The 144179-nt window shown below is 42.9% G+C and overlaps 5 protein-coding genes across 10 annotated transcripts in view; 3 read left to right on the top strand and 2 right to left on the bottom strand.

Annotated features, from left to right (window-relative positions):
- sdhaf3 (succinate dehydrogenase complex assembly factor 3) overlaps positions 1–34982 on the bottom strand; it is a 36271-nt gene extending 1289 nt beyond the window's left edge. The window contains exon 1 of the mRNA XM_052470115.1: positions 34425–34982. Within this exon, the coding sequence (XP_052326075.1) occupies positions 34425–34601 (177 nt within the window). The 5' untranslated portion in view covers positions 34602–34982. The remainder of the gene's footprint in view (positions 1–34424) is intronic.
- Positions 34983–35598: 616 nt separating this feature from the next.
- LOC118375835 (glycoprotein-N-acetylgalactosamine 3-beta-galactosyltransferase 1-like) lies at positions 35599–45219 on the top strand. The gene is made up of 4 exons (XM_035762457.2): positions 35599–35664; positions 35965–36157; positions 40526–41190; positions 44597–45219. The coding sequence occupies exons 2-4, from the start codon at positions 35989–35991 to the stop codon at positions 44771–44773; spliced, it is 1011 nt and encodes a 336-aa protein (XP_035618350.1). The 5' UTR covers positions 35599–35664; positions 35965–35988; the 3' UTR covers positions 44774–45219.
- Positions 45220–71707: 26488 nt separating this feature from the next.
- On the bottom strand, positions 71708–73361 carry LOC118375838 (replication protein A 14 kDa subunit-like). Its single transcript, XM_035762464.2, has 4 exons — positions 73000–73361; positions 72669–72743; positions 72364–72475; positions 71708–72004 (listed from the first exon to the last, which is right to left on the bottom strand). The coding sequence occupies exons 1-4, from the start codon at positions 73051–73053 to the stop codon at positions 71922–71924; spliced, it is 324 nt and encodes a 107-aa protein (XP_035618357.1). The 5' UTR covers positions 73054–73361; the 3' UTR covers positions 71708–71921.
- A 58-nt stretch (positions 73362–73419) lies between these two features.
- Positions 73420–93279, top strand: LOC118375837 (UBAP1-MVB12-associated (UMA)-domain containing protein 1-like). Of its 2 annotated transcripts, none has more exons than XM_035762462.2 (4): positions 73420–73573; positions 73858–73956; positions 82928–83007; positions 88088–93279. In XM_035762462.2, the coding sequence occupies exons 2-4, from the start codon at positions 73872–73874 to the stop codon at positions 88388–88390; spliced, it is 468 nt and encodes a 155-aa protein (XP_035618355.1). In that variant the 5' UTR covers positions 73420–73573; positions 73858–73871; the 3' UTR covers positions 88391–93279. The 2 variants fall into 2 exon arrangements, with proteins under 2 accessions (XP_035618355.1, XP_035618356.1); XM_035762463.2 differs by having other exon boundaries at positions 73424–73568.
- A 2622-nt stretch (positions 93280–95901) lies between these two features.
- On the top strand, positions 95902–128487 carry glcci1a (glucocorticoid induced 1a). 5 transcript variants are annotated; one of them, XM_035762459.2, is made up of 9 exons: positions 95902–96238; positions 96318–96762; positions 114163–114311; positions 117259–117348; positions 123127–123273; positions 123497–123646; positions 124268–124484; positions 124628–124748; positions 124907–128487. In XM_035762459.2, the coding sequence occupies exons 2-9, from the start codon at positions 96357–96359 to the stop codon at positions 125235–125237; spliced, it is 1611 nt and encodes a 536-aa protein (XP_035618352.1). In that variant the 5' UTR covers positions 95902–96238; positions 96318–96356; the 3' UTR covers positions 125238–128487. The 5 variants fall into 5 exon arrangements, with proteins under 5 accessions (XP_035618352.1, XP_035618354.1, XP_035618353.1 ...); XM_035762461.2 differs by having other exon boundaries at positions 95902–96762; positions 114166–114311; XM_035762460.2 differs by having other exon boundaries at positions 95902–96762; positions 123130–123273.
- The last annotated feature ends 15692 nt before the right edge of the window (positions 128488–144179 follow it).

The following is a 144179-nucleotide window of genomic DNA, read 5'->3' as shown; positions in this document are numbered from 1 at the left end:
GCAGAGACAGGGAAGGAACATTTAGACTGTCCTGGTCGTTCTAGAGCAGAGACAGGGAAGGAACATTTAGACTGTCCTGGTCGTTCTAGAGCAGAGACAGGGAAGGAACATTTAGACTGTCCTGGTCGTTCTAGAGCAGAGACAGAAGGAACATTTAGACTGTCCTGGTCGTTCTAGAGCAGAGACAGGGAAGGAACATTTAGACTGTCCTGTTAGTTCTAGAGCAGAGACAGGGAAGGAACATTTAGACTGTCCTGGTAGTTCTAGAGCAGAGACAGAAGGAACATTTAGACTGTCCTGGTAGTTCTAGAGCAGAGACAGAGAAGGAACATTTAGACTGTCCTGGTAGTTCTAGAGCAGAGACAGGGAAGGAATATTTAGACTGTCCTGGTAGTTCTAGAGCAGAGACGGGGAAGAAACATTTAGACAGTCCTGGTAGTTCTAGAGCAGAGACAGAGAAGGAACATTTAGACAGTCCTGGTAGTTCTAGAGCAGAGACAGAGAAGGAACATTTAGACTGTCCTGGTAGTTCTAGAGCAGAGACAGGGAAGGAACATTTAGACTGTCCTGGTAGTTCTAGAGCAGAGACAGAGAAGGAACATTTAGACTGTCCTGGTAGTTCTAGAGCAGAGACAGGGAAGGAACATTTAGACAGTCCTGGTAGTTCTAGAGCAGAGACAGAGAAGGAACATTTAGACTGTCCTGGTAGTTCTAGAGCAGAGACAGGGAAGGAACATTTAGACAGTCCTGGTAGTTCTAGAGCAGAGACAGAGAAGGAACATTTAGACTGTCCTGGTAGTTCTAGAGCAGAGACGGGAAGGAACATTTAGACTGTCCTGGTAGTTCTAGAGCAGAGACGGGGAAGAAACATTTAGACAGTCCTGGTAGTTCTAGAGCAGAGACAGAGAAGGAACATTTAGACTGTCCTGGTAGTTCTAGAGCAGAGACAGGGAAGAAACATTTAGACTGTCCTGGTAGTTCTAGAGCAGAGACAGGGAAGGAACATTTAGACTGTCCTGGTAGTTCTAGAGCAGACACGGGAAGAAACATTTAGACAGTCCTGGTAGTTCTAGAGCAGAGACAGAGAAGGAACATTTAGACTGTCCTGGTAGTTCTAGAGCAGAGACAGGGAAGAAACATTTAGACTGTCCTGGTAGTTCTAGAGCAGAGACAGGGAAGGAACATTTAGACTGTCCTGGTAGTTCTAGAGCAGAGACAGAGAAGGAACATTTAGACTGTCCTGGTAGTTCTAGAGCAGAGACAGGGAAGGAACATTTAGACTGTCCTGGTAGTTCTAGAGCAGAGACGGGGAAGGAACATTTAGACTGTCCTGGTAGTTCTAGAGCAGAGACGGGAAGAAACATTTAGACTGTCCTGGTAGTTCTAGAGCAGAGACAGAGAAGGAACATTTAGACTGTCCTGGTAGTTCTAGAGCAGAGACGGGAAGGAACATTTAGACTGTCCTGGTAGTTCTAGAGCAGAGACGGGGAAGGAACATTTAGACTGTCCTGGTAGTTCTAGAGCAGAGACGGGGAAGAAACATTTAGACTGTCCTGGTAGTTCTAGAGCAGAGACAGAGAAGGAACATTTAGACTGTCCTGGTAGTTCTAGAGCAGAGACGGGGAAGGAACATTTAGACTGTCCTGGTAGTTCTAGAGCAGAGACAGAGAAGGAACATTTAGACTGTCCTGGTAGTTCTAGAGCAGAGACAGGGAAGGAACATTTAGACTGTCCTGGTAGTTCTAGAGCAGAGACGGGGAAGGAACATTTAGACTGTCCTGGTAGTTCTAGAGCAGAGACGGGGAAGAAACATTTAGACTGTCCTGGTAGTTCTAGAGCAGAGACAGAGAAGGAACATTTAGACTGTCCTGGTAGTTCTAGAGCAGAGACGGGGGAAGGAACATTTAGACTGTCCTGGTAGTTCTAGTGCAGAGACGGGGAAGAAACATTTAGACAGTCCTGGTAGTTCTAGAGCAGAGACGGGGAAGAAACATTTAGACTGTCCTGGTAGTTCTAGAGCAGAGACAGAGAAGGAACATTTAGACTGTCCTGGTAGTTCTAGAGCAGAGACGGGGAAGGAACATTTAGACTGTCCTGGTAGTTCTAGAGCAGAGACAGAGAAGGAACATTTAGACTGTCCTGGTAGTTCTAGAGCAGAGACAGAGAAGGAACATTTAGACTGTCCTGGTAGTTCTAGAGCAGAGACGGGGAAGGAACATTTAGACTGTCCTGGTAGTTCTAGAGCAGAGACGGGGAAGGAACATTTAGACTGTCCTGGTAGTTCTAGAGCAGAGACAGAGAAGGAACATTTAGACTGTCCTGGTAGTTCTAGAGCAGAGACGGGGAAGGAACATTTAGACTGTCCTGGTAGTTCTAGAGCAGAGACAGAGAAGAAACATTTAGACTGTCCTGGTAGTTCTAGAGCAGAGACAGGGAAGGAACATTTAGACTGTCCTGGTAGTTCTAGAGCAGAGACAGGGAAGGAACATTTAGACTGTCCTGGTAGTTCTAGAGCAGAGACAGGGAAGGAACATTTAGACTGTCCTGGTAGTTCTAGAGCAGAGACAGGGAAGAAACATTTAGACTGTCCTGGTAGTTCTAGAGCAGAGACAGGGAAGGAACATTTAGACTGTCCTGGTAGTTCTAGAGCAGAGACAGGGAAGGAACATTTAGACTGTCCTGGTAGTTCTAGAGCAGAGACAGGGAAGGAACATTTAGACTGTCCTGGTAGTTCTAGAGCAGAGACAGGGAAGGAACATTTAGACTGTCCTGGTAGTTCTAGAGCAGAGACGGGGAAGGAACATTTAGACTGTCCTGGTAGTTCTAGAGCAGAGACAGGGAAGGAACATTTAGACTGTCCTGGTAGTTCTAGAGCAGAGACAGGGAAGGAACATTTAGACTGTCCTGGTAGTTCTAGAGCAGAGACAGGGAAGGAACATTTAGACTGTCCTGGTAGTTCTAGAGCAGAGACAGGGAAGGAACATTTAGACTGTCCTGGTAGTTCTAGAGCAGAGACAGGGAAGGAACATTTAGACTGTCCTGGTAGTTCTAGAGCAGAGACAGGGAAGGAACATTTAGACTGTCCTGGTAGTTCTAGAGCAGAGACAGAAGGAACATTTAGACTGTCCTGGTAGTTCTAGAGCAGAGACAGAGAAGGAACATTTAGACTGTCCTGGTAGTTCTAGAGCAGAGACGGGGAAGAAACATTTAGACAGTCCTGGTAGTTCTAGAGCAGAGACAGGAAGGAACATTTAGACTGTCCTGGTCGTTCTAGAGCAGAGACAGAAGGAACATTTAGACTGTCCTGGTCGTTCTAGAGCAGAGACAGAGAAGGAACATTTAGACTGTCCTGGTAGTTCTAGAGCAGAGACAGAGAAGGAACATTTAGACTGTCCTGGTAGTTCTAGAGCAGAGACAGGGAAGGAACATTTAGACTGTCCTGGTAGTTCTAGAGCAGAGACAGAGAAGGAACATTTAGACTGTCCTGGTAGTTCTAGAGCAGAGACAGAGAAGGAACATTTAGACTGTCCTGGTAGTTCTAGAGCAGAGACAGGGAAGGAACATTTAGACTGTCCTGGTAGTTCTAGAGCAGAGACAGAGAAGGAACATTTAGACTGTCCTGGTAGTTCTAGAGCAGAGACAGAAGGAACATTTAGACTGTCCTGGTAGTTCTAGAGCAGAGACAGAAGGAACATTTAGACTGTCCTGGTAGTTCTAGAGCAGAGACAGGGAAGGAACATTTAGACTGTCCTGGTAGTTCTAGAGCAGAGACAGAAGGAACATTTAGACTGTCCTGGTAGTTCTAGAGCAGAGACAGAGAAGGAACATTTAGACTGTCCTGGTAGTTCTAGAGCAGAGACAGGGAAGGAATATTTAGACTGTCCTGGTAGTTCTAGAGCAGAGACAGGGAAGAACATTTAGACTGTCCTGGTAGTTCTAGAGCAGAGACAGAGAAGGAACATTTAGACTGTCCTGGTAGTTCTAGAGCAGAGACAGAGAAGGAACATTTAGACTGTCCTGGTAGTTCTAGAGCAGAGACAGAGAAGGAACATTTAGACTGTCCTGGTAGTTCTAGAGCAGAGACAGGGAAGGAACATTTAGACTGTCCTGGTAGTTCTAGAGCAGAGACAGAGAAGGAACATTTAGACTGTCCTGGTAGTTCTAGAGCAGAGACAGAAGGAACATTTAGACTGTCCTGGTAGTTCTAGAGCAGAGACAGGGAAGGAACATTTAGACTGTCCTGGTCGTTCTAGAGCAGAGACAGAGAAGGAACATTTAGACTGTCCTGGTAGTTCTAGAGCAGAGACAGAGAAGGAACATTTAGACTGTCCTGGTAGTTCTAGAGCAGAGACAGGGAAGGAACATTTAGACTGTCCTGGTAGTTCTAGAGCAGAGACAGAAGGAACATTTAGACTGTCCTGGTAGTTCTAGAGCAGAGACAGAGAAGGAACATTTAGACTGTCCTGGTAGTTCTAGAGCAGAGACGGGGAAGAAACATTTAGACAGTCCTGGTAGTTCTAGAGCAGAGACAGAGAAGGAACATTTAGACTGTCCTGGTAGTTCTAGAGCAGAGACAGAAGGAACATTTAGACTGTCCTGGTAGTTCTAGAGCAGAGACAGAAGGAACATTTAGACTGTCCTGGTAGTTCTAGAGCAGAGACAGGGAAGGAACATTTAGACTGTCCTGGTAGTTCTAGAGCAGAGACAGAGAAGGAACATTTAGACTGTCCTGGTAGTTCTAGAGCAGAGACAGAGAAGGAACATTTAGACTGTCCTGGTAGTTCTAGAGCAGAGACAGAGAAGGAACATTTAGACTGTCCTGGTAGTTCTAGAGCAGAGACAGAGAAGGAACATTTAGACTGTCCTGGTAGTTCTAGAGCAGAGACAGAGAAGGAACATTTAGACTGTCCTGGTAGTTCTAGAGCAGAGACAGAGAAGGAACATTTAGACTGTCCTGGTAGTTCTAGAGCAGAGACAGAGAAGGAACATTTAGACTGTCCTGGTAGTTCTAGAGCAGAGACAGGGAAGGAACATTTAGACAGTCCTGGTAGTTCTAGAGCAGAGACAGGGAAGAAACATTTAGACTGTCCTGGTAGTTCTAGAGCAGAGACAGGGAAGAAACATTTAGACTGTCCTGGTAGTTCTAGAGCAGAGACAGAGAAGGAACATTTAGACTGTCCTGGTAGTTCTAGAGCAGAGACAGAAGGAACATTTAGACTGTCCTGGTAGTTCTAGAGCAGAGACAGAAGGAACATTTAGACTGTCCTGGTAGTTCTAGAGCAGAGACAGAGAAGGAACATTTAGACTGTCCTGGTAGTTCTAGAGCAGAGACAGAAGGAACATTTAGACTGTCCTGGTAGTTCTAGAGCAGAGACAGAGAAGGAACATTTAGACTGTCCTGGTAGTTCTAGAGCAGAGACAGGGAAATAAAGGATCATTAAGACAATTCGGTCATAACCATGTCATAACAGCTGACAACTTGTCACAATATGGTCGTAACACTGTCATGACCTATATATTTACACCTGTTGTGACATATATTGCGTTTTATGCCTGGTTATGACACCTACATAAGAGTGTCAAAACCCACATTTATTCAAATGTGTTTTTTTCCCTGCCAAGAAGATTCCTTTCTTTTGAAAGTTTGTTTCTTAAATTATTTGTTTTTGTTGTACTGAATTCTTTAGAGTCAAGTGTTTACACTTGCCACTGTCAAGAAGCATTATGACCATCCTGTGTCACTTTACTTGGACTAAGAAGATGTGCTTTTTGACAGTGTCATAATGCATTATGACCATCAATCATAAGCCACCCAGGCCTATCCCGTACATGGCCTTATGTCAGTCATCAGTCAAAAAGAGGGTGTTTTGTCCTAATCCTGAAATCTGCTCCTGCATTCATCCCAGTCATCAGAAGCAGAGCAGTGAGGTAGCTGCATGTCTGACATCAATGTGTGCACAATTACAATGATCATTTAATATGGTCCATTTCTGAAAATGCTATATAACATAAACATACTACTGATCAGTAGGCTATGGTGTAATGGAATGTTTTGCCTTGTGTGGTAGGTTTTAAAAACTCTTATGTAGGTGTCAAAACCAGCCATAAAAATCACAGCATGTTGTCACAACAACTATAAATACATGTGTCATGACAGTGTTTTTATTTATTTTATTTAGTTCTCTGGCGGTCATGATATTTTGTCAGCTGGTTACTGTCATGCAAAATACATCCGTTCTCACGGTAACTGACCGTTAATTAACAACATGTTGAGCATCTCCAGGCCTCCATGCATACAAGCCACTGAGGTGTGCTTTTAGAACATCTACATTTTAAAAAGTCTAATAAATCTATTTAATATACACCATCACAATACATACATTATTTATTTTATTCAGGTCTAAAGAAACATGATATGAAGAAAATGTATTTCAGAAGAACAGAATATGAGTTGGTCTACTGTATGTTACCTGGCTATGTGCCATGCCATAGACTGTAGACTTGTTCAGTTAGCAGACAAGATATGTTTATAAGTCCCGTGGCATTATTTTATATTATATGATTTTATAATAATAAGAATATTATTGAACTTAGCTGAATAAAATAGAAAGGATATTTATCCCATTCCGGAGCGAGTGTGCTATGAAGTGGCTATGTTGAGTGTAAAAGTGATCATTTGAAACAGGTCCTATATGCTAGATTTAAAGTTATTTGGCAACTTTAGTTGTGAATGATACAAACCTTACAATGCCTTTAGAAATCAAAAGATATATGGGCTGCATGAAGCGACAAGAGACTATTAATGACTTGAGAAAGTCCTCATCAAGTGATAGATCATAATTTCACCCATCAGATTATTCTCAATTTAATCTCGTATTTGCTAATACGTTGAATTTGTTTTGATTTAGAATGGCCCATTATTAAATGAGCAGGAAGAGTGGCAGGGGGAAAAAAGACAGATCTGCATGCAATCTAATAGCGAATGGAGGCCGCGTGCTCTCCCACCGGTCCATTTTGTAGGCAACTTCAGTTTTATAGCGGAGCATGTGTTTAATATGAGCAGCTGAGAAATAAATATAACTCTTATTTCACTCCACACATTACCACTGTTTGAGGAGTATGCTCTCACTGTCTAAACAGGTGATATTCCTGTTTGAGGAGTATGCTCTCACTGTCTCAACAGGTGATATTCCTGTTTGAGGAGCATGCTCTCACTGTCTAAACAGGTGATATTCCTGTTTGAGGAGCATGCTCTCACTGTCTCAACAGGTGATATTCCTGTTTGAGGAGTATGCTCTCACTGTCTAAACAGGTGATATTCCTGTTTGAGGAGTATGCTCTCACTGTCTCAACAGGTGATATTCCTGTTTGAGGAGCATGCTCTCACTGTCTCAACAGGTGATATTCCTGTTTGAGGAGCATGCTCTCACTGTCTCAACAGGTGATATTCCTGTTTGAGGAGCATGCTCTCACTGTCTCAACAGGTGATATTCCTGTTTGAGGAGTATGCTCTCACTGTCTCAACAGGTGATATTCCTGTTTGAGGAGTATGCTCTCACTGTCTCAACAGGTGATATTCCTGTTTGAGGAGCATGCTCTCACTGTCTCAACAGGTGATATTCCTGTTTGAGGAGCATGCTCTCACTGTCTCAACAGGTGATATTCCTGTTTGAGGAGCATGCTCTCACTGTCTCAACAGGTGATATTCCTGTTTGAGGAGTATGCTCTCACTGTCTCAACAGGTGATATTCCTGTTTGAGGAGTATGCTCTCACTGTCTCAACAGGTGATATTCCTGTTTGAGGAGCATGCTCTCACTGTCTCAACAGGTGATATTCCTGTTTGAGGAGCATGCTCTCACTGTCTCAACAGGTGATATTCCTGTTTGAGGAGCATGCTCTCACTGTCTCAACAGGTGATGTTCCTGTTTGAGGAGTATGCTCTCACTGTCTCAACAGGTGATGTTCCTGTTTGAGGAGTATGCTCTCACTGTCTCAACAGGTGATATTCCTGTTTGAGGAGCATGCTCTCACTGTCTCAACAGGTGATATTCCTGTTTGAGGAGCATGCTCTCACTGTCTCAACAGGTGATATTCCTGTTTGAGGAGTATGCTCTCACTGTCTCAACAGGTGATATTCCTGTTTGAGGAGCATGCTCTCACTGTCTCAACAGGTGATGTTCCTGTTTGAGGAGTATGCTCTCACTGTCTCAACAGGTGATGTTCCTGTTTGAGGAGCATGCTCTCACTGTCTCAACAGGTGATATTCCTGTTTGAGGAGTATGCTCTCACTGTCTCAACAGGTGATATTCCTGTTTGAAGAGTATGCTCTCACTGTCTCAACAGGTGATATTCCTGTTTGAGGAGCATGCTCTCACTGTCTCAACAGGTGATATTCCTGTTTGAGGAGCATGCTCTCACTGTCTCAACAGGTGATATTCCTGTTTGAGGGCATATCTCACTGTCTCAACAGGTGATATTCCTGTTTGAGGAGTATGCTCTCACTGTCTCAACAGGTGATGTTCCTGTTTGAGGAGTATGCTCTCACTGTCTCAACAGGTGATATTCCTGTTTGAGGAGCATGCTCTCACTGTCTCAACAGGTGATATTCCTGTTTGAGGAGTATGCTCTCACTGTCTCAACAGGTGATATTCCTGTTTGAGGAGCATGCTCTCACTGTCTCAACAGGTGATATTCCTGTTTGAGGAGCATGCTCTCACTGTCTCAACAGGTGATATTCCTGTTTGAGGAGCATGCTCTCACTGTCTCAACAGGTGATATTCCTGTTTGAGGAGTATGCTCTCACTGTCTCAACAGGTGATATTCCTGTTTGAGGAGTATGCTCTCACTGTCTCAACAGGTGATATTCCTGTTTGAGGAGCATGCTCTCACTGTCTCAACAGGTGATATTCCTGTTTGAGGAGCATGCTCTCACTGTCTCAACAGGTGATATTCCTGTTTGAGGAGCATGCTCTCACTGTCTCAACAGGTGATATTCCTGTTTGAGGAGCATGCTCTCACTGTCTCAACAGGTGATATTCCTGTTTGAGGAGCATGCTCTCACTGTCTCAACAGGTGATATTCCTGTTTGAGGAGCATGCTCTCACTGTCTCAACAGGTGATATTCCTGTTTGAGGAGCATGCTCTCACTGTCTCAACAGGTGATATTCCTGTTTGAGGAGCATGCTCTCACTGTCTCAACAGGTGATATTCCGGTTTGAGGAGTATGCTCTCACTGTCTCAACAGGTGATATTCCTGTTTGAGGAGCATGCTCTCACTGTCTCAACAGGTGATATTCCTGTTTGAGGAGCATGCTCTCACTGTCTCAACAGGTGATATTCCTGTTTGAGGAGCATGCTCTCACTGTCTCAACAGGTGATATTCCTGTTTGAGGAGCATGCTCTCACTGTCTCAACAGGTGATATTCCTGTTTGAGGAGTATGCTCTCACTGTCTCAACAGGTGATATTCCTGTTTGAGGAGCATGCTCTCACTGTCTCAACAGGTGATATTCCTGTTTGAGGAGCATGCTCTCACTGTCTCAACAGGTGATATTCCTGTTTGAGGAGTATGCTCTCACTGTCTCAACAGGTGATATTCCTGTTTGAGGAGCATGCTCTCACTGTCTCAACAGGTGATATTCCTGTTTGAGGAGTATGCTCTCACTGTCTCAACAGGTGATATTCCTGTTTGAGGAGCATGCTCTCACTGTCTCAACAGGTGATATTCCTGTTTGAGGAGCATGCTCTCACTGTCTCAACAGGTGATATTCCTGTTTGAGGAGCATGCTCTCACTGTCTCAACAGGTGATATTCCTGTTTGAGGAGTATGCTCTCACTGTCTCAACAGGTGATGTTCCTGTTTGAGGAGCATGCTCTCACTGTCTCAACAGGTGATATTCCTGTTTGAGGAGTATGCTCTCACTGTCTCAACAGGTGATATTCCTGTTTGAGGAGTATGCTCTCACTGTCTCAACAGGTGATATTCCTGTTTGAGGAGTATGCTCTCACTGTCTCAACAGGTGATATTCCTGTTTGAGGAGCATGCTCTCACTGTCTCAACAGGTGATATTCCTGTTTGAGGAGTATGCTCTCACTGTCTCAACAGGTGATATTCCTGTTTGAGGAGTATGCTCTCACTGTCTCAACAGGTGATATTCCTGTTTGAGGAGCATGCTCTCACTGTCTCAACAGGTGATATTCCTGTTTGAGGAGTATGCTCTCACTGTCTCAACAGGTGATATTCCTGTTTGAGGAGCATGCTCTCACTGTCTCAACAGGTGATATTCCTGTTTGAGGAGCATGCTCTCACTGTCTCAACAGGTGATATTCCTGTTTGAGGAGCATGCTCTCACTGTCTCAACAGGTGATATTCCTGTTTGAGGAGTATGCTCTCACTGTCTCAACAGGTGATATTCCTGTTTGAGGAGCATGCTCTCACTGTCTCAACAGGTGATATTCCGGTTTGAGAGTATGCTCTCACTGTCTCAACAGGTGATATTCCTGTTTGAGGAGCATGCTCTCACTGTCTCAACAGGTGATATTCCTGTTTGAGGAGCATGCTCTCACTGTCTCAACAGGTGATATTCCTGTTTGAGGAGCATGCTCTCACTGTCTCAACAGGTGATATTCCTGTTTGAGGAGCATGCTCTCACTGTCTCAACAGGTGATATTCCTGTTTGAGGAGTATGCTCTCACTGTCTCAACAGGTGATATTCCTGTTTGAGGAGCATGCTCTCACTGTCTCAACAGGTGATATTCCTGTTTGAGGAGCATGCTCTCACTGTCTCAACAGGTGATATTCCTGTTTGAGGAGTATGCTCTCACTGTCTCAACAGGTGATATTCCTGTTTGAGGAGCATGCTCTCACTGTCTCAACAGGTGATATTCCTGTTTGAGGAGTATGCTCTCACTGTCTCAACAGGTGATATTCCTGTTTGAGGAGCATGCTCTCACTGTCTCAACAGGTGATATTCCTGTTTGAGGAGCATGCTCTCACTGTCTCAACAGGTGATATTCCTGTTTGAGGAGCATGCTCTCACTGTCTCAACAGGTGATATTCCTGTTTGAGGAGCATGCTCTCACTGTCTCAACAGGTGATATTCCTGTTTGAGGAGTATGCTCTCACTGTCTCAACAGGTGATATTCCTGTTTGAGGAGTATGCTCTCACTGTCTCAACAGGTGATATTCCTGTTTGAGGAGTATGCTCTCACTGTCTCAACAGGTGATATTCCTGTTTGAGGAGTATGCTCTCACTGTCTCAACAGGTGATATTCCTGTTTGAGGAGCATGCTCTCACTGTCTCAACAGGTGATATTCCTGTTTGAGGAGTATGCTCTCACTGTCTCAACAGGTGATATTCCTGTTTGAGGAGTATGCTCTCACTGTCTCAACAGGTGATATTCCTGTTTGAGGAGTATGCTCTCACTGTCTCAACAGGTGATATTCCTGTTTGAGGAGCATGCTCTCACTGTCTCAACAGGTGATATTCCTGTTTGAGGAGTATGCTCTCACTGTCTCAACAGGTGATATTCCTGTTTGAGGAGTATGCTCTCACTGTCTCAACAGGTGATATTCCTGTTTGAGGAGCATGCTCTCACTGTCTCAACAGGTGATATTCCTGTTTGAGGAGTATGCTCTCACTGTCTCAACAGGTGATATTCCTGTTTGAGGAGCATGCTCTCACTGTCTCAACAGGTGATATTCCTGTTTGAGGAGCATGCTCTCACTGTCTCAACAGGTGATATTCCTGTTTGAGGAGCATGCTCTCACTGTCTCAACAGGTGATATTCCTGTTTGAGGAGCATGCTCTCACTGTCTCAACAGGTGATATTCCTGTTTGAGGAGTATGCTCTCACTGTCTCAACAGGTGATATTCCTGTTTGAGGAGCATGCTCTCACTGTCTCAACAGGTGATATTCCGGTTTGAGGAGTATGCTCTCACTGTCTCAACAGGTGATATTCCTGTTTGAGGAGCATGCTCTCACTGTCTCAACAGGTGATATTCCTGTTTGAGGAGCATGCTCTCACTGTCTCAACAGGTGATATTCCTGTTTGAGGAGCATGCTCTCACTGTCTCAACAGGTGATATTCCTGTTTGAGGAGCATGCTCTCACTGTCTCAACAGGTGATATTCCTGTTTGAGGAGTATGCTCTCACTGTCTCAACAGGTGATATTCCTGTTTGAGGAGCATGCTCTCACTGTATCAACAGGTGATATTCCTGTTTGAGGAGCATGCTCTCACTGTCTCAACAGGTGATATTCCTGTTTGAGGAGTATGCTCTCACTGTCTCAACAGGTGATATTCCTGTTTGAGGAGCATGCTCTCACTGTCTCAACAGGTGATATTCCTGTTTGAGGAGTATGCTCTCACTGTCTCAACAGGTGATATTCCTGTTTGAGGAGCATGCTCTCACTGTCTCAACAGGTGATATTCCTGTTTGAGGAGCATGCTCTCACTGTCTCAACAGGTGATATTCCTGTTTGAGGAGCATGCTCTCACTGTCTCAACAGGTGATATTCCTGTTTGAGGAGCATGCTCTCACTGTCTCAACAGGTGATGTTCCTGTTTGAGGAGCATGCTCTCACTGTCTCAACAGGTGATATTCCTGTTTGAGGAGCATGCTCTCACTGTCTCAACAGGTGATGTTCCTGTTTGAGGAGCATGCTCTCACTGTCTCAACAGGTGATGTTCCTGTTTGAGGAGCATGCTCTCACTGTCTCAACAGGTGATGTTCCTGTTTGAGGAGCATGCTCTCACTGTCTCAACAGGTGATATTCCTGTTTGAGGAGTATGCTCTCACTGTCTCAACAGGTGATGTTCCTGTTTGAGGAGCATGCTCTCACTGTCTCAACAGGTGATATTCCTGTTTGAGGAGTATGCTCTCACTGTCTCAACAGGTGATATTCCTGTTTGAGGAGCATGCTCTCACTGTCTCAACAGGTGATATTCCTGTTTGAGGAGCATGCTCTCACTGTCTCAACAGGTGATATTCCTGTTTGAGGAGCATGCTCTCACTGTCTCAACAGGTGATATTCCTGTTTGAGGAGCATGCTCTCACTGTCTCAACAGGTGATATTCCTGTTTGAGGAGCATGCTCTCACTGTCTCAACAGGTGATATTCCTGTTTGAGGAGCATGCTCTCACTGTCTCAACAGGTGATATTCCTGTTTGAGGAGTATGCTCTCACTGTCTCAACAGGTGATATTCCTGTTTGAGGAGTATGCTCTCACTGTCTCAACAGGTGATATTCCTGTTTGAGGAGCATGCTCTCACTGTCTCAACAGGTGATATTCCTGTTTGAGGAGCATGCTCTCACTGTCTCAACAGGTGATATTCCTGTTTGAGGAGCATGCTCTCACTGTCTCAACAGGTGATATTCCGGTTTGAGGAGTATGCTCTCACTGTCTCAACAGGTGATATTCCTGTTTGAGGAGCATGCTCTCACTGTCTCAACAGGTGATATTCCTGTTTGAGGAGCATGCTCTCACTGTCTCAACAGGTGATATTCCTGTTTGAGGAGCATGCTCTCACTGTCTCAACAGGTGATATTCCTGTTTGAGGAGCATGCTCTCACTGTCTCAACAGGTGATATTCCTGTTTGAGGAGTATGCTCTCACTGTCTCAACAGGTGATATTCCTGTTTGAGGAGCATGCTCTCACTGTCTCAACAGGTGATATTCCTGTTTGAGGAGCATGCTCTCACTGTCTCAACAGGTGATATTCCTGTTTGAGGAGCATGCTCTCACTGTCTCAACAGGTGATATTCCTGTTTGAGAGTATGCTCTCACTGTCTCAACAGGTGATATTCCTGTTTGAGAGTATGCTCTCACTGTCTCAACAGGTGATATTCCTGTTTGAGGAGCATGCTCTCACTGTCTCAACAGGTGATATTCCTGTTTGAGGAGCATGCTCTCACTGTCTCAAGAGGTGATATTCCTGTTTGAGGAGCATGCTCTCACTGTCTCAACAGGTGATGTTCCTGTTTGAGGAGCATGCTCTCACTGTCTCAACAGGTGATGTTCCTGTTTGAGGAGTATGCTCTCACTGTCTCAACAGGTGATATTCCTGTTTGAGGAGTATGCTCTCACTGTCTCAACAGGTGATATTCCTGTTTGAGGAGTATGCTCTCACTGTCTCAACAGGTGATATTCCTGTTTGAGGAGCATGCTCTCACTGTCTCAACAGGTGATATTCCTGTTTGAGGAGCATGCTCTCACTGTCTCAACAGGTGATATTCCTGTTTGAGGGATGCATGCTCTCACTGTCTCAACAGGTGATATTCCTGTTTGAGGAGCATGCTCTCACTGTCTCAACAGGTGATATTCCTGTTTGAGGAGCATGCTCTCACTGTCTCAACAGGTGATATTCCTGTTTGAGGAGCATGCTCTCACTGTCTCAACAGGTGATATTCCTGTTTGAGGAGCATGCTCTCACTGTCTCAACAGGTGATATTCCTGTTTGAGGAGCATGCTCTCACTGTCTCAACAGGTGATATTCCTGTTTGAGGAGCATGCTCTCACTGTCTCAACAGGTGATATTCCTGTTTGAGGAGCATGCTCTCACTGTCTCAACAGGTGATATTCCTGTTTGAGGAGCATGCTCTCACTGTCTCAACAGGTGATATTCCTGTTTGAGGAGCATGCTCTCACTGTCTCAACAGGTGATATTCCTGTTTGAGGAGCATGCTCTCACTGTCTCAACAGGTGATATTCCTGTTTGAGGAGCATGCTCTCACTGTCTCAACAGGTGATATTCCTGTTTGAGGAGCATGCTCTCACTGTCTCAACAGGTGATATTCCTGTTTGAGGAGCATGCTCTCACTGTCTCAACAGGTGATATTCCTGTTTGAGGAGCATGCTCTCACTGTCTCAACAGGTGATATTCCTGTTTGAGGAGCATGCTCTCACTGTCTCAACAGGTGATATTCCTGTTTGAGGAGCATGCTCTCACTGTCTCAACAGGTGATATTCCTGTTTGAGGAGCATGCTCTCACTGTCTCAACAGGTGATATTCCTGTTTGAGGAGCATGCTCTCACTGTCTCAACAGGTGATATTCCTGTTTGAGGAGCATGCTCTCACTGTCTCAACAGGTGATATTCCTGTTTGAGGAGTATGCTCTCACTGTCTCAACAGGTGATATTCCTGTTTGAGGAGTATGCTCTCACTGTCTCAACAGGTGATATTCCTGTTTGAGGAGTATGCTCTCACTGTCTCAACAGGTGATATTCCTGTTTGAGGAGCATGCTCTCACTGTCTCAACAGGTGATATTCCTGTTTGAGGAGTATGCTCTCACTGTCTCAACAGGTGATATTCCTGTTTGAGGAGCATGCTCTCACTGTCTCAACAGGTGATATTCCTGTTTGAGGAGTATGCTCTCACTGTCTCAACAGGTGATATTCCTGTTTGAGGAGTATGCTCTCACTGTCTCAACAGGTGATATTCCTGTTTGAGGAGTATGCTCTCACTGTCTCAACAGGTGATATTCCTGTTTGAGGAGTATGCTCTCACTGTCTCAACAGGTGATATTCCTGTTTGAGGAGCATGCTCTCACTGTCTCAACAGGTGATATTCCTGTTTGAGGAGCATGCTCTCACTGTCTCAACAGGTGATATTCCTGTTTGAGGAGCATGCTCTCACTGTCTCAACAGGTGATATTCCTGTTTGAGGAGCATGCTCTCACTGTCTCAACAGGTGATATTCCTGTTTGAGGAGCATGCTCTCACTGTCTCAACAGGTGATATTCCTGTTTGAGGAGCATGCTCTCACTGTCTCAACAGGTGATATTCCTGTTTGAGGAGCATGCTCTCACTGTCTCAACAGGTGATATTCCTGTTTGAGGAGCATGCTCTCACTGTCTCAACAGGTGATGTTCCTGTTTGAGGAGCATGCTCTCACTGTCTCAACAGGTGATGTTCCTGTTTGAGGAGTATGCTCTCACTGTCTCAACAGGTGATGTTCCTGTTTGAGGAGTATGCTCTCACTGTCTCAACAGGTGATGTTCCTGTTTGAGGAGCATGCTCTCACTGTCTCAACAGGTGATATTCCTGTTTGAGGAGTATGCTCTCACTGTCTCAACAGGTGATATTCCTGTTTGAAGAGTATGCTCTCACTGTCTCAACAGGTGATATTCCTGTTTGAGGAGCATGCTCTCACTGTCTCAACAGGTGATATTCCTGTTTGAGGAGCATGCTCTCACTGTCTCAACAGGTGATATTCCTGTTTGAGGAGCATGCTCTCACTGTCTCAACAGGTGATATTCCTGTTTGAGGAGCATGCTCTCACTGTCTCAACAGGTGATATTCCTGTTTGAGGAGCATGCTCTCACTGTCTCAACAGGTGATATTCCTGTTTGAGGAGTATGCTCTCACTGTCTCAACAGGTGATATTCCTGTTTGAGGAGTATGCTCTCACTGTCTCAACAGGTGATATTCCTGTTTGAGGAGCATGCTCTCACTGTCTCAACAGGTGATATTCCTGTTTGAGGAGTATGCTCTCACTGTCTCAACAGGTGATATTCCTGTTTGAGGAGTATGCTCTCACTGTCTCAACAGGTGATATTCCTGTTTGAGGAGCATGCTCTCACTGTCTCAACAGGTGATATTCCTGTTTGAGGAGTATGCTCTCACTGTCTCAACAGGTGATATTCCTGTTTGAGGAGCATGCTCTCACTGTCTCAACAGGTGATATTCCTGTTTGAGGAGCATGCTCTCACTGTCTCAACAGGTGATATTCCGGTTTGAGGAGCATGCTCTCACTGTCTCAACAGGTGATATTCCTGTTTGAGGAGCATGCTCTCACTGTCTCAACAGGTGATATTCCTGTTTGAGGAGCATGCTCTCACTGTCTCAACAGGTGATATTCCTGTTTGAGGAGCATGCTCTCACTGTCTCAACAGGTGATATTCCTGTTTGAGGAGCATGCTCTCACTGTCTCAACAGGTGATATTCCTGTTTGAGGAGCATGCTCTCACTGTCTCAACAGGTGATATTCCTGTTTGAGGAGCATGCTCTCACTGTATCAACAGGTGATATTCCTGTTTGAGGAGCATGCTCTCACTGTCTCAACAGGTGATATTCCTGTTTGAGGAGTATGCTCTCACTGTCTCAACAGGTGATATTCCTGTTTGAGGAGCATGCTCTCACTGTCTCAACAGGTGATATTCCTGTTTGAGGAGCATGCTCTCACTGTCTCAACAGGTGATATTCCTGTTTGAGGAGCATGCTCTCACTGTCTCAACAGGTGATATTCCTGTTTGAGGAGCATGCTCTCACTGTCTCAACAGGTGATATTCCTGTTTGAGGAGCATGCTCTCACTGTCTCAACAGGTGATATTCCTGTTTGAGGAGCATGCTCTCACTGTCTCAACAGGTGATATTCCTGTTTGAGGAGCATGCTCTCACTGTCTCAACAGGTGATATTCCTGTTTGAGGAGCATGCTCTCACTGTCTCAACAGGTGATATTCCTGTTTGAGGAGTATGCTCTCACTGTCTCAACAGGTGATATTCCTGTTTGAAGAGTATGCTCTCACTGTCTCAACAGGTGATATTCCTGTTTGAGGAGTATGCTCTCACTGTCTCAACAGGTGATATTCCTGTTTGAGGAGTATGCTCTCACTGTCTCAACAGGTGATATTCCTGTTTGAGGAGTATGCTCTCACTGTCTCAACAGGTGATATTCCTGTTTGAGGAGTATGCTCTCACTGTCTCAACAGGTGATATTCCTGTTTGAGGAGCATGCTCTCACTGTCTCAACAGGTGATATTCCTGTTTGAGGAGCATGCTCTCACTGTCTCAACAGGTGATATTCCTGTTTGAGGAGCATGCTCTCACTGTCTCAACAGGTGATATTCCTGTTTGAGGAGCATGCTCTCACTGTCTCAACAGGTGATATTCCTGTTTGAGGAGCATGCTCTCACTGTCTCAACAGGTGATATTCCTGTTTGAGGAGCATGCTCTCACTGTCTCAACAGGTGATATTCCTGTTTGAGGAGCATGCTCTCACTGTCTCAACAGGTGATATTCCTGTTTGAGGAGTATGCTCTCACTGTCTCAACAGGTGATATTCCTGTTTGAGGAGCATGCTCTCACTGTCTCAACAGGTGATATTCCTGTTTGAGGAGCATGCTCTCACTGTCTCAACAGGTGATATTCCTGTTTGAGGAGTATGCTCTCACTGTCTCAACAGGTGATATTCCTGTTTGAGGAGCATGCTCTCACTGTCTCAACAGGTGATATTCCTGTTTGAGGAGTATGCTCTCACTGTCTCAACAGGTGATATTCCTGTTTGAGGAGCATGCTCTCACTGTCTCAACAGGTGATATTCCTGTTTGAGGAGCATGCTCTCACTGTCTCAACAGGTGATATTCCTGTTTGAAGAGTATGCTCTCACTGTCTCAACAGGTGATATTCCTGTTTGAGGAGTATGCTCTCACTGTCTCAACAGGTGATATTCCTGTTTGAGGAGTATGCTCTCACTGTCTCAACAGGTGATATTCCTGTTTGAGGAGTATGCTCTCACTGTCTCAACAGGTGATATTCCTGTTTGAGGAGTATGCTCTCACTGTCTCAACAGGTGATATTCCTGTTTGAGGAGCATGCTCTCACTGTCTCAACAGGTGATATTCCTGTTTGAGGAGCATGCTCTCACTGTCTCAACAGGTGATATTCCTGTTTGAGGAGCATGCTCTCACTGTCTCAACAGGTGATATTCCTGTTTGAGGAGCATGCTCTCACTGTCTCAACAGGTGATATTCCTGTTTGAGGAGCATGCTCTCACTGTCTCAACAGGTGATATTCCTGTTTGAGGAGCATGCTCTCACTGTCTCAACAGGTGATATTCCTGTTTGAGGAGCATGCTCTCACTGTCTCAACAGGTGATATTCCTGTTTGAGGAGCATGCTCTCACTGTCTCAACAGGTGATATTCCTGTTTGAGGAGCATGCTCTCACTGTCTCAACAGGTGATATTCCTGTTTGAGGAGCATGCTCTCACTGTCTCAACAGGTGATGTTCCTGTTTGAGGAGCATGCTCTCACTGTCTCAACAGGTGATATTCCTGTTTGAGGAGTATGCTCTCACTGTCTCAACAGGTGATATTTCTGTTTGAAGAGTATGCTCTCACTGTCTCAACAGGTGATATTCCTGTTTGAGGAGCATGCTCTCACTGTCTCAACAGGTGATATTCCTGTTTGAGGAGCATGCTCTCACTGTCTCAACAGGTGATATTCCTGTTTGAGGAGCATGCTCTCACTGTCTCAACAGGTGATATTCCTGTTTGAGGAGCATGCTCTCACTGTCTCAACAGGTGATATTCCTGTTTGAGGAGCATGCTCTCACTGTCTCAACAGGTGATATTCCTGTTTGAGGAGTATGCTCTCACTGTCTCAACAGGTGATATTCCTGTTTGAGGAGCATGCTCTCACTGTCTCAACAGGTGATATTCCTGTTTGAGGAGCATGCTCTCACTGTCTCAACAGGTGATATTCCTGTTTGAGGAGCATGCTCTCACTGTCTCAACAGGTGATATTCCTGTTTGAGGAGTATGCTCTCACTGTCTCAACAGGTGATATTCCTGTTTGAGGAGCATGCTCTCACTGTCTCAACAGGTGATATTCCTGTTTGAGGAGTATGCTCTCACTGTCTCAACAGGTGATATTCCTGTTTGAGGAGCATGCTCTCACTGTCTCAACAGGTGATATTCCTGTTTGAGGAGTATGCTCTCACTGTCTCAACAGGTGATATTCCTGTTTGAGGAGCATGCTCTCACTGTCTCAACAGGTGATATTCCTGTTTGAGGAGCATGCTCTCACTGTCTCAACAGGTGATATTCCTGTTTGAGGAGTATGCTCTCACTGTCTCAACAGGTGATATTCCTGTTTGAGGAGTATGCTCTCACTGCGTGACAGGTGATATTCCTGTTTGAGGAGTATGCTCTCACTGTCTCAACAGGTGATATTCCTGTTTGAGGAGTATGCTCTCACTGCGTGACAGGTGATATTCCTGTTTGAGGAGCATGCTCTCACTGTCTCAACAGGTGATATTCCTGTTTGAGGAGCATGCTCTCACTGTCTCAACAGGTGATATTCCTGTTTGAGGAGTATGCTCTCACTGTCTCAACAGGTGATATTCCTGTTTGAGGAGTATGCTCTCACTGCGTGACAGGTGATATTCCTGTTTGAGGAGTATGCTCTCACTGTCTCAACAGGTGATATTCCTGTTTGAGGAGTATGCTCTCACTGCGTGACAGGTGATATTCCTGTTTGAGGAGCATGCTCTCACTGTCTCAACAGGTGATATTCCTGTTTGAGGAGCATGCTCTCACTGTCTCAACAGGTGATATTCCTGTTTGAGGAGCATGCTCTCACTGTCTCAACAGGTGATATTCCTGTTTGAGGAGTATGCTCTCACTGCGTGACAGGTGATATTCCTGTTTGAGGAGTATGCTCTCACTGTCTCAACAGGTGATATTCCTGTTTGAGGAGTATGCTCTCACTGTGTGACAGGTGATATTCCCGTTTGAGGAGCATGCTCTCACTGTCTCAACATGTGATATTCCTGTTTGAGGAGCATGCTCTCACTGTGTGACAGGTGATATTCCTGTTTGAAGAGTATGCTCTCACTGTCTCAACAGGTGATATTCCTGTTCGAGGAGTATGCTCTCACTGTCTCAACAGGTGATATTCCTGTTTGTGGAGTATGCTCTCACTGTCTCAACAGGTGATATTCCTGTTTGAGGAGCATGCTCTCACTGTCTCAACAGGTGATATTCCTGTTTGAGGAGCATGCTCTCACTGTCGCAACAGGTGATATTCCTGTTTGAGGAGCATGCTCTCACTGTCTCAACAGGTGATATTCCTGTTTGAGGAGCATGCTCTCACTGTCGCAACAGGTGATATTCCTGTTTGAGGAGCATGCTCTCACTGTCTCAACAGGTGATATTCCTGTTTGAGGAGCATGCTCTCACTGTCTCAACAGGTGATATTCCTGTTTGAGGAGCATGCTCTCACTGTCTCAACAGGTGATATTCCTGTTTGAGGAGCATGCTCTCACTGTCTCAACAGGTGATATTCCTGTTTGAGGAGCATGCTCTCACTGTCTCAACAGGTGATATTCCTGTTTGTGGAGTATGCTCTCACTGTCTCAACAGGTGATATTCCTGTTTGAGGAGCATGCTCTCACTGTCTCAACAGGTGATATTCCTGTTTGAGGAGTATGCTCTCACTGTCTCAACAGGTGATATTCCTGTTTGAGGAGCATGCTCTCACTGTCTCAACAGGTGATATTCCTGTTTGAGGAGTATGCTCTCACTGTCTCAACAGGTGATATTCCTGTTTGAGGAGCATGCTCTCACTGTCTCAACAGGTGATATTCCTGTTTGTGGAGTATGCTCTCACTGTCTCAACAGGTGATATTCCTGTTTGAGGAGCATGCTCTCACTGTCTCAACAGGTGATATTCCTGTTTGAGGAGCATGCTCTCACTGTCTCAACAGGTGATATTCCTGTTTGAGGAGTATGCTCTCACTGTCTCAACAGGTGATATTCCTGTTTGAGGAGTATGCTCTCACTGCGTGACAGGTGATATTCCTGTTTGAGGAGTATGCTCTCACTGTCTCAACAGGTGATATTCCTGTTTGAGGAGTATGCTCTCACTGCGTGACAGGTGATATTCCTGTTTGAGGAGCATGCTCTCACTGTCTCAACAGGTGATATTCCTGTTTGAGGAGCATGCTCTCACTGTCTCAACAGGTGATATTCCTGTTTGAGGAGTATGCTCTCACTGTCTCAACAGGTGATATTCCTGTTTGAGGAGTATGCTCTCACTGCGTGACAGGTGATATTCCTGTTTGAGGAGTATGCTCTCACTGTCTCAACAGGTGATATTCCTGTTTGAGGAGTATGCTCTCACTGCGTGACAGGTGATATTCCTGTTTGAGGAGCATGCTCTCACTGTCTCAACAGGTGATATTCCTGTTTGAGGAGCATGCTCTCACTGTCTCAACAGGTGATATTCCTGTTTGAGGAGCATGCTCTCACTGTCTCAACAGGTGATATTCCTGTTTGAGGAGTATGCTCTCACTGCGTGACAGGTGATATTCCTGTTTGAGGAGTATGCTCTCACTGTCTCAACAGGTGATATTCCTGTTTGAGGAGTATGCTCTCACTGTGTGACAGGTGATATTCCCGTTTGAGGAGCATGCTCTCACTGTCTCAACAGGTGATATTCCTGTTTGAGGAGCATGCTCTCACTGTGTGACAGGTGATATTCCTGTTTGAAGAGTATGCTCTCACTGTCTCAACAGGTGATATTCCTGTTCGAGGAGTATGCTCTCACTGCGTGACAGGTGATATTCCTGTTTGAGGAGTATGCTCTCACTGTCTCAACAGGTGATATTCCTGTTTGAGGAGTATGCTCTCACTGTGTGACAGGTGATATTCCCGTTTGAGGAGCATGCTCTCACTGTCTCAACAGGTGATATTCCTGTTTGAGGAGCATGCTCTCACTGTGTGACAGGTGATATTCCTGTTTGAAGAGTATGCTCTCACTGTCTCAACAGGTGATATTCCTGTTCGAGGAGTATGCTCTCACTGTCTCAACAGGTGATATTCCTGTTTGTGGAGTATGCTCTCACTGTCTCAACAGGTGATATTCCTGTTTGAGGAGCATGCTCTCACTGTCTCAACAGGTGATATTCCTGTTTGAGGAGCATGCTCTCACTGTCGCAACAGGTGATATTCCTGTTTGAGGAGCATGCTCTCACTGTCTCAACAGGTGATATTCCTGTTTGAGGAGCATGCTCTCACTGTCTCAACAGGTGATATTCCTGTTTGAGGAGCATGCTCTCACTGTCTCAACAGGTGATATTCCTGTTTGAGGAGCATGCTCTCACTGTCTCAACAGGTGATATTCCTGTTTGAGGAGCATGCTCTCACTGTCTCAACAGGTGATATTCCTGTTTGTGGAGTATGCTCTCACTGTCTCAACAGGTGATATTCCTGTTTGAGGAGCATGCTCTCACTGTCTCAACAGGTGATATTCCTGTTTGAGGAGTATGCTCTCACTGTCTCAACAGGTGATATTCCTGTTTGAGGAGCATGCTCTCACTGTCTCAACAGGTGATATTCCTGTTTGAGGAGTATGCTCTCACTGTCTCAACAGGTGATATTCCTGTTTGAGGAGCATGCTCTCACTGTCTCAACAGGTGATATTCCTGTTTGTGGAGTATGCTCTCACTGTCTCAACAGGTGATATTCCTGTTTGAGGAGCATGCTCTCACTGTCTCAACAGGTGATATTCCTGTTTGAGGAGCATGCTCTCACTGTCTCAACAGGTGATATTCCTGTTTGAGGAGTATGCTCTCACTGTCTCAACAGGTGATATTCCTGTTTGAGGAGTATGCTCTCACTGCGTGACAGGTGATATTCCTGTTTGAGGAGTATGCTCTCACTGTCTCAACAGGTGATATTCCTGTTTGAGGAGTATGCTCTCACTGCGTGACAGGTGATATTCCTGTTTGAGGAGCATGCTCTCACTGTCTCAACAGGTGATATTCCTGTTTGAGGAGCATGCTCTCACTGTCTCAACAGGTGATATTCCTGTTTGAGGAGTATGCTCTCACTGTCTCAACAGGTGATATTCCTGTTTGAGGAGTATGCTCTCACTGCGTGACAGGTGATATTCCTGTTTGAGGAGTATGCTCTCACTGTCTCAACAGGTGATATTCCTGTTTGAGGAGTATGCTCTCACTGCGTGACAGGTGATATTCCTGTTTGAGGAGCATGCTCTCACTGTCTCAACAGGTGATATTCCTGTTTGAGGAGCATGCTCTCACTGTCTCAACAGGTGATATTCCTGTTTGAGGAGCATGCTCTCACTGTCTCAACAGGTGATATTCCTGTTTGAGGAGTATGCTCTCACTGCGTGACAGGTGATATTCCTGTTTGAGGAGTATGCTCTCACTGTCTCAACAGGTGATATTCCTGTTTGAGGAGTATGCTCTCACTGTGTGACAGGTGATATTCCCGTTTGAGGAGCATGCTCTCACTGTCTCAACAGGTGATATTCCTGTTTGAGGAGCATGCTCTCACTGTGTGACAGGTGATATTCCTGTTTGAAGAGTATGCTCTCACTGTCTCAACAGGTGATATTCCTGTTCGAGGAGTATGCTCTCACTGCGTGACAGGTGATATTCCTGTTTGAGGAGTATGCTCTCACTGTCTCAACAGGTGATATTCCTGTTTGAGGAGTATGCTCTCACTGCGTGACAGGTGATATTCCTGTTTGAGGAGCATGCTCTCACTGTCTCAACAGGTGATATTCCTGTTTGAGGAGTATGCTCTCACTGCGTGACAGGTGATACTCCTGTTTGAGGAGCATGCTCTCACTGTCTCAACAGGTGATATTCCTGTTTGAGGAGCATGCTCTCACTGTCTCAACAGGTGATATTCCTGTTTGAGGAGCATGCTCTCACTGTGTGACAGGTGATATTCCTGTTTGAGGAGTATGCTCTCACTGTCTCAACAGGTGATATTCCGGTTTGAGGAGTATGCTCTCACTGTGTGACAGGTGATACTCCTGTTTGAGGAGCATGCTCTCACTGTCTCAACAGGTGATATTCCTGTTTGAGGAGCATGCTCTCACTGTCTCAACAGGTGATATTCCTGTTTGTGGAGTATGCTCTCACTGTCTCAACAGGTGATATTCCTGTTTGAGGAGTATGCTCTCACTGTCTCAACAGGTGATATTCCTGTTTGTGGAGTATGCTCTCACTGTCTCAACAGGTGATATTCCTGTTTGAGGAGTATGCTCTCACTGCGTGACAGGTGATATTCCTATTGATGGAGGGACAATAGAGCCCTGAGTACCAGGCCATTAGGACCTGATGGAGGGACAATAGAGCCCTGAGTACCAAGCCAATAGGGACTGATGATCGTTAGCCAGTTGGGTACTACCAATACATGTCGAGAGTGCATGAAAGCAGACTCAACGATCACATGGAATTTTACTGCTGGCATGACTGATGACTGCCGGTGTGGCGGTAATACAGTCACCATAACAGCCTTATTTCTGATTACTGTACCACTAATCACATGCTCAAAGTACCCCCCTCACATCAATATGGAAAGCCCATATCCCTTGAGTCTATAGAGAAACATCATTGGCCTGCTTTACCACCCTCACTGGGGAAAATATGATATGCATGAATCAAGCCATTCTACAACACAAATCTATTCAATAGCACCACGTAAGGTTGATTGGTTATAAAGGAGTATTCTCTGATTCTTATCTCTGAATTCCTGGACTAACAGTATCATGGGATATGATACGGACACTACAGGGGTCACTGGCGGATGATTTGAGGTCATTTTAAGGGTTAATAGAGGTCATAGCCCACACCTAACCAGCAACGCAGCCAGTCAGAAATGGAGCGCAGGTCATACATAGAGATTGTCGAGTCAAATAAGCAATATACAGTGGTATTTGCAGAGGTGTGTGGTTCAGAACTGTCCAGGGCTAGCAGCAAATACTTTGGTAACTCAATGATGTCCTTCAACATACCAGTCTGTCACACTACAGTCATTCTCAAAACTTTTGGCCACGACACAAATATTAGTTTTCACAAAGTTTGCTGCCTCAGTTTGTATGATGGCAATCTGCATATACTCCAGAATGTTATGAAGAGTGATCAGATGAATTGCAATTAAGTCCCTCTTTGCCATGCAAATGAACTGAATCTCCCAAAAACATTTCCAATGCATTTCAGCCCTGCCACAAAAGGACCAGCTGACATGTCAGTGATTCTCTCATTAATACAGGTGTGAGTGTTGACGAGGACAAGGCTGGAGATCACTCTGTCATGCTGATTGAGTTCAAATAACAAACTGGAAGCTTCAAAAGGAGGGTGGTGCTTGGAATCATTGTTCTTCCTCTGTCAAACATGGTTACCTGCAAGGATACACATGCCGTCATCATTGCTTTGCACAAAAATGGCTTCACAGTAAAGGATATTGCTGCCAGTAAGATTGCACCTAAATCAACCATTTATCGGATCATCAAGAACTTCAAGGAGAGTGGTTCAATTGTTGTGAAGAAGGCTTCAGGGAGCCCAAGAAAGTCCAGCAAGCGCCAGCACCGTCTCCTAAAGTTGATTCAGCTGCGGGATCGGGGCACCACCAGTACAGAGCTTACTCAGGAATGTCAGCAGGCAGGTGTGAGTGCATCTGCACGGGAATCCCCTTCCCGATTGTTTAGGGCATCTGGAAAAAAGCTTGTCCGGAGAAGACAAGGTGAGCGCTACCATCAGTCCTGTGTCATGCCAACAGTCCTGAGACCATTCATGTGTGGGGTGGGTGGAGTGGGCTCACTCACAATTTTGCCTAAGATCACAGCCATGAATAAAGAATGGTACCAACACATCCTCCAAGAGCAGCTTGTCCCAATCATCATCATATTCCGCAACAAAGCCTCCTTCACTCACGCTGCCAAGCTTACCCTAGTAAAACTGACTATCCTACCGATCCTCGACTTCGGCGATGTCATCTACAAAATGGCTTCCAACACTCTACTCAGCAAACTGGATGCAGTCTATCACAGTGCCATCCGTTTTGTCACTAAAGCACCTTATACCACCCACCACTGCGACTTGTATGCTCTAGTCGGCTGGCCCTCACTACATATTCGTCGCCAGACCCACTGGCTCCAGGTCATCTACAAGTCCATGCTAGGTAAAGCTCCGCCTTATCTCAGTTCACTGGTCACGATGGCAACACCCATCCGTAGCACGCGCTCCAGCAGGTGTATCTCACTGATCATCCCTAAAGCCAACACCTCATTTGGCCGCCTTTCGTTCCAGTACTCTGCTGCCTGTGACTGGAACGAATTGCAAAAATCGCTGAAGTTGGAGACTTTTGTCTCCCTCACCAACTTCAAACATCAGCTATCCGAGCAGCTAACCGATCGCTGCAGCTGTACATAGTCTATAGGTAAATAGCTCACCCTTTTTCACCTACCTCATTCCCATACTGTTTTTATACTGTTTTTATTTATTTACTTTTCTGCTCTTTTGCACACCAATATCTCTACCTGTACATGCCCATCTGATCATTTATCACTCCAGTGTTAATCTGCAAAATTGTATTATTCGCCTACCTCCTCATGCCTTTTGCACACATTGTATATAGACTGCCCATTTTTTTCTACTGTGTTATTGACTTGCTAATTGTTTACTCCATGTGTAACTCTGTGTTGTCTGTTCACACTGCTATGCTTTATCTTGGCCAGGTCGCAGTTGCAAATGAGAACTTGTTCTCAACTAGCCTACCTGGTTAAATAAAGGTGAAATAAAAATAAAATAAATAATCCAGGAACAGTTTGGTGACGAACAATGCCTTTTCCAGCATGATGGAGCACCTTGCCATAAGGCAAAAGTGATAACTAAGTGGCTTGGGGAACAAAACATCGATATTTTGGGTCCATGGCCAGGAAACTCCCCAGACCTTAATCCCATTGAGAACTTGTGGTCAATCCTCAAGAGGCAGACGGACAAACAAAAACCCACAAATTATGACAAACTCCAAGCATTGATTATGCAAGAATGGGCTGCCGTCAGTCAGGATGTGGCCCAGAAGTTAATTGACAGCATGCCAGGGCAGATTGCAGAGGTCTTGAAAAAGAAGGGTCAACACTGCAAATATTGACTCTTTGCATCAACTTCATGTAATTGTCAATAAAAGCCTTTGACACTTGTGAAATGCTTGTAATTATACTTCAGTATTCCATAGTAATATCTGACAAAAATATCCAAAGACACTTTGTAGAAATTAACATTTGTGTCATTCTCAAAACTTTTGGCCACGACTGTACATTGTACAATATCAGGAAATGCAAGAGTCTAGGGCTGACACTGACTATAAGAGATATGGGGGACGGGAATCCATGATTTTATTCTCTAAAATGTCAACCCTTCAGAGCACCCTCTTGCAGCTCTCAAAGCACACATTACTGCATAAAGAGGACCAAACCTCTTAACTAATACAGTGCAGTGAGAGCACTCCCCAGAGGACAATCTGATCAATAGAGGTTGATCACTGTAACCGTGGAGTGACAAATACAGGTAACAGAACAGTCAACACATCCTTTTCAATGATTCCTTTCCCCTGGTATCCTCCTTGCTATGCTACTGGGACAGATGGTGTCCATCAAGCTAGTGTGACCTCTGCTGAAGCATGTCCAAGACAACATAGTGTGTCATTGGACACAGCCCAGACAGACATGTTAAATCTGTGTCAAGACCATTTACGAATCAACGACAAGGAGATATAGAGCAAACATCTGTTTTTTTTCATAAAAATGTTATACAAATCCCTGTCTGGAGTTGGAACAAATGTTAGGACCTCACATCGAGCCACTCATAAAGACATCGGAAAGTTCTGGAAGCAGTTCAATTTAAGAAATAACAGGCCATTTGTCTAAAAGGCTTTCTCCTGTCTTGTACATAATGGAATTATTTTGAGTGTTGGCCAAGGGGTCATATTTTCTTGGAGACAGAGGAGAGCAGTCGGGTCTCCACGACAACCCCAAAATGATTTTACTATTGGCTCCAGCACAGACCCAGGACAGACATTTCAATGTCACATTTATATTCAAACTTTTTAGGAAACCTGTTGACTGTCATGTAGAAATGACTTTCTCAAGGTTACAGAACAACTTTATTTGTCCATTGGTAACAACAAATTCAGTATAAAGCTGATATCCAAATCTAATCTACTTTCTCAGAGTAAGTTTTGAACAACAGACAATCGGTGTACTTTTTTAATGCATCTCTTCCGTAAACCTATTTAGTCTAACCTATACGACTGGATTTGCACCAAACCAATGTGGGTAAAGTAGTCCCCAGACTTGCTAGGGTAGCTTTGGTTGGTCAAAACCTCCCTCTGAATCTCGACAACTCAAACGTATGGTCGGCTGCAAATCTTGGCTCTCTCTAAAGGCAATTCCCACTCCACTCTCTCTCTCTCTCTAAAGGTAATTCCCACTCCACTCTCTCTCTCTCTAAAGGTAATTCCCACTCCACTCCCTCTCTCTCTCTCTAAAAGTAATTCCCACTCCACTCCCTCTCTCTCTAAAGGTAATTCCCACTCCACTCTCTCTCTCTCTAAAGGTAATTCCCACTCCACTCTCTCTCTCTCCCGAGTCCCTAACATACTGGCTGTATTAAGCAGACCTGGTCCCTGCTTCTGTGGTGTCTCTCCCCCTCATCTGAGAGCTTGTCTGTTTTGATACAGGGCGATTTATTCGGAGGAGCTCTATTCCACGGGTCCTATGTAACTGAATCAGACTGAACACTCAGTGCTTGTAATCTGGTTAGGAGTCTCTGTGTGTGTGTGTGTCTAAGAGTCTAAGAGAGTGTGTTTGTGTGTGTGTGTGTGTGTGTGTGTGTGTGTGTGTGTGTGTGTGTGTAATCACATTTAGGAGTCTCGCTCCTTGTCTGTTCTTTGGGCTCTGCCTGCCGCCCTTCCGCACTTCTCTGAGGCAGCTAGGACGGAGGAAGGGAGTGGTGATTCACCCACTTCTTAATGAATGAATAGAGAGAAAGAGAGGGGGAAGAGAGAGATAGGAGGATTCTGAATCTGAATGCATTGGTTATATCAGGGCTCTACAGCGCGACCATTTCACTGACATTTGCGACCAAAAAATATGTGCAAAATAAATTGCTGCCGTAGCTATTTTGTTTCACTGCATGGTAATCGCACAATGAAATACCAATCCCATTTCCCATCTTGCATAGCAGCTGTGCGCCACAGAAATATATATATTTTTAATGTATACATTTTTTGTTTTAATTTAACCTTTATTTAACTAGGAATGTCAGTTAAGAACAAATTCTTATTTACAATGACGGCCTACCGGGTTAACTGCATTGTTCAGGGGCAGAACAACAGATTTTTACCTTGTCAGCTCGGGGATTCGATCCAGCAACCTTTCGGTTACTGGCCCCACGCTCTAACTACTAGGCTACCCCAAATAGAATGAAAGGACGGGCTTGGAACCTGGAACCCAGGTAGCCTAGTGGTTTGCGCATTAGACTTGTAACTGAAAAGTTGCGATATCAAATCCCCGAGCTGACAAGGTAAAAAAAAAAAAAAAAAAGTATTTCTTCTCCCGAACAAGGCAGTTGACCCACTGTTCCTAGGCCAGTTGACCCATTGTTCCTAGGCCAGTTGACCCACTGTTCCTAGGCCAGTTGACCCACTGTTCCTAGGCCAGTTGACCCACTGTTCCTAGGCCAGTTGACCCACTGTTCCTAGGCCAGTTGACCCACTGTTCCTAGGCCAGTTGACCCACTGTTCCTGACCCAGGCCAGTTGACCCACTGTTCCTAGGCCAGTTGACCCACTGTTCCTAGGCCAGTTGACCCACTGTTCCTAGGCCAGTTGACCCACTGTTCCTAGGCCAGTTGACCCACTGTTCCTAGGCCAGTTGACCCACTGTTCCTAGGCCAGTTGACCCACTGTTCCTAGGCCAGTTGACCCACTGTTCCTAGGCCAGTTAACCCACTGTTCCTAGGCCAGTTAACCCACTGTTCCTAGGCCAGTTAACCCACTGTTCCTAGGCCAGTTGACCCACTGTTCCTAGGCCAGTTAACCCACTGTTCCTAGGCCAGTTGACCCACTGTTCCTAGGCCAGTTGACCCACTGTTCCTAGGCCAGTTGACCCACTGTTCCTAGGCCAGTTAACCCACTGTTCCTAGGCCAGTTAACCCACTGTTCCTAGGCCAGTTGACCCACCACTGTTCCTAGGCCAGTTGACCCACTGTTCCAGTTGACCCACTGTTCCTAGGCCAGTTGACCCACTGTTCCTAGGCCAGTTGACCCACTGTTCCTAGGCCAGTTAACCCACTACCCACTGTTCCTAGGCCAGTTGACCCACTGTTCCTAGGCCAGTTAACCCACTGACCCACTGTTCCTAGGCCAGTTGACCCACTGTTCCTAGGCCAGTTGACCCACTGTTCCTAGGCCAGTTGACCCACTGTTCCTAGGCCAGTTGACCCACTGTTCCTAGGCCAGTTGACCCACTGTTCCTGTTCCTAGGCCAGTTGACCCACTGTTCCTAGGCCAGTTGACCCACTGTTCCTAGGCCAGTTGACCCACTGTTCCTAGGCCAGTTGACCCACTGTTCCTAGGCCAGTTGACCCACTGTTCCTAGGCCAGTTAACCCACTGTTCCTAGGCCAGTTAACCCACTGTTCCTAGGCCAGTTAACCCACTGTTCCTAGGCCAGTTAACCCACTGTTCCTAGGCCAGTTAACCCACTGTTCCTAGGCCAGTTGACCCACTGTTCCTAGGCCAGTTGACCCACTGTTCCTAGGCCAGTTGACCCACTGTTCCTAGGCCAGTTGACCCACTGTTCCTAGGCCAGTTGACCCACTGTTCCTAGGCCAGTTGACCCACTGTTCCTAGGCCAGTTGACCCACTGTTCCTAGGCCAGTTGACCCACTGTTCCTAGGCCAGTTAACCCACTGTTCCTAGGCCAGTTAACCCACTGTTCCTAGGCCAGTTAACCCACTGTTCCTAGGCCAGTTAACCCACTGTTCCTAGGCCAGTTGACCCACTGTTCCTAGGCAGTCATTGAAAATAAGAATTTGTTCTTAAAACTGACTTGCCTAGTTAAATAAAGGTAAAATAAAACAAATTGACTGGTAAACTCAGCGGTACACTTAACGGCTGCCTGGTATTGTGATGCAATAATTTGACCAGAAGAAGATCTGTTTGGGATGGAAACGTTGTCAATAAAGCGTTGAATTGGGAGCTTTAACAGTGTGAGGGCCTTTGTGTTCTATACTAGTATTCTTTATTAGCCCAGCAACTATGTTTTAAGGATGTGCGTATGACCACACACTTTTCAACGTAAAGATAACTGCCTAAATAATAGAAACACTTGAGTAAATGAGGGAAACAAAGTACAGTGCATTCGGAAAGTATTCAGACCCTTGACTTTTTCCACAATTTGTTAAGTTTCACCTTATTCTAAAATGGATGAAATTGTTCTTTCCCCTCATCAACCTACACACAATACCCCATAATAACAAAGCAAAAATAGATTTTAGAACTGTTTACAAATTATTAATTAAAAATTAACTTAAAGATCACATTTAAATAAGTAAGTATTCAGAACCTTTAACTCAGTACTTTGTTGAAGCACCTTTGGCAACAATTACAGCCTTGAGTCTTCTTGGGTATGACGCTACAAGCTTGGCACACCTGTATTTGGGGAGTTTCTCCCATTCTTCTCTGCAGATCCTCTCAAGCTCTGTCAGGTTGGATGGGGAGCATCACTGCACAGCTATTTTCAGGTCTTTCCAGGGATGTTCAATTGGGTTCAAGTCCAGGCTCTAGCTGGGCCACTCCAGGACATTGAGACTTGTTTCCAAAGCCACTCCTACGTTGTCTTGGCTGTGTGCTTAGGGTTGTTATACTGTTGGAAGGTGAACCTTCACCCAAGTCTGAGGTCTTGAGTGCTCTGGAGCATGTTTTCATCAAGGATCTCTCTGTACTTTCCTCCGTTCATCTTTCCCTCAATCCTGACTAGTCTCCCAATCCATGCCACTGAAAAACATCCCCACAGCATGATGCTGCCACCACCATGTTTTACTGTAGGGATGGCGCCAGGTTTCCGCCAGATGTGACGCTTGGCATTCAGGTCAAAGAGTTCAATCTTGGTTTCATCAGACCAGACTCTGGTTTCTCATGGTCTGAGAGGCTTTATGTACTTTTTTGGAAACTCCAAGAGGGCCATCTTGTGCCTTTTACTGAGGAGTGGCTTCCATCTGGCCACTCTACCGTAAAGGCCTGATTGGTGGAGTGTTGCAGAGATGCTTGTCCTTCTGGAAGGTTCTCCCATCTCCACAGAGGAACTCTGGATCTCTGTCAGAGTGACCAGGCCCTTCTCCCCCGATTGCTCAGTTTGGCCGGGCAGTCAGCTCGCGGAAGAGTCTTGGTGGTTCCAAACTTCTTCCATTTAAGAATGGAGGAGGACACTGCGTTATTGGGGATATTCAATACTGCAGACATTTTTTGGTAATCTTGCCCAAATCTGTGCCTCAACACAATCCTGTCTCGGAGCTCTCTGACAAGCTCTCTGACAATTCCTTTCCGTGTGGCACGGTAGCGAATGTCCACGGCCCGGTGGTTTGAGACCGCTGCTATAGACTAGAATATTATGCAACGCTAGTTCTTACTCAGCACTGTCAACACTCTTTATTCAACACTTTTATAAGCCATAAAATGTGCATTCTTCCTACTTCCACTCCTGCTACAACCAACTGTAATGAAGGAGTAGGAAAGTGTATCATGAATTTGTGCATGAGGAGACTCGAGTTTCGCCATCAGCTGGAAGACAGTGTCAGTGGAGGAAAGGGAGAGCGGAGGGACGTTGAGAGGTGGACCCTGTGACTGACCATCAGTATCATGTTTTTAAATGGTCTGAACAACAATACATGTGAGCGTTAGATCTCGGCTTGCATTTTGACTCAGAAAGTGATCTTGACTCAGAAAAGGACCACCGCTTTAAGCTCACCTGAGAAAAATTACAAACTGACAAAAATGGTATCTATGTATAACAATACAAGGTCCATTTAACAGTAAAATAAGACTAAATGCATTTCAAAATGTAAGCTGTGAATGCCTGAAATCTATTATCTTGTAGAAGTTAACCAAATGATGCTGCTATTGTGTGACTGTGACATACAGGCTCAATAACTAGCATGAAAAATATGTTCAATTGGTAAGAAATAGTCATTAATGCCCATGACATGTGCTATCCTGTGCATATAAATGCACATGAATATTTTAATTGTACATAAAGTATGATCTGAGAAGATACAAAACATATCTGAAAAATGTGTTTATCTGGGGGTCACCTCAACACCAACGTTTTTTTACAGCTTTGAAAGTGGTCACTAGTGGGTACTTACACAGCTGTCAATAACCTAATAATAAAATATCTGAATGGCTTAAATTAAAAACGGTCATAGATATAACAACCAGATAAATGGGTTGAACCCAAAGATTGACGTGGGCTTAATAGATACGCTGCATGTACTACAATACTGATGATAGATAACATATGTTCATTGTGTGCTGTGCTTAAATCTTGAATCAGATGCAGAGATATTGTCTAGGCTCTGGAATTATGGTAAACACCGCCATCGTGCGGCGAGGGATTAAACGGCACATGTTCTTCTAGAAAAAGGGACCAACGATATTGGTTAAATGTCCTGTCCCCTCAAATATCCTCTATTCAAGGCAATAACTAGCATGACCATAAGTATAAGTACGTGCTTATCAATTTCATGTATTAGCTACACATGTATATGTATTGACCGTGCACATGCAATGACAAGCAGTTCTGTAGTGTTGCCAACTTACCCCCCATTCCCTCATGAAGACAGTGACCTCCTCGGGCGCCGCCGTTTTGTTCCTTCTGAATTCATCTTTGACATACTGGTCTCCCAGCGCTCTCAAATCAATGGGCAGGAACCGGTGCAACAGTAGAATCCTCTTGTACAAAGAGAAAACTCTTGATACATGGGAAGGATTCGCCATGAAGTTGTTGGCAAGAGATACACGCAAAAACAAATAAATCTAGTAAGATCGCTAGCCAACTATGTATGACGGTTAGCTACTTGACTTTCCTTCAAAGACAATTTGGTGGCTGATTGTATGACAGGTGAATGTTAACTAAACAAGCTATACGAATCTGTGACTGCTGGCTCGAACTCACAACTTTCAGATTTCAAGCTAAACGTCCCGTTCACAAGTCCTTTCGTGACAAATGCCGCATGACACATTCAGATAAAAGCAAATACCTCTGTAGATGTGCAGTTTTGTCAACTTAGTCACATTAAAACAAGGACAGTTATTCAACAAAACAGCGTGCCCTTGTTTATCCCGGAAGTAGAATTTTCTTTGACCATTCACAGACTTGGATCGGAAAACCTCAAGATGACTGTTTTCTTATAGTGCCCCCTAGCGGTGAATTTGTATTTGGACGTAAAGTTATTCACGTGAAATTCACATGTTCCAGTTATTGGAAATGACTTGAACCAAATGATATATGCATTGCAGCACTAAGCAGTAGCCTAAACGAAAAAATATATAAAAATAATTAAATCAGTCAGAGGATTCTCAATGTCCATCGTAACCTGAGACAATAGAACTGTTACAAAGTTGTTATTTATAAAAACAGGACATTTTTATTTGAGTTCCCTCAAGATGAAGAGAAAAAAATTAAGTGATTGCAGGTAAATGTATGAAAGCACGATCCGTATACCGTTCGTTCAATATCCGAATTTAAACAACAAATACGGATACCATTTGTATCAGTGGATATGATCATGCACAGACTGAAAATGTGTCAATTATAGGCTACTAGTGTACATACATACTCGCAGTCTCGTCATCAGATGTATCAGACATGGCAAAATTAAGACAAACTGCTTGGTAACATTCCATGCATGAGTATAGGAGGTCCCTGATAAACCATGAGTTCACCTGCCTATAAAACTCACTCCCACCTCTATGTGCTCTTACTCTTGCCAATCCATGCTTCTATGCGTTATCCACAATCAGAGGAGAATATTTGTGTTAAACATTTTTGTGTGAACAGGTAAGCCCGTTTTCTTCCAGTAAAAATGACCAACGATAATATCAAAATATTTGAATATCAAAATGTTGCAAAATGTGTTATTGTGACTTTAAAAGTAACAGTAACTTTGATTGAGAGTCATTATTACAATCCTTTATTTTAAATGCATCCCCACTTGTAAAGTGATCTTGAACATGATAGCACAATCAACGTCAGTTGTATACTGTATATAGCATATTTGCTAATTATTTTTGACAGGTTGGAAGTAACAAGTGTTTGTTCACCTGCCCTAACGCACTTATTTTTTTGTATCACTCACAGGGTTTGGTCTGAAAGAGGGGAATTATGATCACTCTTTCACTGGTACCCTTTGTGTCTGGGCTGTGTATAGGATTTCTGTCTGTTCAATACTTTGTTTACTCAGACACCAACACTGCAAAACCAGCTGTTTTCTCACTGGGTAACTCTAGTGGAGTTCATAATGACAAAAGGGTTCGAAGACACATACACTCAGGTAATTGACTTCTGAATATCCATTCACTGCCTTTTATTTGTGGCTTTCTTAATCCCAATATTGTAGTAAAATGTTATTCATCAAAAACGAATGTAATGTAAACAAATGCGTTTTGAGGTTTTCTCCACTTGCTATGACGATGTAAGGTCTAAGTAGAAAGCTTTTTTTGTGTGTGTGAGAGAATCTTCTAACATCTGTGATTCCTGAAAGAATTCTGGTTCCAAGATGCCAGTGGATTTGAGCACAGTGCTGGGAACACTACTGTTCGGGTTTTGATTCCTGCATTGGCCAAATGCAGTTGTTTCAATGACAACCAAATACTTTGGATAAAGTACAGTTTCCCAAACTCGGTCCTGGCCCCCCAACAAAAAAACGTTGGTGCCCTATCACTACACAGCTGATTAAAATACAGTGCCTTCAGAAAGTATTCAAACCCCTTGACTTTTTCCACATTTTGTTGTGTTACAGCCTGATTTAAAATGGATTAAATTGAGATTTTGTGTCATTGCCCTACATTCAATACCCCATAATGTCTAATTGGAATTAGGTTTTTAGACATTATTGCAAATGTATAAAAAATGAATAGCTGAAATGTTTTGAAAAGTTGAAATGTGCTTTAAGAAGTCACAAAATAAATGAATGGACTCGCTCTGTGTGCAATAAGTGTTTAACATGATTTTTGGTACCTCAGTCAAGCAGTGAAGTTCAAACATAGATTCAACCACAAAGGCCAGGGAGGTTTTCCAATGCCTAGCAAAGAAGGAAACCCCACCTATTGGTAGATGGGTAAAAACTAAAATCTGACAATGAATATCCATTTGAGCATCGATAAGTTATTAATTACACATTGGATTGTGTATCAATACACCCAGTCACTACAAATATACAGGCGTCCTTCCTAACTCAGCTGCCAGAGAAGAAGGAAACCGCTAAATGTTGGAATATTGCTGTGGAGACTTGCTTCCATTAAGCCACAAGAGCATCAGTGAGGTCGGGCACTGATATTGGGCGATTAGAACTGGTTTACAGTTGGCGTTCCAATTTATCCCATAGGTGTAAGATGGAGTTGAGGTCAGGGCTCTGTTCAGGCCAGTCAAGTTCTTCCACACCAGTCTCAACAAACCATTTCTGTATGGACCTTGCTTTGTTCACGGGGGCAATGTCATGCTGAAACAGGAAAGGGCCTTACCCAAACTGTTGCCACAAAGTTGAACACACAGAATCATTTAGATTGTCATTGTACAGAATGTGCCAATATGTAAGGATGAAGTAACTAGTCAAGAAGATAGATAATTAACAGTAACAGCTGTAATGTCTGCTTCCAACTCACATGCTCTGTCACGCCCTGATCTGTTTCACCTGTCCTTGTGATTGTCTTCACCCCCTCCAGGTGTCGTTGATTTTCCCCAGTGTATTTATCCCTGTTTCCGGTCTCTCTGTGCCAGTTCGTCTTGTGTTTCCAAGTCAACCAGCATTTCTCCTGTTCTCGTGCTATTTGCATTTCTCATTTTTCTAGTCCTCCAGGTTTTGACCCTTACCTCTTTCTGGACTTTGTACCCACCTGCCTGACCATTCTGCCTGCCTTAACCATGAGCCTGTCTGCCACTTTTTACCTCCTGGACTCTGATCTGGATTTGACTTTTTGCCTGTCTACAACCATTCTCTTGCCTACTCCTTTTGGATTAATAAACACTGTAAAGCTCCAACAATCTGCCTCTTGTGTCTGCATCTGGATCTCACCTTGTTTCATGATATGCTCCAACACCACATAGATCCCCTGAACGCAGCTCACTCTCCAGATCCCAATCACCTGAATTCTGATCACCTGTTCACACACCTTTACGTCATTATCACACTATTTCGTTCAGTTTGAGGCACCCCATCATTGTGAGGTATTGTATTTTTTGTGACACACTTCTATTCGGAGCTCTGTTTCCCCCGTAATTTAATCCTCCCGTGTATGATAGTTTTTGCCTGCCTCACTAAAAACGCATTTAGAAAATTCTCCGCCTGTACCTTAGCCTATCGGATATTTAGCAGTCTTACTTCCAGCGCAGACAGAGATAGCCGCCTCGATTCGCGTTCCTAGGAAACTATGCAGTATTTAGTTTTTTTATGTGTTATTTCTTACATTGTTACCCCAGGAAATATGAGGTTTTATTACATACAGTCGGGAGGAACTATTGGATATAAGAGCAACGTCAACTCACCAACATTACGACCAGGAATACGACTTTCCCGAAGTGGATCCTCTGTTTGGCCCACCACCCAGGACATGGATCGAATCCCAGCCGGTGACCCAAAACAACTGCGCAGCAGAAGGGGCAGACGGAGCGGTCTTCTGGTCAGGCTCCGTAGAAGGGCACATCGCACATCGCTCCCGAGCAAACGACTAGCCAATGTCCAGTCTCTTCACAACAAGGTAGACAAAATCCGAGCAAGGGTTGCCTTCCAGAGAGACATCAGAGATTGTAACGTTCTTTGTTTCACGGTAACATGGCTCACCCGGGATACGTCAGAGTCGGTACAACCACCCAGCTTCTTCACGCATCACGCCGACAGAAACAGACATCTCTCTGGTAAGAAGAAGGGCGGTGGTGTATGCCTTATGATTAACGAGACGTGGTGTGATCATAACAACATACAGGAACTCAAGTCCTTTTGTTCACCCGACTTAGAATTCCCCACAATCAAATGCCGACCACAATATCTACCAAGAGAATTCTCTTCGATCATAATCACAGTCGTGTATATCCCGCCCAAATCAGACACATCGACTGCCCTGAAAGTACTACATTAAACTCTATGTAAACTGGAAACCACATATCCTGAGGCTGCATTTATTGTAGCTGGGGCTAATCTGAAAACAAGGCTCACAAAATTTTATCAGCAAAACCCTGAATCATTGTTATTTTAACTTCCACGACGCATATAAAGCCCTCCCCCACCCTCCTTTCGGAAAATCTGACCACGATTCCATTTAGTTGCTCCCAGCTTATAGACAGAAACTAAAAAAGGTAGCGCCCGTGCTCAGATCTGTTCAACGCTGGTCCGAGACAAGGACAACAACCAACCGAGCTACTGCCTGTTCACCCTGCTATCATCCAGAAGGCGAGCTCAGTACAGGTGCATCAAAGCGGAGACCGAGAGACTGAAAAACAGCTTCTATCTCAAGGCCATCAGACTGTTAAACAGCCATCACTAACATTGAGTGGCTGCTGCCAACACACATCTCTAGCCACTTTAATAATGAAAAATTGATGTAATAAATGTATCACTAACCACTTTAAACAATGCCACTTTATAAAATGTTTACATACCCTACATTACTCATCTCATATGTATATACTGTACTCTATACCATCTACTGCATATTGCCTATGCCGTTTGGCCATCGCTCATTCAAATATTTGTTATGTACATATTCTTATTCATTCCTTTACACTTGTGTGTATAAGGTAGTTGTTGTGAAATTGTTAGATTACTTGTTAGATATTACTGCATGATCAGAACTAGAGGCACAGGCATTTCGCTACACTCACAATAACATCTGCTAACCATGTGTATGTGACAAATCAAATGAGATTTTATTTGAAAAGCTGTTCAGGGCCCTGTTGGTTTCAGACCTGGTGCACCAGTACAGCTTGCCATGCAGTAGCAGATAGAACATAACTTTTTAGGGCCTTCCTCTGACACCACCTGGTACAGAGGTCCTGGATGGCAAGGAGCTCGGCCTCAGTGATGTACTGGGCCGTACACACTACCATCTGTAGCGCCTTGGGGTCAGATGCCAAGCAGTTGCTATACCAAGCCGTGATGCAGCCAGTCAAGACGATCTCAATGGTGCAGCTGTATACCTTTTAGAGGTTCTGAGGGCCCATGCCAAATCTTTTCAGCTTCCTGAGGCGGAAGAGGTGTTGTCATGCTCTCTTCATGACTGTGTTGGTGTGTGTGTGAACCATGATAATTCCTTAGTTATGTGGGCACAGAGGAACTTGAAGCTCTCGACCTGCTCCACTACAGCCCTGTCGATGTGGAAGGGTGCGGGCTTGGTCCTCTGTTTCCTGTAGTCCACAATCAGCTCCTTTGTCTTGCTGATGTTGAGGGAGAGGTTATAGTCCTGGCACCACACTGCTAGGTCTCTGACCTCTTCCCTGTAGGCTGGCTCATCGTCGTCGGCGATCAGGCCAACCACCGTTGTGTCGTCAGCAAACTTAATGATGGTGTTGAAATTGTGCGCGGCCACGCAGATGTGGGCGAACAGGGAGTACAGGAGGTGTCTAAGCACGCACACCAGGACCAAGTTTGGGACACCATGTGCTAATTGACCACACTTTTTATTCATTATTTTTAAATGATCTCTTTCAGATGAGGACAGGAGTGTTGCAGCCAGCCTGTCCCAAAATGTACGAGTACTATGTTGGATCATGACTGGGCCTAAGAACCTGGAGTCCAGAACCAAACACATCCGGGCCACCTGGGGCAAACGATGCAACAAAGTCCTCTACATGAGCTCAGTGGAGACAGAATTCCCCACGGTGGGGCTCAACGTAACTGAGGGACGAGACCAGCTCTACTGGAAGACCATCAGAGCCTTCCAGTACATCTACCAACACCACCGCAACGACTATGACTGGGTCCTCAAAGCCGACGATGACACGTTCGTGGTCATCGAGAACCTCCGACACACATTGTCTAAACAGGACCCGGAGAAGCCTGTATACTTTGGGAGAAGGTTCCGCCCGTTCGTCCAGCAGGGTTACATGAGTGGTGGAGCCGGCTATGTCCTCAGTAAAGAAGCCGTCAGAAGGTTCATCAAGGGATTCGACACTGGGAAATGTTCCCACTTCTCCACCATAGAAGACATGGCTCTAGGGAAGTGTATGGAGACTATGGGTGTGGAGCCGGGGGACTCCAGAGATGTGAAGGGAAGGCAGACGTTTCATCCCTATCCACCACAGAAGTACCTGGTCAAAGAGCCACCCAGAAAACTGCCCTGGTATCTCTTATACGACCACTACAAACCAAGAGAGGTAAGCATAGTCTAACCCTAATGAAGTGGACACTTACATCAAGTATGATCATACATATCACTCTATTCAATTATATTTTCAGGTCTGTATGTGGGTGTGATGCTGTCTCCATGCGTAATCTAATCAAATCAAATTTTATTAGTCACATGTGCCGAATACAACAGGTGTATTCGGCACCTGTTGTATACTTTACATACTTTACATACTTACAGTGAATTGCTTACTTACGAGCCCCTAACCGACAGTGCATTTAAAAAAAAAAAGATTAAAAATAAGAGATAAAAGTAACAAGTAATTAAAGAGGAGCAGTAAAAAAATAACATATACAGGGGGGTGCCGGTACAGAGTCAATGTGCGGATGCACCGGTTAGTTGAGGTAGTATGTACATGTAGGTAGAGTTAATTAAAGTGAGTATGCATAGATGACAACAGAGAGAGGTGTGGAGAGGTGTGGGGGGCAATGTGAATAGTCTGGGTAGCCATTTGATTAGCTGTTCAGGAGTCTTATGGCTTGGGGGTAGAAGCTGTTTAGAAGCCTCTTGGACCTAGACTTGGCGCTCCGGTACCACTTGCCGTGCGATAGCAGAGAGAACAGTCTATGACTAGGGTGGCTGGAATCTTTGACAATTTTCAGGGCCTTCCTCTGACACTGCCTGGTATAGAGGTCCTGGATGACAGGAAGCTTGGCCCCAGTGATGTACTGGGCCGTTCGCACTACCCTCTGTAGTGCCTTGCGGTCGGAGGCCGAGCAGTTGCCATACCATTCAGTGATGCAACCATTCCCTCGATGGTGCAGCTGTAGAACCTTTTGAGGATCTGAGGACCCATGCCAAATCTTTTCAATCTCCTGAGGGGGAATAGGTTTTGTCGTGCCCTGCTTTACGACTGTCATGGTGTGCTTGGACCAGTTTGGTGGTGATGTGGACACCAAGGAACTTGAAGCTCTCAACCTGTCCACTGCTGCCCCGTCAATGAGAATGGGGGCGTGCTCTGTCCTCTTTTTCCTGTAGTCCACAATCATCTCCTTTGTCTTGATCATGTTGAGTGAGAGGTTTTTGTCATGGCACCACAAGGCCAGGTCTCTGACCTCCTCCCTATAGTTTGTCTCGTTGTTGTCTGTGATCAGGCAGTCCACTGTTGTGTCATCTGCAAATTTAATGATGGTGTTGGAGTCGTGCCTGGCCGTGAAGTCATGAGTGAACATGGAGTACAGGAGGGGTCTGAGCACGCACCCCTGAGGGGCCCCTGTGTTGATCAGCGTGGTGGTTGTGTTGTTACCTACCCTTACCACTTGTGGGCGGCCCGTCAGGAAGTCCAAGATCCAGTTGCAGAGGGAGGTGTTTAGTCCCAGGGTCCTTAGCTTATTGATGAGCTTTGAGGGCAATATGGTGTTGAATGCTGAGCTGTAGTCAATGTACAGCATTCTCACATAGGTGTTCCTTTTGTCCAGGTGGGAAAGGGCAGTGTGGAGTCCAATAGAGACAGCATCATCTGTGGATCTGTTAGGGCGGTATGCAAATTGGAGTGGGTCTAGGGTTCCTGGGATGATGCTGTTGATGTGAGCCATGACCAGCCTTTCACAGCACTTCATGGCTACAGACGTGAGTGCTACGGGTCAGTAGTCATTTAGGCAGGTTACCTTAGTGTTCTTGGGCACAGGCGCTATGGTAGTCTGCTTAAAACATGTGTCACAAACTTCAAAATGAGCAGACCAAGGCGCAGCAAGCAGCGTCCATTGAGTTCCACATCTTTTTAATACAAAGTGAAACTAGAAACAAAACCACAAAACTTACAAAGAACGTGAAGACGTAGTGCCCAAACACACAAACACAAACAATATCCCACAAAGCAGGTGGGAGATAGGGCTTCTAAAATATGATCCCCAATTAGAGGCAACGATTACCAGCTGCCTCTCATTGGGAACCATACAAAACCACCAACATTGAAATACACATTCTAGAACACCCCCCTAGTCACACCCTGACCTAAACCACTATAGAGAATCCAAGGGCTCTCAATGGTCAGGGTGTGACAACATGTTGGTATTACAGACTCGGACAGAGGTTGAAAATGTCAGTGAAGACACTTGCCAGTTGGTCAGTGCATGCTCGCAGTACACGTCCTGGTAATCCGTCTGGCCCTGCGGCCCTGTGAATGTTGACCTGTCTAAAGGTCTTAAATCGGCTGCGGAGAATGTGATCAGTCTTCCGGTACAGATGGTGCTCTCATGCATGTTTCAGTGTTATTTGCCTCGGAGTATCAAGTTGTTTAGCTCGTCCGGTTGGCTCGTGTCACTGGACAACTCTAGGCTGGGCTTCTCTTTGTAGTCTGTAATGGTTTGCAGGGCCTGCCACATCCGACGAGCATCAGAGCCGGTGTAGTACGACTCGATCTTAGTCCTGTATTGATGCTTTGCCTGTTTGATGGTTCGTCGGAGTGCATAGCAAGATTTCTTATAAGCTTCTGTGTTAGAGTCCCGCTCCTTGAAAGCGGCAGCTCTAGCCCTTTAGCTCAGTGTGGATGCTGCCTGTAATCCATGGTTTCTGGTTGTGGTATGTACGGTCACTGTCGTACCCACGTTATTGATGCACTTATTGATGAAGCCAATGACAGATGTGGTGTACCCCTCAATGCCATTGGAGGAATCCCGGAACATATTCCAGTCTGTACTAGCAAAACAGTCCTGTAACTTAGCATCTGCTTCATCTGACCACTTTTTTATTGATCTAGTCAAGTCTAGTCTAGTTTATTTATTGATCTAGTCACTGGTGCTTCCTGCTTTATTTTTTGCTTGTAAGCAGGAATCAGGAGGATAGAATTATGGTCAGATTTGCCAAATGGAGGGCGAGCTTTCTATGCATTACTGTGTGTGGAGTAAAAGTGGTCTAGAGTTCTTTCCCCTCTGGTTGCACATTTAATATGTTGATAGAAATGAGGTAAAACTGATTTAAGTTTCCCTGCATTAAAGTCCCTGGCTACAAGGAGCGCCGTCTCTGAGTGAGTGTTTTCTTGTTTGCTTATGATGGAATACAGCTCATTCAATGCTATCTTGGTGCCAGCCTCTGACTGTAGTGGTATCTACACAGCTACAAAGAAATATATTGCGTGTAATGTATTGTGAAAGGTGTCATAGATGCTTTGGGATTAGAATTCAGTGTGTCATGATTATGGCTTATGAGTAGCTAAAGAAAATATTTACTCATGGCTTTGTACTTATAGGTTTGTGCGAGCAGGAAAGGCTCATAAGACAAGAGCCTATATCTTGTTTCTGTAGCGTGAGGCAGCTTGATGTCTATCTTATATAAAAACTTGTATAATGTTTTATACAAGCTTAATACGGCATTTGGCATACTACCTAAACGACTATTAATATACTTAGTCAGACTGTCATTCTTCTTTCCCCCAGGGCCCAGATTGTTGTTCAGATCACATCGTATCATTTCACTACATCTACCCTGTAGAGATGTACACGCTGGAATACTTCACCTATCATCTACGGCCCTATGGATACAAGTACAGGTACAACCCTGATGCTGTAGCAGCTGAAATTGAGAGTAACACCACCACACCTGTCTCTGCTTAACACAGAGATATCACAGACGGACTACTGCACTGAAGAAAGAACTTATTACTGTGTCATGTTTAAATGCCGAAACCACAGCCTGACATTGCCACTCTCTTTGGTAAGCTGAGCAATGAGACTGAGGAAATGGAACCACTCTCAAATTCACTGACATGGTAGTTTTAAACATATTTTGAAGCTATACATTGTTTGTTTGCATAGACAACAAATACATGAACAATAGAGTAATATCATTTATTTTTGTGACAGAATGAGACTGTTGAACTAAGCTCATTGGGCATTTGCATATCATTATTCAAATTTGCATTGAGAAGCAAGGAATCTTCCAGAATTTGCCTTTAACTGTAGGCTTGCACTATCGACCACAACTGTTAATCGTATAATCTGTGTAGGTCTTATCTGTACATATGATATTTATTAAAGGTTCTTATGATTCGGGCATTCTATATTTTGTGTATATTTTATTATATATTTATTCAAACAAACAGCTAAGTTCATTCAGTTTGAGTTTCACATTTCCTTCTTTGCTTATGTTGTACAATGTAAATATATATATTTTACAATTTACAGTAAAACATAGGTTAACATGACATTTTGCATTTTGTTCAAATGAAAATAGAAGTATGTACTTAATGTGTTCTATAGATTTCTGAAGGTCTAACGCAATCTTACATTCAGATTGTTAGCTAAAGACGTGTACTGAACTTAGTCAAGATTTCAACATAAAATTATATTTATATATTTCTATTTCTATATTTCTTTGAGACTCCTGACCTGTGAGAATCTGTTCAATGTTTTTGGTTTGGAAGTTAAGGTGTCTTTTAATGGACAATTATTTGAAGCAACACAATGAGTAAAAACAAGGGTGTGTGAAAATATAAAAAATATAAAGAGGTAGAATATTTGTACAGTACAGGGGGTGGTTCACAGACTACATAAAGAACACAATAGAGAAATAGAGTATACAGGTCCTCTCTGGAGCATCAGTGTAGCAGTGCTGTCGTTCACCTGAGCTTTGGTCAAACTGTAACGGATAGAGAGGCTGTGTCCCGATTCTCCACCCTTATCCCAAAGTATGCACTTACACACTCCACATCCTTGGGAGAGTTTGGACACTGCTCAGGGTCCAACACGGCCCAGGGTCCAACACGGCCCAGGGTCCAACATGACCCAGGGTCCAACACGGCCCAGGGTCCAACACGGCCCAGGGTCCAACACGACTCAGGGTTCAACATGGCCCAGGGTTCAACTGCTGTCTGCACCCCACCACTGGAACAGACAAGAGGTTTTTGTAAGACTTTATAAAGTATTCTACATCATTATAACAAGTTATAAAGCATTACACTTGTTTTATAAATCCTTATATTATATGACTTTCTATTTTAACTGACTTACAGAGAGACAAATGGGTTAATACCATCTGTTTGCTGAAGATGTGACAACTGGTTTTGTAATATTATGATGTAATCTGAACAAGGAAACAGATCTGAGCCTACCATAGACAAACCATTTATAGTGGGTGTATGGAAATGTGTGAAGAAATCCATGCACATATAAGACAACCTAGCTTGATAAGCCACACAAAGACAAACAATACACACAGACCCATGCAAAAAACAAACATTAGTTCAGTTCCACATGCCAATTTTCAAAAAGAAAAACATTTGACCTTTTTAAAAAAGGACACTGGTATTGAAAAGAAACAGGAGATGTTGATAATATGTGTCTGCAAACAGATCTACAGCAAATGAAGGGTCTATGCCAGGGTGTAGGTTCTAGGCGTAGGAGCTAGAGGTAGGAGCTAGGGGGTAGGAGCTAGGGGTAGGAGCTAGAGGTAGGAGCTAGGGGTAGGAGCTAGAGGTAGGAGCTAGGGGTAGGAGCTAGGGGGTAGGAGTTAGGTGTAGGAGCCAGGGGTAGGAGCTAGGGGGTAGGAGCCAGAGGGTAAGAGATAGGCGTAGGAGCCAGGGGTAGGGGCTAGGGAAGGGGTGGCAAACTTTTTGGCTCGAGGGCCACATTGGGATTTTGCAATTTAACGGAGGGACACATTTTTTGGGGGACCAATTGTTTGTTAAAATCTATTTGCGGGGGCCTCCTGAGTGGCGCAGTGGTCTAAGGCACTGCATCGATCCCAGGCTGTATCACAGTTGGCCATGACTGGGAGACCAATGAGGCGGTGCACAATTGGCCCAGTATCCGGGTTTAGGCGAGGGTTTGGCAGGCCGAGATTTCCTTGTCCCATCGCGCTCTAGTGACTCCTGTGGTGGGCCGGGCACATGCAAGCTGACACCGTTGCAGTATGCCTTGTCTGGGTCGTGTTTCGGAAGGTCGCACGGCTCTCAACCTTCGCCTCTCCCAAGTCCGTATGGGAGTTGCAGCAATGGGACAAGACTGTAACTACCAATTGGATACCACGAAATTGGGAGGGGGGGGTTTAAAAAGATATAATAATAATAAATACGTCCCGTACTCCTGATATGTTACGAATAACAATTTATATATGTTACAAATTCGCAAAATGTACAATATGTTAGGAATTTGCTAACTGTACAATATGAAGCAAATTTGCAAAAACGTATGCTGTTACGAATTCCAATTTGATGCGATTAACATTAGCTGGGTGGCTAATGCTAACTTTAGCTAGCTGGCTAACAATAGCTCGGTTAGGGTTAAGGTAAGGAATTTGTAATAAAGGTTAAGGTTAGGGTTAGTTAAATGGGTTAAGTTTAGGGTTAGGGTTAGCTAACATGCTAAGTAGTTGCAAAGTAGCAAGTAGTTAAAAAATGGCTAATTAGTTAACATGCTAAATGAGATTTGAACACGCGACCTTTGGTTGTTAGATGTTCGTGTTATATAGCCAAGCCATCCACCCCGACCAACCACCCTCCTTTCATTTTTGCCTTGAGTAACATTCTGTCTCATGAAACCATACCAAATGTAACATGTCACACTAATTTGAGTATCCAGGATTTAGATTTACTATGTTATGTCCAGTGGTGACCCGTATTTCAGGGAAGGTGGGGCCCAAACATTTTTTAGGGGGGGCTTTTCTGTTTTGCATGTTATTTTGGCATAAATACTCGTCACATATCAGTTTGCAAACAATGTAAAATAACATATATCATTGAGATAATAAAGCCGCATAGAAACGTGGTCTCTTTTCAGTTTTTTTTTAGTAAATCAGCTCCAAAATGCAGGTGTTTCAGCGTAGCTCAGTGTTTTCTGTGGTAGTGTTGCACCGTGATTGTCTCAGTGTTCTGTCACACATGAGGACACATCATCATCGCCAAGTCTAAGGGTAGAGCTCGAAAATTCCAGCCCCTTGGGTGCTGCCATAGAGTTACAATAGAAGTGCCCATCCAAGAAGGCTCAAGGTCATTGGCCACTGATAAAATGTCAAATCACATTACATCTACAATAGCTTTGATTGCACTGATCATGTCAACATCATACTTTCAAAATCTTAGCTAACATTCATCATCATGAATCAAGTCGACAATCTACTGGCAAATCCTTTTTAATCCTTGTCATATGAAGAGAAATAATGAAGAGAAATTATAGATAAAACTTATTGGTGTTCATCGGCCAAAAACATTACACAACAAGTTGGAAATTGCAAAACAATGAGTGGTTTGGAAGGAATCAGTGTGGCTAACAATCAGTCAGTGTGGCTAACAATCAATCAGTGTGGCTAGCAATTATTAGCCTACGATTCAGTGGAGTGGCTGTGTGGTCCAAAGTCTAAGATTAAGAGTCTCTTTTCCTAGTTTAAAACTATAAACATTCAACATTGGCCATACTGTCAATGAAGCATGATTTGTGCCGCGCTCAAAACAACTGTTAACTCGGAACTGCAAAATCTGACTTTAGTGAGTTCAAGACAACTGGGAACTTGGGAAAAACGAGTTATGACTGGGAAAATACATTTTGAACATTCATCCAACTCGGAATTGTAAATTCGGAACAGGGGCCTCTTTCAAAAGCTACGACCTGAAGATCACTGACGTCATCATGATTCAATCACCCCCACCCCAGGGTTCCCAGGTCTCTTGAAAGCACCCTAAATCCAGAGAATGCCAGACTTAGACGATAAAGTTTGATGACAAAATTTTCCCACGAAGGACCGCCACGCCACCTTCCTGTTCAAGTGAGTACAACAAGGTGAGTACAAAAAAAATGTATTCTATGCTGTTGCATAAATTAGGGAGATACAGTTGAAGTTGGAAGTTTACATAAACATAGGTTGGAGTCATTAAAACTCATTTCTCAACCACTCCACAAAATTCTTGTTAAAAAACTATAGTCTTGGCAAGTCGGTTAGGACATCTACTTTGTGCACGACACAAATATTTTTTTACAGACTATTTCATTTATAATTCACTGTATCACAATTCCAGTGGGTCAGAAGTTTACATACACTAAGTTGACTGTGCCTTAAAACAGCTTGGGAAATTCCAGAAAATGATGTCATGGCTTTAGAAGCTTCTGATAGGCTAACTGACATCATTTGAGTCAATTGCAGGTGTACCTGTGGTTGTATTTCAAGGCCTACCTTCAAACTCAGTGCGTCTTTGGTTGACATCATGGGAAAATCAAAAGAAATCATCCAAAAAGAAGGTGTGAAAAGTGCAAATCAATCCCAGAATAACAGCAAAGGACCTTGGAAGATGCTGGAGGAAACAGGTACAAAAGTATCTATATCCACAGTAAAACGAGTCCTATATCGACATATTCTGAAAGGCCACTCAGCAAGGAAGAAGCCACTGCTCCATTAAATAAGCCAGACTACGGTTTGCAACATTACATGGGGACAAAGAAATGTCCTCTGGTCTGATGAAACAAAAATAGAACTGTTTGGCCATAATGACAATCGTTATGTTTGGAGGAAATGTGGATATATTGAAGCAACATCTCAAGACATCAGTCAGGGAGTTAAAGCTTGATCGGAAATGTACGATGACCCAAGCATACTTCCAAAGTTGTGGCAAAATGGCTTAAGGACAACTAAGTCAAGGTATTGGAGTGGCCATCATAAAGCTTTGACCTCGATCCTATAGAAAATGTGTGGGCAGAACTGAAATAGTGTGTGCAAGCAACTAGAACTACAAACCTGACTCAGTTACTCCAGCTCTGTCAGGAGGAATGGGCCAAAATTCACCCAACTTATTGTGGGAAGCTTGTGGAAGGCTACCCGAAAAGTTTGACCCAAGTTAAACAATTTAAAGGCAATGTTACCAAATACTAATTGAGTGCATGTAAACTTCTGACCCACTGGGAACGTGATAAAAGAAATAAAAGCAGAAATAAATCATTCTCTCTACTATCATTCTGACATTTCACATTCTTAAAATAAAGTGGTGATTCTAACTGACCTAAGACAGGGAATTTTTACTAGGATTAAATGTCAGGAATTGCGAAAAACTGAGTTTAAATGTATTTGGCTAAGGTGTATGTAAACTTCTGACTTCAACTGTATATCTCTCTCTCCCCTCTTACCTTGGTAAGAGGACAACAATGACAGGTAGCAGTCACCCATGCAGGCAGAAATCCATAGCCTTCGCATGAGAAAGGCTGGAGAAAACTTGCTTTAAAAGATTGATACTAAGAAATCACACATTATTTTGTTTCTTATATTTAGTTGTTTTTGAAGTATTTTTGTAAATTAGGTGAAGAATGCTGAAGGGAGGGAGTACATAAATATTGATTACAGAGTAAGCCTACAAAATATTCATTGTCCCTTTCAAATCGCTTAATGAACAAATGGTATGGATTTGTTTTATTCTATTGTACATCTTTGCTTGGAACCATGGTTACCACAAACAAAGACTGCAGATTTAATCAAACACTAATTAATGAAACATATATTCTGCCCTCAAATCAATGGTTGAATGTGTTGAAGATTTTTTTTGACACTACCTAACCCCCCAACAGGTGTATATAAATGTCTGACTTCAACTGTATGTATACTGTAGCTAAGAAAGTAAGACGAAGTGTATGTTGTATAGTAAGCTGTTAGTAGCCCATGTGCCTCACCATAATAATTTGGTCTATTTACCCCTCTTAATTTTGTCTACTGTTCTGACTTGGTGGTGCACATGTAGCCTATAACCTGTTTTGAGAAATTCAATCATCAAATATTGTAAGAGCTTTCATTGTCTGCTTTTTTGCCCCCTTTATTTATCCTACTGTTCTGACTTGGTGTACAGGGAGAACACCTTAAGAACAGCCCATGTTCTCAATTCTGTTTCTGTACATTTCAAAAGTGCTGAACAAATAGTTATATTGACTACATCCGTCGCAGCTCTCTCATTAATGTCTTAATCGAAATTACGGTTTGCCTCTTATCCGCTTGTCATCCCCTTATGCCCTAGTTTGTACATCTCAATTGTCAGTAGAAACCACATTTGTTTAAGCAAATCAGCCATATCAGCTATGTTTATTTTGAAAAAGGCAGTAAATGAGGCTGAATGAACTGTTTCACTGCCAGACAAGGCTCCTCTGATAGCCAGGTGTAGCAGTGGTAAGGTGTTGGGACAATCAAATACTATTTTATTGGTCACATACACGTGTTTAGCAGATGTTATTGCGGGTATAGCAAAATGTTTATGCTTCTAGTTCCGACAGTGCGGCAATATCTAACAAGTAATATCTAACAATTTCACAACATATACCCAATACACACAAATCTAAGTAGAGGAATGGAATTCAGAATATATAAATATGTGGACGAGCAATCTCAGAGCGGCATACACTAAGATACTAAGATACAGTAGAATAGTATAGAATGCAGTATATAATGTACCTGTACATGAGGAGTAATGCAAGATATGTAAACATTAAACCCTAACATTCTCTAACATCTACAGCAGGAATGGGCAAATTTGATGGGGGTGGGGGCCACTACATTACATTTACATTTAAGTAATTTAGCAGACGCTCTTATCCAGAAAATCTGAACTCATCATAAGGGGCCCCAGTGGCTCGTGGGTCTGTGTACCCACATCCATACCCCTCCAACTTGCATGTAAAACATTTTAGCGGCCCTCTCGTAATAGCGAAGGTGGAAAAAAATCTGTTTTAAAGCTAATTTACTGCAATTCTGCACATTTTGCCATGGGGCATAGAGAAAATGTTGCAGTTTTAAAGCAAGTTTGCTGCAAGTTTGCTGCATTTCTAATCATTTTGCCATGGGGTGGAGATAAAAATGTGCAGTTTTACAGCTAATTTCCTGCAATTCTTTAAAACAATTTTTTATTTCACCTTTATTTAACCAGGTAGGCTGGTTGAGAACAAGTTCTCATTCACAACTGCGACCTGGCCAAGATAAAGCATAGCAGTGTGAACAGACAACAACACAGAGTTACACATGGAGTAAACAATAAACAAGCCAATAAAGGGTCTATATACATTGTGTGCAAAAGGCATGAGGAGGTAGGCGAATAATTACAATTTAGCAGATTAACACTGGAGTGATAAATTATCAGATGGTCATGTGCAGGTAGAGATATTGGTGTGCAAAAGAGCAGAAAAGTAAATAAATAAAAACAGTATGGGGATGAGGTAGGTAAATTGGGTGGGCTATTTACCAATGGACTATGTACAGCTGCAGCGATCGGTTAGCTGCTCAGATAGCAGATGTTTAAAGTTGGTGAGGGATATAAAAGTCTCCAACTTCAGCGTTTTTTGCAATTCGTTCCAGTCACAGGCAGCAGTGAACTGGAAGGAAAGGCGGCCAAATGGGGTGTTGGCTTTAGGGATGATCAGTTAGATACACCTGCTGGAGCGCGTGCTACGGGTGGGTGTTACCATCGTGACCAGTGAACTGAGATAAGCCGGAGCTTTACCTAGCATGGACTTGTAGATGACCTGGAGCCAGTGGGTCTGGCGACGAATATGGAGCGAGGGCCAGCTGGCTAGAGCATACAGGTCACAGTCGTGGGTGGTATAAGGTGCTTTAGTAACAAAACGGATGGCACTGTGTTAAACTGCATCCAGTTTGCTGAGTAGAGTATTGGAAGCTATTTTGTAAATGACATCGCCGAAGTTGAGGATCGGTAGGATAATCAGTTTTACTAGGGTAAGTTTGGCGGCGTGAGTGAAGGAGGCTTTGTTGCGAAATATAAAGCCGACTCTAGATTTTATTTTAGATTGGAGATGTTTGATATGAGTCTAGAAGGAGAGTTTACAGTCTAGCCAGACACCAAGGTACTTATAGATGTCCACGTATTCTAGGTCGGAACCATCGAGGGTGGTGATGCTAATCAAACGTGCGGGTGTAAGGCAGCGAACAGTTGAAAAGCATGCATTTGGTTTTACTAGCGTTTAAGAGCAGTTGGAGGCCACAGAAGGAGTGTTGTATGTCATTGAAGCTTGTTTGGAGGTTAGATAGCACAGTGTCCAAGGAAGGGCCAGAAGTATACAGAATGGTGTCATCTGCGTAGAGGTGGATCAGGGAATCGCCCGCAGCAAGAGCAACATCATTTATATATACAGAGAAAAGAGTCGGCCCGATTTGACACTCTGAAATCTGTCTGCAAAGTAGTTGGTGAACCAGGCAAGGCAGTCATTAGAAAAACCGAGGCTACTGAATCTGCCGATAAGAATATGATGATTGACAGAGTCGAAAGCTTTGGCCAGGTCGATGAAGACGGCTGCACAGTACTGTCTTATCGATGGCGGTTATGATATCGTTTAGTACCTTGAGCGTGGCTGAGGTGCAACCGTGACCAGCTCAGGAACCAGATTGCACAGCGGAGAAGGTACGGTGGGATTCGAGATGGTCAGTGATCTCTTTGTTGACTTGGCTTTCGAAGTCCTTAGATGGGCAGGGCAGGATGGATATAGGTCTGTAACAGTTTGGGTCCAGGGTGTCTCCCAATTTGAAGAGGGGGATGACCGCGGCAGCTTTCCAATCTTTGGGGATCTCAGACAATACGCAAGGGAGGTTGAACAGGCTGGAAATAGGGGTTGCGACAATGGCGGCGGATAGTTTCAGAAATAGAGGGTCCAGATTGTCAAGCTCAGTCGATTTCTATGGGTCCAAGTTTTGCAGCTCTTTCAGAACATCTGCTGTCTAGATTTGGGTAAAGGAGAAGCCGGGGAGGCTTGGGCGAGTAGCTGCAGGTGGGGGGGGCAGATCTGTTGGCCGAGGTTGGAGTAGCCAGGAGGAAGGCATGGCCAGCCGTTGAGAAATGCTTGTTGAAGTTTTCGATTATCATGGATTTATCAGTGGTGACCGTGTTACCTAGCCTCAGTGCAGTGGGCAGCTGGGAGGAGGTGCTCTTGTTCTCCATGGACTTTACAGTGTCCCAGAACTTTTTGGAGTTAGAGCTACAGGATGCAAATTTCTGCTTGAAAAAGCTGGCCTTTGCTTTCCTGACTGACTGCGTGTATTGGTTCCTGACTTCCCTGAACAGTTGCATATCGCGGGGACTATTTGATGCTATTGCAATCCGCTACTGGATGTTTTTGTGCTGGTCGAGTGCAGTCAGGTCTGGAGTGAACCAAGGGCTGTATCTGTTCTTAGTTCTGCATTTTTTTGAACGGTGCATGCTTATCTAAGATGGTGAGGAAGTTACTTTTAAAGAATGACCAGGCAACCCCAACTGAAGGGATAAGGTCAATATCCTTCCAGGATATCCAGGCCAGGTCGATTAGAAAGGCCTGCTCGCAGAAGTGTTTTAGGGAGCGTTTGACAGTGATGAGGGGTGGTCGTTTGACCGCGGACCCATAGCGGTTACAGGCAATGAGGCAGTGATCGCTGAGATCCTGATTGAAGACAGCGGAGGTGTATTTGGAGGGCCAGTTGGTCAGGATAATGTCTATGAGGGTGCCCATGTTTACAGATTTAGGGTTGTACCTGGTAGGTTCCTTGATGATTTGTGTGAGATTGAGGGCATCTAGCTTAGATTGTAGGACTGCCGGGGTGTTAAGCATATCCCAGTTTAGGTCACCTAATGGAACAAACTCTGAAGCTAGATGGGGGTCGATCAATTCACAAATGGTTTCCAGGGCACAGCAGGGAGCTGAGGTGGGTCGGTAGCAGGCGGCAACAGTGAGAGACTAATTTCCGGAGAGATTCATTTTTAAAATTAAAAGTTCTAACTGTTTGGGTGTGGACCTGGAAAGTATGACATTACTTTGCATGCTATCTCTGCAGTAGACTGCAACTCCTCCCACTTTGGCAGTTCTATCTTTACGGAAAATGTTATAGTTGGGTATGGAAATCTCAGAATTTTTGGTGGCCTTCCTAAGCCAGGATTCAGACACGGCAAGGACATCAGGGTTGGCAGAGTGTGCTAAAGCAGTGAGTAAAACAAACTTAGGGAGGAGGCTTCTGGTGTTGACATGCATGAAACAAAGGATTTTTCAATCACAGAAGTCAACAAATGAGGGTGCCTGGGGACATGCAGGGCCTGGGTTTACCTCCACATCACCCACGGAACAGAGGAGGAGTAGGATGAGGGTGCGGCTAAAGGCTATCAAAACTGGTCGCCTAGAGCGTTGGGGATAAAGAATAAAAGGAGCAGATTTCTGGGCGTGGTAGAATATATCCAGGGCGTAACGCGCAGACAGGGGTATGGTGGGGTGCGGGTACAGCGGAGGTAAGCCCAGGGTGATGGGTGATGATAAGAGAGGTTGTATCTCTGGACATGCTGGTTGTAATGGGTGAGGTCACCACATGTGTGGGAGATGGGACAAAGGAGGTATCAGAGGTATGAAGAGTGGAACTAGGGGCTCCATTGTAAACTAAAACAATGATAACTAACCTGAACAACAGTATACAAGGCATATTGACGTTTGAGAGAGACATACAGCGAGGCATAAAGTAATCGCAGGTGTTGATTGGGAGAGCTAGCTAAAACAACAGGTGAGACAACAACAGCTAATCAGCTAACACAACAACAGCAGGTAAAATGGTGATGACTAGGCAGAGAGGGTCGGATTAACTACACACAGAGCCTGAGTTCGCGGCTGGTGCTGACAGATAAAAAAAAACAATAGACAGAATGGAGTACCGTGATTAATGGACAGTCCAGCAGGCATCAGCTATGTAGCCAAGTGATCATAGTGTCCAGGGGGCAGCAGTAGATGGAACAGGGAAGCCGCCACTACGCTAGCACGTGGGCGACACAGCATTTAAAGTTAGTAGCCCGGGGCTAGTAGGAGCGTCTGCTCCGACGGAGGCCGGTTGAAGGCACAGCGGATGGAGTATTCGTCGGCAGACCAGTCGTGGTGGTGCGGCGGGGCGCCGTGTCGACAGAGAATCCAAGCCAGATGGCGAAAGAGGTGTGAAGATCAGAAGTAGTGGTCCAGGGATTACGGCAGGAATCCGGCATTGTTCTGGAGAGATAGTCCGATACTGGTAGACTGGCGAGTATTATCCAGGCTAAAAACAGGGCTGTTATCTGTGCAGAAGGTAAAAGCCGCTAGCAGTGGCTAACAATGACTAAATCGCTTGTAGCTAATTAGCTGGTTAGCTTCTGGAGGTTCTTGAATGTGTTCTAAAATTTAAAATAATAGTGATTCCATATCACATTGGGTGAGGCAGGTTTCCGGAAGGTATAATCAAATTAAAAATCGAAAAGAGATTGAAAATAAAATGTAAATATATGTACAAAAAAATACGAAAAATACAAAAGTACACGAGAGGACGAACAAAACCCGCCTTCACTGCTACGCCATCTTGGAAGAATGGCCATAGGTTGCCATAGGTTGAAGACAAATGTTTGCAGTTTTTAACATGATAGCTGATGATCAATGGGCCCCTACCCGGTTTGTAATTCGACCATGCTTACTACAAGTTTAGATAGCTGGCCACTACACTAACTTACCAACCTAAAAAAAATGACATGGGCTAATTGAGTGACTGGTGACGCACAACCAAATTTCCAAATTGCACCTTATGTATTATATTATTCTTACTATCAACAGTAAGTTAAGACTCCGAGTTTTATGGGGGGGAAATTGGTCCGCGGGCCTATAAAAGGGGACTCCAGTCTTGACCATTTTGGTCGTCATTGTCAAAAGTTTCACTGCAGAAGTCATAGAAAGGACCCAGTTCCACGAGAGTGCAGTGGACCACACTTTAAGGGTATAAGATGCTATTTGGGACACTCAACCCTGTCTGGATTCTCTGAAAGCACTACTACTGTGTTTAAGCTTCCGTTATCAACACAGGTGCCATTCATAATTTATCATATTTCATTATGATGCATAATATTGCTTGGAATTGCCTTTTGAAGGTACAGCAACAGTCAGGGAGTCTAGTTGTAGTGGATATATATTGACTTTGTGTTCAGGAAATGTTTATTCAGCCAGCCTGACGTATAAGGCATGTGCAATATTTTGTTACCCGGGAGAGGGTGACTGGTAAACTCACTCAATAAAGTTGTGTAAGGCCCAGCACAATATTTGTCCATCCTGTACTTCAAAGGTAGACTATTCAGGATATCCTCTCTTGTATTGCTTAAGTTTGAGTTAATCAGTATGACTCTTATACTGGAAGCAGACAATGCTGTGTTTAACATAGGTGTATGCAGGTAGGCCAGAACTAACAAAGGATTCTATAGGACTGTGGGTGGTTGTCTGGCTAAACATTCTAGATCCCAAACCTTCAAAAATAGAACTCTACCTTTTCTCCAGGAATACCTTTCCCAGGCACCCTCTGTCCCTCGCAGTCCTGGCAAACCAATCTCACCCTGTTTCAAGACACAAAGAAAAGGAAGACTATAAACAAGTTAACAAGTTATGGAATAACTACTTCAAATGTCTGTGCTCTTTATACTCTATAGTACATGTACAATGGGACCTAATGATCTATGACCTCTAAATTAACTTTGACACCTTGCTTACCTTAGATTCGACCACTCCATCTTCCCCAAGTATACCAGGTATCCCAGAGGATCCGTCAGGTCCTGGTTCACCCTGGAAATGACCACAGATCAGACACACACCTCCACATTCAACACCTGCTCATCTCAGCTGTATAGTGTATGCTGCATTGGAGACCTTTGCCATCTACTCACCTTTGGCCCTGGCTCCACGACTCCTCTCTCTCCCTGTGTGTTCCGTGCTGCCCTGGGAAGCCCTGGTCACCCTGTGGAGAAGACAACTGAATCAGTCCCTGATTAGAGGACCTGGACCCTCTCTTTCTAAAATTATCCGCCGCAATTGTTGCAACCCCTATTACTAGCCTTTTCAACCTCTCTTTCATATTGTCTGAAAATCCCAAAGATTGGAAAGCTGCCGCGGTCATCCCCCTCTTCAAAGGGGGAGACACTCTAGATCCAAACTGTTACAGACCCATACCTATCCTACCCTGACTCACTAACTTTAAACATCAGCTGTCAGAGCAGCTCACAGATCATTGCACCTGTACATAGCCCATCTGTAAATAGCCCATCCAACTACCTCATCCCCATATTGTTTATTGTTTTGCTCCTTTGCACCCCTGTATCTCTACTTGCACATTAATCTTCTGCACATCTATCACTCCAGTGTTTAATTGCTAAATTGTAATTACTTCGCCACTACGGCGTATTTATTGCCTTACCTCCCTAATCTTACCTCATTTTCACACACTGTATATAGACTTTTTTGCAATTGTGTTATTGACTGTATTTTTGTTTATCCCATGTGTAACTCTGTGTTGTTTGTGTCACGCTGCTTTGCTTTATCTTGGCCAGGTCGCAGTTGTAAATTAGCTCTTGTTCTCAACTGGCCTACCTTAAATAAAGGTGAAATAAACAAAAAAATAAATAGAGGTGAAGAATGAAAACCAGCAGTACTAAGGAAAGCCCATCAATCCTGGGAACCCTGGGGCTCCTGTGTTTCCCTGGAGGTCAGAAGTTAGAGGATCAGGGGATAAGAGGTAATCCCTTAGTGCAGGGGTTCCCAAACATTTTTTTGCGTTGGGACCCCATTTATTATAGCAATCTCATCAAGGACCCTGTCATAATATCAGAACACAACTCCTACTACAGTGTGATAAAAATGGCATAAAAAATGGCATTTTACTATGACTTCTGCAGTGCATGGCCGGACTTATCAAGTCTCAGTCCCCGGGACTGGACAATTAGAAGGCCCCCCTCTTGGCATCAGAGAGATAATTTTCACATTTTAAAGCACATTTCCTGCTATTCTACAAATTTAGACTTGGGGCAGAGAGACAATTCTGTCGCCGGACCCCCTGCATTACCCCAATTTGAGAACTCCTGTCTTACTGTACGCCATGTTTTCATGACCATCATCACCATAGACACACAGCATTTCAATACCTCACATCTTGAGGTGTTTTAGGTTAACGTCAGGGTTAGGGTCAACATACCTTGTCACCTTTGAACCCATGTCATCCTGAAACACATAAGACACTGAGACATTATCTAGGTACATACTTCACTGTATGAGTATGAGAATACTCCAGTACATGTCATATCTCACATACAGCATAGCGTACACATACAGTACATATCCAAGCTAGACTAATCAGTGGGTGGAACAGCTAGTGATGGTGTCCCACCTTAGGCCCTGGTAGATCCTCTCCTGGGAACCCTTGTGTTCCCTGAAGCCCTGGAGGACCAAACAGACTCTAGTAGACATACTAAAGAAGAGAAAAATAATTTCTATCCATCAGAAAAGAGCATATTTACAATATGTCTCCGCCTAGTGTACATCCTGACACACTGCAGGGTAATTCTACAAGAGGGCTATGTCAACCATTGACGTACGGAAGATATCTAGTCATAAAACCTAAGTCAAATCAAATCAAATTTATGTATATAGCCCTTTGTGCATCAGCTGATATCTCAAAGTGCTGTACAGAAACCCAGCCTAAAACCCCAAACAGCAAGCAATGCAGGTGTAGAAGCACGGTGGCTAGGGAAAAACTCCCAAGAAAGGCCAAAACCTAGGAAGAAACCTAGAGAGGAACCAGGCTATGTGGGGTGGCCAGTCCTCTTCTGGCTGTGCCGGGTGGAGATTATAACAGAACATGGCCAAGATGTTCAACTGTTCATAAATGACCAGCATGGTTGAATAATAATAAGGCAGAACAGTTGAAACTGGAGCAGCAGCATGGTCAGGTGGACTGGGGACAGCAAGGAGTCATCATGTCAGGTAGTCCTGGGGCATGGTCCTAGGGCTCAGGTCCTCAGAGAGAGAGAAAGAAAGAGAGAAGGAGAGAATTAGAGAACGCACACTTAGATTCCCACAGGACACCGAATAGGACAGGAAAGTACTCCAGATATAACAAATTTACCCTAGCCCCCCGACACATAAACTACTGCAGCATAAATACTGGAGGCTGAGACAGGAGGGGTCAGGAATGCTGTGAACTTACCGGCAGTCCTGGTTCACTCATACCCATGGAACTGGTGGGTCCAGGTCTTCCCTGGTTTCCTTTATCATAGGACACAGGATAAATTAGGATTAGAGTCTGAGATATCACTAGAGAGATTACCCCTAGAGAGTCACCCCTAACAACAGATTTAAATTGGCCTTAGGTGTAGGAAACCCAATGCCAGTATAAGCCTGGAGGTTCCGTCACTCCACTAGGTCACCCTGGGAAAGAGGGGCATCATTCACCTTTCCCCAACTTTCTCTGTACATTTTAGCTGTATCTTTATCTTGAACATTTCTGGAGGTATAGGAAGTTTAGCTTCATCCTTACTTTGGGTCCGACAGGTCCTTCAGGGCCCTGGTCCTCAGGAACTCCACTAAGTGGTGCAGCGGTCTAAGGCACTGCATCTCAGTGCTAGAGGCGTCACTACAGACCATTTTTTTAACTGACTTGCCTAGTTAAATAAAAATGTATTCATTAAAAAAGACCCTGAAAAAGAGACAAGACAAACACCTCGGTCAATGCCTGAATATAAATCTTCTGCAGTGGGCTATAATCACAGGGCCTTGAGGTTTTCACAAATACTGCATAATCCCAAATAAGAAAACCAATCAGTCAGGGTCTCCCAAGTGGCGTAGAGGTCTAGGTATTGCATCGCAATGCTATAGGCGTCACTACAGACTAGGGTTAGATCCCTGCAGGCTGACCTCGGTCGTCATTGAAACCTCCAAGTTTATTTAGTTAAAAAAAATATCTCTCCTGGAAATGCGTGTGAGTAAGAACATAGTATGGTATGGCAAACAGGTCATGTATATTTTGGAGGGTCAGGGTGTGGTCAATCAAATTATGTTTCCACTCCCCATTTGAACATGGTCTGGACCAGGTCTGAAACTCAAATCACCAACCGTATTCAGACGATGGACTGATGTTGTCATGGCAACACTGGAGGGGTGTGAAAAGCATTTAAGGAGGAATTAAGAGGGGGTGGATAACATGTGCGAAACACTAATCCTGCTGGACAATAGTCTGGTGGGAGATAAAGACAGTGCACTGCAGGCTTGGATTGACAGCTTTAGATTGGCTCCACTAGGACAAGGATAAGAACTTAGCCAGGACTCACATTCCACAAGTGCAGACTGGGAGAAGAGCTTCATACTCAGTGTGCATGTCCATGAGATACTGATGGTTCCAGTGAAGGGTCGGATGTGGGGGTGTAGACACAGGAATCGTTCAATTTGACCCCTCACTCATTCACACACAGGTATGAATGGGCAGAGTGTTGTGTGGGGAGTGGGATTTATGGCCATAAAAGTTGTATTGTATTATATTGAGTCACCTGCTCTCCTCTGGGTCCCTGAGGGCCTGGAGGTCCGTCTGGCCCCTGTGGGAACAGGTCACAGTCGGGAGGGGAAAAGGGACAAAACAGCCTATTGAGGATATGTGCAATTCTCACTCACAGTTACAAGCTTACAGGCTGTTAAGTCTAGCGTATAGCTATTTCTTCACTTAACAATGTATTTCATCCACAGTCGGAAAGCCAAAAGAATGCACTGAGCAGCAGTTAGCTTTGGGGAGAGCCATTCATAATGAACAGAGCAGAGGCATGGGGAGAGTAGGGAGAGTAATTCATAAAAAACCTACTTGATCTCCCTTCATCCTGGGGGCGCCGCACTTGTCTCTCTTCCCCTGGAAAACAGGAAAAAGCTGAGAAAAACTGCATTTTGACTGCGCTGAGCCTTTTTAAACAGTGGCGTGCCAGAGGACCATGGGCACTGGTTCAGACTGATATTATCTAGCTAGCATGTAGTGCAGAACAATCACTACTGTTTGTTGTCAGGGTCAGGATTGTTTACAGACAGGTTATTTCACTTATAATTCACCGTATCACAATTCCAGTGGGTCAGAAGTTTACATACACTAAGTTGACTGTGCCTATAAACAGCTTGGAAAATTCTAGAAAATGATGTCATGGCTTTAGAAGCTTCTGAGAGACTAATTGACATCATGTGAGTCAATTGGAGGTGTACCTGTGGATGTATTTGAAGGCCTACCTTCAAACTCAGTGCTTCATTGCTTGACATCATGGGAAAATCAAAAGAAATCAGCCAAAACCCCAGAAGACAAATTGTAGACCTCCACAAGTCTGGTTCATCCATGAGAGCAATTTCCAAATGCCTGAAGGTACCACGTTCATCTGTACAAACTATGGTACACAAGTATAAACACCACCTGACAACGCAGCCATCACACCACTCTTGCTTTATCTTGGCCAGGTCGCAATTGTAAATGAGAACTTGTTCTCAACTTACCTACCTGGTTAAATAAAGGTTAAATAAAATAAATAAATAAATAAAAGGAAGGAGACGCGTTCTGTCTCCTAGAGATGAACATACTTTGGGGTGGAAAGTGCAAATCAATCCCAAAACAACAGCAAAGGACCTTGTGAAGATGCTGGAGGAAACAGGTACAAAAATATCTATATCCACAGTAAAACAAGTCCTATATCACTGCTCCAAAACCGCCATAAAAAAGCCAAAAGTAGAACTGTTTGGCCACAATGACCATCGTTATAATTGGAGGAAAAAGGGGAGGCTTGCAACCCGAAGAACACCATCCCAACCGTGAAGCACGGGGGTGACAGCATAATGTTGTGGGGGTGCTTTGCTGCAGGAGGGACTGGTGCACTTCACAAAATACATGGCATCATGAGGCAGCAAAATTATGTGGATATATTGAAGCAACATCTCAAGACGTCAGTCAGGAAGTTAAAGCTTGGTCGCAAATGGGTCTTCCAAATGGACAATGACCCCAAGCATACTTCCAAAGTTGTGGCAAAATGGATTAAGGACCACAAAGTAAGGTATTGTAGTAGCCATCACAAAGCCCAGACCTCAGTCCTATAGAACATTTGTGGGCAGAACTGAAAATGCGTCTGCGAGCAAGGAGGCCTACAAACCTGACTCAGTTACACCAGCTCTGTCAGGAGGAATGGGCCAAAATTCACCCCACTTATTGTGGGAAGCTTGTGGAAGGCTACCTGAAACATTTGAACCAAGTTAAACAATTTAAATGCAATGCTACCAAATACTAATTGAGTGTATGTAAACTTCTGACCCACTGGGAATGTGATGAAAGAAATAGAAGCTGAAATAAATAATTCTCGTTACTATTATTCTGGCATTTCACATTCTTAAAATAAAGTGGTGATCCTAATTGACATAAGAGAGGGAATTTTTACTAGGATTACATGTCAGGAATTGTGAAAAACTGAGTTTAAATGTTTTTGGCTAAGGTGTATATAAACTTCTGACTTCAACTGTACATATGATATGAGTAATGTAAGATATGTAAACATTATTGAAGTGGAATTATTTAAAGTGGCATTGTTCAAAGTGACTAGTGATTCATGCATTAAAGTGACCAGTGATTGGGTCTCAATGGAGGCAGAAGCTGTTTTTCAGTATCTCGGTCCCGCATTGATGCACCTGTACTGACCTCGCCTTCTGGATGTAACGGTGTGAACAGGCAGTGGCTCGGGTGGTTGTTGTCCTTGGTGATCTTTTTGGCCTTCCTGTAACATCGGATGCTGTCCTGCACCTGACTCTCTACACCAGCTACACATAGGACCCATTACAACAACCTGTAATTTAAATGCATTTTTATTTGGATTTCATTATAATGGACATACACAAAATAGTCCAAATTGGTGAAGAGAAATTAAAATAACTTGTTTAAAAAAATTATAAAAAATTTAAAACGGAATGCTGTCCAGTGAAGTTCATTGAGGGCCGTCGTGGTGTCTGTTTGAGGGGGAATGTACACAGCTGTGAAGATAACTGATGAGAATTCTCTTGGGAGGTATTATGGCCGGCATTTGATTGTAAGGAATTCTAGTTCGGGTGAGCAGAAGGACTTTAGTTCCTGTATCTTGTTATGATTACACAATGAGTTGTTAATCATGAAGCATACACCAGCACCCTTCCTCTTCCCTGAGAGGTGTTTATCTCTGTCGGCGTGATGCATGGAGTAGCCCAGTGGCTGAATTGATTCCGACAACATATCCTGAGAGAGCCATGTTTCCATGAAACAGATAATGTTACAATCTCTGATGTCTCTCTGGAAGGCAACCCTTGCTCGAATTTCGTCTACCTTGTTGTCAAGAGACTAGACATTGGCGAGTAGTATACTCGGGAGTGGTGGGTGATATCGTTTACGGAGCCTGACCAATGGCCCTTCTGCCGCACTGTATTTTTGTGTCGGCTTCTGGGAGTAGATCCATTGTCCTGAGTGGTGGTCCAAACAGAGGATCCGCTTCGGGAAAGTCATATTACTGGTCGTAATGTTGGGAAGTTGTCACTCTTCTATCCAATAGTTCTTCCCGGCTGTATGTAAAAAGACTAAAGATTTCCTGGGGTAACAATGTAAGGAATAATACATAAAAAACTAAATACTGCACAGTTTCCTAAGGACTCGAAGCGAGGCGACCATCTCTGTCGGCGCCATTTTGGGGCCTCTGTGCTATATAGCCTTAGTAACCTCAATAGAGTCAGCGGCCTCTGTGCCGTATAGCCTCAGTCAACTCAACAGAATCAGGGGCCTCTGTGCCATATAACCTCTCATCTCCCTAATGCCCCAACTCTGAATGGGGTACTAACCCTGGGAGAGCCCCTGGTTGCATGCAGAGGGTGTGTAGGGGGGTTATAGCAAATGGTTGTCCAACTGGTGAACTTGCCAGCAATAACACAGACCTGTCTGTGACCTGTCTGAGGATTACTGCTCCTACTGCAGAGTAAACCTCTGTCAACCTGGACACCTCAACACACCAGATCTGACACACAGACACAACACTGGGAAATATGAAGGAAAGGTTTGAGGTCAACTTCATGTAAATTCAGTCAAACCAGTCATTGCCTTTCAAGAGGAAAATTGGAATTGAAATTTCAGTGTACTTCCGGAACTGACCGTTATAGTGTATGACGTTAACTGGCTATTAGAGGATGCTTTTGATGAATTAAGGTCACTAATTTGTAAATAACTCCTTTCACCTTTCACCTGGTATTAATTGAAAGGAGAAAACAAAAACCAGCAGACACTAGGATTTCTGTGGAACGAGTTTGACACTATCTAGGCTAGCTGATGAGACAGATAAGAAAGTGGACTGACTAGGCTTCCAGGGGGACCTCTCTCTCCTATATCACATATACAAGAATTTGGCTGTGGGCACTGAAACCAAGATATTTATTTTATAGATTTTTTATTTAACTAGTCAGTTAAAAACAAACTCTTATTTAAAATGACGGCCTACCAAGAGGCAAAAGTTCTCCTGCGCGGACGGGGACTGGGATTGTAAGCATTTCACTATAAGGTGCTGTATTCGGAGCATGTGACAAATACAATTTGATTTGATGAAAAATACAAATGTAGAACAAAACACACATCACGACAAGAGACACCGCAAAACCACATAAAGATACCTAAACACAACAACACAGAATGGTAGCAACACAACATGACAACAACACGGTAGCAACACAACATGGCAGCAGCACAAACATGGTACAAACATTGTTGGGCACAGACGACAGCACAAAGGGAAAAAGGTAGAGACAACAATACATCACGCGATGTAAGAGAAGCAACATTTAAATATACACCTCAGAGATAATTATCTTTAAATTCCCAATGGATGATTACAAAAAAAGGGACTTACCCCTGTGTTGACAAGCACATTCTAAAAAATAATAGCTCACATTCAGTGCTCAGTAATGTATGTTCCAATTTAGCCATTTTAATCCTGTTCATTCATCTCACTGCATGAGCTCTACTGAACTGGGATTTAGGGTTTGAGGGAAAATATAAACATCTAGAATTGTATAGTAATGTCAAGACATGTTGGTATCCTTGAGGACAGATCACTCCCACCACTCACCAGTTCTTTAAAGAGTTTATCCTCCAGCAGGTTGTCTGTGAGGCTGAGGACGTGCTGCTGTGGCGGGGTGCTGGCGATGGAACGTAGCCTGGCGTTGGTGGGCCAGTCCCTGCCTGGGTAGTCCGACAGCCTGATGGTGAACAGACAAATGTTGTGGTTTTTGGCCTCGGCCGCAGCACTGGGGCTGCAGGGATGGTCCACGCTGTCGGTCATCAGCAATGTCACCCTCAGGCTGTCAGCCGCTGTCTCACGGCTAAACACCTGGGTTTTATTATTATTTCAATGGACATTGGTGTTGGGTTTCATACTTGTTTTTTGTGTTTGTTTTTTATATATATATATATATATATATATATATATATATATATATATATATATATATATATATATACATACATACACACACACACACACACACACACACACACACACACACACACACACACACACACACACACACACACACACACACACACACACAAACACACACTGAAGATTGCTATGACTATTGTACACACTAGATGGGCGCCAACACCATAATACAAAACATTAATTAATGCCAGATCAATTTGGGCCAGTGTAATAGTTTATAGGAACAGGTTGCACATGAAGTCTCCAGTGAGGGAATGACTGCAGGTGTAACATAATGACTACCCAGGGAACCAGAACTACTAGTCTCTGTCAGATCCTCTGTTTCATTCACCCGATAGAATGGATTCTGATGCCAAGTTATTCTCAGTTACCTTTTGCCTCTATAGCAGTAATTTGCAGGATATGGTCAAACCATTTTTTCTTCTGAAATTTTCTCCATTTAGTTCCAAAAAAGTTTTACATTTCTTGAATTCCATTTCAATTGATTTATTTCATATAAAATATTTCATTGTAAATATGTTATTATAAATGTATAATTCCTGAGAATTATTCTGAGAACTAGTTAATACTCCCAGATCAATGGATTGATTCATTTAAAAGCACAAACAACCCTGAGCTCATCATCAAAATGACAGGGTTACCCATCATCATTTGTAAAAAATAGCAATTGGATCTGCAACACAACATACAACACATGCGATTGTCATTTGCCTACAACAAATTTCTCCCTGGAGATGACTTGATGTTCAATAGCCTACAGTGCACTTGACACAAATGTTACATAACATAGTTTCAAATCAATTAAACCGTCCCTTGATTCTTATTTAAATACAATGAATCACAGTAATAGTCAGCTAATTTGCTCTGAAATACATAGTCCGGTGGGCAACCTTTTTAATCCCCGGTTTAGTCCTAAAGCAGGAGAGAGCCACCGTGATCAACCTGCTCGAATCGATTCAAACCTGCACAAGGGGCTGCACTGGAACACTGAATTTTTATGAAGCACACCGACCATCACACTGTTGTCAAACGGATTGATGGAAAGAAATATGAGTATAGGTTATTGCACATTCTTGACGTTGATAACATCAATAGTCATTCCGTTTTTTTCACTCTACAACATTGAGGTCAGACCACCTTGTGTTCTCAGTCATCATTCATACCAACTAAACCATGTTGTGGCCTATCAACGTGCAAAATCCCTCCCACCCAACCTCTAATGTTATTAAAGTGCTACAATTAAATAAATAACGTTAGTTGGACTACTGTATATGTCTATATTCATATCTGTACACTACGGAGTCCCATTGAACCCACACACAGTCATGGTGAACCTCTGTTGCCCCTCCGGTTCAGAGTGATCAAGTGTCTAGCATGATCCATTGAGTCAAATATCAATCCTCACTGACATGCCACTAAAAGTCGACAGTGGCAATATGGCCCTAATTATGATTTATAGGTTAAACACCTGAGTACTGCAGACCTGGAGCAAATACTTACTGTCAGCCAAATACTTTCAAAACCTGGAGGTGCACTTGATTTAACTTGCCCGGTAGGCTAGCCTACAATGAAGCCAACGTAATAATCCCAAAAGTGCAAACACGGCCCACCTTGTGTGTTGGTCAAACTAATTCAAATCAAGTGCACCTCAAGAGTTTGAGTTATAATTTTGACCTAGGTCTGGAGTACATGTAGGTCACCCAACTGCTACACTCTTAGAAAAAAAGGGTTTCTAAAGGGTTCTTCGGATGTCCCCACAGGAGAACCCTTTTTGGTTCCACGTAGAACTCTCTGTGAAAAGGGTTCTATCTGGAACCAAAAAGGGTTCTTTAAAGGGTTCTCCTATGGGGACAGCCGAAGAACTCTTTTAGGTTCTAGATGGCACTTTTTTTCTAAGAGTGTAGGGATGGTGTGAATGATCTGTTAAAAGAAAGGAATAGGTTGAACATATTATTGATCAATGACCATTGAGTAACATATTGTATCCACTCCAAGCAGCAACCCAGCACTGTTCAGGGACTAGCAAGCACCAGATCTCATCTGGATGACTTCAATGTGAAAGAGACATCATCACTGTACCTGTCTCCTTCCTATAACCTACAGCACAGAGACATGACCAAGAGGGTTTTCATGTCAACTGCTGAAGATGTAAATAAAAAATGTCTGAGAAAGAGGGATTTCTCCAACTGAAAAGGTTAACAATCTTCCCATGAGATGTATCAGGTTTGGTGCAACAGGCCAGAAGGACTACAGATGTTGACACAATATGTTTTTCTGAGATGTAATGAAGACACCTAGCGACTTCATCAAGGACCGATGCCAGCCCTGCCACCACTGGCCAGGGAGTTTGAAGGGCGGCTTCCTGACATCTCTTGGGATGCAGCAACTAAACATAAGACTGAGATAACAAAGAAACAAAACTATAGACAGCAGGCTCTGATGGAGAATAGAGGACTCCAACCCAGGTTGTCTTGTCTCACCATCAGTTGGGCGTTTGCACAGTCTGTCATCCAAGAGGCAAGAACACCAAATAGTGTCATGACTAGACATGTTGTTCAACAGAGTCCAATGTTCAGAGCGTTGCTGCAGATATAAATATGGCAACATTCTAAAGGTTCCATATCATATCTGCAACATTCTAAAGGTTCCATGTTCTATCTGCAACATTCTAAATGTTTCATGACCAATCAGACACATTCTAAAGGTTTCATGTTCTATCTGCAGCATTCTAAATGTTCTAATGAATAAGACCTTGAGCAGGACTTGCAGTGGCATCCATGGTATTTCACTCAATAAATTCCAAAGAGATCTTCTGCCAAGGCCTGTCATTTTAGAGAGACGTGAAGCTGCAGAGAATCTGGTGTGTGACCTTTTTCTTTTTAATTATTATTATTTTTTTTACAGCATTTCCATTGCAGCTTGTGTACAAGCACCACAGAGGCTTGGATTTAAAATGTAGTATAATAAAAAAAGAAGTGTTCAAACTGTACGAAATGTGACTTCAAAGTGTTTACATACCCTAACCCAGGTGCCCTCTTCACGACTGTCTTGGTGTGCTTGGACCATGTTAGTTTGTTGGTGATGTGGACACCAAGGAACTTGAAGCTTTCAACCTGCTCCACTACAGCCTCGTCAATGAGAATGGGGGCATGCTCGGTCCTCCTTTTCCTGTAGTCCACAATCATCTCCTTTGTCTTGATCACGTTGAGGGAGAGGTTCTTGTCCTTGCACCACATGGTCAGGTCTCTGACCTCCTCCCTATAGAGCCTATATCTGGGATAGATGTGTGAAACTGGGGAGAAGGTTGTTTTAGACATGTCAGTTCATATTGTATGATGGAGAGTTGTTTCATTCATGAGAAAGAGCCACGAAGCTAATAGAAGAGATATCTGGCTTGGTATGTAAACTAAAATTTAGTCAGACTCTGTTACTCATAGAGACTGTTAGCTCTCTCTCTCTCAAAAAGACAGCTATCTTTGACAGACTGTCTCTGGTTGGATAAATGATGTCAAGTGACAGTGATAGCAACTTAACAATCCCCACTACAGTTTGTCTGAACATCCCACAATATGGCAGCTGACCTGCCTCCCATAGGCTACTCCTCTCACTCATCAAGAAGCACAATATAGCAAGCAGCATGTCATATAACATTAGCACTATCAGACAATCATTACAGCTCCTGGGCAGGTCCTATAGATGAGAAAATTACAATAACAATTCGAATTTTACATCCGGTGATATTCAGTCAATTGTGCATCTCAGATTTCAGGTAAAGAATGTGAACCATGCATAGATGTCATAATATTTGGATGGCATTTGCCAAATCTAAAGTGATGAACAATCTCAAACTTGTCAACCCATGAATATATTGATGGGATATACTGAAACAAAAGCAAAAACATTGTTTTTTTAGGGGTGGGGAAACTACTTTTTATTTTAGGGTTAAGTAATACAGTGATAGTGTTGCTGATGGTTATTTAGTCCCTATCTCACCACCTGGTGGTAAGAAGTGTGGTTCCAGCAGTACAGCAGCTTGTGTTGAACACTTTGCATCAACAGAGGGCGTTACAACACAGCCATGCATGCAGTAGAGTAGAAGATGGCAGAAAGCCATTTTCAAGTCAGATTTGAAATACAGTACATATTGCAGAGACCCCTCTAGCTCAGTGATCAACTAGATTCAGCCAGACCAATTTTTTTCTTGAGCGGAGGGTCAGAGGGTTGGAACATAATTACAAATCATTTGTAGACTGACCGCAGATTCGCTGGTGTTTTTAGTCTTGTCAAAAAAAAATAAAAGGTGCTCAGAAAACATGGGAGGGGAATATATATAATTTTTTTAATTTAACTAGGCAAGTCAGTTCAGAATAAATTGACGGCCTCCTGTGGCAAAACCCTGACAACGCTGGGCCAATTGTACGTCGCCTTATGGGTGAACCAAACAGGGCCGGTTGCGATACAGCTTGGAATTGAACCAGGGTCAGTAGTGACACGTCTAGCACTAAGATGCAGTGCCTTAGACCCCTGTACAACTCAGGAGCCCACCCCCCAAAAATTTGACTAGCCAAATGCTTTTACTGTTATATCCTTCCTGTTTGGCCCTGTCCAGGGGTGTCCTCGGATGGGGCCACAGTGTCTCCTGACCCCTCCTGTCTTAGCCTCCAGTATTTATGCTGCAGTAGTTTGTGTCCAGGGGATGGGGTCAGTTTGTTATATCTGGAGTACTTCTCCTGTCCTATTCGGTGTCCTGTGTGAATTTAAGTGTGCTCTCTAATTCTCTTTCTTTCTCTCTGAGGACCTGAGCCCTAGGACCATGCCTCAGGACTACCTGACATGACTCCATGCTGTCCCCAGTCCACCTGGCCATGCTGCTGCTCCAGTTAACTGTTCTGCCTTATTATTGGACCATGCTGGTTATGAACATTTGAACATCTTGGCCATGTTCTGTTATAATCTCCACCCGGCACAGCCAGAAGAGGACTGGCCACCCCACATAGCCTGGTTCCTCTCTAGGTTTTGGCCTTTCTAGAGTGTTCTAGCCACCGTGCTTCTACACCTGCATTGCTTGCTGTTTGGGGTTTTAGGCTGGTTTCTTGACAGCACTATGTGATACCAGCTGATGTACGAAGGGCTATATAAATACATTTGATTAGGACAGTCCTAACCCTCGCTGTTCAAGTTAATTAGCTAAGGAGTAGACCCGTAAACGACAATATTATAAACAGTCGATGCAGTAACTTGGTTGAGTTAAGATAAAGCTTGCCTTTAGTCAAGGATGATATCAAACCAATTGAGACACAGCTTATTTTGGGTTTATTAATGAATCTTGTTGTAACGACTAAACAGACCGTTATAAAAGCACTCATTTTTATTTTCCACATCAATAAATAGAATAAACTGTACATATACATTTAACACTCATATACAAGTATATTAAAAAATGGCAAACAAGAGAATGGAGTTTCATGTTGACAATGATCTTTAGGAAGTAATGAATAAGTGCAAAGTGCTCATCCACTGGTGGCTATTCCAAATGGATAGTGCTGGGGGAAATCATGGATGACTTTCAGGACTTCATTGTACAGCTCCAGGTCTGGAAAGAAAATTAAAATGCTATTAGTTAAACCATTATGTGAAGAAAATAAAGGGATGTCAAACCAGTTGAACACCGTCTTTGGTACGTTTAAAAGTAGACTCTGTAAGAGGTCAATATCATCAAATACTGTGGGGCGACATCCTAGAAATACCACCATCAACAATAATTAAAATATACCAAGACCACCATTATTATTTATCCCAAATATGTGCTCTCCATTGAGATATGCCCACATTGGAAAGATAACATATTTTGTTGACTTTGTTGCAGGAAGTCACCCTGCTCTGTATAATGTCATTTAGCAGTCTAACTTTGAGAACACATTCCCTTTTCCACAGGAGAGATTATGTACTTACTGAAAGGAATGCCTTTGTCTTCTCTGAGTATGTTGTATGCAGAGGCCATTATTGTCCCTTTGTTGGACACCATACCAAGCACCTCCACCACCCCGCTCAGCTCCTCATCAAGCTGGGGAAAAATAAACAATGTTACATCAGGCAATATACTAAACTCAAGTACAATGTTCACTTTCATTGAGTGTTGTCTTTGTCAGATATTTATTTGTATTCTCAATTCCTTGCTACTTACTGTTCAACCAGTCTACTGTAGCTAGCTAGTTAGTTGTCTTGCAACGTTATAGAAACGCAATGACTGTACTTACGGGCTCGTTGAGTTCCACTGACGCAGCACTCCAGTCTCCGTCTGAAAGACTGAATGAGTTTCCTGTTGGGTGGACCTGTCATAGACGACAATAAACAATGAATTGCGATTTCGTAATGCTAAGTATCGAATTCCATTGCAATTTCTGCACGTGTAGTCTGGTGTAACGTTACCACCACGAACCTTTCGTCAAGAGAAGACCGCCATCCAAATCAAATTGTATTTGTCACACGCGCCGAATAGAACAGGAGTCGACTTTACAGTGAAACACTCACTAGAAATCAATTTTATAGTGCTGAACTAACCGTGGACCAATAACACTAGCATATTACCTTCTCAACGCGTCTAACGAAGCAAATCGGCCTGCTGATATATCGAGACAGCATATCAGAGTTAATCCTGGCTTTTTGTGACTCGAAAACTGCCGTTTCGAAAGATTTTGCTGTGCACAACGATTGTATATCAGACAAGTTGTAGCGCGGGAAATATCATGTATGACGATTTTTCCGCATTGTTCTATGTTACATTCTTCCCCAGGATACAAGCTCGTATTAATGATCGTCCCTCATATTAATATTGAAATGCCAGCTGAAGGGATACTTTTTATAAATAAAACTTCAGTCATTTAAAAGTTGAGTATAATAACCAAACACCCGAATCCAAGCGATATATTGCGGTATAACCATTGTGAAACGGATCAGAATTAGATCATTCTCGACATTGTTTCTACACGGACCATTTATAGGACAGTAATGACCGGAAACACGTAGGACACAAAAACAACAACACACGGGCCTATGTCTAACTAGCTACACGAAATCGAAGTGAAATTGCATAGATCATCTAACAATAGCAACATTTTATGTTACTTTACTCAACTTTTTAAAGAAACTAAACACTGGTAAGGTAAGTCATTTGCATTTGGTTGATAAAAACCGAGCTAACTAGACGTTAGAAATAGCCGCTAACGTTAGTTCGCTGGTCAAACGTGACATTTGATACTTCGCAAGTTACAATGATATCAAACTGATATAGTTCTGATATTACAATCTATGATCAACTTTCAGCCATAGTCCTAGGTTCTACATACATAAAGGTAACAACAGCAGAATGTTTACTGCATTTTATCATTCCAAGTGTAGTGATGATGTTGCAATATGTGGTCTTAGTTGTTTTTCTCGCCTTTGCAGACAGCGTAAGGAGTATGTTCAGTTTTTTCGGACATCGTAATAAAGACTCTTCAAAGAAGTCATCGTCAGAGGGGGATACAGATGGGTTCGTGATAATCGGTGAGAAACACACGAAACTTCATCGTGCTGAATTTGTAAGAGTGAGAAATGTAAATCTGCTATAGGCACTCAACGTCTAGATGCTCAACAGAACTTTGAGGTTTCAGGCCATCCTACTGCTCAGTAGGCTCCGGTCAGTTTGGAAACCAACACTCACCATTTAAGAAGTTGGGCGGAACACACACACAAAGTAATGCTGTGATTATCATTTAATCCGTGAAATGTGTGGGTTCCACAATGCTCTTCTGGTTGTACAAATCTCGTTTTATAAATCTGCGAGTGGTCTCTAAATGGCGGCTGGGCCTCTCCTGATCACCTACTGATATCACCCAGAACAATGCTTTGGGGGTTGTGTCTCAGATAGTCGCACACAATGTTGTCATTGTGTCCAGTACTATTTTATTATGAAATTGTATTTTAAATGTTTCAAATTGCTGTACACATTTAGTCAAGAACATAGGCATATATTTTGAGTTTCTTGTTCCTTTTTTACATTTAAATTAACCTTCTTTTTTATTACCAAGACTAAATCCTGAATCTCTACTTTGTAACACTAAGCTTCAAAAAGGGTTTCAGTCCACGTACACTAAACAAAAATATGAACGCAACATGTAAAGTGCTGGTCCCATGTTTCATTAGCTGAAATAAAATATCCCATACACACACAAATCTTATTTTGTGCACAATTTTTTTTACATACCTGTTAGTGCAGATTTATCTGTTGCCAAGATAATCTGGCATATCAAGAAGCAGATTAAACAGCATGATCATTACACAGGTGCACCTGTAGGGACAATAAATGGACACTCTAAAATGTGCAGTTTTGTCACATAACACAATGCCACAGATGTCTCAAGTTTTGAGGGAGTGTAGAATTGGCATGCTGACTGCAGGAATGTCCACCAGAGCTGTTGCCAGATAATTTAAGTTCTCTACCATATGCCACCTCCAACGTCGTTTTAGAGAATTTGGCTGTACGTCCAACTGGTTTCACAACTCCAGACCAGGACCTCCACATCCAGCTTCTTCAGCTGCGGGATCGTCTGAGACCAGCCACCTGGACAGTGGATGAAACTGGGTTTGCACAACTGAAGAATTTCTGCACAAACTGTCTGAAACAGTCTCAGGGAAGCTCATCTTGCTTGTTGTCTTGACTGCAGTTCAACATTATAACTGACTTCAGTGGGAAAATGGTCACCTTCGATGGCCACTGGCGAAGTGTGCTCTTCATGGATGAATCCCGGCTTCAACTGTACTGGGCAGATGGCATTGTGTGAGCGAGCGATTTGCTGATGTCAACTTTGAAGAGTGCCTCATGGTGGGGTTAGGAAATGGGGATACCTAGTCAGTTGTACAACTGAATGCCTTCAACTGAAATGTGTCTTCTGCATTTAACCCAACCCCTGTGATTCAGAGAGGTGCTGCCTTCATCAACATCAACAGTGGGTTAACTGCCTTGCTCAGTGGCAAAATGACAGATTTTTACCTTGTCAGCTCAGGGATTCGATCCAGCAACATTTCGGTTACTGGCCCAAAGCCCCAACCACTAGGCTACCTTCTGGTTATGGTTTGGGCAGGCATAAGCTACAGACAACGAACACAATTGCATTTTATCGATGGCAATTTGAATGCAAAGAGATATTGTGATGAAATCCTGAGGCCCATTGTCATGCAATTCATCCGCCTTCGTAACCTCATGTTTCGGCATGATAATACACGGCACAATGTCGCAAGGATCTGTACACAATCTCTGGAAGCTGAAAATGTCCCAGTTCTTCCATGGCCTGTATACTCACCAGACATATGTCACCCGTTGAGCATGTTTGGGACGTGTTCAACAGCGTGTTCCAGTTCCCGCCAATATCTAGTAACTTCACACAGCCATTGAAGAGGAGTGGGACAACATTCCACAGGCCACAATCAACAGACTGATCAACTCAATGCGAAGGAGATGTCATGCTGCATGAGGCAAATGGTGACCACACCAGATACTGACTGGTTTTCTGATCCATGACGCTACCTTTAGGTATCTGTGACCAACGGATGCATGTGAAGTCCATAGATTATTTAAATTGACTGATTTCCTTAAATTATTTCATGATGCGTTTTTATTGTTTTTGTTCAGTGTACTTTTAAGTATGTCACCAGCATTGAATAATGTCTTTCAACACTTCCTTGAGGTTGAGATGAACCTGAAATGAAAGTAAGGCATTGCACAACAGTTTTCTGGTGCTCAGGGGCATGGTAATTTTGCATAACAAGAAATTAGCATAATATAGGATTTCTACATTCTTTACTGAAAAATGAAGGTAAATCCTGCCAATTTTGAAGGTCCAATGCATCAACCTCCTTTTTAGTACCTTTTCAAATTCTAAGCCTCAAATAATGAAAATGTTATTGTAAGTCAGGAAGCTCCCTTCCCCTCTTTCCTCTACCAGTAAAGAGCAGTATAATTGGCTCTTTAAAAAAACGGCGTTGACTGGGAGCCCTGCTGGTGGACCTGGGTTAAAATACTACTCAGTCATTTCAAATACTTTAGCTGGGCTTGATTGGGCTTGCCTGGTGCAATGGAACCAATAAAGTAGTCACAAAAGTGCAAATGCAACCCATCTGGCACTCCAGATAGATTAAAGCTAACGCCAAACGCATTTAAAGTGATTTCAAATAGTACTTGAACCCAGCTTTGGCTGTTGGTGGAGCAGTAGACACAGATGGTCAGGAGTTGTATGTTTCTCTTGGCAGACAGAAGAGAGCCAGTCTCAGAGCCAATGTTTCTTCCCAGATAAAGTAGAAAGAGTCTGACTGAGCTCACAGACGTTCTAGTATAAACCCAATGACTGTGCTCTGTTTAATCACGTTCTCTGTTCAAAGACGCCAATGACTGTGCATGTGTTTTTGTAAGGAAGGAAGGGCTCAGTCAGATGGCTGATGAGGAAACCAGGGAGTTTGAAAGGTGAATCACCATAATGGAATTAATAGATTTACTCTGGGTGTAATGAATTTTGATGGGAGTTGTGGTTGTACTTTAATTGAAAGCCACTGTTAGGCTAATTTGTCCAGCTGCATTGAAAATGAACATTCATAGACAATTTTCTGTTGATTTTTAAAAAAATTACTTTTTAAATAGTTTTTACTGTATAAGCTTTTACTTTTTAATTATCTGTGAAGGTTAGCTATGTGTTTTCCCTGAAATCTGCCATTCACATTTGCCATTCGCACCACAGCCTCTTTTCACTTTATGCTTTTTCCTGATACTGATGGCTCCAGACCGAAGGGAGCAGTTCTTACAAAGCTGATCTGTGGGGCTCTGTCTGGGTCTGTATGGCAGGGGGCATAATCATCTGTCTGGGTCTGTATGGCAGGGGGCATAATCATCTGTCTGGGTCTGTATGGCAGGGGGCATAATCATCTGTCTGGGTCCGTATGGCAGGGGGCATATCATCTGTCTGGGTCCGTAGGGCAGGGGGCATATCATCTGTCTGGGTCCGTAGGGCAGGGGGCATATCATCTGTCTGGGTCCGTAGGGCAGGGGGCATATCATCTGTCTGGGTCCGTAGGGCAGGGGGCATATCATCTGTCTGGGTCTGTATGGCAGGGGGCATATCATCTGTCTGGGTCCGTATGGTAAGGGGGTGGATATCATGTGCCACTCTAACCTTTCACTTTCCCAGCCAGCAGCCTGCCGGTTGGGTAGGTTCAGGCTGAGGCTGTGGGAGAGAAACCCTGCCTACTGGGATTAACCATTGGGATTGGGAGGCTGGCAGCAGGATCCTCTGTGGCCCTTCTTACCTCCATCCACATTTGGTTATTCAGGCAGAGAGAAATCCTCATGGGGAAAGCGGGCGAGCGAGAGGAGGCAGGCAGGCAGTGCATTAAAAAGAGACCCCCCCCCCCCACACACACAATGTACAGTAGAATTAACACTGAAATTGTGAAAATTATGATAATCACCTTTTAGTGGAAGAGCTGATATTTTTTTGCCTGGGTTTTCAGCCTCTTTAGGTTTTGGCCCACAGCATGACTTCACAATCTGATTATTCAGACCAATAACCAGTCATCTTTTATTTGCGTTTGTATCCTCCTACATTGAAGGGGTAAGCGGGGTAGACTTTAGACTATCTGCCAGTCAGGGCTGTATATGCAAATATATACAAATTTGTATCAACACGCCCACATGACCAGACTGAGCATTTCTATGGCAAAAGGAAGCTCAGGGAAATAAATTACCAAAAAAATATATTATTTTCATGAAATAAAACACACAGTGATTTATTAGACATACAGTGTAATTTTGAAACATTTCATAAAAAGGGAAAAAATCTGCAGACTCCACCCCTGACGCTAGATGGAGGGATGGCTCACATTTGTCAGGGGCCATGGAGTTTAATCTCATTTTACCTCAGAAGATTAGCTAATTAGCTATTACAATAACAACAAATTCCTCTTCCCAGTCTAAGCTGTTCATCTGTAACACCACATTTTTTTGTCCTGTCAGATGGAATAAGATGAGAAAGGATTTGTTTTATTATCTCCCTAGTCATCTCTGTGACGATCCAATTTCGAGGGCCTTCAGGCCCTCAAAGGCAGGATGTGTGTTTGCACATCCCTGTCTGATGCTGACACTCTTGAGGAGTGGGCCTGGTTGACTGCTGAAGTCATGAGCAGCTGCCTGTGCCTTTTCTGGGAGCCAATCTCCCTCTCTCACAGGCTCTAAGCCCAGTCGGTAGACAGACAATAGCCTTACTTGTATTTGGATGGCTGTCAGTGTCTACTGTCTCACGACAGTTGAAGTTGTCTCTTTCACTAACTTCTTGTTCAATAATCCTACACCCCCACACCACATTCATTTGAACCTTTGTCCTCAGCTGTTGTGGTTTTGTGTCTAAAGTCTTTATTTATTTTTCTCAGATAGTAGGGCACTCAGTAGCAAATGCCACTGTTTTCCAGGGAGTCCTGAAGTCATTACAAGTAATGCAAGGGTGTGCATGTGAGTTCATAAGTGTTTTAGTCATTGATCACTGGTCGCTTAAGAGAAGATTGTGACTTAACCCATCCAGAAAATAAACCTGAGGCGAACGGTGTCTATCATTAGTAGAGCTAGTTTGTTCTATCCTATCTGGACTGGCAGAGCTGTTTTAAAAGAAACCTGCTAGCCTGACAAGCTGCATGTCATTGTCAAGGTCCACACTCTAAGCAGGTCACACAACTCCAGCACGAATCATGACATAACGTGATGTCATTGGGGCGGCAGCGTAGCCTAGTGGTTAGAGCGTTGGACTAGTAACCGGAAGGTTGCAAGTTCAAACCCCTGAGCTGACAAGGTACAAATCTGTCGTTCTGCCCCTGAACAGGCAGTTAACCCACTGTTCCTAGGCCGTCATTGAAAATAAGAATTTGTTCTTAACTGATCTTGCCTAGTTAAATAAAGGTAAAACTCCAGCACAAATCATGTCATAACGTGATGTCATTGACAAGGTCCACACTCTAAGCAGGTCACACATCTCCAGCATGAATCATGACATAACGTGATGTCATTGTCAAGGTCCACACTCTAAGCAGGTCACACATCTCCAGCATGAATCATGACATAACGTGATGTCATTGACAAGGTCCACACTCTAAGCAGGTCACACAACTCCAGCATGAATCATGACATAACGTGATGTCATTGACAAGGTCCACACTCTAAGCAGGTCACACAACTCCAGCACGAATCATGACATAACGTGATGTCATTGACAAGGTCCACACTCTAAGCAGGTCACACAACTCCAGCATGAATCATGACATAACGTGATGTCATTGTCAAGGTCCACACTCTAAGCAGGTCACACATCTCCAGCATGAATCATGACATAACGTGATGTCATTGACAAGGTCCACACTCTAAGCAGGTCACACAACTCCAGCATGAATCATGACATAATGTGATGTCATTGACAAGGTCCACACTCTAAGCAGGTCACACAACTCCAGCATGAATCATGACATAACGTGATGTCATTGTCAAGGTCCACACTCTAAGCAGGTCACACAACTCCAGCATGAATCATGACATAATGTGATGTCATTGACAAGGTCCACACTCTAAGCAGGTCACACAACTCCAGCACGAATCATGACATAACGTGATGTCATTGACGAGGTCCACACTAAGCAGGTCACACAACTCCAGCACGAATCATGACATAACGTGATGTCATTGTCAAGGTCCACACTCTAAGCAGGTCACACAACTCCAGCATGAATCATGACATAACGTGATGTCATTGTCAAGGTCCACACTCTAAGCAGGTCACACAACTCCAGCATGAATCATGACATAACGTGATGTCATTGACAAGGTCCACACTCTAAGCAGGTCACACAACTCCAGCATGAATCATGACATAACGTGATGTCATTGACAAGGTCCACACTCTAAGCAGGTCACACAACTCCAGCATGAATCATGACATAACGTGATGTCATTGTCAAGGTCCACACTCTAAGCAGGTCACACAACTCCAGCATGAATCATGACATAACGTGATGTCATTGTCAAGGTCCACACTCTAAGCAGGTCACACAACTCCAGCATGAATCATGACATAACGTGATGTCATTGACAAGCAGGGTCCATGAATCATGACATCTAATTGACAGGTCACACAACTCCAACTCCAGCATGAATCATGTCATAACGTGATGTCATTGTCAAGGTCCACACTCTAAGCAGGTCACACAACTCCAGCATGAATCATGACATAACGTGATGTCATTGTCAAGGTCCACACTCTAAGCAGGTCACACAACTCCAGCATGAATCATGACATAACGTGATGTCATTGACAAGGTCCACACTGCACAGAGCAGAGGTCGATGCAGAATGTAACTGTACTCCTTTTCATTCCTCTTCGCTTGTGTTAAGATGATCAGCTCATGATCCAAACCAGAACGTTATAAGTCTCTCTCCTTCCCTGACACTGTTTAGACAAGATTTTCATTTTGACGTCCTTTAAAAAAAAAGTTTTTTTGCCAGTCCAATTTCCGCTGACAGTTATCCAAACACACAAAGGTATTTTCACGATGTTGAATGTGAAAACGACATGCAGCCTTACAATAATGTGAAGTCAAGTACTAACCTGTCCTCTGTATCATAAAGCAGAGATTGTGTGTATATATATATATATATAATATATATATATAATATATATTTCAGTACTTTAGCTTGGTTATCCCTCTCTCCTTCTGAAGGATTTAGTAAATGGGGGAGAGAAATTCCTGCACGCTATTGAGCAGACGGATGCATGCTCTGTGTTTTACTGACAGAGAGAGAGAGGCCTGTTCCCGGATAGGGAGTTAAGGCCTAACTGCCTGTATGTGTACTCTCATGCCCAGAGAGAGAGGCCTGTGTCTGACTGAGTCCACAGACAAGGCCATGTGTGTACAATGCTGACAACACATAGAGGTGAATATAGGCTAGGCTTACTTTACATGGCATTATTTAGATGCCCTTGTTGTCTTAGGACTTGCACTGCTTGCTGTGGAATAATGAGTGCTTTGTAGATGAACAATGCTTACCATGCCAATAATTAATTCACAGATGTGGATGGAAATGTGGGCTTGTTGGGAAATTGAGGGAAGAGCTGGGGATGTTTTTGTACCTGTAGATCACAGCTATAAATTCAAGGCATGAAAGGCATTTATATTGCATACTTCTATACCTCAAACATGGATGGATATATGAATATCCATCATAACAATAAATTAAGACAATAGACAAAATATTTTTATTAAAATAATCTGAGCTTGATATTAGTGAAGCTGAGAGACATTGTACTACTAGACTAGAGTGAGCCGATAATTCCCATTGTTCCTGTGCAGAGTAGAGTAACCTTTGTTTTGTCAGGGTGCTCTGGGCCTCAATTCCCTCTCATGGAGATAATTTAACCCTCTATAGAGAGAGACGTTGGTGGACTGGAGACGCACTGAGCTCCGATCAAAGGAAACTGGTGAGATCAGGGAGGATGACTCCATGCTGGAGAGCGAGTTTACTCCCAGAGGAGAGGGGTAGGAGTGGAGATGGAAATGTTTACAGAGGGGAGGAAAAAGGGAAGGAGGAGAGTTTGAAAAGTGTTTATCTGTGGACATTGACAACATGCAGTCAATTAGTCTAGTTACTAAGGCCTGGTAGTTGTCCCCCAGATGACATTATGCAAGAGGAATGGGGTTGGGAACATAGGCTAGGCTACACTAGAGAGAGGGTTGGGGACATAGGCTAGTCTACACCAGAGAGAGGGTTGGGGACATAGGCTAGTCTACACCAGAGAGAGGGTTGGGGACATAGGCTACGCTACACCAGAGAGAGGGTTGGGGACATAGGCTAGGCTACACCAGAGAGAGGGTTGGGGACATAGGCTAGGCTACACCAGAGAGAGGGTTGGGGACATAGGCTAGTCTACACCAGAGAGAGGGTTGGGGACATAGGCTAGTCTACACCAGAGAGAGGGTTGGGGACATAGGCTAGGCTACACCAGAGAGAGGGTTGGGGACATAGGCTAGGCTACACCAGAGAGAGGGTTGGGGCTAGGCTACACCAGAGAGAGGGTTGGGGACATAGGCTAGGCTACACCAGAAAGAGGGTTGGGGACAGGCTAGGCTAGACCAGAGAGAGCTGCAGGTGTGTTCTGGTCCACGTAGTGCTCTGTGGGACTGTATTGCTGTGTTAATGCTGTGTAATCTATTAATGTGATCAGAAGGCCACTCTACTTGTTAAACTACATCTAATCACCCAATTGACCTGGTTGTCCCAATGAAGGAAAAAATACACCAGTCAGAATAATAACTTCTGTTACGAAGACCATTAGGCAAGTAGGACTTGGAGAGGGTTCTAGTAGTGGGACTCATGCACAGGTATGTTGATGAAGAATCTAGGCCTAAGCCCACAGTGTATAATGACACAATGACTCTTGTTTTTTTTTCTCTCCAGGAGAAACTGTTGAGGAACAGAGGCAGAAGATCCAAAACATCAGCAAATCATCATGTAACGTCATTCTGCAACCATCAAAGGTGATTGTCTTTATAACCAGGGGACGGCGCTATGCAGAACATACAGTATAACTCTCCGTATGGGATCTGGTCGAAAATAGCACACCATATAGAGTCATTTAGGACGCAACATGGGTTGCGTTACTCAAAACTGCCAAGATGTCCGTCTAGCATTTGCTGTACCAGGAAACACAACTGTTGTAGACTTAAACCGACAGCAGTGAGACTGACTGACTTAAAGCACTGTGAGTTTGCTTTCTTCTTCCCTGTCTGGCCTAGCTCATCCTGCCTGCATACATACTGCCTACAGTCTGCTGCTGCTGTGTTGGTGACAGATGCTGAGTGGCATGGGTGTGATCCTGTAAACACACAGAGGCTTGCGGGCCAACGAATGCCACTACCATTCAGCATGCTCCATGCCTGCTACACTGGGTCTGGACTGCAGTCTGGACATATGGTGGCTGTAGAAAAGCTCTATTGTGTTGCTGCTAGTTGTCCGTATGATCTGGTTAGGGCTACTAGTCCTTGAAGTTGCCTGTGGCCATTATGAGTTTAATCAAGGGCAATATGTCAATGGACGCTGTGTGTGTGTGTTGAATGTCAAATGGTGACATTGCACTGCAGCTTGGCTCCCGTAGTTCAATGATTGAGATCTACGGTGTGCCGTGCCCTGCCCTTTCATGTTGTGCACATAGGAAGTTACAGACCCTTGATCTTCATACAGTACAGACCTACCTACAACACTATAAACCTGTCCTGATTCATACTGTACAGACACCTACCTACAACACTATAAACCTGTCCTTATTCATACAGTACAGACACCTACCTACAACACTATAAACCTGTCCTGATTCATACTGTACAGACACCTACCTACAACACTATAAACCTGTCCTGATTCATACTGTACAGGCGCCTACCTACAACACTAAACCTGTCCTGATTCATACTGTACAGACGCCTACCTACAACACCATAAACCTGTCCTGATTCATACTGTACAGACGCCTACCCACAACACTATAAACCTGTCCTGATTCATACTGTACAGACTCCTACCTACAACACTATAAACCTGTCCTGCTTCAGGGTGGGCTATATATGACAAATAGAGAGTGACAGATGGTGGGACACTACCTACAGTGTTCTTTATTGGTTTTTACAGAGGTTATATTAGGCTATAGTGGTTAAGGGTTAGAAATATAAGCTTACTTTATATGTGAAGTGGTAGAAGTTATAAAAAATGAGGAAAAGACGGCACACTGCTGTTCATGCTCCCAGGTGAGTCCTCGTCATCATCGTGTTTGAGAGCACAAACACTCAGACTCATTAAAGGATGTTTCCGTGGTTACGTCCCAACTGAATGTTATGTTAATTGTACAGGAATAAGCCATTTCCTGTAACAACATCTTCTCTGCATTTAGGCTTTTTTTCGGTCTTAATTACAAGGCCCAAAGCACAGCTATGCACTTGGTGTGTACACCAAATCCTTTTGAATTAACAAAGTCAATTGAAGAGTGCTTGCTTGTGTTTTGTGGTACACTCACTAGTACGCTAGTTGAGTTTCATTCAGTGTTTGCTTGTGTTTTGTGGTACACTCACTAGTAGAATTAGTGAGTGTACACAATTAAGTAACTAAGCGTACTATATACAGAACATATTGAATTAGTCAGTTCCAATACCATATTTACATGTGCAGGAATACTGAAATGATGGAGATAGATATGTAAAGGGTAAGGTGACTAGGCAACAGGATATAAGATAAACAGAGTAGCAGCAGCTTGTATGTGAGCGGGTATGTAGAGTAAATGTATGTACAAATTATGTGTGAGTGAGCAAATCGTGTGTGTGTGTGTGTGCGCGCGCATTAGAGGTCATCCGATTATGATTTTTCAACACTGATAACGATTATTGGGGGACAAAAAAAGGCGATACCGATTAATCGACCGATTTAAAAAAAAAATATATATATTTTTTTGTAGAAATGTTTTTGATTTTATTTCTTATTATATATTTTTTTACATGTGTGTGTGTGTGTATATATATATATATATATATTTTTTTTTTGTTGTAATAATGACAATTGCAACAATACTGAATTAACACTTTTATTTTAACTTAATATAATGCGTATGGGCTTTTGGAAGGGTGTTCTTAAGGTGATTCCACAGGTTGGTGGTATTTTTTGATTTAGCAGTTTGCTGACTCCATGCTTACATCTTTATCACAAATAAGACACCTGGTTTCCCTGGTGCCAATTCCATGTAATAGTCCCACACTGGTGCTCTGCTTTTCTCTGCCATCTGTAAAACACACACACAGCTCTGAAGTGACAATAATACTGAAGAGTCTGCTTAAGAGACAAATACTCTCAACTGTTTGAATAAAAATAGAGTTTAAGTTACCTGTGATGAATGTTGAAAACAAAAACTGTAATTTCTATATGCAGGAAATCCTATTTTAATAATGGACATGGTAAGAATTGACTACCAAAGTGCGAGTCATAATTCCCATGACACCTAGTAAAATCTGAAAAGCGGTTCCTTCATTTATTCCATAGGATATTTAGATTCACTTAAAATAAGGTCTGTGTTTCGTGTAGCCTTACACCACCGTGCCAATTTTATAACTGTAGATATCCATAGGACAAAGATTTATGAAAATATTTCGACAAAGGTTACCTTATCCTAGTGAGATTTACAAGGGTGTCAAAACGCCGAGGCGGTTTAAGCCTGCACGAGACACAGACCTTATTTGAAGTAGATCAAGACATTCTCTATGGAAGACATGAACGGTAAAATAACGAAGGAACTCCTTTCAAGTTCAGCCGCAAGTTATTACAGGAATTATAACGCGTTGACTATTTCTCTAAACCATATACCTTTGACTATTACGAGTCTGCTGCTGCCTACCACCCCCCAGTCAGACTGCTCTATAAATATCAAATACGAGCCTTAGGTCAAATCCGGAAACGATCACCTCGAAAACAAGACGTTTATTCCGTTCCGTATTTTATCTAACGGTTGGCATCCATGAGTCTAAATGTTCCTGTTACATTGCGCAACCTTCAATGTTATGTCATAATTACGTAAAATTCTGGCAAATTAGTTCGCAAAGAGCCAGGCGGCCCAAACTGTTGCATATACCCTGACTCTGCGTGCAATGAACGCAAGAGAAGTGACACAATTTCACCTGTGTCACGAACCGGCTCAAAGCCCGTAACAAAAGAGAGACAACGTGGAGATAAGGAGTAACAAAATATATATTTATTAAATAAGTAACTAAGTACAATATACAACGGTGTGTGTAATCAGTAGTGTGAGTGTTTTGCATGCATGAATGTGATAATGCAGGGTATTGAAAGGTGCCAAAGCAAACAACCAAAAGGCCACCAAGATGCACAACAAAATCTAGAAAGGTGTCTGCATGGAGAGAGTCTCCTCCATGAATGTGGAAGAGGTCTATTTATCCCGGGACACACTGGGTCCAGGTGTTTCCCATGTAGCTGACGACCATCCCAACTCCGCCCACCCGCATCCTAATAAGGAAACAAGAACAAAGAGAGAATACGGCAGACAGAGTGGCAGGGTCGTCACACCTGGTTAATATTGCCTGCTAACCTGGATTTATTTAGCTAAATAAGCAGGTTTAAAAATATATACTTGTGTATTGATTTTAAGAAAGACATTGATGTTTATGGTTAAGTACACATTGGAGCAACGACAGATTGATTGTTTTTTATAAGATAAGTTTAATGCTATCTAGCAACTTACCTTGGCTTACTGCATTTGTGTAACAGGCAGCCTCCTCGTGAGGCAGGTGATTAGAGCGTTGGACTAGTTAACTGTAAGGTTGCAAGATTGAATCCCCCGAGCTGACAAGGTAAAAATATGTCGTTCTGCCTTGTTGCTAGGCCGTCATTGAAAATAAGAATGTGTTCTTAACTGACTTGCCTAGTTAAATAAAGATTAAATAAAGGTGTAAAACAAAACAAAATCGGCGCCCCAAAATACAGATTTCAGATTATTATGAAAACTTGAAATCGGCCCTAATTAATCGGCCATTCCGATTAATCGGTCGACCTCTAGGGTGCATAGAGACAGTTCAAATATTGAAATAGGTCAATATAGATAGACGTTAAACTCGGGCTGTGTAGGTATTTTGTTTGCAATTTATCAGTCGTATTGCTTGGGGATAGAAGTTGTTCAGGAGTCTGTTGGTGTCAGACTTGATGCACCGGCATTTCTTGCCGTGCGGCAGCAGAGAAAATAGTCTATGGCTTGGGTGGTTGGAGTCTTGGACGATTTTCTGGGCCTTCTTTTCTCACCACCTGATATTGAGGTTCTGGATGGCAGGGAGCTCGTCCCCAGTGATGTACTGGGCTGTCCACACAACCCTCTGTAGTGCCATGCGATCGAGGGTGGAGCTATTGCCATACCAAGCAGTGATGCAGCCAGTCAAAATGCTCTCAATGGTACAGCTGTAAAATCTTTTCAAGATTTGAAGGCCCATGCCAAACCTTTTCAACCTCCTGAGGGGGATGAGGCACTGTCGCGTCGCGCCTTCTTCACAGCTGTGCATGTGTGTTTTGGGCCATTTTTAAGTCTTTAGTGATTTGGACACTGAGGAACTTGAAGCTGTCTACCTGCTCTATTGTCGCCCCGTCGATGGGGCTGTGCTCGCCCCCCCAATTCCTACAGTCCACAATCAGCTCCTTGGTCTTGCTTGTGTTGAGGGAGAGGTTGTTGTTCCGACACCATATTGCCAGGTCACTGACCTCCTCCCTGTAAGCTGACTCATCGTCGCCGGTGATCAGGCCTACACCATTGTCAGCTAACTTGATAATGTTGCTGGAGTCGTGTGTGGCCACACCTTGTGGCTTCCTTCCTTAAGACTTTGCAGAGCTCTGAAACATCATCTTGACCGTGTCATGACACTGTTTTGTGTTTGATCACTAGTGTTTTAGTTGCAACCTACCCGCCCTTAAAAATCTGTTTTCATGTTTGCCAAAAATGTGCCACATTAGTGTTCCTTGTCATGTGTAACCTTTCTAAATGTAATGCCTGAAGGTGGACATTTTCTCTCCTCTTCTCCCCAGTCTTCCAGTGCAACACCTTCCCAGGCCCACCACTCTCCAGCCTCCGCTCCACCTTCCGTGATCTCCCCATCACCAGGGCCCATGTGGAAGCCCCCTGCGCCCATAGGGGAGGCCCCACTGTCTCTCCCAGAGCTACTAGGAGATGTCCCGTTCACCCTGGCCCCCCATGTCCTGGCCATGCAGACAGGGGGTCCCGGGTTCCTCTTTTCTGAGATGCTGATGTCCCCCCGAGACATCAACCACAACCTGGCCTCCTTCACTTACGACTTCACCCTGGAGAACTCTGTGCTCTGTGACCATTGACCTGTCTACTTTCTGACTGTATGACCTCTGACCTTTTTGAGCTGTCATCCTCCTCCAATATCAACCCTTTGTCAACCCTGGGTCGTGTTCATTGGGCAGCAAACAGAAGAAAACGTACTGAAACAGGGCGGGACAACCTGGGCTTGCCTAATAAGAAAGGCACATTTTTGTTTTTAGAGTTTAGCTACATGTGCTCTACTGAACACAACCTTGGACTGTCTTGTCTCGTTACCATTCAGGTTTAGTTTCAGTTCCATGGGGCTCTGTCTGAGAATGGCTTTACTATAATTAATAATAAACTTGGTTCTGGTGATGATCAGCATTAGGTGGGGTCAAAACTGCTCCTGCCTGCAGTGATGTGGGTACACACAGTATGTAGGTAGATGGGTACACAGAGTTCCACCTTTTTAAGATAGCAGATTATGAATACTAGTTAAGCATGTTAATCACTTGCTGATGCATGTCATAGTAGTGCTGGTTCACTGTTTTAAGTGTGTGTGTGTCAGAGCGTTAGCTTCATGTCTGATGATAGGAATGCTTGAACATAGCTGAGGCTTGCGTTGAAGAACAGAGTCAGGGTCTAGATTCACCTACTGCTGTTGTTGGTTTAGGAATCACTGATTGAGCTTTTGGGTTTGCACTAATGTACGTACCAGACAGATTTCAAATGGAATCTTAGGAAGGAAATGACTTCTTTATCTGGTTACGGTTTTTACCCTGGTGTCCTTACCTTTGCCAATGACGTTAAGAATACTTTAACAAGACATTTCCAAATTGTTTTGTAGCATAAGCATTTCTACAATGGAATTTTGTAGCTTTTTGATAATGTATTTAAAATGTAAGAATATATATACCCCCTAATTTACAACAGTTATTTTCAGGAGAGTGGCCTTCTCTTTTGGTCATCTTCAGCATGGTGTCATCATGTGTTGTAACCTCCCAAACATTGTATTTGTTATTTATTCTGAACCAGGTTTCCTCTAGTTCTCATGGCACAGTTCAGATTTGACAGTGTTTCAAGGTATCCTGTAATATACAGTGCCTTCGGAAAGCATTCAGCCGTCCTTGATTTTCCCCCCCACATTTTGTTACGTTACAGCCTTATTCTAAAATGGATTAAATAAAACATTTTTTTCTCCGCAATCTACACACAATAACCCATAATGACAAATTGAAAACAGTTTTTTTTTGTTGATTATTTTTGCAAATGTATTACAAAAAATATACGTATTTACATAATTCAGGCCTTTTGCTATGAGACTTGATATTGAGCTCCGGTGCATCCTGTTTCCATTAATCATCCTTAGACGTTTCTACAACTTGATTGAAGTCCACCTGTGGTAAATTTAGTTGATTTAGAGATGATTTGGAAAGGCACACACCTGTCTATATAAGGTCCTACAGTTGACAGTTCATGTCAGAGCAAAAACCCAGCCATGAGGTCAAAGGAATTGTCCATAGAGCTCCGAGGCAGGATTGTGTCGAGGCACAGATCTGAGGAAGGGTACAAAATAATTTCTGCAGCATTGAAGGACCCAAGAACACAGTGGCCTCCATCATTTTTATATGGTAGAAGTTTGATACCACCAAGACTCTTCCTAGAGCTGGCTGCACGGCCAAACTGCGCAATTGAGGGAGAAGGGCCTTGGTTGGGGACGTGACCAAGAACCCGGTGATCACTCTGACAGAGCTCCAGAGTTCCTCTGTGAAGATGGGTGAACCTTCCAGAAGGACAACCATCTCTGCAGCACTCCAGCACTCAGGCCTTTATGGTAGTGGCCAGATGGACGCCACTCCTCATTAAAAGGCACATGACAGTCCGCCTGGAGTTTGCCAAAAGATACCTAAAGACTCTCAGACCATGAGAAACAAGGTTCTCTGGTCTGATGAAACTAAGATTGAACTCTCTGGCCTGAATGCCAAGCGTCACATCTGGAGGAAACCAGGCACCATCCCTACGGTGAAGCATGGTGGTGGCATCATCATGCTGTGGGGATGTTTTTCTGTGGCAGGGACTGGGAGACTAGTCAGGATCGGGGGGCAAAGACGAACGAAGAAAAGTACAGAGCGATCCATGATGAAAACCTGCTCCAGAGCACTCAGGACCTCAGACTGGGACGAAGGTTCACCTTTCAACAGGACAACGACCCTAATCACACAGCCAAGACAACGCAGGAGTGGCTTTTAGGGACCAGTCTCTAAATGTCCTTGAGTGGACCAGCCAGATCCCGGACTTGAACCCGATCGAACATCTCTGGAGAGACCTGAAAATAGCTGTGCAGCGACGCTCCCCATCCAACCTGACAGAGCTTGAGACAATCTGCAGAGCGGCATGAGAGAAACTCCCCAAATACAGGTGTGCCAAGCTTGTAGTGTCATATCCAAGAAGACTTGAGGCTGTAATCGCTGCCAAAGGTTCTTCAACAAAGTGCTGAGTAAAGAGTCTGAATTTTGCAAAAATACATAAAAACCTGTTTTTGCTTTGTGAGTTGTGTGTAGATAAGGATTTCAAAAAAATATATTTTAGAATAAGGTCACAAAAAAAGGTGGAAAAAGTCAAGGGGTCTGAATACTTTCTGAATTCACTGTATTTATATACTGCATTGCACACTGGTAAGCAAATGATCTTGTGAACAATTACACATTCAGTTAACTCTCAATCAAAACTTTTGGACTGCTGTACAAATGGCCAAGAGAAGCCACATTATGTTGCATAATAAACTGTTTATTTTATGAAGTTAACTAATTATGAGTAGTTGACTCACAAGACAACCACTCAAGAATCTGAAAAGATGGCTCATAAGTTGCACTGGTATTTTCAGTGGAATGTTGTGGTATTCCACATCATGTGAAATCATCCACAGATGCTGCGTTTGTACAGGCAGTTCAATTATTTTTTTTAAATTTGATTTTACTAATCAGATCACCTCTTGACAATAATTGGGCAAAAAAAATCGGAATTTGGCTGCCTGTGTAAAGTTACTTTGTACTGTATACATTAGGAAAGGTTTGGTATTGACCCTCTCTGGACAATCCTTTGCTATGCATAGCTGCAAACCAAGTGTATTCTGTCTGTCTGTGTTAAACGGCACTGTGGATTTTCCCAGGCCTCTTCCTCTCTTTGTCATTCAATCACTGACCTAACCTTGCATGTTGATTTTGTTTCACAGGCATGGAAATACACTGCTCAAAAAAATAAAGGGAACACTAAAATAACACATCCTAGATCTGAATGAATGAAATATTCTTATTAAATACTTTTTACATAGTTGAATGTGCTGACAACAAAATCACAAGAATTATCAATGGAAATCAAATTTATCAACCCATGGAGGTCTGGATTTGGAGTCACACTCAAAATTAAAGTGGAAAACCACACTACAGGCTGATCTAACTTTGATGTAATGTCCTTAAAACAAGTCAAAATGAGGCTCAGTAGTGTGTGTGGCCTCCACGTGCCTGTATGACCTCCCTACAACGCCTGGGCATGCTCCTGATGAGGTGGCGGATGGTCTCCTGAGAGATCTCCCAGACCTGGACTAAAGCATCCGCCAACTCCTGGACAGTCTGTGGTGCAACGTGGCTTTGGTGGATGGAGCGAGACAAGATGTCCCAGATGTGCTCAATTGGATTCAGGTCTGGGGAACAGGCAGGCCAGTCCATAGCATCAATGCCTTCCTCTTGCAGGAACTGATGATACACTCCAGCCACATGAGGTCTAGCATTGTCTTGCATTAGGAGGAACCCAGGGCCAACCGCACCAGCATATGGTCTCACAAGGGGTCAGGATCTCATCTCGGTACCCAATGGCAGTCAGGCTACCTCTGGCGAGCACATGGAGGGCTGTGCGGCCCCCCAAAGAAATGCCACCCCACACCATGACTGACACTCCGCCAAACCGGTCATGCTGGAGGATGTTACAGGCAGCAGAACGTTCTCCACGGCGTCTCCAAACTGTCACATGTGCTCAGTGTGAACCTGCTTTCATCTGTGAAGAGCACAGGGCGCCAGTGGCGAATTTGCCAATCTTGGTGTTCTCTGGCAAATGCCAAACGTCCTGCACGGTGTTGGGCTGTAAGCAAAACCCCACCTGTGGATGTCGGGCCCTCATACCACCCTCATGGAGTCTGTTTCTGACAGTTTGAGCAGACACATGCACATTTGTGGCCTGCTGGAGGTCATTTTGCAGGGCTCTGGCAGTGCTCCTCCTGGTCCTCCTTTCACAAAGGCGGAGGTAGCGGTCCTGCTGCTGGGTTGTTGCCCTCCTACGGCCTCCTCCACGTCTCCTGATGTACTGGCCTGTCTCCTGGTAGCGCCTCCATGCTCTGGACACTACGCTGACAGACACAGCAAACCTTCTTGCCACATCTCGCATTGATGTGCCATCCTGGATTAGCTGCACTACCTGAGCCACTTGTGTAGGTTGTAGACTCCGTCTCATGCTACCACTAGAGTGAAAGCACCGCCAGCATTCAAAAGTGACCAAAACATCAGCCAGGAAGCATAGGAACTGAGAAGTGGTCTGTGGTCACCACCTGCAGAACCACTCCTTTATTGGGGGTTTCTTGCTAAATGCCTATAATTTCCACCTGTTGTCTATTCCATTTGCACAACAGCATGTGAAATTTATTGTCAATCAGTGTTGCTTCCTAAGTGGACAGTTTGATTTTACAGAAGTGTGATTGACTTGGAGTTACATTGTGTTGTTTAAGTGTTCCCTTTATTTTTTTGAGCAGTGTATATACTTGTTATCTTTTGTATTTTGGGTAGATTTAACTTTGAGTAACTTTAGTTTGTTTTACTTGGATGTATTTTGGGGGTTTACTTACAAAGTGGTTCATGTATGTGGTTGTGCATGTTTGCTATTAACAATACATTGTTTTTAAAATTATTTAATTATCTTGTCCTGCTGTTTATTTTTTTGTAATTGAACTGAGGTTTCTCTAAAGGTGGTTGACCTGTAAAAGCATGAGTACTGTATTTTTATTAGTAGTAGTAGCTACTACATAGGAAATGTGTTTTTATTGGGTTAGAATATGTTTTACATGTTATAACCCAATGACAACATATCCTCTATCTGCCCTACTTACCTGCTTCTGTTTTCATAATGGCAGTACCTGAGCATTAGCCAAGTATTTGCACATTATCCTGATATCATGTACCAAGTACTCAGTGTTGGGGAAGCTACTCTGAAAATATTGTTACCAATTACTTCACACTGGAAGAAATTAAGCTACACTAAAGCTACCCTTAAGAAATATACAGTTTACTTCACTAAAGTTATTTTGAAATTTTAGTCCACTACATCCAAATGTAAATCTGAAATGTCATTGTTGAAAAATGTCAAGAACAGGTCCCTCTGTTGTCCGATGTTAACAGAATGTAATTTGTTCTATTAATCAAACTATTTTTCAAGTGAGAATTGGACAGGTCTGATGCTGATTTCACCCATATTTTGTTTTTGCAAAAAGAGTAGTAGAGTTTAGTTCTAGTAGTTAGCTACACCACTACATGGCAAAAAAAAGTATTTAACTACTGAAAATACTACCTTGATTTGAATTTAGTTCAACGACCACCAAGCTACTTCAAAATGTAGGTAAATTACTAGTTGAACTACTCCCCAACACTGCAAACTTCAAAGTGATATTAAGAGTTTATGAAGGATGTTACATGCAATAGTACATCTGGAAAACCTCAACATTCAGTTGTGGTTTCTTTGAAAATGTAGCCTACCTGTGAAGAAGTTTGAATGGCACGTTAAAATCAAACTATTTTACATTGTGGTATATCTGGAAAGTTTACACCCCCCTATTCTGAACCCGGTCTTCAGCGCTACTTCTTTTTCAGTCCTTGTCCAATGCATTTTAAATGTGCAATATGCAGAAATGGCTCTGCCATTTCCCGGTTGCTAAAAATCGAATAGTTTGCAAAATATTGTATTTTCAGCTGTTTGAAGCTGCTGTACAAAACCTAAAGTAAAAGATGCTAAAGACAACTTATAGCGCACATGGAACAGATCTACCACTTCTTAGACTTGCTTTCAATGAGAGTGACATACACTATGACTTATATTTCTATGTGAATTTGGTCGGTCACCCAAAAAGTTACATATTGCAGCCAGTGGTGGAAAAAGTACCTAATTTTCATATTTGAGTAAAAGTAAAAATACCTTTAATAGAAAATGACTCAAGTGAAAGTCACCTGGTAAAATTCTACTTGAGTTAAAGTATTTGGTTTTGAAATATACTTAAGTATCAAAAGTAAATGTAATTGCTAAAATATTCTTAAGTATCAAAATCAAATTATAAATAATTTAAAACTCCTTATCTAAAGCAAACTAGATGGCATTATTTACTTGTTTTTTAAATGTATTTATGGAAAGCCAGGGGCATGCTCCAACAGTCAGACAATATTTACAAACTAAGCATGTGTTTAGTGAGTGTGCCAGATCAGAGGCTGTAGGGATGACAAGGGATGTTCTCTTGATAAGTGTGTGAATTAGACCATTTTCCTGTCCTGCTAAGCATTACAAATGTAATGAGTACTTTTGTATGGAGGAAAAAGTACTTACTTCACTACATTCCTAAAGAAAAGTAAAATTTGTAAAAAAAAATATAAATAGTAAAGTACAGATACCCCCCCAAAAACGACTTAAGTAAAAATAATTGAAAGTACTACTTTACACAACCGATAGCAACTGTAACATTTATTTTGGTTCTGTATCCGCTTTGTTTTTCAATCGTATATGCATTTGATTGTGAATCAGCTATACATATATATATTTTTTGTTGTTTTGTGTTTAGCCTAGTGGTTAGAGCATTGGACTAGTGACGTTAGTAACGGAAGGTTGCAAGTTCAAATCCCCGAGCTGACAACGCACAAATCTTTCGTTCTGCCCCTGAACAGGCAGTTAACCCACTGTTCCTAGGCCGTCATTGAAAATAAGAATTTGTTCTTAACTGACTTGCCTAGTAAAATAAATACATTTAAAAAAGAACTTGATCAAATTTGTACAAAAGCAGGCTATTAAAACAAGTTTAAAAAATATTTTGATTATTATTGTCTTGTTGGTAGTGAAAATACATATGGGGCTTAGTACTTTATAAAACTGTAATACATGTGTTAGTGTAACAGTATTGCTTCTGTCTGTTACATTAGTACAGCAGTATGTGGATTTTTAGGAGGGATCTAGCTACACTATTTTTATATTTCAACTGTGCAGTGGATGTTTCAATTTACGATGTATAAGAATAACATTGCAAGTTGTCAACAACAGAAACCCAGACGACCTTTGTTTTTCTGAAGATTGTGCACCACCCATTTCTCTGAGATTTAACTCTGCAACCAATCGCTTAATCGAGAGCAGTCTATCTTCAGCCAACTTCAATGAATCGATTGGTGGATGCATAGTGTGCCCGATGACCTCGTCCTTCTAGTATTATATTAACCAATCAAAGGTTTACAGTGAGTTTTTTTTGTCCCGCCCTGGTCTGTCAGCCAGTAGTTTGCCAGAAGAGGGACACTGGAAAGGGATTGCGCGTTGGAAGACAGACGACACAGCGACATAGCTAACTAGCTAGCTATGTTGTTATAGCGCTTTTATAAGTGAACTTCGTGATTTAAATAGTTTTGTTCGATATGAAAATGTTTAATTGAGTTTTTCGAGAATGCATATTTGTTGAAACACTTCAACATGGCCAAGTAGAAGAAAAAGTGAGAAAATGTAGTAGCTAAGCTAACTCTGGGCAGCTTATTAATAACTAAACTCAACTGGACTTTTACAAGAAGAAATGTTCCAGCTTTTTTGGGAAAGTTACCAACTTGCTTTATCATGTAACATTGATATATGTGAGTAAACAAACGAAAGTACTCGCAAGTAACTTGAGGCTTATTTAAGATTTAACTTTGTATATTTGTTTTTGCCAAGTTTGTGAACTGGAAGAGTTGCACTGTGGCAATCAACATAATGTCAACAGCATCATCAGCAACCAACTCAACCCAACAGCAGCAACAGCGGGTCAAGCGAAGCGGTGACAGCGGGGTCTCCCCAACCATCTCTCCGGCCGGCTGCAGCAACGGCAGCACCACCACGATCCGGTTGCAGCCTATTCGTGCCACGGTGCCATACCAGCTCTTGCGTGGAAGTCAGCACAGCCCAACCCGCTCCTGCTCCTCTTCCTTCACAGTCGCGAGCAACACAGAACCGACATCGACGTCCCCTTGCAACAGTCCCTCCAGCCCGACGCAGCTGCTGCTCGCTAACCCGGGTGGAAACGGCTCGGTGGAGGGCAGGCTGGTCGCAAGGCAGAGACGCTCGCCGCCGGACAGCAAGAGCTCACCTGAGCGGTGTCCGATCTCGCCTGTTTTCAAAGGTGCAGTAGTGCCGTTTGTCCACCATTTATTGCATCCAAAGCTAGACAGGCTAGCTGTTGCTATAGCTAACAAACTAATTGGGTCAGATCGGGGTCTCTGCTAGACGCATCAGCATCACTAACACTTATTGTTTTGTCCAACATTTGTGTGTTTATAGGCCAATCCAGATATAGAAAATAACAAACATAGCTAACCCTGAAAATGCTGAAATGTATTGCGTATGTCATATGAATTATTATGGACCCAGTATCCAAATGTTGTCATGTTCAAATAATGAATTGGCATCGAGGCGATGCTTTGAAACCAGATATGTACTATGTTGTTTGATTTGCAAACTACTGCTTTGGGCTTTCGATTTCTGTATCCGTGGCTATTATGGTGACGATGCAGTTACTGTACCTCCAGGCCAGCGTGCGGCAGTTGGATAAACACGACTGGTTCGTCGTATTACAATAAATGAATAACTGCAACCACATCGGCGGACATGTTAAAAGTATTCAATCAATATCATTCATGATTAGAGTGACATGGAAATGTATTTAGGTATTTTCTCTGAAATGGACGCTTGTTTACCAGCGCGAAGGAATGGAAATAATTACGTCGTTGACTGGAGAAGGTCGCGCGCTTATGGCAACACTGAGGCCTAGCAGGAGCGAGCGCATCTCGAGACGTAAACGCGATAATTCTATTGCAAATATGAGTGCTGCTCTTGCTCGTTGCAAATACGTTTATCTAAAGCTGTAGTGTTATTTGCCACCAGAGTCAATTGCACTCTCCTTTATTTGACAGGTAGGTAAATACATCCATCTAAGAGGTGAAATGTTATTAGGGAGTGCTATTCTTTCCCATAACTTCTCATGGTATGGATTCTTGAAGAGGTAGAGACTGTATTCCAATCAATTTCTTTAGCTACCAGGTCCACAATATGCTCTCTCTGTGCACCCTCTCTCAAAATAGGAGACCTCAGTAGCCTAGGTGTGCAATGCGGATTCTGCAGGTTTAGTAGGACTGTCTGCTGGTATTAGTACTGATTGAACAGCGGGATACCACTGCCCAGACCCCTTGAAAGCCCTGACCTCTCTCCATGTCAAGCTAGATATTATGGATGCAATATGGTGAGGTCACTGATCACCACAGAGTTTCTGTACTTTTTAGGTCGGGGGCATTGTACAGGGGGCACCACGACTGGGTTTGAATGGAAAAGGAGGCCTTAACATGTCTTATCATACAATCTCTTAAAAAGCATATGATATTCAAAGGGCTAGATTTCTAATATTTAACAGTTTGTCACTTGTACTGTAGTATTTATGAATTTGAGCTCAGGTCAAGCATGTAGGGTCTAGTCTCCAAAGAATGACAAGTGACAACCACATGATAGAAAAAGTAATTTGATACCCTCTGTGTTAGTATGCCATGCGTATGCAGTCATTGTTGATGGCCCTATGTGTTATGCAGTCATTAGAACTCATCTATTAACATTAGAGGTCGACCCATTATGATTTTTCAACGCCAATACCGATTATTGGAGGACCAAAAAAAGCCTATACCGATTAATCTTAATCGTCCGATTTTTAAAAATGTATTTATTTATTTATAATAATTACAATTGCAACAATACTGAATGAACACTTATTTTAACTTAATATAATACATCAATAAAAATGTATTTAGCCTCAAATAAATAATGAAACAAGTTAAATTTGGTTTAAATAATGCATAAACATATAAAAGTTGGTGGTTCCTTTTAACATGAGACTTCAATATTCCAAGGTAAGAGGTTTTAGGTTGTAGTTAATATATTATTTATAGGACTATTTCTCTCTATACCATTTGTATTTCATATACCTTTGACTATTGGATGTTCTTATAGGCACTTTAGTATTGCCAGTGTAACAGTATAGCTTCCGTCCCTCTCCTCGCCCCTACCTGGGATCGAACCAGGAACACATCGACAACAGCCACACTCGAAGCAGCGTTACCCATGCAGAGCAAGGGGAATAACTACTCCAAGTCTCAGAGTGAGTGACGTTTGAAACGCTTTTATCGCGCACCCCGCTAACTAGCTAGCCATTTCACATCGGTTACACCAGCCTCATCTCGGGAGTTGATACGCTTGAAGTCATAAACAGAGCTGTGCTTGCGAAGAGCTGCTGGCAAAACGCACGAAAGTGTTGTTTGAATGAATGCTTACGAGCCTGCTGCTGCCTACCATCGCTCAGTCAGACTGCTCTATCAAATCATAGACTTAATTATAATATAATAACACACAGAAATACGAGCCTTTGGTCATTAATATGGTCAAATCCGGAAATTATAATTTCGAAAACAAAACGTTTATTATTTCAGTGAAATACGGAACCGTTCGGTATTTTATCTAACGGGTGGCATCCCCAAGTCTAAATATTCTTGTTACATTGCACAACCTTCAATGTTATGTCATAATTACGTAAAATTCTGGAAAATTAGTTCGCAATGAGCCAGGCTGCCCAAACTGTTGCATATACCCTGACTCTGCGTGCAATGAACGCAAGAGAAGTGACAATTTCACCTGGTTAATATTGCTTGCTAACCTGGATTTCTTTTAGCTAAATATGCAGGTTTAAAAATATATATTTCTGTGTATTGATTTTAAGAAAGGCATTGGTGTTTATGGTTAGGTACAGTCGTCCAACGATTGTGCTTTTTTCGCAAATGCGCTTTTGTTAAATCATTCCCCAGCGTTGCATCGATTATATGCAACTCAGGTCACGCTAGATAAACTAGTAATATCATCAACCATGTGTAGTTATAACTAGTGATTATGATTGATTGATTGCTTTTTATAAGATAAGTCTAATGCTAGCTAGCAACCTACCTTGGCTTCTACTGCATTCGCGTAACAGGCAGGCTCCTCGTGAAGTGCAATGAGAGGCAGGTGGTTAGAGCGTTGGACAAGTTAACTGTAAGGTTGCAAGATTGGATCCTCCGAGCTGACAAGGTGAAAATCTGTCGTTCTGCCCCTGAACAAGGCAGTTAACCCACCGTTCCTAGGCCGTCATTGAAAATAAGAATGTGTTCTTAACTGACTTGCCCTGCCTTTTTAAACGGCAAAATCGGTGCCCAAAAATACAGATTTCCGATTGTTATGAAAACTAGAAATTGGCCCTAATAAATCGGCCATTCCGATTAATCGGTCGACCTCTAATTAACACTATTTAGTTCCTACATTAGCATTAAGGACTCCCTGAAAAACACTGGCCATTGTTACTGAGTGGACTATCCTGGTTAAATCAATTGAGGTAGTGCTTTGGGCCCAGTCTGTGTTGGTTATGCAACATGCACAAGTCTGTGCGTAAGTAGGTGTTTGTTTGATAATGGGTGACAAGCTGGCAAGCTCACACTCTGGTTTGTCACTGCTGAAAGCGTTCCTTGGTTCAGTGTGGCATGTTCTGACATTCCATCACATTAAAAAAAGGTAATGTTCTGAGAGATGACATCATCATGCTTAAAGATCAGGAAAACCCCTGGAGAGACACTCCCACAACATTCTCATTCATCTTGACTCAAAGGCCCTTTTAACACATAACCTTTAGCTGAAACTAGCTTATATGAACCAAAAATAACAGGAAGGTGTTTAAAACCATCTGTTTAAAGTTGACTGACACTCAGTCAGTTCTGTGTCGGAGGTAGGCCTATATCCTATCTATGGCTTTCTGCAGGAGACCGGCCTAACTCATTGCTACAGGGTTGTTATGTTAAGGCAATGATTTTGTACTGCTTCAACCTAACATATATATGTTAGGGACATGAGTTGCTTGCATTTCCATAGCATATTGAATCTGGGCTCATATTCCACCATGTATAGAATAATCAATACCTTGTTGTATAAAAAGGGGGGATGTTATGGTTACAGGTCTTTAAGCGTATAGCTTGGAAAGCAGGCTTTTAGAGGACTGCAGGCTGGGAGTGATTTAGAATACATTACTCTGGCATGAACAGCTTTTATCTTCAGGTAGTAAGTTGGGGGGCAGTTAAACTTTCTAGCAATTTCTTGTAGTCACCCCTTTATGGCCGGTTTCCTGGACACAGATTAAGCCTCAGTCTGGTCCAGGACTAAAAAGCATATTCAGTGGATATTCTGCATTCAAAGTGTTTCTGTGCCCGAGAAAATTGCCCCTCGTCTCAAGTTATGAACAAATGGGACAGTGAATATGTTGACGTAGGCATTATATAATCTAGTCTATGTTCCTTTTGACTTCCTTCTGAAGTCATTACCTACGAGAGACTTGTGAATTCTGTCCAGGTATAACTTCAGAGAGAGCAAGGGCTGTAAACTACGCTGAAAAGTGTGTGACGCAACAGTTAATGAGCCAGTTCACAACGCTCTCGTGAAGCTGTAAAACAAAGACATGGCAGCTTCCTGTATTAGGCTTGGCATTAAAGGAACACAACACAACAACAACCACCTACTTCCTGATGAAAGGATCCATACTGCAGATCTGTGAGCTACGTCCTATATTAAGCTAGTGCACTACTTTTGACCAGAGCCACAGCCGTTCAAAATGGCACATAGTGCACTACTTTTGGACAAATCTATCTCTGTCATGCTCAGAGCCTGTTCTGCTAGTGACAGTCTTTGTGCGACCCTGTGCTGAACTGTCAGCCACACTTAAAGTGAGAGAGGGATTATGAGTGATTAACACATGACATCATCACCTTGAACCGAGAACACAACCTGTCTCTCTTCCAAACTCCAATATGGGTCAATGTTGCCTTTAAATAGTAAGGGGTTGAATGAATGAGTTATAGTCGTGCAGATAGAGAGGGATTGCATATCTTGCATGAATGCTGAGCATTCAACCTCTGGAAACACCAGGATTGTGGGTTCAATTCCCGCATGGATCACAGAGCCTACACACACTCAAAATATATGGATGCACTAACTAGTGTAAGTGGCTTTGGATAACAGCGTCTGCTAAGTAGCATGTGTTATTGTACTATTAACCCCCTTTTGTAAACCGTTTAATACTGTACGGATACACAGTGAGAGTGATTTCATCACCTTTATTTAAGAACTATCATTTTGAATCATCACATACTTTTCTGTCACCAATGTCAAATAAATGTCCCATAGCTTCTACATAAAATGCTTTCATCTTGGCTAGAGAAGCTTGTATCTGCGACCAGAACCAAATGTTAGGCTATTTCAACTTATTTCTTCCGTTGTTTACATCTCTATTTTTGGCCTGGCTGAAAAATCATTGAAATTTCAGGAAAGCATATGCACACAGGGCATCATTCCAAAGTGGGAATATGTGTTTTTCTTTCATTCTTGTTTTTTGGTATGATGACGGGTGCTCTCAATGTAGAGGCCTGGTTGGACTGACACCCCAATGCTAACATTTATTTAAGTTAAATACAAAATGTATAACTAAAATATAGTTGCATAAGTATTCACCCCCTTTGTTTAGGCAAGCCTACATTAGTTGAGGAGTACAATTTAGCTTAACAAATCAAATTATGAGTTACAAGGATTGATAATAGATGTTGACATGATTTTTTTGAATGACTAACCCTTCCTCTGTCCCCCATACATAGAACATCTGTCAGGTCCCTCAGTCAAGTATTGAATTTCAAGCACAGATTCAACTACAAAAGACCAGGGAGCTTTTCAAACGCCTCATAAAAGAGGGCAGTGATTGGTAGGTGGGTAACAATAACAAATCAGACATTGATTATCTCTTTAAGCATGGTATAGTTTTTTATTTATTTATTTTATTTCACCTTTATTTAACCAGGTAGGCTAGTTGAGAACAGGTTCTCATTTGCAACTGCGACCTGGCCAAGATAAAGCATAGCAGTGTGAACAGACAACACAGAGTTACACATGGAGTAAACAATTAACAAGTCAATAACACAGAGAAAAAAGGGGAGTCTATATACAATGTGTGCAAAAGGCATGAGGAGGTAGGCGAATAATTACAATATTGCAGATTAACACTGGAGTGATAAATGATCAGATGATCATGTACAGGTAGAGATATTGGTGTGCAAAAGAGCAGAAAAGTAAATAAATAAAAACTGTGGGGATGAGGTAGGTGAAAATGGGTGTGCTATTTACCAATAGATTATGTACAGCTGCAGCGATCGGTTAGCTGCTCAGCTAGCTGATGTTTGAAGTTGGTGAGGGAGATAAAAGTCTCCAACTTCAGCGATTTTTGCAATTCGTTCCAGTCACAGGCAGCAGAGTACTGGAACGAAAGGCGGCCGAATGAGGTGTTGGCTTTAGGGATGATCAATGAGATACATCTGCTGGAGCGCGTGCTACGGATGGGTGTTGCCATCGTGACCAGTGAGCTGAGATAAGGCGGAGCTTTGCCTAGCATGGCCTTGTAGATGACCTGGAGCCAGTGGGTCTGGCGACGAATATGTAGCGAGGGCCAGCCGACTAGAGCATACAAGTCGCAGTGGTGGGTAGTATAAGGTGCTTTAGTGACAAAACGGATGGCACTGTGATAAACTGCATCCAGTTTGCTGAGAAGAGTGTTGGAAGCAATTTTGTAGATGACATCGCCGAAGTCGAGGATCGGTAGGATAGTCAGTTTTAGTTAATAATTATGCTGTGGATTATGTATTATGTATTAAACCACCCTTACACATCAAAGATACAGTCGTCCTTCTGAGCTGAGCTGCAGGACAGGAATGAAACTGCTCAGGAATGTTAACAGGAGGCTATTGGTGATTTTAAAACAGTTGGAGTTTAATGGCTGAGATGAGAGAACTGAGGATGGATCAATAACATTGTAGTGACTCAAACAGAGTGAAAATAAGAATACAAATATTCCAAAACATACAACAAGGCACTACAGTAATACTGCAATTAAAGGAAAAGAAATACACTTTTTGGCTTAAATGCAAAGCCTTCTGTTTGGGGAAAACCCAACACATCCGTGAGTAACTCCATGCTTATTGTCAAGCATGGTGGTGGCTGCACCATGGTATGGGTATTCTTTATTTAACTAGGCAAGTCCATTAAGAACAAATTCTTATTTACAATGACGGCCTACTCCGGCCAAACCCGGACAACGCTGGGCCAATTGTGCACCGCCCTATGGGACTCCCAATCACAGCCGGATGTGATGCAGCCTGGATTCAAACCAGGTACTGCAGTGACGCCTCTTGCACTGAGATGCAGTGTCTTAGACCACTGCGCCACTCGGGAGCCCACCCGGGGTATGCTTGACAGCGTCAAAGACTGGAGTGTTTTTCAGGATGTAAAGAAGCAGGATAGAGTTAAGCACATTCAACATTCTAGAGGAAAAGCTGTTATGTCTGCCTTACACCAGACACTGGGAGAGGAATTCACAAATCTCTTATGAAACTTACCCAAGAAGACAGCTTTAGTTGCTGCCAAAGGTGTTTTTTTCATATGTTATTTACTCAGGGGGGTGAATACTTATGTAACCAAGCTGTATTAATGTTTTATTTTTCATTCATCTTTAAAAAATGTTTAAATATTTCTTACACTTTGACATTACAGAGTATTTTAAGAAGATTTTTGACAAAAATTACAATTAAATACATTTTAATTACATGTTGTAATGGTAAAATGTGGAAAAGTCTAAGGGAGTGAATACTTATGCAAGCCACTGTAAGTAGCCACATAATGTAAACCTGTGCATTTTTCCCCTGGTATGATAGATTGGTGAGAGATATGCTATAGTAATGGTTACATTATAGTCAATATGCTATTGTAATGGGGGCTATAACCATATTATTATGGTTATTGAATGACTTGAGACTGATGGTTATTGCATGTGTTAGCTGTTGTTTCTGTCACATATGTAACCTAGGCTTAAACCTGTGACATTGTCCTGTTAAGATAGGTTTTCCATATGTAAGCCTGTGTTCCCTTAAACATCGTTCTGGTGTGATGTGGGAGAGTTTCTCCGTCAGTCAACACCATTCCTTTCTCTCTGTTCGTTCCCCCGGTAATTGCCATCTATCACCTTAATCTAAGTCATTGTGGGTGTATTTGATACATAGTTAGTCCTTGCCTCACCAATGTTCAGCAGTTGGTGTTAGTCTATGGCCTGAGGAGAAATTATGTAGGTTTAGAAGTGTCTTTCTAACTGCCATGACGTGCCTAGTACTGTATAGCACTTTATTGTTGTAACTGTCACGTGGCTTTATTTAACAGGTTTACTAGGCCTATTCCATATAGTATCGTATTCTATATTTTCCAGCTCTGTTTAACTATTATTTTTAAAACTGACTGCAGATTGGCCCTAGCCTGGCATCCAAACGGATTACGTTTTAATCGTGAAAGCAGCCTTCCGTCTGGTTTAACCAGGCTAGTTTGGATCTTTTTCCTTCATGAAAGTCTCCACTTTAGGCTTAACCTTGTGAAACCTGACCTTAACTGTTGGATGTTATTTTGATAAGGCACTTTGAAGAGCTCAGCTTGAATGTTTATTCTTTGTTATCTGACTGGTGCCGTTTTTGAACCTTCCTTGTGACAGTGTGTCACATTACCTAGCTTTGAAGAAGACTTCGTAATGTCTGTTTTGAATGTTTGCATATTGTTCCATTCCCTTACAGTTTTCCCCCTCGTGTGATAGGGATTTACGCTTCGTTGCAACAGATATAATCAAACTGATCTTTGTTTTTCTCGTTCCCTTATGTTGATATGAATGCTTGTATTGCCGACTAGACCTAACCATTACAGGCACAGAGCTGGTGTGAGGAAGGCCAACACTCATAAGGTGTCCGCATGCTTCGGCTGACACCTAGCTGAGCTTGCATACTCCCTTAAAAGACGGCTTGAAAAACGAGAAAAATGTGGCAATAGTACTGTTTGTCAATTTTGAGACTCCATAGCCAAGATACACTTCCTCAAAATAATCAGAGGTAATTCAAGAAATATCTCATTCATTTTGACGTTTTTTTGCCAAACAAAAGTTTGTCCCGCAGTTTTGCATCTGACTAGGATGTTTGGTGCATTATATCCCTAGTGAAAATAATTTGCATGAGGACGAGTCGTCTCTCATTTAATGACAACAGGCACTTCATTGACGAATCCCTACTGTTGACCAATCACTGATGAGGGTGTGTAGACTTATGCTCCTGACTTTGGCTTGCCTTGAGAATTTTGTGTGTGCGCCCGAACAGCCGAAAAACCTTTGCTGAAGTCAAAAACCAACAAATCGTCACAAAATGCCGTCATAATAAATGCTCGAACTGTTTCGGCTGGGAAGCATTTCAAGGTAGAAACATTTTGGGTTCCATGTAGAACCCTCTGTCGAAAGGGTTCTATCTGGAATGAAAAACGATGCTACTAGGAAGCAAAAGGGTTATGTTCTGCTATAGGGACTGCCGCAGAACCCTTTAAGGTTCTAGATAGCACTGTTTTTTTCTAAGAGTGTAGTAGAACAGCAAACATTTAAATGAGCAAGTTACAACTCATACAAATGAAATGATGAGAAGTCCAATAAGTTTGAAGAGGAGTGTCTTAATGATTTGATCTGCGATATAGATCAAAACTTTTGGGTGAATTGTTGGAATCATAGAAATAACATGATTTATATTAAGAAGCAAAGTGGAAAGCAGCCTCATTTTTGTTTGGAACAGTCTGTTGACTACATTTGACCTAACATAACGGCATGCAACTGTTCCTCAAGAGGAGAGAAAAATGGAATAAACTATGAAAACGGACATTGCACTTGGCTGAGTGGCATTTGAAAATATTGCATGTGATGTGAATTTCTTGCTATATGGATATTGCACATGTCAATATTTTGTGTTTTTGAATGTGAATTAGATTATGATGTGACAATTCTAAAGTATCCCAGAGCTTTTGTGTTTAGTCGGAAAAAGACTTTCAACATCTTTCAAGAAGAGCTTAGCGTATTATTTCCTCTTTCTTACTTCCTGTTACTTCTTACTTCTTCTGACCTCTGCTTCCCTGATACAGCTAACTGCTGCTTGACATAGTGTGTCAGAACACAGCCAAGGCCTTACTAGAAATACCCTCAGAATGCACTAGTATTTACCTGTAATCCAGTGGATTTTCCCCAGGTGACACCGTCCTGTGCCTTTCTCAGTGGGATCTGATCCCACTAAGGCGTACAGGACCTGTCAGTCAGCGCAGGGGGCCAGCCTCCCTAAGCCCACCTAGTACACTTGAGGGCAAAACACTGCTGTGCTAATGTCTTTGAAAAACATGTCAACCTCTTCCCTCAAAACCTATTTTTGTCAAATACACATGGTTAGCAGATGTTAATGCGAGTGTAGCGAAATGATTGTGCTTCTAGTTCCGACAATGCAGTAGTAACCAACGAGTAATCTAACCAAACAATTCCAAAACTACTACCTTATACACACGTGTAAAGGGATAAAGAATATGTACATAAAGATATATGAATGAGTGATGGTACAGAACGGCATAGGCAAGATGCAGTAGATGGTATTGAGTACAGTATATACATATGAGATGAGTAATGTAGGGTATGTAAACAAAGTGGCATCGTTTAAAGTGGCTAGTGATACATGTATTACATAAAGATGCAGTAGATGTTATAGAGTACAGTATATACATATGAGATGAGTAATGTAGGGTATGTAAACATTATATTAAGTAGCATTGTTTAAAGTGGCTAGTGATGTATTTTACATCAATTTTCATCCATTTCCGTTATTAAAGTGGCTGGAGTTGAGTCAGTGTGTTGGCAGCAGCCACTCAATGTTAGTGGTGGCTGTTTAACAGTCTGATGGCCTTGAGATAGAAGCTGTTTTTCAGTCTCTCGGTCCCTGCTTTGATGCACCTGTACTGACCTCGCCTTCTGGATGATAGCGGGGTGAACAGGCAGTGGCTCGGGTCGTTGTTGTCCTTAATGATCTTTATGGCCTTCCTGTGACATCGGGTGGTGTAGGTGTCCTGGAGGGCAGGTAGATTGCCCCCGTGATGCGTTGTACAGACCTCACTACCCCTTGGAGAGCCTTACGGTTGTGGGCGGAGCAGTTGCCGTACCAGGCGGTGATACAGCCCGACAGGATGCTCTCGATTGTGCATCTGTAGAAGTTTGTGAGTGCTTTTGGTGACAAGCCGAATTTCTTCAACCTCCTGAGCTCCTTTCAGTTTTACGCGAATGCTGCCATCAATCCACGGTTTCTAGTTTGAGAATGTTTTAATTGTTGCTATGGGTACGACATCGTCAATGCACTTTCTAATGAACTCGCTCACCAAATCAGCGTATTCGTCAATGTGGTTGTTGGAATCAACGCGGAACATAATCCCAATCCACGTGATTGAAGCAGTCTTGAAGCGTGGAATCAGATTGGTTGGACCAGCGTTGAACAGACCTGAGCGCGGGAGCTTCTTGTTTTAGTTTCTGTTTGTAGGCAGGGAGCAACAAAATGGAGTCGTGGTCAGCTTTTCTGAAAGTAGGCCTTATATGCGTAGCGGAAGTTAGAACAACAATGATCCAGGGTTTTACCAGCCCTGGTTGCGCAATCGATATGCTGATACAATTTAGGGAGTCTTTTTTTCAGATTAGCCTTGTTAAAATCCCCAGCTACAATGCATGTAGCCTCAGGATATGTGGTTTCCAGTTTGCATAGAATCAAATAACGTTTGTTCAGGGCCATTGATGTGTCTGCTTGGGGGGTAATATATACGGCTGTGATTATAATCGAAGAGAATTCCCTTGGTAGATAATGCGGTCGACATTTGATTGTGAGGAATTCTAAATCAGGACTTGAGTTCCTGTATGTTGTTATGATCACACCACATCTCGTTAATCATAAGGCATATCCCCTCGCCCCTCTTCTTACCAGAAAGATGTTTGTTTATGTCTTCGCGATGCGTGAAGAAACCAGCTGGCTGTACCGACTCCGTTAGCGTCTTTTGAGTGAGCCATGTTTCCGTGAAGCAAAGAACGTTACAGTCTCTGATGTCTCTCTGGAATGCTACCCTTGCTCGGATTTCATCAACCTTGTTGTCAAGAGACTGGACATTGGCGAGAAGTATGCTAGGAAGTGGTGCACGATGTGCCCGTCTCCGGAGCCTGACCAGAAGACTGCTTCGTTTGCATCTCTTTTACGACGTCGTTGTTTTGGGTTGCCGGCTGGGATCCGATCCGTTGTCCGGGTGGAAGGCAGAACACAGGATCCGCTTCGCGAAAGTCATATTCCTGGTCGTAATGATGGTGAGTTGACGTTGCTCTTATATTCAGTAGTTCCTCCCGACTGTATGTAATGAAACCTAAGATTACCTGAGGTACCAATGTAAGAAATAACACTTAAAAAAATACTGAATAGTTTCCTAGGAACGCGAAGCGAGGCGGCCATCTCTGTTGGCGCCGGAAGTTTTTTGCAACACAACAATATACCAACATTTACTCAATACTTCCTAGTTATGAGAAACTTCAGCGTAGGTCAAGTCCTCCATAAATCAGAGGTGTTATTGTGCACTTCACCAGTCTGTTTCATGTCATACTGGAATGTTGTTTTTAGAAACCTGGCCTGTTTGGTCAACTTTGGTAAAGGCCTATATATACGCTAGCTAACATCGTGTGAGTTGAAAGTTTTTGTTTTTGAATATTCTAGTCCCTTACAAGGCCACAGGGTTAGGATGGTGTAAATATTGCTGTTTCTATCACACATACACACACACACACACCAACCAGAGAGTGTTGCTAGAACAAACACACAGCCCTTGACCCAGATCCTCAGGTCCCAGGGAGCCTGGAAAGAGCCTTGGGGGTGTGTGTGAGGTATTTTTTATCAGGTGTAGGGTTGCCTCATCATGAAGGCTTGGCCGTGAGGAAGGATGGGCTGGGCTGCTCCAAGGGTAACCAAGTCAACCTGCAGTCTCTGACCACAACACTGTGACATTGTTGTTTCAGTCTGCATCCTCACATATTGCCTCTAAAAAATATATTGTGGGGATTCTAAAAAGTGCTTCTGACTGTACAGAATGTGGTGGATTGGCATAGTAATCTGATCTGTTTTTTTAATAGATTATAAGCGCAAAGGTAATGTACTGGGTCAGACAGCAGACCTATCAGCTTGCTGCCAGCTCTTAACAAAGTTTTTGAAAAAATTGTGTTTGACCAAATACAATGCTATTTCTCTGTAAACAAATTAACAACAGACTTTCAGCATGCTTACAGAGAAGTGCACTCACCGTGTACTGCACTGACACAAATGACTGATGATTGGTTGAAAGAAATTGATTATAAGTAGAATGTGGGAGCTGTATTGTTAGATTTCTGTGCAGCCTTTGAAATTATTGACCATAACCTGTTGTTGAGAAAACGTACAGTACCAGTCAGACGTTTGTACACACCTACTCATCCAGGGTTTATTTTGTACTATTTTCTACATTATAGAATAATTGTGAAGACATCAAAACTATGAAATAACACATATGGAATCGTATAGTAACCAAAAAAGTGTTAAACAAATCCAAATATATTTTAGATTTTTGATTTTTCATGACAGCTTTGCACACTTAGCATTCTCTCAACCAGCGTCATGAGGTAGTCACCTGGAATGAGTTTCAATTAACAGGTGTGACTTGTTAAAAGTGAATTTGTGGAATTTCTTTCCTTAATGAGCCAATCAGTTGTGTTGTGACATGTTAGGGGTGGTATACAGAAGACAGTCCTATTTGGTAAAATAACAAGTCCATATTATGGCAAAAACAACTCACATAAGCAAAGAGAAACGACAGTCCATCATTACTTTAAGATATGAAGGTTGGTCAATCCAGATAATGTCAAGAACTTTGAAAGTTTATTTTTGTGCAGTTGCAAAAACCATCAAGCGCTATGATGAAACTGGCTCTCATGAGGACCGCCACAGGAAAGGAAGACCCAGAGTTACCTCTGCTGCAGAGAATACGTTCATTAGAGTTGACTGTCTCTCACGAGGACCGCCACAGGAAAAGAAGACCTAGAGTTACCTCTGCTGCAGAGATTACGTTCATTAGAGTTGACTGCATCTCAGATTGCAGCCCAAATAAATGCTTCACAGAGTTCAAGTAACAGACACATCTCAACATCAACTGTTCAGAAGAGACTGTGTGAATCAGGCCTTCATGGTCGAATTGCTGCAAAGAAACCACTATTAAAGCACACTTGCCTAGTTAAATAAAGGTGAAAAAAATTCAAAATAAGAAGACGCTTGCTTGGGCCAAGAAACACGAGCAATGGACATTTGACCGGTGGAAATCTGTCCTTTGGTCTGATGAGCCCAAATTTGTGACTTTTGGTTCCAAACGCTGTGTCTTTGTGAGATGCAGAGAAGGTGAACGGAGGATCTCCGCATGTGTGGTTCCCACCATGAAGCATGGAGGAGGAGGTGTGATGGTTTTGGGAGGCTTTGTTGGTGACACTGTCCGTGATTTATACAGCATTCTGCAGCGATAAGCCATCCCATCTGGTTTGCACTTAGTGGGACTGTCATTTGTTTTTAAACAGGACAATGACCCAACACACCTCCAGGCTGTGTAAGGGCTATTTGACCAATAAGGATACTGAAGGAGTGCTGCATCAGATGACCTGGCCTCCAAAATCAGTTGGACCGCAGAGTGAAGAAATAACAGCCAACAAGTGCTCAGCATATGTGGGAACTCCTTCAAGAATGTTGGAAAATAATTCCAGGTGAAGCTGGTTGAGAGAGTGCCAAGATTGTGCAAAGCTGCCATCAAGGTAAAGAGTGGCTACTTTGAAGAACCTCAAAACCCTTGCATGAGTAGGTGGTGTCCAAACTTTTGACTGGTACTGTATGTGTTATGGCTTTTCAACCTCTGACATATCATGGATTCAGAGCTATCTGTCTAATAGAACTCAGATTGTTTTCTTTAATGGACGCTTCTCTAATGTCAAAAAGTGTGGTATACCGCAGGGCAGCTCTCAAAGCTTTCTACTCTTTTCTATTTTTACCAATGACCTGCCACTGGCATTAAACAAAGCATGTGTGTCCATGTATGCTGATGATTCATCCATATACGCATTTCGAACCACCACTAATTAAGTCACTGAAACCCTTATCAAAGAGTTGCAGTCAGTTTTGAAATGCTTGGCCAGTAATAAACTGGTCCTGAACATCTCTAAAACTAAGAACATTATATTTGGTACAAATAATTCCTGAAGTTCTAGATCTCAGTTGAATCTGGTAATGAATAGTGTGGCTGTTGAAAAAGTTGAGGAGACTAAATGACTTGGTGTTACTTTAGATTGTAAACTGTCATTGTCATAAAATATAGATTCAGTAGTTGTAAAAATGGTGAGAGTTCTCTCTGTAATAAAGAGATGCTCTGCTTTTTTGACACCACACTCCACAATGCAAGTCCTGCAGACTAGTTTTATCATAGGTTGATTATTGTCCAGTCATATGGTCAAGTGCTGCAGCTGGCCCAGAACAGAGTGACATGTCTTGTTCTTCATTGTAATCAGAGGGCTAATATCAATACTATTCATGCCAGTCTCTCTTGGCTAAGAGTTAAGGAAGACTGACCACATCACTTCTTGTTTTTGTAAGAAACATGAACATGTTGGAAATTCCAAATTGTTTACATAGTGAACTTGCACACAGCACTGACACACACGCTTACCCCATTGGACATTCTACCAGGGTTCTTTTCACACTCCCCAGGGCCAGAACAAATTCAAGGAAACATACAGTATTATACAGGTAAGTCCCTTCCATCTCATGTAGCGCATGTGAAACCTGGTTAAAACAACGCCTCTCCCCCATGTGACCTACTTGTTGTGTGTATGTACTGACATGTATGTGGAACTGATAGATGCACACTACATGTTAATGTTTTTAAGTGTACATTATATATATAAAAGTATTTGGACACCCAAATAAGCTATTTCAGCCACACCCGTTGCTGACAGGTGTATAAAATTGAATCTCAATCTCCATAGACAAACCTTTGCAGTGGAATTGCCTTACTGAAGAGCTCAGTGACTTTCAACGTGGCACTGTCATAGGATGCCACCTTTCCAACACGTCAGTTTGTGAAATCTCTGCCCTGCTAGATCTGCCCTGGTCAATTGTAAGGGTTGTTAGTGTGAATTGGAAACGTCTAGGAGCAACAATGGCTCAGCCGTGAAGTGGTAAGCCACACAAGCTCACAGAACAGGACCGAGTGCTGAAGCGCAGCACATAAAAATCGTCTGTCCTCGGTTGCAACACTCACGAGTTCCAAACTGCCTCTGGAAGCTACAAGAACTGTTCGTCGGGAGCTTCATGAAATGGGTTTCCAAGGCCAAGCTGCTGCACACAAGCCTAAGATTACCATGCGCATCGCCAAGCGTTGGTTGGAGTGGTGTAAAGCTCTCGGCCATTGGACTCTGAAACAGTGGAAACTGAAATTCTCTGAAATGATGAATAACGCTTCACCATCTGGCAGTTCGACGGACGAATCTGGGTTTGGTGGATGCCGGGAGAACGCTACCTGCCCCAATGCATAGGGCCAACTGTAAAGTTTGGTGGAGGAGGAATAATGGTCTGGGGCTGTTTTTCATGGTTCAGTATAGCCCCTTGTTCCGGTGAAGGGAAATCTTAATGCTACAGCATACAATTACATTTTAGAAGATTCTGTGCATCCAACTTTGTGGTAACAGTTTGGTGAAGGCACTTTTCTGTTTCAGCATGACAAAGCCCTCGTGCACAATGCGAGGTTCATACAGGTTTGTTAAGATCGGTGTGGAACAACTTGACTGACTTGCACAGAGCCCAGGGTCTCTAACACCTTTGGGATAAATTCGACCTCACTAATGCTTCCATTCAGCCACAAGAGCAAGTCCCCATAGCAATGCCCTAACACCTTCTCAGAAGAGTGGAGGCTGTTATAACCGTAAAGGGGAGACCGACTCCATAAAAATGCTCATGATTTTGGGATTGAGATGTTCGACGAGTAGGTGTCCACATACGTTTGATAATGTTGTGCATGCAAATTGTAAAGTATCTTGTCTGTCATGTTTTTTCTTTTCTTTTTTTTACCAATTTTTTCTCCCCAATTTCGTGGTACCCAATTGGTAGTAGTTACAGTCTTGTCTCGTCGCTGCAACTCCCGTACGGGCTCGGGAGAGGTGAAGGTCGAGAGCCATGCATCCTCCGAAACGCACTGCTTCTTGACACAATGCACATCCCGGTTGCAGCCAGCTGCGACAGCCTGGGCTCGAACCCAGAATCTCTGCCTTAGTGCCTTAGACCACTGCACCACCTGGGAGGCCACTGTCTGTAATGTTTTTATCGTTACGTGTCAGACCCCAGTAAGGCTAGCTGTCGCCATTGGTGTTGTCTAATGGGGATTGTAATAAATCGTTGCCTGTGAGAGCCTCCTCAATTAAAATGTCTCATCCCCCTCCTCTCTTGCACACTCTCTCTCTCTTTCTCTCTAGTAGAGAGGTCCAAGCCCCAGCAGCGTAACACGGGAGCCATCCGGCGGACTTCCTCCCTGGGTACCATCACCGGCCCCTACCTTACCGGCCAGTGGCCTCGTGACCACCACGTGCACTACCCCTCATGCATGAAAGATAAATCCACTCAGGTAGGTGTCCCCTCAATTCCTGTCCCCACTATGTGTCATGTTTTATCTGGTTCCCCCACTGAGATGAATGAATGACTGTACACTATTCTTTGTGCATTAAAGACAAATCCACTCAGGTAGGTGCCTCCCCACTTCCTGTCCCCCTAACCTATCCTTCATGTGTCACGCTTTGTTCAGTCCCCCTACTGAGATGAATGCATGTGGCATTTAATTCAACGACAAAGACCTAACGATATTCCAGCTAGAAGAAACTAGGTTTATTGATAGCTCTGGTTTGCTGATCTGCACAGTTTGATCAGCAAAGCATGCTAGTTTTGAACTAGCATGCTGAGGTGAAGGACAGGAAACTACTACAGATGTAGGATCTTAATTTGACTTATATTATATTGTCACAGCAAAAAGTCCAGCAGCAACAGAATTTTAACATTTACTCCATAATGGTTCTTGATGGATGGTTAGGCTATTAGCTGGTCAAAAGTAGGCTACATTAAAAGTGCAAAACTGTTAATATGACTGTGTGTTAGTGTGAGTTTTCAGTGAATTTATGTAAATGACAAAGCTCATCTGTAGGAACATTCTCAGCAACAAAAGAATGATTTAAAAAAGTGACCAAAATAAGATCCTACATCTGTAATCAGAAGTGGCTGAGTACTGAGCTGCATCGCTATAAGGAAGTGGGCTCTTTCAAATGACTAGTTGCAGTCAAGTTTGTACAGTACTCAGTCACTGATTCACCTGCACACACAGATATTAGTTAGCCACTGTTGACCTCTTTCACAGGTCTATACACCCTGTTTCCGTCAGTCACTTTGAGATTTACCAACTACACATCTGTGGGTCTCTCTAGACTTACAATAGATTAACCAGCCTGACTCTCTGTATTGACCTGCCTGGCCTTCTGTGTTTTGAACAAGTAGGCTCTGGGTGTCACTGCAGCACAAAGGTGTCATTGTGGAGAACATGCGAGCTCCTGTCTGTCTGTGTGTCACATGGCTTCTGCTTGTCAGATGAAGTCAACTGTTTGTGCAGAGCCATGTTGCTGCCAGTCCTGCTGCGGCTGGAATTTCCCCCTCCTCTTTCTCTCCTCCTCCTCTTTCTCCTTCTTCCATTCTTCACCTTTTCCTTGTAATTTTCTGTCATTCTCAGCCTTTGGATCTGTGACCTGGAATGTTCTCCTCCTCCCCCTCTTCTTCCTCCTCTTCCTCGCTCTGTTCTGTACATTGCTGTGACCTGCAACACCCACACCATCCTTCCAAGTTATGACAGACAGGCCCAAACACATAGCACTAAGATTATGCCAAGAGAGAAGAAGTATTTGTGTGTGGAAGATTGATTGTGCAGGCTAGTGAGTGTACTGGGCCAGTAGGTTAGGTTAAACCTATTCCTCAACTGGACTAAAACTCTTTTTAATGGACATTCTGCTTTCTGCGTTGAACAGGATTTTACAGTGTCAGCCCAATATTCTGGATCCCTCAAACTGGTCATTGAAGGGGTAGATTAGGCCTTTAGTTTTTTATTTCTCTTCTCTGGGTCTAGTGTGGGAGCCAGCCTTAGTGAGAGTAAACTAGCAGGGTTATGACACCACCGGAGCCAGAGATGACATCCCATAATGACCTCCTACATCCTGTTTTTACTGCACTGCTCGGCAACCAGGGCCCAATAAGCTCCTCAGGCCACCCAAACGCCACATTGCTAGATCATCCCAGAAACCATATTACTGTGGACTCAACCTGGCAGCCGGTTTACTGTATGAATCAACCCGTCCATTCCACTTTTTCTTCACTTCAGCTCTTTGTCCAGATGCATGGAAACATCTGCCACATCTACACGTAGGGAAGGTGGACAAGGGAAGGGAAGGTGGACCTAACAGGGATCGGTATGTGGTCACACATTGTCCACTGAAAGAGGAGAGGAGATTGTGTGTGTATGTGTGCGCATGCGTGTAACTCAGTTTTTGTTTGTGTGTGCGTGCGTGCGTGTGTGTGTGTGCTCCCCCTCCTCTTCCCTTAAATAGGAGATGAAAAAGACAATGTTCAAAGCTTTCTCTCTCTGTTTCCTGCCTGGCTTGGTGGTTGTGTTGAGCGGGTTACGGAGGACAAACGTTGAAATGTGAAGTCTCCACAGATTAATAGAAATACTCAACTCACCACTTCACAATATCTACTACCGCTTCTGGCTATAGCACTGGCCTAGCACTTCCATTGGCCCTTACAGTGTACATTCTCGGATGCTCTGATGAAAGCATAACCTCTGAAACGCTTTTCACAATAAAAAGGTGAAATTAGGTGATGTCTTTGTTTAAAGAGTGAATTGCCGCTGCTTCCCAATGTTCTTGACCTTGGGATTTAATTTGAAGTGTACATTCTCTCCTCTCTCTCTCTCTGCCCTCTTGAAAGCAGAGACACACAGAGCTAGGACTATCTACATCACAGCACCCACTCTATTTAATCCCAGTCTGATGCCTGCCATGTGTGGAGAGTCCTTCTTCTCTCTTTTTCTCCTGTTTACACTTGTTTACACTCCTCTTCCTCCTCCTTGCCTCTCTCAGCTCCAGGAGCAGGTCAGACCAGGGGTAACCAAGGGGACGAAGCAAGGGCTTTTCTCTGTCCAGTTGACATAATAACTTCTTCATCACAGTAGCTGTACCTAGGCTGTGGCGTTTAGAGACCTCTCCTTGTTCTGATGTCAACTGACACACACAACTCACGGCTAGTTATGCTCCATTTTCGATCTTGTTATACAGGATGTACTCATATCAAGGTTTGCATGTCAAACTTTACACTTTGCAAAGGGCACATCTGAAATGGCAAAGTAGAGCTCTGTTTAGGCTTAGGGCAAAGGCCTTTTATTCCTGACCATAATGATCATGATGATTGACGTGGCTAATGAGGATAAGTGGTTGGTAATTAGGTCATGATATCATCGGTCGTTTCCTTGTTGTGTCCAGACACCTGGATGTTGGAGTGAAGAAGCAGGAGAGAGGAGGAGCACACACCAGCGCTCTGCGTCTTGGGGAAGCGCCGACCAGCTCAAAGAGGTACACACTCGCACACCACACTTAAACATGTCACAAGAAACCCTATTTAAGAAACGACAACTTGCAGCACTTTCCTAATGACCGTTGGACCAAGGGGGTTCTCAAATCAACAATGACAACATACTGTACAGTAGGCCTCCCTGTAAAACTGATGGAATATGCCATCCTAGCACACTATGTATCCGTATCATTGCTGTCATCCTCCTTTAATCCAGACATAGATTCTGCCATGTTGAGATGGCTTGAAGTTGACAAGACAATACTAGAATGTTTTCAGTGTCTATAGGAAACTGCCTACCACCTGCCATCCGTCTCTCTTTCTCACACGGTACCACCTTCTATATATAACTTCCTGACTGACCTCAGACTTCCGCATGCTCAGGGCTTGGTCTGTTCTAATGCTGGGTGTCAGAGACAGAGCGTCACGCCGGGCCGGGCGGTCGTTGCCTTATCATCCCCTCTCAGCTCCACCCTGGTGCTATAATGTCACAGGCAGGGAGGAGGCAGATAACACTATCTATCTCCCTCATTAACTAACCAGACACATAACCCAACAGGCAATTTATGGACAGGAAAGACAGCCAGGCAGGCCTCGGATTCCTCTTTCATTTTTAACCTCTCTCTTTCTTTCTTTCATTCTTTCTCTCCCCTTTCTGTCTCCATCTCTCTGTTTGTCTCTCTCTCTGTTGTCTCTCACCGTCCTAGTTTAGCAGCTGGAGAACAGCTAAAATAGTGGTGTTGAGGCATGTTCCTTAGTGCTAGTCGTGGAGCTTGGGGCTGTAGTGGAGCTGCAGTGCAGAAGGGTTGAGTTGAAGTCTCCTTCAGTTAGGGCTATATAACCTCAAGAGATCCCAGTGTTATTAAGCGACTGTAATCCACAGTAATCCTAACCTCATAGACCTCATTATTTACAAACACTTCCTGTCACTTAACTCTTGTTGTGATCTTATTTCCTCAGCGTTATATAGGATGTACTCGCTCCACTTTCAGCCGTGTGTAAAGTGCTGCCCGGGCCAGCTTAATGTCTTACAACTCACACACACCCGCGCACTCACACACACAGCAATGTCGCAGGGACAACATGTTTGTTGACTTGCCATGTCATGCTGCCGGACAACGAACACATTCATACTTTGTCACAGCTGCTGACTGGGTTTTCAGTTAGCTACTGTGCACTACCTGTTTTCAGTTAGCTACTGTGCACTACCTGTTTTCAGTTAGCTACTGTGCACTACCTGTTTTCAGTTAGCTACTGTGCGCTACCTGTTTTCAGTTAGCTACTGTGCGCTACCTGTTTTCAGTTAGCTACTGTGCGCTACCTGTTTTCAGTTAGCTACTGTGCGCTACCTGTTTTCAGTTAGCTACTGTGCACTACCTGTTTTCAGTTAGCTACTGTGCACTACCTGTTTTCAGTTAGCTACTGTGCGCTACCTGTTTTCAGTTAGCTACTGTGCGCTACCTGTTTTCAGTTAGCTACTGTGTGCTACCTGTTTTCAGTTAGCTACTTTGCGCTACCTGTTTTCAGTTAGCTACTGTGTGCTATCTGTTTTCAGTTAGCTACTGTGCGCTACCTGTTTTCAGTTAGCTACTGTGCGCTACCTGTTTTCAGTTAGCTACTGTGCGCTACCTGTTTTCAGTTAGCTACTGTGCGCTACCTGTTTTCAGTTAGCTACTGTGCACTACCTGTTTTTAGTTAGCTACTGTGCACTACCTGTTTTCAGTTAGCTACTGTGCGCTACCTGTTTTCAGTTAGCTACTGTGCGCTACCTGTTTTCAGTTAGCTACTGTGCACTACCTGTTTTCAGTTAGCTACTGTGCACTACCTGTTTTCAGTTAGCTACTGTGCGCTACCTGTTTTCAGTTAGCTACTGTGCGCTACCTGTTTTCAGTTAGCTACTGTGCGCTACCTGTTTTCAGTTAGCTACTGTGCTGGCATAAAGCAGTGAGCAACATATTTTATAACACATGTTGGCTTTTTTTATTTTCTTTACTGTCTTTATTTTGGACCTAGCCTTATAGGAGAGATTTGGCCTATTATCACCTACTGATTCTTTATATCTGGAAGCTGACTAACTGTTGAGTGCACCAGGTTCATGATGGCTAAAGAAAGTGGATCACGTATCAGCCTGTCCATTCAGACAAAGCCTCCTGTTAGGCTCTGTGTTTGTGTTTTGTTTCTATAGTAAAAAGACTTGGTGGAATGTTTCACAATGTTTCACATTGCATTTACACAAACCATCCTTTATCTTCTTCCACCATAGCATGTCTTGCTGGTGTAAAAGGTGACCTGTGTTGTGCTACTATGGTAAAATGACTGAGTCTACAATGACTTCTGTGTAAAGGCGCAAGGAAAATAACATGTCTGGGCTTGTCCTGGCTGGTAGTGAGATGCTGCATACATAATAAGAATAAGATGGCTACCATGTGGCAACTGTTTATCTGATTTGCCATTAACTGTACTGTGCTTATATCTGATATAGAAAGGCCCCCACTTTTCTGAGAGTTCAAAAGGCTATTTTGGCAATTGGAACTTTCCTCTGTGGGCTAATATGGATGCAGAATTATAAAGACAAAGATTTGGGTCAAATATATATCTAGAGCCACACAAGACAGGAGTTCTAGCCATTTGTCCTTATTGGTCAGAGCACAGGGGATTCTCAAACCAGATAAGGAAGCCAATACACTCTCATATCTTCTGTTAGATGCAGTTTAGCACCGTCTGTGGGGCTTTCAAAGGTGTGAATGGCACCATGCAAATGAAACATATTGGTACATCGTAAATTGCCTTTCGAGATGTGTTTGCATACTCAAATTGTCCCAGTCTGTGTGCTCGTTTGATGTTTTATGGATTCTTCCTTTAGCTATTAGATCAATGACTAGCCTGCCAGCTAGTCGCCTTCCTTCCACACTCCTTTAGATGGACACTACCATTCAAAAGTTTGGGGTCACTTAAAAATGTCCTTGTTTTCCATGACAATATACATTAAATGAGTTGCAAAATGAATAGGAAATATAGTCAAGACGTTGACATGGTTTTAAATAATGATTTTTAATTGAAATAATAATTGTGTACTCCAAACTTTGCTTTCGTCAAAGAATCCTCCATTTGCAGTAATTACAGTCTTGCAGACCTTTGCATTCTAGCTGTCAATTTGTTGAGGTAATCTGAAGAGATTTCACCCCATGCTTCCTGAAGCACCTCCCACAAGTTGGATTGACTTGATGGACACTTCTTACGTACCATACGGTCAAGCTGCTCCCACAACCGCTCAGTAGGGTTGAGATGTGGTGACTCTGCTGGCCACTCCATTATAGACAGAATACCAGCTGACTGTTTCTTACCTAAATAGTTCTTGCATAGTTTGGAGCTGTGCTTGGGTCATTGTCCAGTTGTAGAAGGCCCCAATTCAGGCCCCAATTCAGCGCCGTCCACAGGGTTTGGCATGGTGTTGCAAAATGGAGTGATAGCCTTCCTTCTTCAAGATCTCTTTTATCCTGTACAAATCTCCCACTTTACCACCACCAAAGCACCCCCAGACCATCACATTGCCTCCACCACGCTTGACAGATGGCGTCAAGCACTCCTCCAGCGTCTTTTTATTTTTTCTGCGTCTCACGAATGTTCTTCTTTGTGATCCGAACTAGAGGTCGACCGATTAATTAGGGCCGATTTCAAGTTTTCATAACAATCAGGAATCGGCCTTTTTGGACGCCGATTATGGCCGATTACATTGCAATCCATAAGGAAACTGCGTGGCAGGCTGACCACCTGTTACGCATGTGCAGCATCAAAAGGACCTTGTGGCTGCAAGGAGCCACGGTAAGTTGCTAGCTAGCATTAAACTTATCTTATAAAAACAATCAATCTTCACATAATCACTAGTAAACTACACGTGGTTGATGATATTACTAGGTTAACTAGCTTGTTCTGTGTTGCATATAATCAATGCGGTGCCTGTTAATTTATCATCGAATCACAGCCTACCTCAACTTCGCCAAACGGGTGATGATTTAACAAAAGTGCATTCGCAAAAAAAGCACAATCGTTGCACAAATGTACCTAACCATAAACATCAATACTTTTCTTAAAATCAATACACAGAAGTATATATTTTTAAACCTGCGTATTTAGTTAAAATAAATTCATGTTAGCAGGCAATATTAACTAGGGAAATTGTGTCACTTCTCTTGCGTTCAGTGCACGCAGAGTCAGGGTATATGCGACCATTTCTTCCTAACAAGGACTGTAATTAATTTGCCAGAATTGTGTGGTTTCCTTTTTCCTTTACATAATTATGACATAACATTGAAGGTTGTGCAATGTAACAGCAATATTTAGACTTAGGATTGCCGCCCGTTCGATAAAATACAGAACAGTTCCATATTTCACTTAAAGAATAAACATTTTGTTTTCAAAATGATAGTTTCTGTATTTGACCATATTAATGACCAAAGGCTCGTATTTCTGTGTTTATTATATTATAATTAAGTCTATGATTTTATATTTGATAGAGCAGTCTGACTGAGCGGTTAGTAGGCAGCAGCAGGCGTGTAAGTATTCATTCAAACAGCACTTTACTGTGTTTGCCAGCAGCTCTTAGCAATGCTTGAGCACAGCTCTGTTTATGACCTCAAGCCTATCAACTCCCGAGAATAGGCTGGCAATGCTAAAGTTCCTATAATAACATCCAATAGTCTACGGTATATGAAATACAAATGGTATAGAGAGAAATTCCTATAATAACTACAACCTAAAACTTCTTAACTGGGAGTATTAAAGAACAGGGAATATTGAACCACCAGCTTTCTCATGTTCTGAGCAAGGAACTCAAACGTTAGCTTTTTTTACATGGCACATATTGCACTTTTACTTTCTTCTCCAACCAACACTTGTGTTTTTGCATTATTTAAACCAAATTGATCATGTTTCATGATTTATTTGAGACTAAATATATTTTATTTATGTATTATATTAAGTTAAAATTAAAGTGTTCATTCATTCGGTATTGTTGTAATTGTCATTATTACAAATATATATATAAAAATCGTCCGATGAATCGGTGTCGGCTTTTTTTGGTCCTCCAATAATCGCTAATAATTTAAATAATTTAATAACAATTTAAAAATCATAATCGATCGACCTCTAATCCAAACACCTCAAACTTAGATTCGTCTGTCCATAAAACTTTTTTCTAATCTTCCTCTGTCCAGTGTCTTGGCCAGTCTGAGATATGGCTTTTTCTTTCCAACTCAAAAACAAGGACATTTCTAAGTGATCCCAAACTTTTGAACAGTGTATGTAGGGACTGCACAACTCCCAAGTGTTGCAGCGGTCTAAGACACTGCATCTCAGAGCTAGAGGCGTCACTATAGGCACCCTGGTTCGATTCCAGGCTTTATCACAACCGGCCGTGATTGGGAGTCCAATAGGGTGGCACACAATTGGCCCAGAGTCGTCCGGGTTTGGCCGGTGTAGGCCGTCATTGCAAAAAATATTTTGTTTTTAACTGACTTGCCTAGTTAAAGAAAATAAATTTCCAGCTCTTACATGTGATCTGATGTATTAATCACTGGAGCTGCCTGCCTAGGGGCTTTTCCCTGAGCTACGCCGACCCCTGGTGGATATATATAGTTCAGCTGTTAACATGCTACTATTCCTTTCTCTCTCTTTCCCCATGTTTATTTTCTCTCTTTGTCTCTGTCTTTCTCCCTCTCTTCTCCTCTCCACTTCCCCCTCCTCTCTTCCTCCTTCCTCTCCTCCTCCTCTGTTCTCCTCAGCAGATAGCCAAGCTCCGGCAGCAGCTGCGTGGCGGTAGTAAACAGCAGCAGGGAGGTCGTCAGTCTCAGTGTCAAAGAGACAAAGACAGCCTGTCTCCTTTACAGGGACCTAACAACACCATCAACACCACCGCCAACCAAGCACAGGTGAGGCACAATACTGCCATCCAACCCTGAGTTAAAATAAAACGGTGTGTTTAGCTTGTTTGGCAGAGTGGAACCAATGCAATCGGCCCAGAAGTTCAAACTCTGCGCCCTCGCCAACCCAACATGCCAGTGAAGCTTAATCACAAAAACTGTGCTTCTTATAATATGTGTAAGTTGGAGGTTTCATTTTTGAATGTCTCTCTCTGTGGTTGTGTCCCTGCAGTGGTCCTGCATGTCTAAGTCATCTCAGATGTCCAACATGACGGTGCCCAAGTCCTCCATCACCAGAGTGCCCAGCAGCATGGAGGGAATCAACCACGAGCTGGAGAAGGTCTTCATCAGAGACAATAACGGAGAGAAGGAAGAGCTCAAGGTGGGGGAACGGACTGTTAGACATATACGATCACTTATTTCAACCGGGACTCAGAGCATTTCGTATTATTCTGTACGTAAATCAGAGACAATTAATTTAGTATGGTATGTTACGTTTCATGTTTCATATGATATGTATTAATTTGTGGATGTCCATCCTCCATTTCATATGATATGTTATTAAGAATTGCAATTTGTTGTTGCTAACTCTAGCTAGGTGGCTAACGCTAACTTGAGATTTGAACAAATAACCTTTGGGTGGCTAGACGTTTGCGTTATACGCCCAGACCAACCACCTTCCTTTAGTTTTTTTGCCTTAAGTAACCTATCTTATGTAACCATACCAAACGTAACATATACTCATTTGAGTGTCCCCGATTTACAAATACTATTTTACGTGTAGTCTATGAGACAAGGCTGCATATTTGCACTTCATATTTATGCATATTGACTTCAGTCAGGCTCATGTGTCTGGAGGTGACAGAGGAGTAAACACGCACACAAACGCAACCATTCATTCACCTGTTGTGTCACTGTCAATCCTATTACTTGCAAATATTTACTGACCAACATCTTGCTCTCTCTCCCCCCTCCTCCCTCCTCATCCCCCTGCCATCCCCAGGTGTTGGAGGTACCAGACGGGCGGCGAGCCCCCTTTCCCCCCCAACAGCGTAGCAGCAGTACCCGCAGTGTGGACACACAGACTCCCTCTGTCCCTGGCCGCTCCAGCAGTAGTTCCAGCCTGTCCCCCTGTCCCTCTCCTGCCTGCCCCCCGGGGTCCGGCTCACACGGGGGCAGCCCTTACTCCACTGACGATCTGCTCTACGACAGGGATAAAGGTAGGACTGTTAGAATTCCATCTCAGACCAAGGGCAAGGCCTCCACTGTCCATCCTGCTGTTGTGCCCTTGAGCACGGCTCTGAACTCCCACCTTGGACTGTGTTTGTGTCTGACCGTTTCTGACCATTGTCTCTGTCTACAGACAGTGGCAGTAGCTCTCCGCTGCCTAAGTTTGCCTCGTCTCCTAAACCCAACAACAGCTACATGTTCAAGAGAGAACCCCCAGAGGGCTGTGAGAAGATCAAGGTGTTTGAGGAAATGAGGTAAGTACAGCAAGAGACCAGGGACCTGGTCCAGGAGGGTTTGATTATATATTTTAGGATCTCTTTTATCGCATCACATTTTCCAAGTGGTTGATACTGAAGGTCAGTTACTCATAGATGTCATGAAAAGAGTTTCCCTTTTCCCTTTGTCTGTCCAGCTCCAGGCAGTCAGCGTCCGTCCCTCTCTTCTCCTGCCCCGACAAGAACAAGGTCAACTTCATCTCCACCGGCTCCGCCTTCTGCCCCGTCAGACTGACCCCCGGTGCCCTGCACCTCTCTGTGACCTCTGACCCCGATGATGACCCCGAGGCCGGCCCCAGCTCAATGATGTCAGCATTCTGCCGTGTCCTCCCCTCTCAGGTCCACACCTCCACCAGCACAGACGACGCTCCCACCCCCGAGGAAGCTGCTCCTGCAACGCCCACCTCTCCCCAGCAGGGGGAGACACTAGAGACTGCCCTTCAGACAGACAGCCTGGCCATCAGCTAGACCTGGGCAGAGCTGGCCTCTGTCACATGGTTCTGTTTCTTATTGTTATTAATCATTTGATTATTACGTCCCCACCACCATCATCATCATCATCACTGAAGTCTGGTCTCCTTTCTCTAAATTACCTCCCCCTCCTCTCTGTCTCTGCTGAACTCTACATACTCTGCATGGCGTAGTGCTAGCAACAATGTACCTGATGACGACGACAACAACAACAAACAACTGAGAAAACAAAGACAAGTGTCCCACATGTTCCTAGCCTATTCCTAAAGCACTGTTCCTGTCAGAGATAGACATGATGTTCTTTAACAGCACGTAATAAGTAGAGATATTGGACGCTGGCATGGGATGGATGGGAAGAAAATGAGACACTTTGGATAAGGGGCATGCGTTTTAAACTGCCAGTGTGTTTAAGATTAAAGACATGCTCCGGTACTTTGCCAACTAAAAAAGTATATTTTAAACCTTCCACTTTGGGCTGGACGTGTCAATGTGTGGATCATACATGCATAATCTATGAGCAGAATTACTGTCTTACCTCAATTAGTCACGGAATTCCTAGTTTGAAAGCCACTATTTTCTTGAAGATGTGCTGCGCCATTTCTTCTGCATTTCCCCCTACATAGGCCAGCCAGCCCCCTAGCAATTTGAGTTCTAGCCAATGAGCTTCAGCCCCTGGCATTTGAACGACAGCTAGCGTTATCCAATGAAAATTGCAGGTTGGACCTAATGGCTCAGCGAGAGAGAGATCAATCGCATATGTGAAGTAGTACGCAATTTTCAGGGACTACTTTTGGCTCGTGTGTGCTACTTTCAGAACTACTGGCTAAAAGTGATGCAAAAGTACCGGAGAATCTCTTTAACTTATGTGTTATTGTGTTCAGTTTTGACATTCTCCACAGTATGAATAAGCTCTATACACCATATTACACATTATATATCTTGTGAAAAGAAAAAAAAACAACGCTTGTTTAAATAGAAAACGGTGTATTGCTGTGTTATGTTATGTACAGTAACAGAGAAAGGAAGAAAAAAAATGTTCAGGATTTATGTTTACACAATCCAGGTTATGTTTCCAAACCTCCTTTGAAACGTGCAAAGAATAATCAAAAAAGTGGGGAAAAAAGACATAAAGAAGAAAATTCTAAATGGCCGCAACAATCCGTTGCACAGTCTCCATTGCGTCTGGCCTTGCTTCAGGTATATATCACAAACGGAGTCTAAACTCAGGAAATGTGGAATGTATGCCCATATTCCATGACACAGGTTGACTCGGCTCCGACTGCATTTCCTTGTTGAAGCTTTGCTTTCTCTCATTCCAGATTCCATTCCATAAATTCTGAACCTTTTATTCCCCCTAGACATGGTGTTATGATGTGCTGCCCTAAGACTTGACCTGTGCTTGGTTGACATGAAAGGTTGACTGTGTTGTTAGCAGGGGTGGAAAAAGTCCCCAATGTCATACTTGAGTAAATGTATAGATACCTTAATAGAAAGTTACTCAAGTAAAAGTTTTTTTAAAAGCAGGCGGCACAGTTTTCTTGTTTTTAAATTGTATGGATAGCCAGGGGCATCCATTGTATGAATAGCCAGGGGCACACTCCAACACTCAGACATCATTTCCAAAAAATGCCTTTGTGAGTCCGTCACAAACATGTACTTTTGGGTGTCAGGTAAAATGTGTGGAGTACAAAGTACATTATTTTCTTGAGGAATGTAGTGAAGTAAAAGTTAAATATATAAATAGTAAAGTATAGATACCCCCAAAAATGACTTAAGTAATACTTTAAAGTATTTTTACTGAAGTACTTTACACCACTGGTTGTTAGGTGTCTTGGTTATCTTTATGAGTGACTAGTAACAGACCAAGACCACTGTGAGAGATAACGGCTGTGCATGTTTGAGAGAAGTCTGTAATGGCCATGACTGTCGATGCCTGACGATTCTCTGTGGTCAAACCCTCTGCAGCCGTTGTGCTGTGGTCAAGGTCAGGTAGCAACTTCAGTGTTCAACTTCAGGTCAATCTGGGTTGACTGGTCCTAGTCAAGTCATGGCCTGCAGTAACATCAAATAAAATAAGCATTTGATTGGTTACATTCAGGTGACGTCCAGTCTGAGACTGTTTTAATATCACATAGACAACATAATTATGCTTTACTATTGATTCATAAGACATTCCATGAGATACTAGCTTGTTAGGGGTCGAGAAGGCTCATCAAGTCATGTCCAAACGTTGATCTTTAGGCCCTCCAGTGCGCTGAGTTTAAAGGTTTGATTAGAGAGGACCTAGTAGGTTTATTGCACCTGCATAATTGGTAGATGTTTCAACTTTGGATTTCTAAGGGAAGGAGTAAACTGTCCCGATCCTTATCCAGTCCATGTCTTTGTAAAGCATTACACTTCAGAATGTCATGACTCATGAGTAATTATTGACATCATCTTCCTCAAAGGAAGCAATTCTCCTATGAGCGTCCCATGTTTGATTCTGTGCACAATAATTCCCTCTGCAGATTTGTCTGTAACATGGAACACAACACCACCTTGCATGGAACACAACACCACCTGTACAATGATTCCTTTAATAAGACCTTCAAGTCAACGATAAACCATAATCAGAAACATTATTTATTTTGATATGCTAATGTGTGCTTGTGGAATTCCTGTCTGCATTGATACTCTTGTTCGTTGTTAGATATACTATATGGCTTTTAAAAATATCGATGCAATGTTGATGTTGTTTTTAATCATTTAGCACCTTATTATCAAGCGATATAGCTTATCCAATGACTTACATACATTAACTATGTGGCATTGGTTAACTAGATGTGTGCAATAATAGACAAGGTGTTGGTGTCCGTTGGGTCGGATATGTTTCGCTTCTTCTTCACCACTCCCATTTCCTGTCTCTCATTCCTTTGGTTTGGAGTATAGAGCCAAATCAGCACTTAAGCCAGATTCACACTATAGGACTGTACTGTGCTGGCTCTGATCATTTATTTTCCAGCACGGTTCCAGCAACTATAGTGGCTCGGCCCGGTATGGCTCAGTAGTGTGAAAAGCCTAACAACCTGTTGAGAAAGCCATTACTCGATACATAAACCAGCACTGGATATGATGTCACCAGAGCACATAGTTATTGGCTAGCAGGTCATCAGTGTTCATCAGCTCACTCAATCAGCTCGCTCCTCATTGGATCTGTGGGGCAAAAGGTCATGCACAAACACAATAAAAGGATTGGTTGTTGATGTGATTAACCAGTTTGTGTGTTGTTTTTACCATCACTGAGTGTGTGCAAGTTATAGAAGGAGGGGAGTTTGTGAAAGTTATAGGAGGAGGAGTGTAAAACTTATAGGAGGAGGCGAGTGAAAATTATAGGAGGAGAGTGAAAGTTATAGGTGGAGAGTGTGAAAGTTATAGGAGGAGAGAGTGTGAAAGTTATAGGAGGAGAAGACTGAAAGTTATAGGAGGAGAAGACTGAAAGTTATGGGAGGAGAGTGTGAAAGTTATAGGAGGAGAGTGAACGTTATAGGAGGAGAGAGTGTGAAAGTTATAGGAGGAGGAGAGAGTGGAGGAGGAGACTGAAAGTTATAGGAGGAGGAGAGAGTGTGAATTTTATAGGAGGAGGAGACTGAAAGTTACAGGAGGTGAGTGTGAAAGTTATAGGAGGAGGAGACTGAAAGTTATAGGAGGAGAGTGAAAGTTATAGGAGGAGGAGACTGAAAGTTACAGGAGGAGATTAAAAGTTATAGGAGGAAGAGACTGAAAGTTATAGAAGAAAGAGACTGAAAGTTATAGAAGGGGGAGACTGATAGTTATAGGAGGAGAGTGTGTAAAAGTTATAGGAGGAGGAGACCGAAAGTTATAGGAGGAAGAGAGTGAAAGTTATCGGAGGAGAGTGTGTAAAAGTTATAGGAGGAGGAAAGTGTGAAAGTTATAGGAGGAGGAGAGTGTGAATAGTATAGGAGGGGGAGAGTGTGAAAGTTATAGGAGGAGGAGACTGAAAGTTATAGGAGGAAGAGAGTGAAAGTTATCGGAGGAGAGTGTGTAAAAGTTATAGGAGGAGGAAAGTGTGATAGTTATAGGAGGAGGAGAGTGTGAATAGTATAGGAGGAGGAGACTGAAAGTTATAGGAGGAGAGTGTGAAAGTTATAGGAGGAGGAGAGTGTGAATAGTATAGGAGGAGGAGACTGAAAGTTATAGGAGGAGAGTGTGAAAGTTATAGGAGGAGGAGAGTGTGAATAGTATAGGAGGAGGAGACTGAAAGTTATAGGAGGAGGAGACTGAAAGTTATAGGAGGAGGAGACTGAAAGTTATAGGAGGAGAGTGAAAGTTATAGGAGGAGGAGACTGAAAGTTATAGGAGGAGGAGACTGAAAGTTATAGGAGGAGGAGACTGAAAGTTATAGGAGGAGGAGACTGAAAGTTATAGGAGGAGAGTGTGAAAGTTATAGGAGGAGGAAAGTGAAAGTTATAGGAGGAGGAGACAAAGTTATAGGAGGAGGAAAGTGAAAGTTATAGGAGGAGGAGACTGAAAGTTTTTGGAGGACAAAAGTGTGAAAGTTATAGGAGGAGGTGAGTGAAAGTTATAGGAGGAGGAGACTGAAAGTTTTTGGAGGACAAAAGTGTGAAAGTTATAGGAGGAGGTGAGTGAAAGTTATAGGAGGAGGAGAGTGTGTGAAAGTTATAGGAGGAGAAGGAGACTGAAAGTTATAGGAGGAGGACACTGAAAGTTATAGGAGGAGGAGACTGAAAGTTATAGGAGGAGAGTGTGAAAGTTATAGGAGGAGGAAAGTGAAAGTTATAGGAGGAGGAGACTGAAAGTTATAGGAGGAGGAAAGTGAAAGTTATAGGAGGAGGAGACTGAAAGTTATAGGAGGAGAGTGTGTGAAAGTTATAGGAGGAGAAGGAGACTGAAAGTTATAGGTGGAGGAGAGTGTGTGAAAGTTATAGGAGGAGGAGAGTGTGTGAAAGTTATAGGAGGAGGAAAGTGTGTGAAAGTTACAGGAGGAGGAGAGTGTGTGAAAGTTATAGGAGGAGGAGAGTGTGTGAAAGTTATAGGAGGAGGAGAGTGTGTGAAAGTTATAGGAGGAGGAGAGTGTGTGAAAGTTATAGGAGGAGGAGAGTGTGTGAAAGTTATAGAAGGAGAGTGAAAGTTATAGGTGGAGAGTGTGAAAGTTATAGGAGGAGAGAGTGTGAAAGTTACAGGAGGAGGAATGAAAGTAGGTATGAAAGTTATAGTAGAGTGTGTAAGGTTTCATGAATGTTTTTGACCTGCCGTGGAAGAGGAAACAAGACAAAATAAACTATCCAAAACACATTTTACAACAACAATACCACCAACAAATGAACTATCAACCAGCGGTGGAAAGATTCATGCAGAAATGCTACGATGTTCCTGTGTACAGCAACCAATCACACTAACAAAGCTTTGAACATGCTCCTCTCTCACCTCTGTGTTAATAGAGACCGCTGTTGCAAGATTAGTCCATATGTAACATTTAGAAAAAACTCAGGAAGACTGGTAAGAAGCCTCCCTACAGGGCAGCGTTTGGTTTTCCTCTGTTTTGCACACCATTTCCTTGGTGTGTGCTCAAAGATGTTATTGGAGAATGTTGTTAGGCGATGAGCATACCGAGGGTACAGTACCTTTAGGTGTACTGTGAGAGTCCGCCCACTGTTCTCAGATGACTGGTCCTGATGCCATGACACACACGTAGTTTTGGTGTTGTGTTATGGACAGCCGTGTGCGGCTGATGACTCTTTTTTTATTTGAATATACATAGAAATCTTGTGTCTTATTTAAACAAAGTTATTAGCAGAACCAAAGCACTTCCTCTGGAGTTGTGTGTGAATGTCAAAACGAGGTCCACTTATACAGTTTATTTTTAAAGTTTTACAAGTATACCTCATGTACATTTTTTAAATGCATACACTATCAAACACGTATTTATTTTCACAGCCAGGTTGGGCCTTTTCATGTACAGTTTATTATCTAGCCATCTTTGAGGGGTCGCTATGAAATAGCAGAGTGTCAGTAGAGTGTTCTCTAGTGATAGAAAGGGGCCACTACAGAATAGATTCTACTTGATCTCAAACACATTACTCTCAATACACCATACCTGGTGCCTGCGCTCCAGTAAATACCTTTCTGACACTGATGGTGAGTGTCTGGAAATTAAAGCGATACACTAATTGTTTTAATTCTCTGAATGATATCCACCCCAACTGTGTCATCAACTGTGTCATCAACTGACAGATTGCTATAACATTTAGTGGTTAGCTAATACTTCAAATACCGATCCAGGCGTTGTAAGATCTGGCATGCATCAGAAACGCCTTGGCAGAGGAACACGACCGGTGTGTGTGTGTGTGTGTTTGTTTGTGTGTATGCCCGCGTGTGCTTGTGTGTGGTAGACCTCGATATCATACACTACAAGGACAAAATAAATGCTTCAGGGTAGATTCTGGAATCTCAATGGAGACATACTGCATCTATGACGCAACATCTTCCTTATTAGAGGGTGCGTGTGAATGTGTGGCTAAAGTGTTGAGGGTGCATGTGAATGTGTGGCTATAGTGTTGAGGGTGCATGTGAATGTGTGGCTAAAGTGTTGAGGGTGCATGTGAATGTGTGGCTAAAGTGTTGAGGGTGCATGTGAATGTGTGGCTAAAGTGTTGAGGGTGCATGTGAAAGTGTGGCTGAAGTGTTGAGGGTGCATGTGAATGTGTGGCTAAAGTGTTGAGGGTGCATGTGAATGTGTGGCTAAAGTGTTGAGGGTGCATGTGAATGTGTGGCTAAAGTGTTGATGGTGCATGTGAATGTGTGGCTAAAGTGTTGAGGGTGCATGTGAATGTGTGGCTAAAGTGTTGAGGGTGCATGTGAATGTGTGTCTAAAGTGTTGAGGGTGCATGTGAATGTGTGGCTAAAGTGTTGAGGGTGCATGTGAATGTGTGGCTAAAGTGTTGAGGGTGCATGTGAATGTGTGGCTAAAGTGTTGAGGGTGCATGTGAATGTGTGGCTAAAGTGTTGATGGTGCATGTGAATGTGTGGCTAAAGTGTTGATGGTGCATGTGAATGTGTGGCTAACGTGTTGAGGGTGCATGTGAATGTGTGGCTAAAGTGTTGAGGGTGCATGTGAATGTGTGGCTAACGTGTTGATGGTGCATGTGAATGTGTGGCTAAAGTGTTGATGGTGCATGTGAATGTGTGGCTAAAGTGTTGAGGGTGCATGTGAATGTGTGGCTAAAGTGTTGAGGGTGCATGTGAATGTGTGGCTAAAGTGTTGAGGGTGCATGTGAATGTGTGGCTAAAGTGTTGAGGGTGCATGTGAATGTGTGGCTAAAGTGTTGATGGTGCATGTGAATGTGTGGCTAAAGTGTTGAGGGTGCATGTGAAAGTGTGGCTGAAGTGTTGAGGGTGCATGTGAATGTGTGGCTAAAGTGTTGAGTAAAAAAGGTGGCGGGGAACAAATATCGGTAGATGTAATCTACATACTTTGAATGTATCTCATGTACAGGTGTAGTAGGTCACCCGCCCTATATTTGCCAAGAGCCTCTATGGTGAAAAGTGCAACAAGATAAATGTTGCCCCACGGCCATTAGTTAGTGGGTGACCATGGCTAAGCTGTCATAGTGATGGGAGAGGCGGGGAGGTTACTGTCTCTCTCTTCTCCTCCTGGGAACACAGTGGCAACAAGTACACCCTGCCCCATCCCTTGCGTCTCCCCTTTGAGGAACATAAACTCGTTTTTGAACCACTCCACAAATTTCTTGTTAACAAACTATAGTTTTGGCAAGTTGTTTAGGACATCTACAATGTGCATGACACAAGTAATTTTTCCAACAACTGTTTACAGACAGATTATTTAATTTATAGTTCACTGTATCACAATTCCAGTGTGTCAGAAGTTTACATACACTAGGTTGACTGTGCCTTTAAACAGCTTGGAAAATTCCATAAAATTATGTCATGGCTTTAGATGCTTCTGATAGGCTAATTGACATAATTTGAGTCAATTGGAGATGTACCTGTGGATGTATTTCAAGGCCTACCTTCAAACTCAGTGCCTCTTTGCTTGACATGGGAAAATCAAAAGAAATCAGCCAAGAGCTCAGAAAAAAATGTTTGACCTCCACAAGTATGGTTCATCCTTGGGAGCAATTTCCAAACGCATGAAGGTACCACATTCATCTGTACAAACAATAGTATGCAAGTATAAACACCATGGGTCCACGCAGCTGTCACAACGCTCAGGAAGGAGACGCATTCTGTCTCCTAGAGTTGAACGTACTTTGGTGTAAAAAGTGAAAATCAATGCCAGAACAACAGCAAAGGACCTTGTGAAGATGCTGGAGGAAACAGGTACAAAAGTATCTATATCCACAGTAAAACGAGTCCTATAAATCAAATCATCTCAAATCATATCGACATACCCTGAAAGGCCGCTCAGCAAAGAGGAAGCCACTGCTCCAAAACCACCATAAAAAAAGACAGATTACGGTTTACAATTGCACATGGGGACAAAGATTGTACTTTTTGGAGAAATGTCCTCTGGTCTGATGAAACAAACATAGAACTGTTTGGCCATAATGACCATCATTATGTTTGGAGGAAAAAGGGGAGGCTTGCAAGCCGAAGAACACCATCCCAACCGTGAAGCACGGGGGTGGCAGCATCATACTGTGGGGGTACTTTGCTGCAGGAGTGGTGCACTTCACAAAATAGATGGCATCATAAGGGAGGGAAATTATGTGGATATATTGAAGCAACATCTCAAGACATCAGTCAGGAAGTTAAAACTTGGTCGCAAATGGGTCTTCCAAATGGACAATGACCCCAAGCATACTTCCAAAGTTGTGGGAAAATGGCTTAAGGACAACAAAGTCAAGGTATTGGAGTGTCCATCACAAAGCCCTGACCTCAATCCCATAGAAAATATGTGGGCAGAACTGAAAAAGCGTGTGCGAGCAAAGAGGCCTACAAACCTGACTCAGTTACACCAGCTCTGTCAGGAGGAATGGGTCAAAATTTACCCAACTTATTGTGGGAAGCTTGTGGAAGGCTACCCGAAACATTTGACCCAAGTTAAACAATTTAAAGGCAATGCTACCAAATACTAATTGAGCGTATGTACACTTCTGACCCACTGGGAATGTGATTAAAGAAATAAAAGCTGAAATAAATCATTCTCTCTACTATTATTCTGACATTTCAAATTCTTAAAATAAAGTGGTGATCCTAACTGACCTAAGACAGGACATTTTTTCTAGGATTAAATGTCAGGAATTGTGAAAAACTGAGTTGAAATGTATTTGGCTAAGGTGTATGTAAACTTCTGACTTCAACTATAGCTATTTCATAGCTGTGGTCTTAAGGAGGAGAGGAGTGACAGACAGTCTGTCAGATAACACTGCTGTTAGCTTGTTTATACAGTGACTGAGGAGTAGGGTACCATACAATATAGTACAGGCTACAGGAAAGCACTGTCACATGGACTGTAAACAGCCTCAAACCAACACATTACGCAGGCTGAAACCTGCATAATGCTAAGTGGATGACAGTGGGTCACGGCTCGGTTATATTTGGATATATCCTGTCACACCCTGATCAGTTTCACCTGTCCTTGTTATTGTCTCCACCCCCTCCAGGTGTTGCTTGTTTTCCCCAGTGTATTTATCCCTGTGTTTCCTGTCTCTCTGGGCCAGTGTATTTATCTCTGTGTTTCCTGTCTCTCTGAGCCAGTGTATTTATCCCTGTGTTTCCTGTCTCTCTGTGCCAGTGTATTTATCCCTGTGTTTCCTGTCTCTCTGTGTCAGTGTATTTATCCCTGTGTTTCCTGTCTCTCTGAGCCAGTGTATTTATCCCTGTATTTCCTGTCTCTCTATGTCAGTGTATTTATCCCTGTGTTTACTGTCTCTCTGAGCCAGTGTATTTATCCCTGTGTTTCCTGTCTCTCTGTGTCAGTGTATTTATCCCTGTGTTTCCTGTCTCTCTGAGCCAGTGTATTTATCCCTGTGTTTCCTGTCTCTCTATGTCAGTGTATTTATCCCTGTGTTTCCTGTCTCTCTGAGACAGTGTATTTATCCCTGTGTTTCCTGTCTCTCTATGTCAGTGTATTTATCCCTGTGTTTCCTGTCTCTCTATGTCAGTGTATTTATCCCTGTGTTTCCTGTCTCTCTGAGACGGTGTATTTATCCCTGTGTTTCCTGTCTCTCTGAGCCAGTGTATTTATCCCTGTGTTTCCTGTCTCTCTATGTCAGTGTATTTATCCCTGTGTTTCCTGTCTCTCTGAGACAGTGTATTTATCCCTGTGTTTCCTGTCTCTCAGTGCCAGTTTGTCGTCTATGTCCAAGTCAACCAGCGGTTTATCCCGTTCTCCTGCTTTTGCTGTTTCTCCTTTTTCTAGTCCTCTTGGTTTTGACCCTTTCCTGATTCTGGACTTTGTACCCACCTGCCTGACCATTCTGCCTGCCTTGACCTCGAACCTGTCTTCCACTCTGAACCTCATGGACTCTGATCTGGTTTTGACCTTTTGCCTGTCCACGACTATTCTCTTACTCCTTTTTGGATTATTAAACATCTAAGACTCCAACCATCTGCATCTGGGTCTCGCCTTGAGTTACTCAAACTTCAAAAAGCCTGTTGATTTAGTCTGAAGTATTCAAATGAAGACACGCAGGAATGAAGTCTTATATCATTACTTGAAAAATTCAATGTTGGCTGACTTGCATATATTTACCAGCTGACTTCATATTTAACAGATTATGGGACATTAAATGGAAACTTTAACGTTAAACTTGAGACATATCGATTTGGAAATCCCAGTTTGACATATCCATTTGTCAATCATATGCCAAGCAGAACGTGAGTTTTGATCCTTTGCGTACAGGAAGCTGGCTTCTTTTAAAGCTTTGCATCTTGAACCATATACCTATTAGGCCTATCGTAACTACACTTTCAGGTTTAGTCACATAATTCAATGGACGCATTGAAGGGGAATTCATGTAGGTCTTACAATTTCCAACATTTGAAATTAGAATGTGTGTTTTAAAAGCAGTTAAAGGGATTTGGGGTGACCTAAAAATTGATTTAAAAAAACAATTCAAAAGGAACAATGATATGTACTATTTGTATCCATTAGGTGGCAATATAGGAACAAAAGAGAGTCAACTAAAGCTATGTGGTGTTTAGAGCTATCTAGAGCAGTGGTTCCCAACCTTTTTTGGTTACCGTACCACCAACTGAATTTGCCTCTGCCCGGAGTACCCATGAAATACCCCTCACGTGCATTTTACCAGTAACCATATGGACCCATGAGTCTTTTTAAGTACCCCCTGTGGATAGGCCAAGTACCCCCAGGGGTCCTAGTACCCCTGGTTGGGAACCACTGATCTGGAGGACATAATAATAGATCCTATGAGATTTAAATGACATTCAAATGCAGAAAATGTGCTATTTAAAATGCCTCTGAGAATATAATGCAGTCATAATATATTATAGAATGGTACAAATATGCTAGTTTAAAAACATGTTAATTTTAAGGACGCAAATTTATATTATGACAACATGTCTCGGTCTACCTGCTAATATTCAATGTAATGCATGTCATCTAGGCATTAAAATAACATAAGATCACAAAGTAGAAATGGCATTCGTTATGATATGAATAATTTCTCAGAGTTCTTACTTTTGACTGAACACACAGCAAGCAGCCTTTTTTTAACAGAGAAAACTCAATTTGGCCCTGTTTCAATTCTGGCTAATCGGCTTTCAGACAAACTCCATTCTCTGAGCTAATCTCCACCTCCCACCAACCTTACTGGGAAACATGGAACAAAGGTAAGACTCTTTCTTTTCAAATCACATTATGGAACAAAAAGCCTCTTGTAATCCTCTGTTTTCTCTGTTTTAGTAGTGTTGCTGTTCCCATATTATTCAAAGCCAATATTTCATGCATAATAATAATACTAATCTGTCCTTCTATTAAAGAAGCAATGGAACAAAGCCAAACCAGTGAATTTCTATCACATCAATGACTACCAACGTCAGTCATACAGTATGTGGCAGGCCTATGTGGCATAATCAATTGATGTACTCAATCTACTTGCATTACAAAAACAAAAATGCTACGGTCAGAGATTCAACTGGCAACAACACCCTCCTCACATTCATTTACTAAACTGTAGCACTTTACTTAAAGCCCACAAGTAAAATGCATTATGATGCTGTTATAATGCATTATAATGCCTTATACATGGTTGTAACAAGTTATAAAGCATTGTACCTACACAAAGTGTGGCAGACTAAACTTGGCAGGGATGAGCAGAGACAGGCAGACAGGTTAGTTTCCCCTTCACCTTAATTCACACCCAGAACAATCAGCTCCTCAATTACTGGCTAGTTAGTGAGAGCTGGCCCCAATCAGAGCCCTCTTCACCTGACCAATCAGCACTCAGGACACAGAGTCCAAGCTCAGAGGTTAAACCCACACTTCCTCACTTGAGTTTCTGTCTCTTCTCACACTGAGATAGTTCTGTAGATAAGCTCAAACATGGATCACTTTGGTATAGAAGTGTGAAAATTATACACGTTTTCTTGCCTCAATTTCAAATTGAAGAATATGATCTTATTTTGGGCTTATCTACAGGATTTTTGAGTAGGAAATACTGAATACTGACAAAGTACTTCTGTTAGTATGCTATGCTTTAGTATTTGCATTTATTATGGGTCCCTGTAAACTGCTGCCAAGGCAGCAGCTATTCTTCCTGGGGTCCAGCAAAATTAAGGCAATTATATACAATTTTAAAAACACTACAATACATTTCATAACAGATTTCACAACACATTAAGCACGACTCTACTACCACATATCTGCAACACAAAATCCATGTGTAAGTGTGTGTATAGTGTTTATATTATCATGTGTATGTATGTATGTATGTATGTATGTATGTATGTATGTATGTATGTATGTATGTATGTATGTATGTATGTATGTATGTATGTATGTATGTATGTATGTATGTATGTATGTATGTATGTCTGTGCCTGTGTGTGTGTCTCTTCACAGTACCCACTGTTCCATATTTTGTATAGTGTTGTTAAGAAGGAAGAGCAGTTCTTTATGACAGACTTCTCCCCATCTTAGCTACTGTTGCATCAATATGTTTTGATCATGAAGGTTTACAATCCAGGGTTACTCCAAGCAGTTTAGTCTCCTCAAGTTGCTCAATTTCCACATTAGTCATTACAAGAAATAGATGACTGGTCCCAAATTAAATGCGTTTAGTTTTGAAATATTTAGGACTAACTTATTTCTTGCCACACATTCTGAAACTGACTGCAGCTCTTTGTTAAGGGTTGCAGTGATTTCTATTGCTGTGATAGCTGACATGTATAGTGTTGAGTCATCAGCATACATAGACACACAGTCTTAACTCAGAGCCAGTGACAGGTCATTAGTAAAAAATGTAAAAAGTAAGGGGCCTAGACAACTGCCCTGGGGAATATCTGACTCTACCTGGAATATGTTGGAGAGGCTTCCATTAAAGAACACCCTCTGTGTTATGTTAGACAGGTAACTCACAATCCACAATATAGCAGGGGATGTAAAGCGATAACACATACAGTGCCTTCGGGAAAGTATTCAGACCCCTTGACTTTTCCACATTTTGTTATGTTACAGCCTTCCTCTAAAATTGATTAAATAATTGTTTCCCCTCACAATACCCCTTAATGACAAAGTGAAAACAGGTTTTTAGAAATGTTTGCAAATGTATTAAAAATAAAAACAGAAATACTTTATTTACTTAAGTATTCAGACCCTTTGCTATGAGATTCAAAATGGAGCTCGGGTGCATCCTGTTTCCATTGATCATCCTTGAGATGTTTTTACAACATGATTGGAGTCCACGTGTGGTAAATTCGATTGATTGGACATGATTTGGAAAGGTACACACCTGTCTATAAATGGTCCCACAGTTGATAGTGCATGTCAGAGCAAAAACCAAACCATGAGGTTGAAAGAATTGTCCATAGAGCTCTGAGATATGATTGTGTCGAGGCACAGATCTGGGGAAGGGTACCAAAAAATGTCTGCAGCATTAAACGTTCCCAAGAACAAAGTGGCCTCCATAATTCTTAAATGGAAGAAGTTTGGAACCACCAAGACTCTTCCTAGAACTGGCCTCGCGGACAAACTGAACCATTGGGGGAGAAGGGCCTTGGTCAGTAAGGTGACCAAGAACCCGATGGTCCCTCTGACAGAGCTCCAGAGTTCCACTGTGGCGATGGGAGAACCTTCCAGAAGGAAAACCATCTTTGCAGCACTTCACCAATCAGGCCTTTATGGTAGAGTGGCCAGATGGAAGCCACTCTTCAGTAAAAGGCACATGACAGCCCGCTTGGTGTTTGCCAAAAGGCACCTAAAGGACTCACAGACCATAAGAAACAAGATTCTCTGGTCTGATGAAAACAAGATTGAAATATTTTGCCTGAATGCCTGAATGCCAAACGTCACATCTGGAGGAAACCAGGCACCGCTCATCAACTGACCAATACCAATACCATCCCTACAGTGAAGCATGGTGGTGGCAGCCTCATGCTGTGGGGATGTTTAACAGCGGCAGAGACTGGGAGACTAGTCAGGATCGAGGCAAAGATTAACAGAGAAAGGTACCGAGAGATCCTTGATAAAAACCTGCTCCAGAGCGCTCAGGACCTCAGACTGGAGCAATGGTTCACCTTCCAACAGGATAACAACCCTAAGCACACAGCCAAGACAATGCAGGAGTTTCTTCAGGACAAGTCTCAATGTCCTTGAGTGGCCCAGCCAGAGCCCGAACTTGAATCCGATCTAAAAATCTCTGGAAAGACCTGAAAATAGCGATGCTCCCCATCCAACCTGACAGAGCTTGAGAGGATCTGCAGAGAAGAATGAGAGAAACTCCCTAAATACAGGTGTGCCAAGCTTGAAGCTTCATACCCAAGAAGACTCGAGGCTGTAATTGCTGCCAAAGGTGCTTCAAGATAGCACTGAGTAAAGGGTCTGAATACTTATGTAAATGTGATCCAGTGTTTTTCATATACATTTGCAAAAATGTTTTTTTTTTTTAAACAGTTTTTGGTTTTTCATTATGGGCTATTGTGTGTAGATTGATGAGGGACAAACACTATTAAATCCATTTTAGAATTAGACCGTAGCGTAACAGAATGTCGAAAAAGTGAAGGGGTCTGAATACTTTCCGAATGCACTGTACATTGGCTGTATGTTTTTCCAGCAGCAGATTATGATTGGTCATGTGAAAAGCTGCACTGAAGTCTAAAACAATATTTTTTTTATCAAGTTCTCTCAGCCAGCCATTTATGTTTGTGCTGCACATGTTGAATGTCCTTCCCTGATAGCATGCTGAAAACCTACTGTTTATTTGTTTACTGTGAAATAGCATTGTATCTGGTCAAACACAATCTTTTCCAAAAGTTTACTAAGGGTTGGTAACAGGCTTCTTGGTTGGTTGTTTGAGCCAGTAAAGGGCGCTTTGCTAATCTTGGGTAGAGGAATGACTTTTTCTTCCCTCCAGGCCTGAGGGCACCCACTTTCCTGTAGGTTTAGATTGAAGAGATGGCAAATAGGAGTGGTAATATTGTCCTCTATCATTCTCAGTCATTTTCCATCTACAGTATGTTGTCAGATCCAGGTGGATTGTTGTTGTTGATCAACAATTATTTCTTCACCTCTGCTGCTACACTAAATGGAATTCAAAATTAGACTGCTTGTCTTTCATCATTTGGTCAGTTATGCATGGGTTCATAATTTGGTCAGTTATGCATGGGTTCATAATTTGGTCAGTTATGCATGGGTTCATAATTTGGTCAGTTATGCATGGGTTCAGAATTTGGTCAGTTATGCATGGGTTCAGAATTTGGTCAGTTATGCATGGGTTCATAATCTGATCAGTTATGCATGGGTTCAGAATTTGGTCAGTTATGCATGGGTTCATAATTTGGTCAGTTATGCATGGGTTCAGAATTTGGTCAGTTATGCATGGGTTCAGAATTTGGTCAGTTATGCATGGGTTCAGAATTTGGTCAGTTATGCATGGGTTCAGAATTTGGTCAGTTATGCATGGGTTCAGAATTTGGTCAGTTATGCATGGGTTCAGAATTTGGTCAGTTATGCATGGGTTCATAATTTGGTCAGTTATGCATGGGTTCATAATTTGGTCAGTTATGCATGGGTTCATAATTTGGTCAGTTATGCATGGGTTCATAATTTGGTCAGTTATGCATGGGTTCAGAATTTGGTCAGTTATGCATGGGTTCAGAATTTGGTCAGTTATGCATGGGTTCAGAATTTGGTCAGTTATGCATGGGTTCAGAATTTGGTCAGTTATGCATGGGTTCAGAATTTGGTCAGTTATGCATGGGTTCATAATATGGTCAGTTATGCATGGGTTCATAATATGGTCAGTTATGCATGGGTTCATAATATGGTCAGTTATGCATGGGTTCAGAATTTGGTCAGTTATGCATGGGTTCAGAATTTGGTCAGTTATGCATGGGTTCAGAATATGGTCATTTATGCATGGGTTCATAATATGGTCAGTTATGCATGGGTTCATAATATGGTCAGTTATGCATGGGTTCATAATATGGTCAGTTATGCATGGGTTCAGAATTTGGTCAGTTATGCATGGGTTCAGAATATGGTCAGTTATACATGGGTTCAGAAAATGGTCAGTTATGCATGGGTTCAGAATATGGTCAGTTATACATGGGTTAAGAATATGGTCAGTTATACATGGGTTCAGAATATGGTCAGTTATGCATGGGTTCAGAATTTGGTCAGTTATGCATGGGTTCAGAATTTGGTCAGTTATGCATGGGTTCATAATTTGGTCAGTTATGCATGGGTTCATAATTTGGTCAGTTATGCATGGGTTCATAATATGGTCAGTTATGCATGGGTTCATAATTTGGTCATTTATGCATGGGTTCAGAATTTGGTCAGTTATGCATGGGTTCATAATTTGGTCATTTATGCATGGGTTCATAATTTGGTCATTTATGCATGGGTTCAGAATTTGGTCAGTTATGCATGGGTTCAGAATTTGGTCAGTTATGCATGGGTTCAGAATTTGGTCAGTTATGCATGGGTTCAGAATATGGTCAGTTATGCATGGGTTCAGAATTTGGTCAGTTATGCATGGGTTCATAATATGGTCAGTTATGCATGGGTTCATAATATGGTCAGTTATGCATGGGTTCATAATATGGTCAGTTATGCATGGGTTCAGAATTTGGTCAGTTATGCATGGTAATTTGGTCAGTTATGCATGGGTTCAGAATATGGTCATTTATGCATGGGTTCATAATGTGGTCAGTTATGCATGGGTTCATAATATGGTCAGTTATGCATGGGTTCATAATATGGTCAGTTATGCATGGGTTCAGAATTTGGTCAGTTATGCATGGGTTCAGAATATGGTCAGTTATACATGGGTTCAGAATATGGTCAGTTATGCATGGGTTCAGAATATGGTCAGTTATACATGGGTTCAGAATATGGTCAGTTATACATGGGTTCAGAATATGGTCAGTTATGCATGGGTTCATAATATGGTCAGTTATGCATGGGTTCAGAATTTGGTCAGTTATGCATGGTAATTTGGTCAGTTATGCATGGGTTCAGAATATGGTCAGTTATACATGGGTTCAGAATATGGTCAGTTATGCATGGTTTCATAATATGGTCAGTTATGCATGGGTTCAGAATTTGGTCAGTTATGCATGGTAATTTGGTCAGTTATGCATGGGTTCAGAATATGGTCAGTTATACATGGGTTCAGAATATGGTCAGTTATACATGGGTTCAGAATATGGTCAGTTATGCATGGGTTCAGAATATGGTCAGTTATGCATGGGTTCATAATTTGTTGTTGACACGTCATGTCTACATTTTCTAATCTTGCCAGTGACAAAATCATTAAAGCAGTTGGCAATATTAGTGGGTTTTGTGATGAATGAGCCATCTGATTCAATGAATGATGGAGCTGAGTCTGCCTTTTTTTCCTTCATTTTATAAATTCATACATTTCTTTATATCATGTATCTTAGTTTCTTCTTCTTCTTTTAGTTCAGTTTAGTACATGATTTCTCCATTTACAGTACGTTTGCCAATCAGCTGTGCACCCAGACCTATTTTACATTCCTTTGGCCTCATCTCTTTCTACTGTAAGAGTAGAACAGTTAATATGGAACAGACATCAAACAGGACAGAGACAGCGTCAGAACCGGGTATGCGAAGACAAACAAACATTACCCTGAAGCAGGGAACAGAGCTTGGGAACAGACAGATATAGAGGAGGTAATGACACGGGTGATTGAGTCCAGGTGAGTCCAATAATTGCTGATGCGTGTGACGGGAGAAGGCAGGTTTGCGTACTGATGGTGGCAGGAGTGCGTAACGATGGGGATCCTGCCGCCTTTCAGCTCCAGGGAGGGGGAGCGGGTGCAGGCTTGACACCTACTGTACAATATTCAATTCCTCATCAATCGACTGGGATTTAACAGTTTTTACAGTCATTTTCTTCATTGGTGTACGCTTATTTCATAATTTTGTCAAGTGCAGCATCTGGTTGCTCCTCATTACACGCCAGACAACAAAATGTATTGTATGACCTCTTATAAACTATATTAGGCCCAACCTTTGGAACTTTGGTCTTCCTAGATATGGCTACTACATTGTGATCACTACATCCAATGGATTTGGATACTGCTTTAAAGCAGATTTCTGCAGCATTAGTATAGATGTGATCAATACATGATGATGATTTCATTCCTGTGCTGTTTGTAAATACCCTGGAAGGTTGACTGACAACCTGAACCTGAACCTTACAGCTTGAAGCCTTTTCTTGAGTGGGCAGCTTGATGAAAGCCAGTCAC

Source organism: Oncorhynchus keta, chromosome 19 (assembly GCF_023373465.1).
Source record: "Oncorhynchus keta strain PuntledgeMale-10-30-2019 chromosome 19, Oket_V2, whole genome shotgun sequence".
In the NCBI taxonomy this organism is placed as follows: domain Eukaryota; kingdom Metazoa; phylum Chordata; class Actinopteri; order Salmoniformes; family Salmonidae; genus Oncorhynchus; species Oncorhynchus keta.
The sequence above is the reverse complement of the archived record's forward strand: the minus strand, read 5'-3'. Positions and strand labels throughout refer to the sequence as shown.

Bases quoted from the DNA above. Each gene is read 5' to 3' on its own strand.
- LOC118375835 (XM_035762457.2), top strand. From the start codon at position 35,989: ATGATCACTCTTTCACTGGTACCCTTTGTGTCTGGGCTGTGTATAGGA. The intron at 36,158-40,525 runs GTAATTGACTTC...GATCTCTTTCAG, and splicing joins TCGAAGACACATACACTCAG to ATGAGGACAGGAGTGTTGCA. The intron at 41,191-44,596 runs GTAAGCATAGTC...TCTTTCCCCCAG, and splicing joins ACCACTACAAACCAAGAGAG to GGCCCAGATTGTTGTTCAGA.
- LOC118375838 (XM_035762464.2), bottom strand. From the start codon at position 73,053: ATGCTGTCTCGATATATCAGCAGGCCGATTTGCTTCGTTAGACGCGTT. The intron at 72,476-72,668 runs GTAAGTACAGTC...ATTTTTCCCCAG, and splicing joins CAGTGGAACTCAACGAGCCC to CTTGATGAGGAGCTGAGCGG. The intron at 72,005-72,363 runs GTAAGTACATAA...TTTTCTTTCCAG, and splicing joins AGACAAAGGCATTCCTTTCA to ACCTGGAGCTGTACAATGAA.
- LOC118375837 (XM_035762462.2), top strand. From the start codon at position 73,872: ATGTTCAGTTTTTTCGGACATCGTAATAAAGACTCTTCAAAGAAGTCA. The intron at 73,957-82,927 runs GTGAGAAACACA...TTTTCTCTCCAG, and splicing joins AGATGGGTTCGTGATAATCG to GAGAAACTGTTGAGGAACAG. The intron at 83,008-88,087 runs GTGATTGTCTTT...TCTTCTCCCCAG, and splicing joins TCATTCTGCAACCATCAAAG to TCTTCCAGTGCAACACCTTC.
- glcci1a (XM_035762459.2), top strand. From the start codon at position 96,357: ATGTCAACAGCATCATCAGCAACCAACTCAACCCAACAGCAGCAACAG. The intron at 96,763-114,162 runs GTGCAGTAGTGC...CTTTCTCTCTAG, and splicing joins GATCTCGCCTGTTTTCAAAG to TAGAGAGGTCCAAGCCCCAG. The intron at 114,312-117,258 runs GTAGGTGTCCCC...TGTTGTGTCCAG, and splicing joins TGAAAGATAAATCCACTCAG to ACACCTGGATGTTGGAGTGA.